Raw genomic sequence first — 102,681 nt, forward strand, 5'->3', positions numbered from 1 at the left:
GCACTTTTAATATTTACTAATGTATGTGCTATAACTAAAGCCATTTTTGCACTTCAAAGGAATTTGCACTGTATTTATTCCCTTTTAAGGAGCTTATTTTTCATCTGGAGACAGATTTCCTGTTTTGAAGCTTTAATATTTAAAACTAATATTATCTCATATTAAGGTTGTTACCTAATGATTAAGACAGGGATTCAGCTCAACTGGTCAAGTCATTTCATATCTCCCCAAGATGTCAGCTTTCATGAGATGAGATTGCTAACATCTGCCTCCTTCATGCAAAGATGGGACAAGGTTTATTAGCTTTTTGTAAAGTTTGTTGGGTGAAGGACATTGACTTTGTGAAGTGAGGGAGGTTTTGCTGCTTCTTGTAAATTATCCTCCTGCACCACTGACCAGCGTAAGACTCATGTTTTGCAGTCCAAAGGAGGGGTTGTTGGGCTTTAGTGACCCACTGATTCACTCAGACACAAAGGTACAATTAGTAGGATGTACCTGAGCATTCAAACTTCAAAACCTCTACTCCAAAGGAAAAATTGATGCCAAGTTAAGTAGCTCCCATGAATTTTAGCTTGTGCACTCCATAATGCACCACACACGAGGCAGCCCAGCTCTTTTCTGAGTTTTGCTGTTACAGATGACTTTTCTCACTCTGTCACAACTCTGAATGTGAAAGCCTTGCTAGTGTGATGTTTCTCAGGCTTTACAGATTTTTTTTTTAATATTAATTTTCAGGAAGTATTTGCACAAGACTTTACAAGCATGTTGCTTTCAGCGAAGGAGGTGTGTTTGTTTATTCTCAGATTGTTTTTGACTCATAGACCTTTCCCAGATTAACAATTATCTCCAAATTACACTCTTGGTTTCAAGCTTAAGGAGAACAAGCTAATTGCAAAGAGACCTTATGCACACAGAGCTATTAATTGCAGTTAGAGTATAATATACAGGAAGGTTGAGAGAGATAAAATTTTGTTATCTGGCTGCAATCAACTCACATGGACCAGGGTTGTAAACTTTATTTCCCATCATATGACTTCTCTCTCTATTCCATGGTAGGCAGCCCTGAAAGACACCATTGTAATTTACAAGTCCTATTAAATTTTCATAAATATTGAACTTTGGTGGTGATTTACTGAGTGTCCTGTACTTTACGTCCTCTTTCATCTTGGAGTGATTTCCCTTGATAAACATTCATGAAAATGCAAGCAAAGTTAATTGACACAATTTCCCATTTTTATTCTGAGTGCAGTTGCTCTCAGTTCTACCCTGTTTGCACATGTCAAGGATCAGTTGTCTCAGAGATGGACTTACTCTGCCTGAGAGAGAAAGCTCCCTGTTAATCATAACATTTTTCCACAGGCATGTCCATAAGTCTTTTGCCAGTCATTTTCATACCCAAAGATAGCATTAATCTTGTGGAAAATCCTTATAAAACTGAAAACTGTTGTCACTGTTAGAAATCAAGAAGCACTCCTTCCCTTCCACACAGCCCCATAACTTCTCCCTGAAAAGATACATCCCAGGAAATAGATTTTCTAGCTCTGTTTTAACCAGAAAGTAGTTAAGAGTTTGCTTTTCTTTAGAGATTTACTTCTTCTCTGAGAGCCATGATATCAAAAACATTGTTTGGCAGTGTTTCCTAAACAGTATTCATAGCACTCATTTGTCTCTAACCAAAGTCCACCAAATATTTAGTGACAATACCAACTACTCTTTCTTAAAAATAACTGCACCAGTTGCTGCATTCCTGAAGATTTTTATACCATTTCATATTAAGGTTTCAAAATAGGAAGATAACCAGAGAAAATAAATGTATTTTTGTAACATTTAATTTTGTTTATGATGTCATTATGTACACAGAATGCTTTCTTCAGACATGCCTCCAGCTTATGTATTATTTCCTTGCTCAAAGCCCTCCAAATATTAGTGAATATGTCAACATCAGTTAGTACAAAAGCAGCCTCCAGCACCAAAATGTGATGCTAGTAAGGTTTGGAATTCTGTGCTAAAAGGTCTTACAGTTATGAGTGTGTCACTTTGTTCTTACTATAAGCTATAAAATATCATTATATTAAGAATTTGCAAATATTTTTGGTTCCCTTCTTTTTTAGGGGAATGTTGTTACCATGTTCCTAAAGATTCCTGAGTTTTAGCAATTTTCTAAAGCTTCTCCACAACAAATTCTGACTTCCCTTCCACTTGCCGGGCAGTTCTCCCGTCTTCCTTTTCGCTGTAGTTGCAGGAGCCAACCTGCTTGCCTTTGGGTTCCAAGAACAAGACCATGCAGAGTTAATCAGACAAGAGATTTCTCTGCCAAGGAATGGACAGAGTCAAAGAATGTCAAGAAAATTTGCACATTCAATCCCATCTGATCTCAGCTCTCACCTCTCTAATCCCTGCTGAGATCCTCCTGCTATGGGAACTAAGGTATCTGGACACCTTGGAAAGCTGGGCTCATTGCTTGAAGGTAACCCGTGACCAAACGATAAAAAAATCAGCACTGAGGCATTCTGTGGCATTCTAAAATGATTTTATTTTTATATTTTTATTTTTATTTTTTTATTTGTTACTGGAATGGTATAGCAAAATAATCCACTCCCTGCTGATTGGATTTTCAAAGTAAGGCCACAGTTTTAGCATTCAAATTTGGTTTTCTTTAAAATTAAATCCCCAATACTAGTTTTTTGGCAGTACCTAAGTGCTGAAGAAAATGAAAAGCTTCAGGTGCTTTTGAAAATATCATCAGGCCTCTGTATTTTTCACATGCTTAAGCAGCAGCCTTTTCTATTGGAAGAGACACAGGGGTTAGTCTCTTCACCTCAGCATCTCTCGATGAAGAGATGTAGAAAACAGTGGGGCTTTTCTGTCTCATTCATCATCTGGACAGAAATTCTGCTTCTTTAGACAGGTATTGGGCCATGATTGTGTGCTGCAGTTAGAGAAATAGAGAGAGATGAATACAGAGACACATACAGATCTACTCTACAGCCTGATCGGGAAACAGGATGTGAAGGGGGAGCATTTGTACGATGAAACTTTTTTTTCTGCAGGCTTTAAACTTCCACATTACAAAACAGACACTGAAAATGATATATAAGTATGGGTAGTACACATTCATAGGTGATCAGTTCAGAACTAGGGATTTTCTCCATACAGGGGATGACACGTAAGTGGGGTGGTGAATGAAAGTGGTGAAACAGCTGCGTGTGTAACGGGAGTCAGCCTGTGCCAGGCTGGGGTGCTCAGGCATCACTTTGAGAAAAGGTGGCTGAGACCTCTTCCCTGCAAGCTCTCCATCCCACAGATCACAAACCAAGAGGCTCATCCACTCTTCTGTAGCCACTTATGTTCAAGGACTCACGTTATTTCTATATCATATAAACTAACGTAGAGTAAGAAATTACCTGGTTACGTATCTCGCTGTTCTCTCTGGTTTGAGCTGATAATCAAGGGTAGGCACACCACTTCCGTGCAGCAGCTGTAGGATTAGTATTTGCTGTTGAGAGATACAAAACTGGTAAAATACAACAGCCTAATGCAAAACCTTCTTTTTTGCTTGTGGAGTAACACCCAAAGATTTCAAGCGGATTTTGCTCAACCTCAGAGCACCAGATTTTCCAAAGATATTTAGACGTCTAATGGGATTTTCAAAAGTACCTTAATAGATTAGGCATCTAGTTGCCCTGAGATTTATGCACCTCATTTTTTTTCATCAGATCTTCATTTGAAAATGTGATGTCTGGGTGCCAGCTGCATTTCTGGAAATCCAACAATCTTTGCAAATTTGACTGCTAGCAGTTTGCCAGTGAGCACCTAGTATGTCAGTGAGCAAACTGAAGAGCACTAGCTCTGCAGCCTAGTGATTGTGGCTCTCTTTTTGAAGCCTTAAGCATTAATGAAATTTCAGTGCATGAGTATGTCTGACTGACATGGATAAAAATAACTGTAAAGACATCAAAAGTAATTCCATGTCCTGTCCATTCCACATTAAGTTTTATGGGAAAAAGAACAGATATTTGTACTCTAAAGAGAAAGAAAAAATCCACTTTAGTTTTTGGCTTTAAAAGTGCAAATTAATTTATTTTTACCTCATCTGGATATCTGCTTTTATTTTCCATAGTGGCTGAAAACTCTCCATGCATCATTTTTTTTTTTTTTTTTTTTTTTAAATTTAAATCCCTCCTTTAAAGTTCTGTGCCCTATACTGCCTCTTCTTCTTCCTGGAAATTTTTACCATGACAAAAGAGGAGCAGGCTGAGTTAGGGTAAGGGATACCGCTTTATTTCACTTGGCCTTTGCGTGGACCTACGTACTTGCTTCTGATTTGCAAGGTTGCTGCTTTCATCTGGGCAGAAAGTGGTTGCTAAGCAGCAGCATTGCTTTTGAAAAGGCAGACCCAGGGCCTGATCCTGCACCAACTCGTACATGTGCTTATTCACAGGCTTGTGCCCAAGGAATGGGAAAAAAGTAGCTTATGCATACTTCCCGCCTACACACTAATGTATGTCTCTGTACAACTGACACGGGTGTGTACATGCGTGTATATATATGTACCCAGACAGAGAAAAAGAAACGGTGTTTGTGTGATATGCATTTCTGGGTGCATTGGTACAATTTGACTTAAAACCTAGTAGCTGTGCTATTAAATGAATAACTAATTGCCTGTAATTGTGGTGATGGTATGCAGCAGATCCACTGACTTGTGCCTTCAAACGATCCATCACAATAGCCTTGCATCAGCTTTTTCTTGTGAGCTTCTTGCCAGACTTCAAACACAGAACTGAAAACCTTTGAAGCAAACAAACGAGGTTCATAACATATACGAGAACTATCGAGTAATATCTCAGCCATTAGTGCATGGTCGTGTCTCTGACATTATTTTTACTAAAAATCACTCATCTGTTGAAATTTATGCAAGTGTGCAAGATGCACAAGTGTAATATCGTTTGGAAATTTCTCTAATTTCCTGAAATTTATGCAAGTGTGCAAGATGCATGACTCAGTAATAGCATTTGGAGATTTCACTCATTAATTCTTCACTGAGTTTTTACATTTGGTCTTGAACACAGCAGTCAGGAAAATCCATGCTGTTATTTTCATCTCATAAAACAGACCAAAAGCCTTAGAGAGATGAGCGCAAATACATGAATTAATTTTAGATGTGCAGGTGAAGTAACTTTACCAAATGTAACCTAAAACACTGGAAAGCCACCATTCCATATAGTACTGAGAACTGGTGTGTTTTTAATCTTCAGGCCGGTTTGTATGCTTTACCTAATTCTCAGTAGTGCCCTTGAGAGGTGAGTCAGGTATCTGGGTGCTTGTGCAGAACTAGGGGAGCCAAAGCATTGCAGTGACTGTGTTAAACAGTGGGTTGGATTGAGCAGAGGTGTCATAAATTCCTTGCTTCGTGAGCCTTGTGGTAAATAGGCTGGACTGCAATCCATAAAACTAACTCATAAAATCCCCAGATCTGGCACAGGCTGCCAGGTGACTTGGGGCAAACCACGTAGTTTATCCACATGTTGTTTTCTTTGTGTGTATAATGCACTGCTCTGGCTCAGCGTTGTGGCACAGGGGAGATAGTGTTGTAGCCAACCAGGCGACATACATGTGCCGGACAGCTCTGGATCATTACGGGGCTACACACATGCACATGTGTTTAGATAGCTGTATGCAGATCACCGTGTTCTCTCTTTCCTCCACCAGCATCTGCATTTTTGTGGCAAATCATGCAGTCATGAGTATTAAATGACATGGATGTGAACATTTTAAAGTGTAGTCACGTCTGACAAGGAACAAGGTTGTTTTTCTTTTTTTTTTTTTTTTTTAAACAGGCTTCTGCCTTGCTCTTTCCCTGTTACTTTTATAAGAAACAGGAGACTGTAGAAGACCACAGAATCTCAGAATCACAGAATCATCTAGGTTGGAAGAGACCTCCAAGATCACCTAGTCCAACCTCTGACCTAACACTAACAAGGACTAGATGAACTTAGAGGTCTTTTCCAACCTTAATGATTCTATGATTCTATTCTATGACTGCAGCTTCTTTGTACTACTGAAGAATCTTTCGGCATCAAACAAAGGCTGGGGCCACAGTTTTGTTGAAATGAGCCCCTGTATGCAATCCCATGGACACAGAAGAATGGGATGATATTACTTCAGAAGAGCATGATTAATTTGGAGGTACATGCCAGTAGCACTTAGCTCAGGTTAGATCCCTGGTACAAAAGTTGGAGCAAAATGAAACAAGCTTCAGAAGCAAACACTCTCACATTGTTGTGGTACTAAGGCCAGGTTGTTAAAACTCTGTTTGAAGTACCATAGAAAGAGGACAAGGAAAAGCTAGGGTAAATCATCAGGGGTTGTCTCATTAATCCAGACAGGATTATACAATATACTTCAGTGAGCATTGCAGTATTCTCCTTTATCTGTGTTTATTATTTTTTCAGACTACCCACCTTACTAAGCTTTAATAGTTAATTAACGATATATGAATACATTGCCACTAGAGTGGGACTGTAGCCTAAACTTCTCATATTTTTTCCACTGCTGCTAACATTAATTCACTTTTACAAGGTATTCCAGCAACCAACATTTTAACCAGTCTGATGCTATCTTGGTCCGACATGGTCTAGACTGCTTGCTTATCTAAAATAACTTCAGCAGCGACTCAGTAGCTGTGTTCCACCATTGATTAAATAAGATACCCCTAGTACCTCCAATCTGAATTTTAGATATATGCAATCATATATACTTCTCTCATATTCTATAGCATTGTGTAAATGTCAGGGTTTAAAACGACTTTGCGTTCTTAGCACATGAAAACTTAATGCTTTGGCCAAATCTCCAGTTCTTGAAAGAATTTATTGCTGTTTCTCTTCAGTGTCGAAAAGCAAAACTGATTTAAAGTATATTTTTAAAAAGCCAGTGGGAAGTTAAAAAGAGAAGTCATACACATGACTCATGGTCCTGGAAACAGCTGTACTGCTTTTGGTAACAAAGGGCTGTTTTTATGCCTTATGTAACTTCGGCAAAATCAATATGCTGCAAACGTACTGAGCCAGAAAGGAATTTGACCCCAAATTTTAAAAATAATACAAGCTGTCCAATCTTATATCTTTAAAAGAGGGCTCTTGTCTCTCCAAATATCTTACTGTCGTTTCCAGGGAAAAGAATGAGTGACGTGTTTGTGGTAGATTGGGTCACCGGGGAACACCACAGATGAGGATGGGTTCAGGGTTAATCACTGCTACATCAGGATTGTTTAAGAACATAAGGCTTGTTGATCAATAAAAAAAAATGACAAAACACCAAGTTGTACCTAGTCTAACTGCAGACATCTTCATAGAGATAAAAAGGGTTATATGGAACCACCAGGCAAATGCATCTGTACAGCACCTACCTTTCTCTGGACTTCAATCTCCAGAGATCTCTGTACAGGGTTCTCAAAACCGCTCATTTCCACACTTCCCAAGTACTCTGAAAATCAGAGCAGGAATGCTGCTTGACTCTCTTAGGCACAGATTCTATCTGATACCAAAAGTGCTGGGTCGTGAACGAGTAACTTTTTCTTCAGTATGTATTTCAAATGGTTATCTTTGTACCTGGCTGTATTTTGTTGCCCAGTACCCCTAACAATTTTTAATCTTGTTTTTATTGCTATGGTATTCTGATCAGATTCTATTGAGCACTGTACTAAAAACTAAAGCAAATCCATGTATCTGAGATATATATTTAGCTACCCCAGGCCTACTTATATAAGTGGTATAAGGAATTTCCTTAGACCAGGTTTCTACCTCCAACAGTGACAACAGGAAATGCAAATTCATCCATCAATTTGTCTAATTCCATTTGAGATTTGCACTTACTATTTACCTTCATCACCTCCTGTGGATACCAATTCCAGACATTTGTTACACTCTTTACAAGAAGTACTTTCTTTAGTTTTAACTGCTTCTTACTAGTTTCAGCACATGCCCCCTTCTGTTGAAGGATTTAGTGACTAGCAGTTCTGTATTCATCTAGCCGCCATTACTTTTTACTCATTTTGCCATACAACGTACAAAACAAATACAAACAGCTGCTTTATGATAAGGCACTGCCTCTGCCTTCTACTGGTCTTCTTAAATATCAGGTCAGTGACACCTAGGGCTACACTGCACGCAGTACTGCTCTCCTCACATTGGATCCCCTTGTGTGCCAGCTGTAGTGGCAAAAGTAGGTGCAAGAAATGCCAGTCAGCTGTCCATACCCCTGCAAACTCTATCTCTGAAATAACTCAGGTTGAAAAACAGAAAAATCTCCCTAAAAAAACTTGTTTCTTGGCCTAGGTAATTTCCTTATCCTACGTTACAGCATGTCCCAGCAAACAATTGCCTTGGCGCAACACAGGGGGGGATAAAAACCACTGGGGTTACTCTTCCCAGTAGCTTATTTCTTCAGCTGGATTTGCAGAACTACAGCAATGTTGGTAACATATAATGAAGGAACACGTTTATCATATTCCGATTTTCTGTTAGAAGCAGATCCAGATCCTTGTGAAAATAACCTCTTTTCTTCCTTATGAATGGACTCACAGAGATTTCGCGTAGAATACATCCCCTTTGGTCCTTTTTTTCACCCTAATTTGCAGAACCCTATAACTCCATGTCTACTGGAGGTGTGGGCTGATGTGCTTGTCCTATCAAATCTCTCAAAACTGTTCCTTTACTGCTGTTTTTGGATCTGCTCCTGGAGAATAAAAAGACATTCCAAGTAATCCAGTGGTCTGTGCAATAAACTGTTGTAGATTATCTCCACTGCAGGAGAACCTGCAGTCCTGTACAGCAGCAAGAGATGGATCCCTTCATGGAACAGCTCATATTCTTATCCTTTCCCATTCTCCTGAACAGAAAGTGAGTACAGCTGCAGCTGGTATGTCTTCCTCTGTAGCTCATTTTCTGTATTTTATCCATTTGAATCATATATCCACCACCAAACTTATAACCCCAAGATAGTGAAGCACCTATCCAAAAGCTCATGGCAATGCTGTGCCTAACATCACAAAACTTGGAGACAAGTTGCTGTGGGGCAGGGAATCCTACAGGTCTGTTTCTGTCTTCACTTTGTGCCTTGCAACTCCTTTTGGTGGTGTACCAGAGTTGCTGTAGTCCCTGAAATCTGCAGCACACCTGATTCTCATCCAGTATTTCTAGTACCACAGCACTGAGAGGAGGCAAAGGCTAAGTAGGCAGGACTCTGTGCAGAGCTGACTTTCTTCTGCCACATAAACTCAGGACATGTTTTCCATATCTAGGAATAGTTCTCTTGCTGTCTGATCTCCTGTTCCTTTGGATACAGCAGCAGCTGCATGCACAGTGTACCAGTGGTCTGAGATAGGAAAGCAAGTGTTTCTGCATCTGTCAGGGGGTTTGTGAAGGAATGGATCTCACTTCACCACTTCACCACCTGCTTCTCTAACCTAAATTCTGGGTAAGGGAGGGAGAAAACAATGAGCTTGGGAGCAAGCAGAGAGCGTTCAGAAGTGAGAGGTGACAAGAAGTTCGACAATAAATGAAGGGTTTTCAGGCAGCAGACCTAGATGTGTGCCTGGGAACGTAAAGGGAGACTGGAGAAAACGACTGGGGACCACGATGAGCTAAACAAGTCCTAAGCTAAGGTGGAGTCAGAACTGGCAAAGTCAAATTCATGAAGAGAGTTAATTTTAGGATGAAGATGAATTGAGTCTGTAGGTGGAGAAGGGTAAAGGAAAGTGATATAAGGACTGCATCTGAAAAAGGAAAAACACCACAAAATGTCAAATAATACCACGTCCATTCCAGTTTGTTGTCTGTTTTTGTTTGTTTGTTTAATGCAGAAATCCTGGAAAGCTTCAGAATGTTTCTTTCTTTCCCTCCTCCCCCAGCCTTTTTGCTACGATCCTGCTGTTACCAGGATTCTTTCACCAAACATACACTTTCCCAGTCCCAATGTTTTATTTTTCAAAGTGGTGGCTAGGAATACCGCACAATACCTGCAGGTAGCCAGTTATTTTGGCCATCAGCCTTCACTGATGACTTTAAAAAAATCTCAGGTTTTTAATCTTAGCCAAACTGATTTCTGAGTATTTCCTCCTTAAGATCAGGCTGAGTTATTCAGATTCTTAAGGTGGTGCTCTTCTGGTTATAGTTACACAGTAGAGAAAAAGAAGCATGCATGCATGAGTCATTTGCTTTATTCTTTCTTCACAACAGAACAATAGTTGTATGGTGAAAGTGTTGATAAAGGAATTGGGTAATCTGAATTTAATTCATAATTTTGCTATGTAATTCCCTTGTGATTTAAACCAATGGCTTAGCTTTGTTAAGCCTCAGTTGCTTAAAATGTAAAATGAGTCTGTAAATCTGAGTCATTTTGAGACTACAGTCATTAATCTTGGTTATGGGATAAGAAACTACAGTGGGGAAAACTTTAAGAAAAGTAACTGTGGTTACTGTATAAAATATAATATACTATATAGTATAGTAGAATTCCAAGTAATGACAGGGCATAATCCTGATCAGCTCATAAAAAGGGAACGATTACAAAACTGAAAGAGATCAAACTTTCACTTAAAGATTTGAAATGTGTTTTCCTTCTATACATTGTGGCTGCAACTTATAGTTACGCCACTTCCCTTTTCCTATCAAGCACATTTTCACATCTCATTCTTGCTGTCATTTGTAAGCGAAAGGAAAAGACATCCCATAAAAGTACTACAACAGTAAAGCCACTGGATATCTTTAACAGAGAATTTGTAATATATCACTTTGCTTTTTGCCAAGTGACATAAAAAAGACAATGAAAATTTCTGAAGAACATTCAGAAGACAGACCATAAATGAACAAGACAAAACAAGAGAAATGAACAAGAGACAAAAATTAATAGATGAAGATACATGATCTTCATTAACTTCTTTGGAGAAAAACAAGAGAACATTCTCAGTTTCTCTTTGGAATTCAGGCCCCAACCATACAAAGTGAAAATGTCTCTGTGGACTGATATAAAATGAGCATCTGCCTTGTTTGCTGTAGTGACCACTAGAATTCACAAAGGCTGAATACACACTGTATATTTTGGAGAGGCTGTATGTTATGTTTGGTCTCCATGCATTATCTGAAGACTGCTGGTAGAAAAACACTAATAACTTTCTCTCCTTTTCCTAAATATATATCTTTTCCTTTCTAATATTAGATACTTACAAGATAATTAAAAATGTAAATCATGCTAAAATTACTTTAGTAAATTGGCTAAAATCAATGTGTAAGACTGATCGGATGGGTGAAGTAAGTGTTACTAAAGTCTATTATTTCACGCAATTACCCAAGAGGCCAGTTCTTGGTCCGGCAGAGTTCAAAGGTAAACATGCTTTCAGCTATCACATGAGTAGAAACTTGACGTTGCCAGGCTGGGATGGCTGATGAGCTTTAAAGCTGAAACAAGATATACATAGCTATCACACATCAATAATTATCTTGGCACCAGACACATTTTTATACCATCACATTGCAAACACTTAATCTTAGGTATGATAATAACATAACAGTCCTTAACATGAAGGTCATAATGTGGTATTTCTTCTTAATAAAGACTGAATTAATTAAATTCCTCTCCTGAGCATGCTGGTATGCTAATATACAACACCTAAGAACAGCAGTATGTCATATATAAATGTACTTATATATTTATATAAAATTATATATTTAAAGAAATAAACTGATCATTTCACTGCAATGTGTTTGGCCAGGTAACAACACTACAAATACTCCAGTGAAACATGAGGCAGCCTGTAGCAGTTACCATTCTCTGTGATGAAAGGACATTGCCAAAAAGTGAGATGTATGACCTTATAATGGAATTTGCAGTCCTCAGTAGAGCAGATATACATGACACGGAGTGTTGCATTTAGTTCACTCCCATTGGCAGCCAGCATGCTGGAATTTTAAATTTCTGCAACCTTTTTGTCTTCTCTCAAGTCTGTGCTGTAATGCATCTTTTTGGAGGGACACTGGTGCTGCAGGACAATTGTTTTTTTGCTCCAGACATGTGCCTTTACACATGTGCTGCTCTATCTTCCATAAACCTTTAAGAACTACTCCTATTTACATTTGTGTGCAAGCCTTCAAAGTACATGGTATTTTCATTACACATTTTTTCTGTGACTGCATTACATAGTGTTGGCAACATAAAGTTGCTTCTGTGCATGAACTGATCCTTGATTAAATCAATATGTGGGTAAACTAAATGTAAAATCAGCCTGCTTTCTTCCCGTTTACTTGTATTTAAATTAACAGCTCTCACTAAGGAGAAACTTGGAGCTACCAGTGTCCTTTAATTTTAATGGTGACAGTTTCCTTAGGTATTATCAGGTCACACTACAGACATTAAATATGAACATCTCCCGTTAAAATTGTGAGATATATCCTCATACTAGCATTGCAATCAGAAGCTACCAGCCTAATATTAAAAAAATCAGAACTGAGAATAGCGACCTTCACGGTTTTGAAAAGGAAGTATGTAAGCAGAAGGAGCCTCAGGTGCCTCAGTTATCCTTTTAGCCCAACCACTGAAGAGATTCCTACTGCAATAAATACAATGACATCCTTATAGCACCAAGTTTTTGTAGCTTTCCTTACACGTCCCCTGTCTGCCATATCCTTCAAGATGAGCCCTGGCCTCTTCCAAGCTCCTGAGAAAGAACAGAGCTGCTAAAGAAACAGGGAGTTACCACCTCTGCAGAGCAGATGAGATCCAGGCAGCAAAGATCCAGCCCCCACACAGATCTCAGGAGGGAACCCTTCAGTTGATATGCTGGAATTAACAATGCTATAATCAAGGCTGTGCTGGAAGTGGTTCGGTACAGCTCAGTACAACCAGCTGTGAAAATCACAGGCAGTTCTCCAACCTCCTCTTAAAAATCATTTCCATCATTTGCCTTCTGCTGCATCTCCCTCTCATTGCTCCCTCCCAGGAATTTTGGGTCATCCCTAGCATGAAGCACTATGCATCTGACAAATGCCATGCCCCGCGCTTGCAGAAGTCCCACAAAACTCCTGATTAGTGGAGACTGCCCCAATCTTCATTTTCTTGCATTCTCTCTAGATTCAGGAGTTGGGCAACCTACTCTTTTTAGTGTTGCCAGTTGCACAGATTCCTTTTGTGATCTCACACAAATCAGACAGTTCTCTTCAAGGAGTCTACTCATCTGTGAAGAAAAAAAAAAAAGCAGAGAATAAATATAAAATAATTATCTTCTCCAATGCATTTCTATGCTGCTGAATTAATTTACATACCATTCTGAGGTCTTCAAACAGAAAGCATTCCAGAATTGCAAAGTATCAGGACTCATGAAAGAGATCATTCCAACAGATACTCTGCTGGCTAAACTCTACCTTTGGTTCAAAGACAGCTCATTTCTGTGAAAGCATTGCTCAGGCATATTGAAATCCACAATATAGTGCAGTTGTAGCAGTCATCAATGTTTTTGGAAAATCATACCAGTAAAAGAGACATTTCACAAATGTTAAATGAACAAACAAACAAACAAACAAAAACCACGTTTTATGAACTCCCGACATGGATGAAGTCAAAGCGGATCTAAGTCTATGTATAAGAGAGTTATTTTTTCAGATACTACCAAGCTGCAGCATAATACAGCATGAAGACACAGTTCTAATAACTGTGTTCTTTGTATTCCACAGAGGGAATAAATTATGAGTTTTTAGGTTTAATTCATTGCTATTGATCAAGAAACAATATAGCTCATCTTTGGCTTGTTCCTGTGCACATCTGAAAAACAGCCTGAAAGGAGGCTCTCTCATTAACCTTTTGCTTTCCTCTTAGGATGATCTACAATGAGAATAGCTTTCCTTTTGCAGGTCTAAAATGATATTTATATTTTTCTTCTTTTTTGAAATGAAATCTCTCAGAGCATTACTGTGGCTAATGCATATAAGCCAAGTTAAACTTTAGAAATAATGCTACTCTTCTACTTGTGCAGAGATTATATATGCATAGTCTGGGTTTTAAATCAATTCTATTCACATTAGCTTTAGAAGTTAGCACTATGTTAAAAAAATAAATAAATAAAGGCAATAGGTTCTTCTTCAAGATTGTAGAAACACTGAAAAAGGAGCTTTGCTTGAAAAAAAGCACCAAAATGGGAGCGTTAGACCTACTAGTACAAATCTTTGCTCACTGCTGCCTGGAACAGTTGCTGAGCTTAATTAACAGTTCCTTAATGGAGGAGGATGCTTAATTCTCTTTTATCTTACGAGAAAAGCAGATAAAATGACCTGATTATTTGTGAACTTACAGCCTTTGTGTTATTTTAAAAGCCAGCCCGAGATGGCGATGATGGACAGTGTATTCCTCACAACCATTGGAATGAAAATAATCTAGATACCTTAAAGGAGGCTGTAGCAAGGTGGGGGTTGGTCTGTTCTCCCACGTGCCTGGTGACAGGACGAGGGAGAATGGGCTAAAGTTGCGCCAGGGGAGGTTTAGGTTGGATATTAGGAAAAACTTCTTTACTGAAAGGGTTGTTAGGCATTGGAATGGGCTGCCCAGGGAAGTGGTTGAGTCACCATCCCTGGAGGTCTTTAAAAGACGTTTAGATGTAGAGCTTGGTGATGTGGTTTAGTGGAGGACTTGTTCGTGTTAGGTCAGAGGTTGGACTAGGTGATCTTGGAGGTCTCTTCCAACCTAGATAATTCTGTGATTCTGTGATTCTGCAATCTGTCTGGAAGCCCAGTCCTCAGCACAGGAATGATCTCCCAATCTGTTAAGAGGGTGCTATGCCTGCTACCAAAGTTGTATGCTAGTGCTTCTAATTACAGTCATCAGTTAAAGACCAGATTAGGGATGTAAAATTCTGCAGAAGTGCACGTGACACCACTGGCAAGAAGCAGCCTTTTCTAGCTGCCGTGCCCTAATGGGATTCACCAGTTCTTGGCACAAGAGGCAGCTGCCGGATTTGCACGTCTCACTTTCTTTTGCCTGTGTGATCTCACAATAATGTAACTTTTCATCTGGTTAGAGGCAATTCGGTGCTTCTTTGTTTGTTTTCCAGAGATTTCCAAATGCTACTATCCTAATGCTTGAAGAAATTTGCATAGTTGAAGATTTCTGATTTCTTTTTTAGATATTTTTCATTAGATCCCTGACTGAAAGTAATGATGTAGTTTATGTGGTGGGAAAAAAAAAAAAAAAGAGAGTGAGAGAGAAGGAAAAAGCTAATTGGGAGCTACCATGCTGCAGTACAGCCAACAAACATATTTTGTGAAAGCAACACGAAGAACAAATAGTACAAAGCTCTTACTTGCATGCACAGTCAGAAGCTGGCAGAAAGTTTAAGGGTCATGAAGGCAAACAATTTAAGAGCAAACAGTTTTACAGCCTTTTATTGTAACACTCTGAACAGGATGTTTCTGCCAAAGAAACTATTGTCCTTATGGAACCAAGAAAGACGTACAGGTATATGGAACAAGTCATCATTTTTATAATGAACAAGTACAATATATTTGCAAATATCATTGCCCAGCAACCATAAATTAGTATAGCTTGAAATCAGGAAAGAGTTCAGGAAATGTTATTGGTTCATTTTAACCAATAACAAAATTCCATGTTCTACAGGAAAGCCATAAACTGGAGATTTTTTCTTTAAAGGAGGATTCCTGATCCAGCTCTTGAGAAGCTCTTGAACATGCATAGTCCAAAGGACTGAACTTAAAGCAAGTCTCCCTTATGTGTCTCACCACATTTGCTGGGGAATCAGATTTCAGTATCAAATTTTGATTTGTTTCCCCAGACAGCAATGGCATAGCAGATACTGCTTTGTGAACACTATTACGCAGTTTACATATGCAAATCCAGTCTTTCAGATTGGCGCTACACCTTAGTTAAATACCATTAAAAATGTTGCAGGCCAAATAAAGATGACTTGTAACATAAATAAAGGTGGTATCTCCATGCACTGAATGGATACACTGACAGTCACCAGGTAAGAATTGTCTTGAAAGAGCTATAAGAGCTATACTTTTTCAAAAATTGTAGCTATTTTCTCTATGCAAGATACATCTGCAGATTGGCGCTCCCATGATGCTTCATGATAAAAGCTGTGTTTCTGAGACTGCAGGAATGATCCTTCAAGGACGGGTAGCTAGATGAAGCTATTTTTTTTTAAGACACTAACTAGTGGCTCTGTCAGAATCCTGTGCACGTTTCTTATTGGCTTAATCCAATGTAATTAATTAAAAATAATTCAGTTTATTTAATGTAAATTGGATGAGACACAATTTATAATCTTGGTGTGGAGGAATCATAGAATCATTCAGGTTGGAAAAGACCTCTAAGATCCTCTAGTCCAGCCTTTAACCTAGTACTGGCAAGTCCACCACTAAACCATGTTACTAAGATCTACATCTACACATTTCTTGAAGAGAGTCTCTGGTTTTCCATCCAAGACAAAACTATTTGAAATCAAGGAAGTTCATTGTGGTGTCTCCTAAAATTAAGGAACAAAGTTGTTTACGCCCCTTAGGAAAGATGAACAGAGACTTGATAGAAAACTGGCATTTAAAATGTAAGGACACAGTTATTAACACTATTCTTCCATACTGTGTCTAAATTTCTGATAATCTTTGCTCCTAAGTAAAGAATTCATCCAAGATTATCATGTTTTGCCTAAGAATAAATAAGGAAAGGAAATGAACTGCACTTCTCAGAGTAGCTGTTATCAGACAGACAGGTGGCAAACGACGTGCCAGAATTTACAGGAAACAGTCCAACACAGACCATTAATTCCAACACAGCCTCTACACCCCAAACACCATTAAAGATGTCACTGTTAAGGATTCTAAGAGCCAAGACACCAACAAAACATGTTCTACACAAGGATTTCTGCAACTATAATGAATTGCTGAAAATCCTTCCAAAATGTAGCAGGGAAAACTTATGGAACAGTAAATTGGTATACATAATAATGTGAGAGAACACGAGAGACCTTTAATTGCAATACCTATCTATCTCTATTTTAAATATATATAGATATTAAGTGAGGTTTCACTAGATTTTATTCAGCTTAACAAAACATTCTGTTCATTCATAAAAGCTATTTGTATTTTTAAAGGAAGACAACTTAAATATCATGGACCTGACCTTGGTAATGTGCCTCACTAAGGCTGTGTATGTCACTGAGCTATACTAGTATGTGTCAAAAAAGAAAAGCTCCATGATGCTAGATTTAAAGATATATTGTTGAGTTGCTTACCTGAAAACAGGATTTGTTGTTACTTCTAGGACTTAAGTATTTTTTCTTCATTTTCTCCATTTTTAATGCAGCAATCCAAGCCACATATTTTGCTCTCACCAAATGAAATATTTTCACGTGTCAGGTGGTCTTTGTGACTAAGCTGTGGAGGAAACAGAGTTTAATGTTATGACAATAAGCCTTCCTGGTACCACAAATTTACAAATTCAGCCTCCACAAGCATAACTTTAGTCTTTTTTTTTTTTTCTTGAAATACAGTGTTATTAAAGACACGGTATTGTTAAAGAAGAGTTCTCAACATCTTAATATCACTGTTACAGCACAGGACAGCTGTCAAAGTAGGAGCTCTAGGACTCTAATGAACATCACCATCGATGCTGCTCTGATGTTTGCACCTGTGCTAACTAGTTCTTCCGCTTCAGCTCCCAGTAACTTAATTGTCTGGTATCAACTTGATCCCACCAGCCCCTTTCAATAAAGTGTTCTTTATGAATCAAGCAACCTCGCTTAGAAAACAAAAAATTGCAGTCACAGCTTTCTGCATTCTACTCGTTGACATGCTTCAAGAACTAAGCAATACTGCCTACTTGCCTCTTCTGTTCCACCGAGCAGATTTTTCCCATCCAGAGACCTCATCTAGACAGAGTGATCTCCTGACGTTCAGTGCTTGCCAGTGGCCAAGTTTTGACTAACAGTTTTTAACGTGTATCATCCACAGTTCAGTAACATGGGGAATGGTGCAGCTGCTATCTGAGCTTGGTCATTTAAATTATTAGATATTTATGTAAAGCTGCTCAAGATCTCAAGATACACTTTTGGCTAAGCCATTGGGCAGCCTAGGTGAAACTCAAGCAGAAAATGTACTCATATGTGCGATGTTAAATCTACTGTTGGATTGTTATATATGAAAGAACAAACAAAGCAAGAGAGTAATACCTGAGTATTTCTGAGAGATCTTGCTTTCTTGAGCAAAAGTGACAGCTGAGGAGAGCACACTTGTATCTCACTTTCACTGCTCTCTCTTATAAGAAGAGTGATACTTGTGTCTAACATTTAGCGTAAGTTTCATAGAGACAGATACCAGAGTATTTAGCAAATTCAAATAAACTTATTTGCATGTTACAGAAGGCTTTTCCATCATCACAGGAAACAGTCATGTATCAGCTGTAACAATGGTGTTTTAATAATGTATACTGATTTCATGTGAATCACAAAGCAAGAAGCACCTTTCTGGGGTTGTGAGTTTGGGTGATCATAATGCAACTGGTCCCAAGAAGACAATGCCCGAGATCAGAGTCTAGCCAGTCTCAAAAAGCACAAACATGTTCCTTTGCCACAAGTATCTATGTGAAAAGAACTGGAAATACCCACCTGTTAACTGTGCTGTAAAGAAGATGCTATGCTTGCTCTTTGACATCACTAAGAGTAGCTGATAATGAAAATTAATGGTGATTCATAAAGACGTGTCCTTTCCTAAGAATACTGTAACAGCAGCTTGAGTAATACCGAGATTTACTTAATTAAGGAACATCCCCAGAACTGTTTCATTTGATCACAGTACTTGTGCCTTGTCTTCACCTCCCTCTCCTTCCCAGCTTTACCACAACTGCCTTTGATTAGCATGTCCTTAATAAGCTTCCTTCAAAAAGAAAGCGAAGAGTGGGAAGGTAGGCACTGAGGTGTGGCTAGTAATTTAAAAATTGAAAGGAACAGGGACTGGAAATATATCAGAGAGAGGTGAGAAGCCAAGACATTTCTGTTTGCTGCAGGCAGCATGAGAATCTGGAAAGAGGGCCCAGCATGGGTGCTGCGTTACCACACACATTTCCAGAGAGTGGTTAGATATGTACCCCTGAGCACTGTACCTGTGGCTTAATGCCTCTGTTCACCTCTCAGTAGACAAGACAATTACTTTCAGCACACTGAAGCGCTTTCTTCTTGTAACCTCATAACCATCCAACTCCAGTGTTTCAAAATATGCTTTTCTACTGAGACTCTTGAAGAATATTAGGTAAATGGGGAAATATTATCATATATGTCTTATATATTTGACAGCTTAGATTCTGAAGCTGCATCTAACATAACCTCCTATAAATTCCCTAGTTTCTGAACAAGGTGGCCTCAGAATCACGAGAAAGTACAGGGGGAAATAGTGTGGGGAAGCCTGGAAGCCATACCACTGCCTTCCAGGTGACCTTGATGCTTTAAATTAGGAAATAAGCAAGGAACCTCAGACTTCATCCAACTACATGTTTTATTTATTATGATATTGCAGTAGCACTCAGGGCTCCAGCCATGAATCAGAAACCCATTACGCTATCTCCCATGCAAACACATAATAAACAGACAAGACTTCAAACACCCCTCATTTATCAGCAGCGATGTTTGAAAACTCCTTTGCCTAGGAAGATATGATTTATCTCGAAAAGCAGGGGCATATTTCACATTCGGATGGGAAAACGCCTTTATCCGAGCGGCTCACAGAGGCTGAGGCCAGAGCCGGCTGCCACACAGGGCAGGCTGCCACGGGGAGCGTCCGGCACTGCGCCAGCTGCCCTCGGGTTATGCCTGTCCACGTATCTGGCTGTCCTCAGCTACAGGCCCAGGTGAAGGGAGGCCACCATAGCTGGGGAGGAAAGGCGTGACTAGGTGTGAGAAACAAAATCATCGAGCTGGGCGTGCTTGAGCTAAGAGCTACCAGTAAGGGCGCGAGGGCATCCGCTCAGACACGGCCCAGGGCCAGCCTCTGCCTTCTCTCACGCCGCCGCCTCCTTCCCCTTCCCCTTCCCCTGCGTGCCCGGCGCTCTCCCAGGCCCGGGGGCGCTTGGCGGGGGGAAGGCCTCCCGCCTCCCGCCTCCCGCCTCCCCTCACGGCCCGCCGGCCGCCACCGGCTCCCGCTCCCCTCGGGCGGCGGCAGCGCCCCCGTCCTCCCGCCGGCCACCTCGCCCTAACCCCCTCGGGAGGCTGGGAAGGACGGAGGGATGGAGGGCAGGAAGGAGGGCGGAGGCCGGGAGGGCGCGATGCCGCCCGCCCCAGCGCCGCCTCCCGCCCGCCCCGCAGGAGGCGGAGGGCGCCGCGGGCTCTTCCTGCTCCGGCGGCGGGTCCTCGGCGCTGTGCCCGCGCTCCCGCTCCGCTCCGCCTGCCTCCTGCCTTCTCCCTCGCTTTCTCCCTCCGTCCCTCCGCCGCCGCCTCGCTCCGCTCCCTCTTCCCGGCTGGCTGGGGCTGCGTCTCCGCCTCGGCTTCCCCCGCAGCCTGGAGCCTCCCAATATGAACGGCGTCGTCTGCGCTCAGAGGCACCAGGTGGGGCGGCGGGGGGCCGCGGCTCTTTGTTCCCGGCGCGGGGCATGGCGGCGGGCGGGGCGGGCAGCGCCGTCGGACCGGCAGGGCGAGCGGAGCCCTGCGCCTCTCGCGCGGGGCCGGGGCCGGGGCCGGGGCCGGGGCGTTCTGCTTTTTTCGAAACGTTTCTCAAATCCCGAAGTTGCGCCGAGGAGAAGAGGCGTGATCCGCCCTCAGGCGGCGCCCCAAGGTCAGGCCGCCGGCCCGCGCCTCAGCCTCAGCCCGGCCGCCCGAGGAGAGCGCCCGGGGCCGGGCCTGGCGCGCGGCGGGTCGCGGCCGGGGGCCGAGGGCCGAGGGAGGGGTGCTGGCACGGGCACGGCCCCCCCGACACCCGCATCGCTTCTGGGAGCGGGCTGCGGGCCCGTCGGTGCTGCTGGAGGCCGGCGATAAATCAGAGGCCCTCTGGGCGTTAACGCTGGAGGGGAGGGGGAGAGCCACGGCAGGGCTGTGTGCCTGCAAGCCCGCCTGGCCGGCGGCCTCTCGGAACGCCTCAGAGGCTTTTCACGACGGAGAACACCCCGGCCTCGGCAGTTTCACTGCTGCTCCCAAGACTCCCAGAAACATAAAAAGCGAATTGGTTGCAGTTCTGTGAAGGGTGAAAAAATGTTGACAAAGTGAGAGGCGAGGCATCCGAGTTACTTACGAAGGAAGAAGGATAGCAAGGCCGAGTGGTGACAGACTAGTGGAAATTCAGTATCATATCACTCTCTCCGTATTCGTCACAGTTTGTGAAGGGGAATTTTTTTTTTTTCTTCAGTGATGGGTGTGTAGACATCACATTTATTCTTTTCCGTCAGGGATCTACAAAGTAAGGAACTAAGCAGGATGTACCGCTGCGATGGTGAGATCGGTTTAATTTTAGAAGGTGGATTTTGTCACCACAAACCCAGCTCCTGGAGCACAGACAGGATGCAGCAGTCAGCAAATACATGCCAATTAGGAAATGGTACTTTAGCTACTGTAAATAGGTATAATTTCTTTCCTCAGTTTGAGTGTTTAAGAAGTGGGGAGTGTTAAAGGCAAAAACTGCCCAGCTGGGAGGGATGAGACAACAAACAAACAAACCCAAACAGTTTGCTGGTTGTGTGATAAACGTTTGAAGAACTGTAGGAAGTGTGTTAGTAGAAATCCATGGGGGTGGGGGGTGGGAGAGAAATGTTCAGGTTTTAAGAGACTATGTATGAGGCAGAAAGTAGACAAAGACAATGAAAACAACAACAAAAAAGTTTTAACGAGGTGGAAAAGGAGAAGAGGAAGTGCAGAACCGGTATGGAAAAAGGAACATGAGACAGTGAAAGAGAGCATGTCAGAAGCATGGCGGAAAAGCACTGGAAATGAGTCCTAACTGGGCAGCTGGTGTGTTGCAGCTGAGTTGTAGTCGAAGGAGCAGTAACATTCTAGCACAAAATCTGCTTCTTGTAAATTTTTCTAGGTCTTCAAGGACACGTTTTTGTATACAGAGCTCTGTAGCCTTGCTCTCTGTAATGCAGTCCAAGTATTGCATTTTCTTGGACTACATGTAAAAGGTGTTGGAAAACGTCCATAGTACTTTCTCCTTTCCCTTCAGTCCTTAACTGGTGGTAGCAAATGCCCTATCCCTTTCTCCTCACTGTGGGGACATGGGGCATGGCGTGGGTTGATTTGCAGCAAAACACAAGGTTACAGGTTATTACATTTACAGGTTATTTACCAACCAGACTAAATGTGTAGTGGAAAATAACCAAAAAGTAAATATGCAAACCAACGTTGATACATAATCTATGAGTCTTTACTTGTATTAAATCACTGGTGTGAAGAAGTTGAGTCTGTTCAGTGGTGCAAATTATGTTGGTATATGTTTTAGCCCATAGTATTTTACCCAAATGCAAACCCAGACATGAAAATATATTATATTATGATATGGGTAAGGGACTGCAAGTACTTATAGGTCTGACCTACATTTCTTCTAAACTAGGCTGTGAAAAGCAGGAAAGCCCTCAGCAAGCAGAAAACATTTAGGAACACCAAATGTGGTGTTAAATTCCATTTATGTTCCACTGTATCAACAAGTGTCAATCATTCTATCAACAGGTATCAACTTGTAATCAAAAGTTTTAAAAGTATCTCCTAAGCTAAAACATTAACTGAAAAATCAATGGTTTAGCATTGAGTTGAAGAGGTAATTCCTTAATATGGTAAAAATCTTGTGCAAAATTGGCATAAAGCATCGACTTTAATTTTTTACTGAAGTACTGCACGTGGAAGTACCACCGGACTAGACCCAAGTTCTCAGCTGGGAGGAAAAATAAATAGCACGTGTGGCGTTTGGTCGTGGGCAGCCTCAGCGCTGGGACCTGCCAGCCTGGTACCTCACCCAAGGCTGCAGCACGTGCTGTCCCCAGAAGTGGCTCTGTAGAGGACAGTCCTAGGTCATGGCAACGGGTTTAAGACCTCAGAGAAATTCAACAGTAATCTTAATGCAGGTTTTTTTTAATGGCTTTTAAAAATATTTTTGATGTTGGAATGTTTTCTGCGTGAGGGGATTGTAAGTACTAAACACAACCAACAATGTAAAATGTATTACGACATTTAATGGCTCTTCTAACTGCCTGACCTAATCATATTTCAGTAGTGTTTGCATTGCAAGATAGGTGTAAGAGGAGAGCGTAGTGAAAGATGAGAAGACATTGTTATTTAAATGAGTCTTCTTCGAAAATGCACCTTAAAGTGTATATGCAGTGAAATGACAAGATGAATTTAAGAGGAGAAAATTTCTCTTCTGGGAGTCAGCTAAGTGCAGTGAACTTATCGTGGAAAATTTTATCTGAGCTGTGAATCTTCCATAAGAAGATATACCACTGGAAATGGAGATCTCAGCCTGTGCATGTGGGTAAGTGTTCGGGCACTGCAGCTACGGGAACCCAGTGACGTTTCAGTCGAGCGAGAAGCAGGCACCTGAGTCGTGGTGTTCCTCTGCCCAGCTGCAGCAGCACGACGGGAGTGCTTAGCGCCCTCGAGCTGGCTCTTGGCTGCGGGGTGATGCCTCCAGGCTCAGCACCAGTCAGAATCCTTAAGGCAAAAACTACAATGCAAACCCAGATCATTCGCTTCTTGCTTTGGTTTAAAACTGTGTGCAGGAAGTAGGCCTTCTCTCAAGAAAAAAATTTCTCAAATGGAGATACCCAGTTCCTGCTCAGGAATGCTGGTTCTGTGGCTTTAAAGTCTTAAAATGATTCCATTTTGATGGAGCTTGAAAAGTAATTTCAGTGGTATGAGACCTCATGCTTTACCTAGCTTACAGTGATCTGTGACTGTCGCACTTGATTAAAAAAAATTAAAAATCCTGGAGAATTAAAATAATAATTAAAAAAAATGCTGATAGTTCTGGTGACAGTTCTTGATGGTGAGCTAGAAGGGAATATAAGCAAAAATCAGAAAAAATGGTAATTAAAGGGCTACTTAAATTTCAAAGTGACCATAGAAAGGAATTTGTTTGCAGTACCTTTTTATAACTTTTGAAGTAGCAAATGTTGTCATTCTTGGCTTTTTGTTGATTTTTAACTGATGAAAACAATTGTTCTGCCATTGGCGTACCAAAACGGAAAGGATGCAGAATGCAAATAACACAAGCATATTCATTAATGCTACTTTTGAATACTAATATTAGCCGTGGTTTGCATACAACAGTACTAAAACTTAGTGGCAGTAGTTAGATGTTCAAACTCTTAGAAAACATTAGAAAATACTGCTAGGTGCATAAATGCAGAGTTTTCATTCATGTGCAAAGGAACACTTTGAAGGACAGATCTTTAGTTTAAGTCCAGAGTTATTTTGGATGCCCTTTATAGGTCTTGAAGGTTGTAAGCGAGCACGCAGGACGAAGTTGAAACGCTGCCCATGAAATTAAGTTGTTCTGTTAGAACAGAACGTGGCAGAACATGCCTGGAGATGCAGACGGAAGGGGGATGGTTCTGGCGTTTAATTGAAATTATTTGAATAGTTGTCGTGTAACTTGAAATCTACCCAAAGCCTTGACACTGGTAATTAGCAGCAACTCCAGTGAATATTGAACAGGGGAGTACATAATGCGATGCGCAAGCAGGCTGGAAGCCTGTTTGTCTGGATATGGCAGCAATGTACATTTAATTTGCTTTGGTAATTGTGGAGCTCAGAGCAGGTGAGCAGTGGCTGGATGGTGGTCCCTGGGAGGGAGAAGGCAGGTTTAAAACCTGAAATTGCAAACTCGGAGGTCTCATGGCTGTAACTCTTGTACATTTGAAAATAGTCTTGATGAAGCCCAACTTCTGGTACTTTCTTAGAACTTCTTTTTGAACTAGTTCACTGCCACGCTTGTGTTGAAATAGCATCTCTGCGTCTTTGAACAAGAGAATGTTTCAAATGAGATGAATCTCCGTGGGAAGTGTGGACACCAGGTTGTTTGCTTTGTTTTTGAGAAGTGAAACTCCTTGTTTGCTTTAGAAACCGGAGATGTTTTCCCTGCTGTACCAATAAGGCAAGAAGCATTGACTTCCAAATGCTTACAGTTGAATAATATTTGGTAAATAGAGTTTGGTTTCAGTTTTGTAACATGCCTGTAGGATCATTTTAAAACAGCATACATTTAATGTACAGAGGTTCTTCTCCCAGCAAAGTGTGCTGGGACGAGAGCGTGCTGTGGGAATCTGTAGGGGTGCCGTGGTGCCCCCCGTGCTGGGGGCCCTCCTTGGCAGACAGGCACCGCTGCTGCTTGAGCGCGGGTGCTCGTGCTCGTGCCTTTGCTAGTGGCCACATGTAGTTAACGCTAATTCTGGCTACCTGGCTGTCTGCTGACTGCCACGGCCTCTCCTCAGGGTTGCGGGAAGCTGATAGGGGTGGATGGAAGCAGTTTCTTTCCCTGGGGAGCTGCTGTGCTGTGGGATAATGCCCCCTGCTGCCCGGGAGAATCGGTCCCGTGCTTGAGCTGCTGCTGATCTGCTTGGAGTCCGAAGGAGGGCCAATTCCTGACAAAATGATCCTGGCTGTGGCCGGGCAGGGGAGCCACGGGGCTCTTCTGCCTGCTCTGTAGGTGACTTTTAAGTTTTGACAAGGAGAAATGGGCTGCACCTATTTTGAGGAAACCTGATTCCCAGCACGGCATTTAACCTGTAGCTACAAATATCACTTGGGAACTGCAGCGGGGAACTCAAGTGGATGAAGTGATCGATGTTTTCCCGAGGCGGCAGCAGGGTCATGGAAAGTTCCAGAGTGGGTGGTTGTTGCCTGCTCCCTCCCCACTGCTGCTCCTCCTCCTCTTCTCCCCTCCCCGAAAAGGCCGGCATAAACAGCCCCTGCACGAAGGATCCCACCAAAGCTACCCCGGGCTGCAGTGCCAGTGTGGGGCTTGGCTGCAGCTGACGGGTTCTGCTCGGGGGTAGTGAAGAGACTTGTTATCCAAGAGGTTGTCGTAGAAAACAACAATTTCTGACTTTATAGTTGTTTTTTTGGAAGTACCTAAGACTGGAGACATGCCCAGTCCTTTCAGACGTGTCCTTAATCCATCTTCGGTCCATTTTAGGCATTTAGGAGAAGAAGGATACAAGTAGACAAGTACAGGGAAAGCAAAAGGTAGGAGGCATGTGGAGTGGCTTCTTTTTTTATATATGTTTAGTAGTTTTTGTTTTGTTACTTAAGAGTTTGTCTTGTGTAAGCAAGCAGTAATATCTAGATATAGGTAGGAAGTGCTGAAAGTCAGGATTGGTAAGGAATTGTCTGAAAATTGGATTCAGCTGTTTTAACTTTTTTTTTCTAAATACTGCTGTAGCTACTATCTTGTCTCTGTGTGGATAGGAATTGGTATGGTGCACCTGTTGTTAGACATGAGGATGTAGTGGTGTCAATATGGAATTTCTCAGGTTGTTCCCTCTTTGTCTAGAACACTTGTTTTTGAGGGGTCAGGAACTTCTACTTTAGGAGACTAAATTTCACCAGAAATATGTGGTAGCATTATATATTGTCCTTACTTGATAATTTCTTTATTGCAGATTATGATGCATGACTATCACAGAAGAAATTCATGTCTATAGCTCTTAAGGACTTGATTACATCATCTTCAAGCCTGATAGTTTTGGAATCCATATTGCGGCTGCAAAGACACGTCTGTTTTTGCATTTCAACAAACATCTTCCCTATCAGAGGATACTGAAACTGAAGTGCTCTGTTTTGACACAGGGATACCATTGGAATAATTTAAGACCTCCCAGTTAAAAATTTACAGTAATATATTTGCTAGGTAAGTTAATACTGGTAGGTGTGTATTCAATAATTAATAGTTTTGCTGAAATTCTGTGACTTTAAAAACTTCCTGTCCTCTTTTTTTTTTTTAATTTTAAATTGTAACAATTGAAAATCTATGCAAATAGAAACATCTGGAAGTAAGACTGTTGCCAGTTTACAGTCAAATACTTTCTGTATTAAGTGAAGGCAAAACAAGTGGAATAAAGCTAGAATTATTTGTGTGGAGCTTGCTATTATTTTTGTACTGTTTCTTTATTTCCAATTTTGTATTTTATTGGGGGGGGTTGTTTAATCTTTTGCTTTTTTTTTAAATTTCAGAAGGAAATATAATTTATTGCTGATAATGTTACTAGCATTCCACATATTATTTCCTCTAAAATTGTTGAGGAAATTTTACTTTTGCGTATGTTGGCAACTCAAACTTAAAGATTTGAGAGAGAGACAAATTCAGTATGTCATCTCAGGGTCATATTTTAGTACTCCTAGTTAGCTTCCTATTTCTTAAGAGAACTTTTTCTAAAGTGCTTAGATTAAAAAAAAAAATAAAAATTAAAAAAAAAGACAGTTAAATGACTTACAAAATAGCTTTCAAATTCAAAAGATAGATAGTTTCCTGAAGTTATTTTTCCAGTCTTGGTCCAAGTTGCATGAGGTGACATGTTTGTATATGGGTAAGATGTTCAGGGGAAGTTGCTTTAGCTTCATGAGGACTTAAAATACATGGTGGTGATACAGAATATATTTCAATCTGTCTGTTTTCTTTTATAGTTTTCAGCTACTCTGAAATATGTCAGCCATTACACTCATAAAATCAAGCAATTTTTTTTTTTAATTTCTCTGGCTATTTGACTTCCCTTTTTACTTTAAATTCTCAGTTCTTAGTTTTCGATGCAGCTGCTTTTTAGGTCTGTGCAGAAATAAATCTGGTCAATATGACATTTTATGCAGTGAGCAGAAAATAGCAATGAATCTTCCAGATCTGATCTTAAGTGGAGGGAGATAAGGCTTCTTGCCTAATCCAGAGGTTTCCAACTTGCTTACAGAGAGCAAGCACAGGTTCAGCATCTGGTTTTGGAGCTGGTACCTGCGGAAGTGATGTGGAGAAGTTGAAAGGGAGGAAAAAAAAGTTGTGGAGCATCTCACTTTGAAAAATCATTAATATGGTCAATCCGAAGTATTGTTGTTAACACATAGTCACCAGCAGTAGTACTCTTGTAGTTTCTTTCTTTTTTTTTTTTTTTGAGGTGGATGTTTTTTTGAAAAAGTTCTTATGAATGTTTGCAAGTGATGTGTTAATTGTACTTCTATACGGAAGCAAAATGTTATATCTGAAAATGATACACATTCTGTTCTCAGCCAGACCAACTCCAAAATGATTCCTAATGGATATTTGATGTTTGAAGATGAAAATTTCATCGAGTCATCTGTTGCCAAGCTAAATGCCTTACGTAAAAGTGGTCAGTTCTGCGATGTCCGACTCCAGGTAACTTTTTTCCTCTCAAGTATTATGGTTGAATGTGTTTTTTCATTGTTTTGTAGTACTATATATTTTTTTTCTGGAAAATCCATATTTAAAAGAAGAAAGCAGATACTACTTTGAGAGAAGCACCATACAACACTAATGAGTTTTTTCAGGTGATGTAAGTTGAAGGCAGTATTGATTAATTTATTGATTAATAAATTGATTTGAATGGGGCCATTCACTTGGGAAGGTCTTTATACTGCGTTACAATATAAATCTATTTTTTAAGAAAATCTTACAACCCTGTGGATTTTTTATCTGTTTTTTAAATAAAGGTGTGTGGACATGAGATGTTGGCGCACAGAGCTGTGCTGGCTTGCTGCAGTCCCTACCTGTTTGAAATCTTCAATAGTGATAGTGATTCTCATGGAATTTCCCATGTCAAATTCGATGATCTCAATCCAGATGCTGTTGAAGTTCTGTTGAACTATGCCTATACTGCTCAGTAAGTACTTTTCTGAGAAATGAGAGAGGGCAAGTTTTAATTATAAAGAATCAAAGTAATGAAGTTATGTTTCTTTCTTCAATAGGTTAAAAGCTGATAAAGAACTGGTGAAAGATGTATACTCAGCAGCAAAGAAGTTGAAGATGGAGAGAGTTAAGCAGGTACAGTTCTCAGCTCTTCCAGAGGTCTGTTCTGTTTTCTCAGTCAGACAGTGTTATGCTTTTTGGTGGTAATGGGACTAAAAAATGATTCTGTGGAAAAAGTGCTTAGCGGGTAAGCTTTTGCATAGTGTTAATTTGAGTGACATCAGGATGTATTGCTTCGGTTTGTGTTATCTTTGTGCTGAAGGCTCTCTGAAGCTAAGTTTTTATTTGTGCACATGTGTAAGTAAAATGGCTTATGAATCTTAGCTGGTTAATTACCTTAAGGTTCATGGGAGCACTGATGTGCTTGGTTGTTTTGGGGGAGGCATAATTGGCTCTGTAACTCTGTGGCAGTGGTATGTGAAAAAGGAATAACCCACACACTGCGGAATGTAAGTTTTGAGCTTGGTTTCCAAAATACTTGCTCTTGCTGAAAATGGGGATACCTTTGACAAGGGAATTGGGATTTGTATCTTCACTTAATTGCAGGTAGGCAGTTTTGAGCAGGTTTGCAAAGAAACGCATATATGTAAGTAGCTTTTGTATGTGTAGGACGTTCTTCTAATGTATGCATATTCTTATGGAAGGCGACATTTCATTTACAGCAGCTAGTGCGGGGAGATGACAACAGACAAACAGTCACTGTTCTGCAGTTAAAAAAAATTTGTTTCTGTGTGTTGGGGTGGATAATTTGTACATATAAGAATCATGTAAATTAAGATGCAGCTTCCTTTTTTAAAAGGTTTGTGGTGACTACTTGCTCTCCAAGATGGACGTTCAGAGCTGCATCTGTTACCGAAATTTTGCAAGTTGTATGGGAGACTCACGTTTGTTGAACAAGATTGATGGCTACATTCAGGAACATCTTTTGCAGATTTCAGAACAGGAGGAATTTCTCAAACTTCCACGGTTAAAGGTTAGCTGAAGTTTGTAGACTTACTTTTGTTATGGGACTGCAGGCAATGTGAAGGGAGTTACAAAATCACCTTTACAAAAAGTAATCCAAGGAACAAAGGTAAAGTTTTCCTGCTCCCAAAAGGGAAGCCATAGTATGCTGAGTTTTAGAAAATAACATGAACATTCTGTATAATATTCATGCTAATGTGCAACTTGACTGTAGAGCCTGTGCACTGTCATCCTTGTCTAGAATAAAACGTAACTGCAGTTGTACTTCAATGGGCTTACTAGTTTGAGCTTGTGCAGTAGAAAGCTCCTGCTGTCTTCTAGCTCCAGTGAAAAGCAGGAGTAATGCTCACTCTGTAAAGTACGGTATGCTGCAAATAAAAGGGTAAAACCTGTGGAGTAAATCATCCAGTAATTCACTTCCCTTCTTCTTCTATTTCAAGCTTGAAGTAATGCTTGAAGACAATGTTGGCCTACCTAGCAATGGCAAATTGTACACAAAGGTAATCAACTGGGTACAGCGCAGCATCTGGGAGAATGGAGACAGCCTGGAAGATCTAATGGAAGAGGTTAGTCTTTAAGAAAATGGGATTAAACATCTTTTTCTTTTTTTTTTTTTAATATAGAAAAAATCAATATGAAGGATGATCCCTTTTTCTTTTTTTTTCCACTTTTTTAACTATGACCCTAAAGAATTTAAATTTTACTGTAGGTACCCCTAAGCTGAGAAACTGGGGGGGTGTTCAGGTGAGCTGAATGAACTGTTCAGTCTGGTCTTCCGCTTTCCTTTTTTGCTCACTATGTGCTGTATAGTAATCTCAAAAGTGGCATGTATCTTGCTTTAGAACTGGGGAGGTGGTACTGAAACTTGCTGTAGATTCTTGATGTTTTCCTTTGCAGGTTTTACTTGTAAATGCAAAGTAGGTAAAAGCTTCTAATGGTTGTTCCTCCCCATTGATTTATCTCCCCATAGGTTTATTAACAAAACTAGGATACCAAGGCTGAAGAACCAAGAAGAAACCTCAAGTGTATTGACACGTACAGAAGCAGCAGTCCTGCCCCAGTTCTCCTAAGAAAATCCGCTGTGGGCAGAGAACGATGATGATGATTTAATGGTGTTTACTTACTCCTTTACAGGATATATTATTTTAAAAGTTGTGTGTTATTAAATGGCTTTACTCATGAATAATAATGCTAGATGTAGCCTGGGCAGTTTTTAATGGAAAAATTGGTGGGGAATCGAAATTTCTAATTGGCTGGAAAAAATGGGCTTTAGAAATAGACACCAAACATCAAAATTTTCCCAGTTTGTTACTACAGGCACGGTAGATCTTCAGAAACACTTGTATAGGCAAAAGTACATGTTGATAACTGTCATACCTTCTTGAGTGTATATTTCCTCTTGGAATAACTAATTTTAAGCTTTGATCATGTTGAAATTCAGATGCATTTCATTGAAGCAGTTGCATCTGATGTTTAGACGTGGACAACAGTTTCTTCCAGAGCTTAAATTTGTGTTGTCTCCCCTCATCCCCATACCTTTCTTTTAGAGTCCACTGTTGGCTTCCCTTAACTCTTTCTGGTCAACATAAATATGTGTATTTTTCAGAGCAGAAAACTTGTTTGCGGGGATAACAAAAATGCTTGCATGAGATTGTGAATTTGTGTAATTCTGCAAATTAATGTACCTCTTGCTTGTCTAATGTTTCTGTGCTGGAAAAAACAGTAGAAGTCCTTGGAAACCGAAGATTTCTTTCAAGCTGAGAAAGTAAGGAACCTTCATCCAATGTTTGAAGATTGCCACCATGACATCTGCTTCCTTTTAGTTTTGTCATTCCGCTAGATTGAGATGAGATGACGAGAAGTATGCTGGCGACTGCCTTTTGTAATCTGCCTGTAGCTAAGTAATAATGGAGACAGTAGCCACATGGGTATTCTGTTGTTGTTTTTGCAGGTTCAAACGCTGTACTACTCAGCTGATCACAAGCTGCTTGATGGAAATCTGCTAGATGGACAGGCTGAGGTGTATGGCAGTGATGATGACCACATTCAGTTTGTGCAGGTACAACTTGCAGAGAGTCCGAGGTAACCTCAGGTAGACTGGAGCAGTTCACAGCAACCTGAAGTCTTGCATACTGTAGCAGAGGAAGCAGCAGTAGCTTTAATGGTGAAATACATGACAAGAAAGCATATCTTTCTCAAAACTGCTGGACACAATGATTTAGACTCTACTGTCAGTTTATCAGCAGGCTGACTCAAAGTGAGCCTTTGCAAAATTAAGTGCTTTAGGTTTGACTTTTAAATAAATCTTGGGCTGTTAGAAGGAGGAAAAGGTAGAGAAGCGGTCAGCTGTAGCAGGTTAGTTGTAGCTTAGTAGAAATGTCCAGGAAATCATCTCCAAGAGACTGAAAAGAATTGTGGACCGACTGCTTGGCTTGCAGTTTTCCTGTTCATGAGACTGACTTAACAGATGCATAAGATTTTGGCACAGAAAAAGATTCCAGACATAAGTTCTAAGCTTTTAGCTGCCAGCATCCATTTCTTTTGTTCAGCTGTATTGGTAGCGTGCAAGAGAGATTTAAAAAAGCATCAGTACATAATTTCTGAGCCAGAGAGGGCTGATGCTTTGACTGTCTTGTGTTTTTTGAGTTTTTTTTTTTTAACTGCCAGCCAAATATGGTACTGAATCTCACCTCCTGAAAAACACGTGGCTTAGGACAATAGAGACTATTTAAGAAACAAACAAAAAAAAATAAACAAAAGCTAATAAATGTAAATTGTCAGTTGCTTTATCCAAATATAATTTAAATTCATTGAGCTAAAAGTATGTGTATTTTAATTCATAAGTGATGTGTGCAAGTATACATTTCTTGAAATTTTTTAGCAAATGATTACGTAAAATACTTCCATCTTGGCATGTGGATTTTAGAAGTGAAGAGAGATGAAAATGAAGCCAGCTAATATTCCTCTTGTTGTAATGCATCTTAGTAAACCTTCACAGATTTCACTACCTTTGGATGCTATTCCTTATAGTAGTTAAAAGCTAAGAGATGTACTTTCAAAAATTTCTTCTTCAGAAATGAGGCCAAAGAGTCCTCAACTTTTTCTTTTTTAAATCCTTTTTGATAATTGGAATTAACAATTTCAGAAATTTGCATCCAGCCTTTGGAAATGTCAGGCAGTCGAGAGAACACCAAAAGCCCACAGACAATGGGTCTAGAAAATGGGTCAGTAACTTTAAAATTTCTGAATTACAGATGTTTGCAATGTCAGTGACTGTTGAGGTAGTTTAAGGATAGAAGAATAAGCTCTTAACTGAATGAAGATTCAGAAACAAAAATGCTATCCACAAATAAATTGGTTTTCATGCAAAGCTGAGTGTAGCTGTCAAACTCTGTGTAAGGTTATCTATGAGTTAGATGGTGTGTTCTGGAAATCTTATGACAGTTTCCATAGAAATCAGACTCCAGGGAACTGTGCAGGCACTGTAAATTTTGGTCCTGTGGTTATAATGTCTCTTCTTAAAAAAATAGACAGAATTTTAACCTCCCTTTTGGTTCTTCAGATTCAGAAAAAGCCTGCACAATCCGACCAGCTGTGTCTGAAATGTGAAATTTTGGCTTTTCTTAGTTTGGCAAAATAATGTAAACTACAGTATAAATTTAATTGAAGAAGAAAAGAGAGCAGTAATCTCCTGTTAGTGGGAAGTATCAAGGGAGTAAAATCCAAGAAACGGCTAATCTGAACACAGAGAGGAACTGAACTGAAATTAATTCGTCTTCAGGGAATGAAGAGAATAGTTAATTCACTTCCAACAGCTTTATACAATTAACTCAAGTTCCAGAAGCAGAGTTCAAGTGTGGCTTCTACTTTGTGAATCATTTTTTTTCCAAGTAGATGGAGGTTTTTCCTTAGCCTTGAAAAACCTGCTAGTAATGCATATTCTCATCCAGGAATCTGAAATGATTTCTAGTCATACACCAGCAGTACAAAGGTGCAATCAGAGGATGAAATGAGTACCAAGCTAAGATGTAGGGTGGTGTTGGCAACTGTTGTTGAGTATGCAACAGTAGGTGGGCTATACACGATGCTCTGTGCAGGTGGTAGCTGAAGTGTTCTCTTGAATAGTTATGTATTAGCTCAGGGAAGCAAAGGTAGAAAGAGGAGCAGTCTCTGGCTAGGTTTCTGTAGCTGCCTTTTGATTTTGCAGAAGAAGCCACCACGTGAGAATGATCACAAGCAGATAAGTAGCAGCTCCTCTGGAAGTCTTTCTCCAAGTGCTACTGTTCAGAGTCCTAAACATGAATGGAAAATCATTGCTTCAGAGAAAACTTCCAGTGAGTATCTGAGGAGGCAGGGGAGTTGTCTAAAAGATGCATCTGGTGTTATGTACCCACCACCTCTCACACTCAAGGGTTCCCTTCAACATCTCTAAGCAGCACTTTTTCTTACTGATGATACGCTAATTTGTGGGGTGTTTCTAAAATAACTGGGGCCAAGCTGGGATCACCGATGTTTCGATCCCGTGTCCACAGGGCCATTAGAAATCCTGTGGTGTGTATAATTTGACCCAGAAAGTCCTAAGTCATTCGTATCAGTCTTCTCTCCTGTTCTCCTGACTTACAGGTAATACCTACCTGTGTCTCGCTGTTCTGGATGGCGTGCTGTGCGTGATATTCCTGCATGGCCGCAACAGCCCTCAGAGCTCTCCCACCAGCACGCCGCGACTGCTGAAGAGTCTGAGCTTTGAGCTTCAGCCAAACGATGTAATAGAGAAGCCCATGTCTCCCATGCAGTATGCTCGGTCTGGATTGGGCACAGCTGAACTTAACGGCAAGCTGATCGCTGCAGGTAAGAGAAGTAGTAACAGTTCTTTAAAACAGCTTGCTCAGTTTGGAAGGGGTGCAGTTGGTCTTTGGAAGTTTGATACCATTCCACCTTTTGATTTTAGGTGGATATAACAGAGAGGAATGCTTGCGCACAGTGGAATGCTATGATCCGCAGAAGGACGCTTGGACTTTCATTGCACCTATGAGAACGCCGAGAGCTCGGTTCCAGATGGCAGTTTTAATGGTGTGTGGAGATCAGATGATATGTTGAGATTATGTAAACATAGGTGGGATGAATATTGGAAACCTATAAAACAGTAATACAAGTTGCTTAATTGAATTTAGAAGGTTACTAAAGTGGTAACGTTTTGAGTTGACCACTTGTATGTGAAAGGTACTCATTTTTTCCATTTAGGGGCAGCTGTATGTCGTGGGTGGGTCGAATGGCCACTCGGATGACTTGAGCTGTGGAGAAATGTATGAGCCAGAAATAGATGACTGGACTCCTGTTCCGGAACTGAGAACCAATCGTTGCAATGCAGGTAACACCTCTGCAGCTGATCAACTGTTATTTTCTTTATTAATTTATTACCTTACTTATTATTCTTTCCTATATGAATAGGAGTATGTGCCCTGAATGGAAAACTTTACATTGTTGGTGGTTCAGATCCTTATGGCCAAAAGGGACTTAAGAACTGTGATGTGTTTGATCCTCTGACAAAATCGTGGACAAGTTGTGCTCCACTTAACGTCCGTAAGTCTGCTGTGCAATTTGGGAGGGAGGGGGAAAAAGGGCAGTTGCAAAACCATGGATTTTAAACAAAAAAGCTGATTAAGTTTCAGCTGCTGTGGCAAGCTGTTAGTGCACTGCTTCCGTGCTGCTCTGTAACTCGTGGTGTTTGGTTGCAGGGAGACATCAGTCTGCAGTGTGCGAGCTCGGCGGGTATTTGTACATAATTGGGGGAGCAGAATCGTGGAACTGCCTGAGCAGCGTGGAGCGTTACAATCCAGAGAACAATACCTGGACTCTGATCGCACCCATGAACATGGCTCGACGGGGAGCTGGAGTGGCTGTTCACGATGGTAGGCTCCTGCAGTCTTATGCAGCCTCTTATGCTTAATGAATTTTTCATGTTGAGCTACAGTAAAAGTAGAACACAAAGGTGTCTATTCCTTTGTATTCTAATAAAGGGAGGGAAAAATACTGGAAGAACTTGGTTTATGCCTTCACTTACTTAAAAACTAACCAGAAAAATGAAAAGCTCTGACTTTGGGAGCATCTCCCCCAGCCCTTTTTTCTTTTTTTCTCTTTTTTCTTTTCTCTTTTTTTTCTTCCTCCCCCGCACCCCCCATCCCCCCCAACATCACCCTTGCAGCTTCCAGAACTGCACCTGTTTGAATTTGGGCTTTGGAAATTATTTCAGACCAATCAGCCCTAATGATCAGAAGAGCTCAGCAGGTCTGTGCTGTGACTCCAGAACCTAAAAAAAGCAAGTTTCTGCCAGGAAACCCTTACGTTCCTTCGCTCTGGCTTGGTCTTCCGGGAAAGGAAGGCTGTGTTTGGAAGTATGGAGGGTGCTTAGCAGTGAAACACCCATTTTATCTCTTTTTCATAGGAAAACTCTTTGTTGGTGGAGGCTTTGATGGCTCTCATGCGGTGAGCTGTGTGGAGATGTATGACCCTGCTAAAAATGAGTGGAAGATGATGGGAAATATGACTACTCCGAGAAGCAATGCCGGCATCACGACGGTGGCAAACACTATTTATGCAGTTGGGGGATTTGATGGCAACGAATTCCTGAACACAATTGAAGTCTACAATCCAGAATCAAATGAATGGAGCCCCTACACAAAACTTTACAAGTTTTAGGTGAATTAAATTCCCTTTTCAAACTAACAGGCTTAGTGATGTAATTGTGTTTTAGTAGAGGTACACTTGTGAATAGGGTTGGGGAGGGCATAGATGTTGCCAACAGCAACACAGAGCTTTTGCATATTGCATATTAATGTGCTGTACATATTTGTTTTGGAAAGAATATCAAGATGAAGGGTTTTTTGTGTATTTTAGAACTTTGTTTCAGGGTGGTGGGGTTTTTTTGTTTTGTTTTTTTTTAAGACTTTGACGATATTGCAAGAGAAACTAGATGGAGCGTATCATTTCAGGAGCTTCCCCCAGTGTTTGTTTTTGTCACTTTGCACATTAAATGATGTTTTCTTTTCTGTACAATGTGTTCTTGGGGCAGGAAGTGTAAGGTTTATGGGGGATCGTTTTTTCATCAGGCCTTGTTTTCTTCAGTAACTGGAACAATCTGTAACAAGAAGCCTTATTTAAATAGATATAATGGCTATTTTTTTTATTAAAAAAGCTGACATGCCTGCCAATACCTTATCTTTTATGATTGCCTTTTTATAACAGTTTTTATATACTCAACGGAGTATTTTATCTGTTGAAATGAAAACGGCAGATAAATGGTTATTGAAGCAAAAAGACAACCTTGGAGTTCATAGAGACTGAGTGGGACTTCGATTTACCACTGTAGTTGAGCTTCTGAGCTTTTGCCTCTGCTACAATATTGCAACTTAGTATGCAACACTTTCATTAGATCCAAATGGAGTTTCTGAACATAACATAGCTGTGACTTTCTAGCATGGGAAAATTATTTTGGCTCCAAATATTTTGACAAAAATGTAGAGGGTGCTTTCTGTACAGCAGTTTTGTTACTAGGGTTGACCTAACATTTGTAAAACAAACTTACGTGTGGGGTTTTTCTCATGTTTTTTAAACTCTTCCAAGTTGGCAACGAAAATGTATTCATCTGATTAGTAACTGTTTTAAGTTTATTTTTCTAATATTACAAACTGAAAATGTGATAGAACACCGATAACTTGACTTCATATGTACTCATAGTGCTATGTTTTAGTTCACTTTCTCTATTCATATGGATAAAATGTTGGTTTGGATGACTTGGTGTCGAAGGTGTAGTGCTGCACATCTAAACTCCTGGTGCCAAAACTAGCACTTAACTGCTTGCTGCTCGTGCAAACACATTAAAGGTACCTTTTGGGAAATCCTTGCACCACAGGCTTCGTGTGCTGTGTCTTGGTGTTCCTTTCTTTAACGAAACAGTTTACAAACAACGTACGCCACTGAAAGGGGAGTTTCAGATGGATATAGGTGTCAGGCAAGCAACCTAGGACATTTAACTGAACTGCTGCAGCTCAGCCTTAGGGGGGTGAAGGGCTGTGTACCCCACCTGCCTGTGGTCTGAGATCCCTGAGCTCGTGGTGCAGACACCAAGGCCTGGCTCACCACATCCAGCTACCGCCCCTGGGTTTGAGAAAGTGTTGCTCCTAGGGGCCATGCGAATTGAAGTGGGGGGGTACTGAAGGTGAGATGAGAAACTGGGCCTGTGTCTGAATCATTTCAAGAAACTTCATTTAGGTGTGTTCCTAAGCACAGGTATAGGAAATAAAGCTGCACCCATGGTGGTGCTCGTTTCTGTCCCCATGCCATTCTGAACTTGATGATTTGATTCACCTCTCAACAAGGTAACAGCTGACTGATGCTACCACTAGGAACAGGCTTCTGCTACAGCGTGTTTCTACTTGACACTGTGTAATGCATCAGCAGCATACTACAGCTGGACAGCAGAGCAGAAAAACAAGACCCAGGAGTTACTGATTAGGCCAAGCTGTAAAACTGGGTGTGTTCTCACAGGAAGAGTCTTTATAAGAAAAAAGCTGAATAGTGTCTTAATCTGTCAACTCTCTCCCCTAAAGTTTATCAAAAGTAGACATGAGCTAAGGCAGAAAAATGTGATGTGCGTAAGTGGGTCTAATTTCCTATGTATATGGTACAAACTGCCAAATAAGATTATCTGAACACAGCATCTTACCCACAACTGTGGGATAACAGCGTCAATGGAAATATCCCCAATAAGAATTTTGCTCTGATAGTTACTTTTGCAAGCTACTTAGCACTAGGCACTTCAAATCAGGGAAGAGAACTGCATTAAACTTGCATCCACAGCAGCTAAGCAAATAGAGTGAAAATAAAGCTCGTCAAAGCAACATTATCAGAATTAACTGTCATTTATTATAACAATAAATTAGATTTTTTTTCTTACAATAAAGATTTTTTACAAATACATCCAAAAGTTAATATCAAAATAAACACTTCTAGAACTTTACTGGTCATCTCATCTCTATACAAATACATACATAAAAGAGGTAGCTTTAAAGGCCACAGCAGCATTGAAAATGGCTGTTAGAAAGTTTTGTTGACTTAAAGCAGTTTTAGAAAGCAACATACAACACATTCAACGAGAGATGTCACCTGAAGAGCAGAGGCAAGTCACTGTGTGTAACACAGAGGAAAAAATGCTTGCGTCTTTACAAGAAAAGATGACAAGGATGAGGAATTTACCAAAAGATTTTTTTTCTAGCAAGTTTCCACTACATCAAGATTTAAGTGGCTATTTTAACAAAGGAAAAATGCCACTGTCTTCTGAACTTAATACTTTTTTTTTTAAAGCATATTTCACATGCTTAATTACAAATGATCCTGGTTTCACTGCTGTTAACAGCCCGGAGTTTTCATTGGAAAAGGTCATACTGAGTATTCTGACAAAAGTACTTAAAAAGAGGTTCAGGACAAACACTTAGATGAGTTGTGGTGTGTGTGTTTTGTCTGTTTGTTTTTAAATAAAACAAGCATTAATCCATTTCTTTCCTCATTCTATATCCTCCTTTCAGCCTTATGTAGTGCAGTACATAGGACACATACTGCATCTGTGTTTTAGTCCTTCATGTCTGTAGGAGTGCAAGCATCATGGGCATCTGGCTTTGTAGTCAACTGCTGTCCTTCAGTCTTTTCAGAGCCTAGATATCACAAAACCCTTTTTTCCCCACACTGTTCACTTCCAGAGTGTCAGGAGAAATAAAAACCTTACCCTTATTTTTCTGTATAACCATATAACCATTAGTAACAGCTCTGACTTCCAACACAAACTTCTAGCATTTAGCACACCAGTCCAGCACATCTTGGTGTGTCCCAAAATTTTGTTGTATCGATCCAGAGACCCTCACTTGAGCCAGAAAATTCTACTAGCTTGCAACTGGCAGAAATTCTGACATTTAATGTTATACATGTATAACTTGTTTTTGTTTTCCCTTCAACTCAAATATAAAACGGCACCATTGAGAAAGAAGAAGGCAGGTTTTTTTGGCTCCGTGAATATTCCCTTCCCTCCCACCACGCCCCTGAGGAGCAGGCCTTCATGTGGGCAAAGCAAACAAAGGGGGGTGAGAAGCACAGCTCCACACCTTGAGTCAAGTGTCACAGCCAGCCCCTGTTCTTTGCTTCCATGTGAGCAGATGCGTTGCACTGCTTAATAGTGTGCTCCAGCTGGGCCAGTTGGCAACATCCAACTTCCAGTCTTTCTCTAGAGATGAAAAGATACAAACCCAGGTTATCAGGACACAGTGGATCCCATTTTATAGACAGGAACATTTCAGCATATTGCTTTAAAACAGAATTCCAATGGATTCTAATACTGTGCGTTAACACTGTCAAAAGCAGAGAACGTTCTGTACCTCTGGAAATCCAGATGTTAATCTTTTGCTGTAAAAATAAAGTAAGTTTATTGCAGAGCCAGCTAACCATTACATGCTCTCCCAGCTGTATCCTGCAATGAAACCTTCAAAATGCAACAGCCTAAAAGGCACACAGCAAACACTATTTCAACCTCAACACAAACCAAGCCTTCAACTAACACCAAATTTTGCCACTTTTCACAGAAGGTGTTTAGCTGCAGTTCAGCTCTGCAGTTCCTGTACATCTCTGGCCCGCAGACAGAACGAAGTTCCACCCACAGTTATGTTACAGAGATCCGCATTTTAGGCATGTGGAAAATTTAACTTCAATCTCTAGTGGGTACAGAAGGTCCTGTGGCTCTCGCACTTGCCTGACATCTGTATTTTTTCTGCTAATCCCTGGAGCGCCACCAACCACACAAGAAGAGACACTTTTATAAGCTTGTGCTCGTAGAAGTTAAATATAAGAAACATTTTCTGGAGTCTGAAAAGCCCAAAGTCTGGTTTGGAACACAGGGCAGGCTGGCAGACAGTGATGGATTTTGAAATAGTAGCTCGGCACGTGAAAACCTTTCCAATGTCAGTGGTTCCTCTGAAAGAAAGCACAACAAACCTTCCATCTTCAGAGTGCTTAAGTAAGCACTGGCAAAATGACCGGAGCGAGGACATTCTTTCCCCATGTCTCACTTCCTAAAAGTCAACCTGCAGACACCGAACCACCACAGGTCTGCAGCATTTGTACCTCCTCACATGGTTTGAGGGTTTTTTCCTGCACACTTTGCCTTTTCTCTAAGCTGTAAACTTGCCAAAATACCTGTTCTTGTTTCTGTCTCCAAACTTGGAATTAGTTGGTAAAAAAAAAAAATCCATGTGTCTACACACAAGTTACTGATGCAGCCACTCCCCCACATTATCTGCTGGGTAACTGCCAGTATTTGCAGACAAATGTAACTTCTGAGCCAGAGCAGCCACCGCAAGGTGCTGCTTGCCTACCAAGACAGTGGCTGCACAGCTTGAAACCTGCTGTCCTGACTCAAAGGAAATACAATTTACTACCATTTTTAACTAGAAAAGGATATTGCAAAAGACAAACTACGCAGTTGTGATCTATATAATTGTAGAGGCAATTTCCATAAAATGCAAGGAACAGCTGTAACTTTTGCCTTAAAGCTGCTAAAAACAAGGATTTTACACAAATACCTTTAAAAAGCCAAACAGCAACTCAGCAAAGTGGCAGAGCTGCTTTGGATGTTTTGCTTTTCATTGTAATACACAAAGGTAGTTTAAAAAAATAATCAGTTGAAAGGCCACTTACATCAGCTTTCTTGACAGAACAGGGATTTTATAATGGTAGGTACAATTCAAACCATCGCTCTTATGTTTGCATATTTACACACGCAATAAATCTCTTGACTACAGAGACTGATTATTTAATAGACCTTTGTTTCGAAAGAGAAACCTAAACCTGCTTACACAAAAAACATTCTGCAGCTTTGGTTTTCCAAGATACTTGCTGGAAAGAACATTTAAAAGACTCTCCTTAAAAGCAGGGTTAAATCACGAGTGCAGCCTGAAGGCTACCAGACCAGCCTCTTAAATCTTTTTCCTTTTTAAACCATGCCAAGCACAAATTTACACGCTTTACTTTTCTCCATGGCTGTATCCATGCAGATTTTATTCCCATCAGCTAGATCTGGTAGGTTTTTTTTCACTTGATCAACTTATAAAACACATACACGTGTATGTGGTATATATATATATATATATATATATAGAAAAAATACAATTCAAACTAAGGGATGCAGTTAGAAGGATACGCACCATACCCCCGGCACTTTTCATTCTCACAGGTCACTTAAGGCTGGAGGATCAGCCCGCCAGCGCAGACGACTGAAGAGCGGTTAAAACAAAGAGCATTTCTCTGGACATAACGCCCAGCACTGGCAGAGCCGTGCTGACAACCACCCATCCTCCAGCCAAAGGAGCTCCATCGCCAGGCCCAACCTCTCCAATGCTGCAAGCGCCTCAACAGTCTTTAGAGAGGAGTTCTTAAAAACTGGCATGGAGAAACACCTCAGCTGAGACATGGGTAATAAGTCACCCGTATCTAATTAAAATCTCCCCTACTTTATTCTAGCAGCCGCTGTGCAATGGCTAAAATGGTAAATTGCATGATACTAGCACAGGATTTACACCGCGGAACAGTGCAGCATTTTAGCCCACATGTAATTACCGCAGTTCCCGCCTGAAATAATTTTAAGTGGGTTGAGAGAGGGTGTTTCCGCGCCTTCCAAAACACAGTGGTGGATGGCGGACGGCAAATACCTTCCAGCAGACCACCGGGCCCGTCCCGAGGGGTGGCGAACGCAGCAGGGCACGGAACTGCTGGAGGCGCCGTGAGACCCCGCTCAGTGTGGCGATGGCAGCGTGAGGGCGGCGAACGTGGCAGGGCGCCCGCAGGACCGGGACCAACGTTCAGGAGGCGGGGGAAGTTTCACGGGGACGGCTGGGGCCGTGGTTTGCAGAGCCCGCGGTAGCTGGGGACATTTGATGAGTCTGGGTACGCCTTCATCGTGCGAAGGAACGCCTCCACATCGATTCATTGTCTGTCGACACGAACTGCTACCAGCCCCTCCGCAGGGAAAACTCCAAAGCCTTAGGGAGCAACCTAGAGACTCTGAGTCTCCGCATTAGCTGCTTGCCACAGAAACGAGTGACCCCTCTGAAATCTTCCTGCCACCCAGCACCTCTGCTCCCCCGAGGGCACAGCTGAGCCGGAAGGGAGGGAGGAAGAATAAGGGCTTTGCATAAACTCCTCTCCACCTACCCGGTTCTTCTGCTGAAGCAGCTCAGGGCTGTGCTATGTTCCCACTATTCGGAGGGAAAAAGCTTCACTCCAATGGGATTTTTGTCATGTTACGAAAAGCTTTGCTTTCTCTCTCTGCCCCCCCCACCCGGCTTTCACCACATCTCTACCACTATAAGTGAAGCAGCAACAGGAAAAACAAACAGAACAGCAGAGCTCTCGCATCAGCACTGCTCAGATCTGTAAGAGGAAGACTGGAATCTACTAGGCAACTGGTAGGGAGGCTCAGTCAAAAAAAAAAAAAAGTTACATAGAGGTTCCTGGTGTCTTACTGGAAAAACCTGTACTGTTGATTTGTTGAAACCGCAAAAAATGGCAACAACTAGATGTCTGGGGAAGGGTCAGACCTTTGTTACATTTATGTCTTTAAGATCCGGATCTTTATATCGTAAAGACCTGGGCTGGCATCTTCTAAAGGCTGCTGTGATACCAAAGCCTGTAGCACCACGCAGAGACAGGGAAGCAGTGAGACCTGTGCATGTAGCTGTGGCTATCTAACAAGCCCTTTTCTTCTCCAGATAAGAAGAAATACTTTGGGTCAAAATCTCAAGAAGAGAGCATCTTGGGTTTATCCCGAGAAAGGAACAGTCACAGTACAAGTATCCTGCACTAAGCCACCTCCTTCAGGGGCCGGGCTGAAGTAAAAATGCTCACTGGTAATTGATGCTGGGGAAACACTTTGTTCAGGAACTTCTGCTGAAGCCCGAGTAATTCAGCCTGCCTTAAAGCAGCCTCCATCCTGTGCTTTTGCTCTTGGAACACCTCCTTTTAACTGAGTCCTTTTAAAAGTTCATTTACCATCCCACGTTTATTGGGTGGAGTTACGTTTTATTTCCCGTCTGTAATAGCACCTAGCTTCATTCCTGCAGTAACTGACAACAAGAGTTAGGCATAAGAGGGATTCTAAAATCCTGTGGATTAACTTTGTATGTTTTCAAAGCTTGTAACCTCTAGATAACAAAAACATCCCCCTCACCCTGTAGCACCACTCATCACAGAAACCAAAGTTCTGCTGAGAACATCTTTTTGGCCATGAAACCTCCTGTGGCAGACAGAAATCACAAAAACACTCCACGTTTTTGGGCCCTCTGACAAAGTACGGACCTGGGGACACCTTTCAAACATCAAGAAATTGGAGTTTCCTCGATACCCGTAGCACAACACCCAAGGCAGTGACACCGTAGATTTTACACAGACAATGACAACGATGTCCACAAATGTCTGAAAACTGCTGTTTGGGAGCTGTGGTCACCAGCTGAAGCCTGCTGAGCTCGCAGACCACTTGTCTGCTGACACATGGATGGAATCTCTCCCTTCCCTGCCTAACTTTTCTCCCACCACCCAGCAACGAGCACTTTTAAATTCACAGAAGAATTAGGAAATCAGTATCAATTCAGGCAGGCAAGTGGAAGGTTTCCAGAACAATTTTCCTACTTGGGTTAAAATAATCTGCAAGCCTTTTACACAGCTCAAGGAACCACACTTCATATTCTGGTAAGTTACAGCTAACTCATATATATATTATATGTATGCTTTAACAGGAACTTCAAAGAAAATATTTACCTACCTTTTATTATCCACTCACGATTTATTTAAAAAAAATTATTTATATAAATTCATGGCATTTTAAAAACTCCATTGAACCTGGTTTTACAAGCCCTCAATTACACAAATTCAGAAAAAAACCTTCTTATGAGCCAGAAAATTTCCAGTAAAGAACTAAGACTTGTATGACAGTTATTTTTAGACTAATGTTTCCAAGGTCTTTAACTCAGCTGTACAACAGATCGTTTATTTCCCTCTGACTGAACTGTAAGAAATAAAATAAAATGGAAACAGAACTCGGAACCTTAAGTTTGGTTCTCCTTTTTTTCTAACTGTACTTTACTACACACAATGGCTTAATTTATGACTTCAAGTTCTCATAGTAATGACAAGTTCTGCTACAAACAGAACTGCAGTTATAATCAAATCAATTTAAATGCAGTCTCACATTCTATCCTACCTTATAACAGATGCTGACCTATAATGGCTCTGTCTGCCACTAAACCATGAATCCACAACCGGTACAGGGTAGCAGGACCAGCACCTTGCCCTGGGGTCAAACAGCTGAAAATCTCCTTCTGGGTGCTGTTGGCTCATCTCTAATTTATATTCTGTCCTCTCACATTCTGTTGTAACAGTATATCGTAAGAAAAAAATCTCCATTCTTCATCCCTAGCCCCTTCTCAGGATGGCAATTATTTTATTTAACAGAACAATTTCTCTTACATTACTCTGGTATATAGTAAAATGCTGTCCCAAAACCTATTTGATGTGGTCAGTAATTGGCTTACCGATACAACTCCTGTGAAACACACTCATAAAGCTCCTCAGCAGTAAATTTTATACTGTTATATATCTAAAACAAAGAACAAAGAGCAAAGAATTACCAAAGTAAATTACCAAGTATCGCATATCAATTAAAATTATACAGCTGGTGTAACAGATATTATTAATGTATTATCTAACAGGCTCTCAAGTTCAGACAGTACATAAATGAATAAAATCGTGCTATGTGCTATAATATTAAATATTACCAATTAACAATCACGATTGTACATGATGGGAGGGACAGATACCACCCCAGCTCCATTTTTGAACCGTTTCTGCAAAAATGTAGAAGACTTTCAATTGTTCTTCCTCCCCTCTCAATTTACCCTGTAAACCTATAGCAACCAAAGAAAGTTCTGATTTGCTTTAATTCCATAAATACAGTCACCCCATATGTACAGGTCTGAAAAACAATAAATATATTTTCCTGTATAGGACTGCAAATCTGAAAAATGCAGTACACTAAACGGAAAAACACCTCTATTATACTGCAAACACTTATTTCTATTTCTTCTTAAAGTCCTTCAGCACAAATGAGTTAAAATTCATGAATAACTGATAATTTCAATCTATCTTCTTTTCTCTCAACTACACAAAGGATTCTCCATAGAATTACCCAGCGCAATGAATCACAGAATCATAGCAGCATTTAGGTTGGAAAAGACCTCTAAGATCATCTGACCCAACCTTTAACCTAGCAAAACTCTCTATCTTCTTAAAATGACTACGTCAGGGATGGTTTGGAGACTTCAGCTTCAATGTTTTACTCTCTACAAGAAGTCCTTCTTAACAAATGAGTGCTCCAAGAGTCAGGCAAGCAACTCAAATACTGGTACAGATTCTAATAATTTTTGGTAAGTATCAACTAAAAAAATATTTTTGTCTAATGTCTAATAAACAAAATATAATCCTCAAAATCCTAGTTTAATGGAAATATAATGATGAGACAGCTAACCTCCTGACTATTTTAAATAATCAGAAAACTGCAATAGAAGTGTATCTGACAAAACAATAATGAAAACTTCATACCTCATTGCTTATGAGGAAGTTATAGAGTGTCCAAATGTCTTGGAAACTACTGGTTGGGGTCAAAATTCTGAAAAAGAAATTTTTATTTATTTATTTTTTAAGTGTAAAATGATTCTATGGAACAAATAAAAAAATAGCAATCAGAAATGCTTCATGAAAAGATCTTATTATTTTTGAAAAATTTTCCCTTCCACCCATCCTTTTCCACTCCTCTACAAGAACTAAAAATGAGCTTATTTTGTCTGCATGGACCTTCTATGAAGGCTTTTCATAATTAAAAATTCAACTGATATTTTTATGAGCAATTCCTCTGAAAACCAGCAATATTTAAAAGCCTTTTGTTTCAGATAAGCAAAGCATGTTGTATTAATGTGGAGCAAGAGAAAACCAACACGCTTAAAAAAAACCTTCCCCCACTAGCTAATGTTGTATCTCACTCCCTCCAGTACGTTAACATACAGCCCAAATTTTACATTTTCCATACCATTTTTGCTACTTCTAAGAATAACCAATTCACACCTAATACTGAAAACTGAAACTAGGATTTGACAGCCGGAGAGGTGCTATTTTAACAGAAGTACTGTTCTTTTATTTAGCCCCAGAAGGCGCAGAGCAGCCAGCAACGTTCTTTGTCCTTCCCCAAGTCTCATCCCTGTCCTACACACTACGTTCAGGGATACCACCTGAAGAAACCCGTCGCTTCAGTGTCTCCAGACAGAGCTGTGAGGCTGAGGGACGTAAGCCCTTTTCCACAAGGCTCCAAAAATGATCCAGTAAGGAAGTCATTCGCTCAAAAAAAAAATTACTTCTCTTAATCTAGTTAAGCAGATATAATCCAGTTATACCTCAGTGTAACTTCATTTGCATTCACAAGGAAAGAAACCAGAACATTCTTGTATTACATTAAACATCATGTTGCACTTTACATATATTAAGAAATCCTGATAAAATTCTGCTTTATGTTACATTCCAAGTATGTAAATAGATTAAGAAAGTGATTTAATGTGAAAAAAACTGTGCTTTTGGGAAACTGTATTTACTTTCCCATGGGAAAGTGCCCCAATTCTCTTCCCCCCTCCCTTCCCTTGCAAGTCATAAGCCTTTATAAATGAATTAATTAGGAACTGAAAAGAAAAAACAAACAGAAAACTAACAGAATCAGTTAAAAATCCCAGATAAAAACGACGCCGTATTCTAAACACGCTGGAAGACAGTGACATACTCCAGGATTTATCGTAACTTGTAAGTCTGCTGCTTATTTTCATCATGATTTTACACAGGAATTACCACTGTTCACAAAAATTAGTCACACATTCTTACCCCCTTCATAAGAAGATGCACCCAGGATTTGTTCCTTAAAGTGGAATACTTAGACCTGCCAAATAGAAGTCAGCAATAGAACCCACTGGCTAGCCTTCCTAAAAATACCTCGAAATCCTCAACAGCTACCTCAGTGAGAAAGCCATCAACTTTGACAGCATAAAACCCCTGCACAGACAACCTGGCAAACATCCTCGTAAGTGCTGGGAATCTTGGCAGCTTGAAGTGCATCGCCGCTACGATTCCCACCGCCGAGCTACGCGCAGCCGGAGCCAGCAGCCCTGTCTGCATGGGACAATGCATCAGCTTTGGCTATCACAGCCCTCAGCCACGGCACAAATAAACGAGCCTACCGGAGCCTGGGAAAGTGTGGCTTCCACTGCTGCTGATTTTTGTACCGTTCTGCCTTCTGCTTTGTGCCAAGAGGAGAGCCTGGGTATTGAACTGTTTTCACAAAACAGAAGGCAGAGTGCTGCAGTGCCCAGAAGGTGAGGCACTACAGCAACTTCCCCCGAAGGCCATCGCATGCCGCCACGCAACGCGCTGGGGCAAAATTCGCCCATCCATGTATCCTCCTGCTCTGACAAGGACACACAGGGAAGGAAGAGTGCTGGGGTGGGAAACCAGCCAAGTAAGCTCTTCACCTGGGGGAAAGGGCAGCTGGGGAGAGAAAGAAGAGCTGCAGGAATTACAGGCTTCTGGGCCCTGCGGAAGAGAAGCACGTGGAAGAGGGAGAGACCGAGGGCAGAGCAGGCGCAGGGTGAAACCACGCTCCGTCTCCTGACCGTACTGCACCTGGCGCGGGGACTTCTGGCCACCCGACTCACCACGTCCCTCTCCCCAGGGCCTGAGACCTTGCGTGTCCTGCAGCCCTTCTCAGCAAGGTTACCTTTACAGAGAACCCGTCTGAAAGTCACTCCCCAAGCCCTATCAGGCCTTCGTTCCAGGTTCATTTTTAGACCTCTAGCTTTGAGCACAATATTAACTGTGGACTTAAACTGACACCTCCCAGACCGTGCACTCCAGGCACCGACCAAGATGACCCTCACTACTCCTCCTATTAATTTCTGGTGAGGGGACCAAGTTGGAAAGCACACGTATTTCTGTACTGGTGCCAAATGGTACTAGCAAACTGCTAACACAATCAGTTCAGCTCACCAGACCCCAGGTGGATGCACAGTCTGGCTGTGTTTCCAGTTCTTCGAAAAATCCAAATGAAACATGTTAATAAGTATATAAGTAACTTACTGTTCAGTCCTGCAGCTTATTTTATGGAGGCAGACTGGACAGTCACAACCGTTACTTCTGGGTTTGTAACATGACTAACATTTGGCCCAAAGCACTACGATATCTTCAAATGGAAGGCATTTGTTGTCTTTAAGGAGGAAACATCGCTATATGGAGAGTTCTGAAAAGAATTTATCGAGAGAGGAGCCTACACAGCGACTTCCCCCACAAATTCTTAATAGGTCAACATCCATAAAAACGCTTATTGTTGTTTTCAACTAAATAGGAGCTTGAATACAAGCTCCAGGCTTGGAATACATGGGCAGGGATTTTACACTGCTGTTGCTGTCTGCTGATTTAAATCATTTCACATTCCTTTCATCTCCTGTAGCCACTATTCTGTGTTATGGAAAACAGAAACTTTATGAGATGTACATTTGGAAATCCGGACATGTTTGCATGTACACCTACTCTGCATCTACTTCCTCATTAAATCACACTGATCAAAGTTTCCCAATGAAAAAAAATCTACTGCAGCTACACAAATATAACTAGAAACCAACCTCTAAATCAGTAATGCAAGAAGTGGACTCTTATGAAAAACTCTCCTAATGAGCAATTTCAGTATAGTGACCACTGCAGTATTTAACCACTGCTTTTTCTTCTCTCTCAACATCAAACATACTTCAAAGGCAAATCCACTGACTCACTTTAGTCTTATTTTACTTATATTACTCTATGTCATGCACTTTGACTTTTAATTATTCCAAACACCCTGCTCTAAGCAGGTGTTGGCAAAGTTCGATTGTCATTAAAATTAAATTAGTTCAGGCATTGAGCTGTAGTATGGTTCTGTGCAGTTTTATGAGAATATTTAGTGCATGAGGTACAGAAGGGCATGCTACAAAAAAACACAATGCCAGTATGGGTACCAGCCACAAAATGGGGGTTAACTCTTGTTTTGGGGAGAGAAAGGAGAGAACCAGACTTAACAATTGCTACCTCATAAGCACAAGGGCTTTCCCCACCCCTCTGAATGTTTGTTTACCTGCTGGCATCAGACAAGTGACAGGACAAATGCACACAGAGTGAAATATATGATAATCAAGAATGGAAATGGGTGGGAGACAGCTCACAACGTGGTTCCTCACTTGTGCATGCACAAGACCTGGGAAATGAGCAAAGCCTATCTGGAAGGGATCAGAAAATTAAATTAGCAAATAAAGAATAATTTGGCAGGGAAAGCGGGTCTGCCTGCCACCCACTCACAAACACTGCAGTCCTGGGCAATGACAAGCAAAGCATACGGCTACAAAGCTGCATGAGAATACGTGGCAAGCATCCCCAGATCTGTCCATACCTCAGTATTTGTTACCCTAAGCTGATACCTCTCTTCAAGGGATACATGTAATCGCCTGTGGTGTAAGCCTGAGGGAGCCATCATGCAGCACTGGCCAATTCGATGAATCCATGGGCTTCACCACAAAGGCATATGTGACTTAACTGTATAAAGTCAACTTAACCCATTAAAAGCCCCATTGAACCTCAATGACAGAAGATCAAGAAAGCAGAAGAGATGACAACTGGAAAAACAAAACTACTATGTTGCTTAAAATCTTGGTAATTTAACAATTCCTCATGACGCTATGCTGCAATAAGGGACTCAAGCAGATGTTGGTATAATAGTCAACACATTTCAGGATTTTGTTTCACTGCCTTTTGAGGAGTTATGGGGATTTTTCCCAAAATAAAGTTAAGCTCATGCTGTCTTCTATAGTGGAAGTATTTCAGATGTTAGGTCTCAGGGCCACTTTGTCTAGATGATGCCTGTTCTGTAGCTTTACAAGGCCAGAAAGGACCATGGCTTTTAAAGCTTTAATTCAGTTATTTCTAGTTATTTCTTCCAAACTTTTCAGACTGGGTTAAAGGCAGCAAGGTGTAGGCACAGCATCACCTTGGCCCCACATCCTGTGAATTGCTGACCCATTTCAGCTTCACTCGACAGAGGCAGAGGCCTTGAAACATTTTCATTTCTTACAGCTCCCATCCAACCAGACAGCTGGATAAAGGACCAGATTTGGACTCTGGCAACAGAGAAGGCTGTAGGTAAATTCAAATGGAACAGAAGGTTACAAAGACTTACTTATGAAAGAAAACGTTACCACTGGAAGAAAACTGTTTGCCAGACACTGGCTTCAACATTATTGTTTTCAACAATATCAGACAACAATTAAAGGACACGATACTACAGAAAGATAAGCTTCATAAATGTTATTACTGACATATGGTAATTTTTTTCTTAGTAACCACAGGCTGTTTCCACATTAGTGCTGACCCCAGGGGAGGGCCACTTCTACAGGCAACCCCGCACTGCGAGCTCCCTCCAGCCACAACCCTGCCCGCAGCCCTGCCAGCCCAGCCTGGCACGGGTGTAACACGCCCCACAGAAGGGGCTACAAATCCCCTCCCTGCTCACTGTTTGCAGGTTACTCCAATTATGTTAATGCAGCTTGTTCAGAGATCACAAGACTGATCACACGTAGCACACGCTGAAGCAGCGTTAGCCTCAGGCAGTGCCGTCGGCCAGGTCTGACAAACTGCACGTGGACCCGTGCCCCACGTCCATGCAATGTCTAGGTGCTGTATTTCAAACAACTGTTTCTCATCCATCCCAATTCGGTTTACGCTGGAAAACTGCACGGAGCCCAGCACTCTGAGGCTGAAATTTACATTTAATTTAACTGCTCTTCTTTAGTGGGTCAAGAATGTTTCATGTTTCACCTAAATTAACAATAAAAGAACCAAACAGCTAGTGCTAGGAAAGTCCAACAATTTTTGAACTAGGAACTACTCGCTGTTTTACCTGCAGAAGGAGACAGCGTGCGGAAGAAGATTAAAAGTAGAGCTCTTAATATAGAGACTTTATGATAAAGCTGACTAAATATCTTGGCAGCCTAAGGGAAGAAAGACAATTTCCTAACTAGACATCAAGAAAAAGAAATCTCAATTCCCTCACTGACTAGCTGAGGAAAGTTTCTCTGAACCCATAGAATTGTTTTTAAATTAGCAGAACTGTTTTAAAGTTAGTTAATCCCAAAACATTCAATTCAGTGACCAGATCTGATACAGTAATGTTTTACTTTAGAAGACTACTGCTTTTACTGAAATCTTAAAAAAATTATACTTTAAAATTACAAATATTTATGGATTCTTTATCTAAATCAGTGCTTCCCAAACAAGCAAAAATATTAGAAATTTGACCAGAAATTCCATTCAGGTAGAAAAAGGAGAAGTCAGGTTACTTAGTGCAGTCACAGATAACTATATTTATACCTGACACTATCCTAGCGTAAATGTCTGACTATTGTATCTAAGAGTATTTGCTGTAAATTGTGAGCAATTTTCAAGTTTGCATGTGAACAAAACATTTTTTCTTAGCATACAGATGAAAAAAATAACAAAACGAATAACTAAATCAGTTCACAAAAGACTAGGATTTTTTTTGTTGTTGTTAAAAAGAATTTCTTATCTAAAACTTGGGCAGGAAACACGAAGGCACAAGAAGGTTCCCATGTAAAATTCCCCAGAGGAATTTTGCATACAAACCCTTGAATCACAAGTTATACTCAGCTGAGGGAAAGTGAGCCCTACAGACACATTTATATGCTGCTGTTGAAGCCTTTGAAGGTGTAAGAAAGCTGTCTAACATTCCAAACAGTATGTTAAGGGGATGTTTGAAAAGCAACAAGACATAAAAATATATTTCAGAAGACTGATCATGAAAAGCTCCAAGTGCTTCCAATCTTCGGCTAGCACTGGCACACGCCTTAACTTCAACAGGTGAGGAAACATATCCTGCATGCAGAAAGTGGAGGGACGTTATGATGCAACTTTAGGAGAGCGTCAAATACATCCCAAGTATATACACCTGCTAGCAGTGGTCTCTTGCGAGGCATTCTGCACTTCTTAGAACAAAATTTATTAAGAGCTAATAATCCGTGATAAATACTTTCCTTCTTTCTTCTCCAAACCTTTTCTTCTCTCCAAATAAGGAGGGCCCAAATGTCTTCCACCAGAATCAGTGGAAGAATGTTTCTACAAGTGATGAAAGACTTGGCACAATCCTTAAAATCCCTAGTTGCAGGAATACTTCTGTTGCCTCAGAGAGTTACTTGAAAACCAAGAAAATATTTCATGGATCAGGACTTCAATTAGGCCCCTTTGTAAATTAGTTCCAAATACTATCCAACATAAATAATCCACAATAAATATACAAGCGTGAACGATCACTGAAAACATGCATAAATATTGTTCCATGCAAAAATTATTTTTAAAAAATATTTTAGCTACGTAAAATGACTTATGGACCATCATCACTTTGGAACAATTGAAGGATGCCAAAAGATTTTCCGAATCAGTCAAGCCTTCTTTCTCCTCTCCTGTCTGAAATTTTATAAATAACTTAGTAAAATTGCTTTAAACATGCCAGAGAAACACCCAGGTAAATTCCAAGACATTGAGTGTGATAGATGAGGTGCTGATTTTTGGCACTGTTGTACACCTAAGAAACGTTTCATGGTTTCATAACTTCAAGTATAAATTTCAGAGGTTTAAGAATGTTTGTTCATTCTTGGTCAATGTAATATACGTGGAACAGATAAAATGCCTTCTGCAATCAAAAGTGGAAAGGAGCCATTTTTTAAGTGAGCAAATCTCAAAAACACAGTGATAAAACAAGAGCTGCCAGGATCAGCAATATTTGAGAGAGAACTATAAAGTAACACGTATTTGTTTAAATAAGAATCCTGCTGCCAAAAGAAACAGGTAGGTCATCTACAGTTGCTAAGCCATACTAGCTATTGTCTTTATTGTAGTGCTGAATTATTGTAAAACATTTATGGCATGCAGCACTTTACAGCACACATTCTATTCTGCCGTCAATGTCATCACAGGAAGAAGCAAAGATAAAATTAAACATCTGTACTGTATGACAAAAGTTTCAAAACAGTGTATGATGCAAACACCGATTAGTAAGAACTCTTCTATCAAACAGCTGTGATTTTTTTTTTCTTTTTTAATATCTGTATTTGTCGTATGTATGTTCCGGTTATCAGTCTGAATAGCCCTAGTACTGACACAGAATATATTTGTTTGTGAGGCAGTACATCATCACATACTTATCTGAAAAAGTGTGATTGTGCTTTTCTAATTGTTTTTAACAATCTGAAAATCTGAACTTCTAATGCAGTTGTACTTTCAGTACAATCTATAGAACTTCCAAACTTTCACAAGACAGTTTCTTTCTTCTTTGTTCTACAAAGCAAGGAATAGAAAATACCGTAGAAAAGGCTTACATTTTATCACTAAATGCTGTATTGCCTCCAAATATTCAAGTTTTTTTCACTAAGTTTTCTCCAGATGTTTCCTTTGCTGTAATCAAACCATTAGGTTAACTTTAAGTCTCTGAAAGGTATTTTTTTCAAAAAAAATAAATAAATATATTCTAAGTACAGTCTTAGAAAGGCTGAGCAACCCAGGTAAAATGAGCATCCTCACTTTTGCAAACTTCATTTTTTGTTTGGCACCCTGTAATACATATAAACCTATGATGATTTATAAACATGACTTCTGACTTTGGAAAACCTACTCAAAACCCTCAAACTAAGATTAAAACAGATTACACACTTTCTGAATTTCTTGCTCCACGATGCCCCCTACTGCAACTCTGAAGAACCAACACAGAGTAAGCATTTCAGAATGAAATCTTTCCAAGAAAATTCATTCATAGAATCGTAGGGTATTCCAGTTTAGTGGTAGAAAAGAAAATTTTAAGGAGTACAAAATTAATTTTTGAAACTATTTCATTACATTGTCAGTGTAACTATTGTCAGTGAAACTACTGCATTGTCAGTGTAATCACATGAAACAGAAGACAGCCTCTCCATTTCAAATAAAGTCAAAGGACTGAATCCTGAATCTTGCTACAGATATTCCTCTAATCAAAAAGCACATCTTTTGAAAAATAGATTTCTCTGATATAATAGTACACCTTATTATTTTTAAAGAGTTCTTCCATAAGGCACTATTAATGTACAGGGCAAGCCCAATTGTTTGGATGCATCTTTTTGGACAGTTTTCTAATCTATGTGCACCAGTACAATGCAAAGAATTGTGCAAAGTGATATTGTTTTCCTAACTGACATACCTCTAGACTCTTAGATTCAAAGCCTGTAACAATTTAGGATGCTCACAGCAGTTACTAGAACTTCAGCCACCATTACAAACCATTTCCTACAAACACCCTTTAAAGTCAGTAAGAAACTGAGGGAACTCTACTATCAAAAGAATTTAAAGCACTTTCTGTAGCTGTTCCTGCTGGTGAATAAACTTTACTGCTACAAAATAAGGACTAAGCTAAGACTACACAGGAAATACCTTAATCTTTTTGAAGCTTCACTTTTATTACTCTGCACACTTTAGAAAAAACAAGGTGGGGGATGAGGAAGAGAGAGGGAATACCCTGCCAAATCTGAGAGTTCAACTGATTATCAGCTGCTGTGATAGAGGTTTTGACTAAAGAAATATGCTGTAGAATTGGTAACAGTGACATCCTCCAAATGTATGGCTATATTGGAATTTTGCCCCAAATCCAGTGGGCCTCACATTTGAAAAATAAATGTTCTAAATTATCCTCAGCTCTTGCCATCAGAGCTAATGTATCATTTAATCATGTCACAGCTGCTGTTTCACTATAAGCAGATGTCAGTGGTTTGTCATCAAGTACTGGAAAACAAATCCCAAGTCATAAACAAGAAAATTCACTAAAAGGGATTTGAATGTCCACAACAGTTTCTTGTTCTCTTGTTACAAAGAAATGGTTCTAGATACACATAGTACTGATATTTTACTGAAAACTTTAAAACTAAGCACGCACACTTAACTTGTAGTTTAGCATCAACAGCTTAGTGATTTTTATAGCTTTAACTGACTGCTATTAAGGGAACCTGGACAAGCTTGAGAAGTGGGCCCATGTGAACCTAATAAAGTTCAACAAGTCCAAGTGCAAGGTGCTGCATCTGGGTTGGGGCAATCCCAGACACAAGCCAGGCATGAGCTAGCAGTGTGCGCCTGCAGCCCAGAAGGGCAACTGCATCCTGGGCTGCACCAACAGAGGTGTGACCAGCAGGTCGAGGGAGGTGACTGTCCCCCTCTGCTCTGCCCTTGTGAGGCCCCACCTGGAGTCCTGCATCCAGGTCTGGGGCCCCCAGCACAAGAAGGATGTGGGGCTGCTAAAGGAGGCTCAGAGGCTGGAGCACCTCTCCTATGAAGAAAGGCTGAGCGAGAGCTGGGGATGTTCAGCCCGGAGAAAACTCTGGGGAGACCTCACTGCCTCTTTTCAGTACTTAAAGGAGACATAAAAAAGATGGGGGGCAACTCTTTACTCAATTGGATAGTAACAGGAGAAGGGGGAATCGTGTTAAGATAAAAGAGGGGAGATTTAGATTAGAGGTTAGGAGGAAATTCTTCTCAGAGGGTGGTGAGGCACTGGCACAGGCTGCCCAGAGAGGCTGTGGATGCCCCATCCCTGGAGGTGTTCAAGACGAGGTTGGATGAGGCCCTGGGCAAACTGATCTAGTGGGTGGCGTCCCTGCCTATGGCAGGGGGGTTGGAACCAGATAATCTCTGAGGTCCCTTCTAACCCAAGCCATTCTATGATACTATTCTCACTAGGTTTTAGGACTAGCTTAAATGCTTACCTACGAATTCCTTCAAGGATGTCATTCACAGCTGCCAACAGTTTCTGCAGACCTAAAAAAGCTTCTTCAAATGAAGACTTTGCAGTTACTGTGCTGGGGTCCAACTTTTGGAAAATTTCAAGACTAATATTACCAAAAAAAAAAAAAAAAGACAAAACAGTTAATAAAAATCCTCAAAATTAAGAGAAACTCAGTACCTACTGCATGCACTGTATTTTGACTATTAAAAACCCAAGGTCAAATGTAAATCTATACTACTACCATGTTATCTAAAGCAGTCTTGGAATAAACAGTGGAAAGACTATGCCCTAGAGCTGTACTTCTCTGTTGAAATTTTTCCTTGGTAATTGTACTCTATAACAGTATTTCACTGACTTTGACTTAAATAGATTTATCATTAAACTTCATTTGACAGTGAAACCAATTCCTCATATACAACCTGAGTAAACCTCTCAGAAGAGAAGAACTGCTAGGCTGAAGAAGCAAAGTAAACTGCCTTCTTTGCATTTTTCCAAGCAGTTTCATTCTCCAGATTTAGAACAGGATTGACACCTTTCCTTCACTAGTTGCATTGGGATAAGCTGCATTGCACTTGTGAAGAATAATCTCCACTGGTGGGAGACAAGTAGTATTTTCTTGACAAGATGAGTGTGAAATGAACTATAATTCTAAAATTGTATCTTCTTTTCACAGCAAGGTTGTTAACAGCTGGCAAGAACCAACACCTCAGTTGCAATTTCATTATTAAGGGATACATTTGAAAGAGGTCTTCCTCTTGAAACAATGCCTATATGAAATTTTGAAGTTCACAAATATCCCAGTAAGAGAAACAATTATCTCCATTTTGGAGGCTAAACTGTTATACGCTGACACCGTCCTCTGGTGCACATTCTCATTTGACTTGAACACCACACCAAGCCAACTCCTCACAAGCTTAAATGCAGATTAATTTGCACTGGTGTTAAGAGGAGTTACGCTGGTACAAATCTATAGTATATTGAAATGCTAGAGTAGAAATGGCATTGGTAGGGTTACTATCATTACATGAGTCCTTTACAGACCACCAAAAATGGTGTTCCTTTGTGCTTGACATAGCTCAGAATCCTTCCTTTAAAAAGATTTTAGATTAAGACTACAAAAAGAAAACAGTATTTATTCTGATTTTTACAGCATGCAAAAGCATGGTGCTTCAACAATTTTCAAGCAGACTTTTTAAAAACAACCAAAACAAAAACAGTGGTAACACATCTAGGTGGAGGGGTTTTTCATTTCATGCAATTTTAAGTTTATGTGAGAAAGGAAATTCATCGCTAGATTCTGCATTTGGATACTTCACCTTTAATATGAAGGATTTTGCTTAACAAGAAAATTGTCTATGTTGTAAACCAATTGAAATAATAATTAAAAACAAGTAAGTGCTTTTGCTTAGGCTAGTACACATCCACAGGGTTTGAAAAGAAAATAACCACAAGAAAATCTAGAGCTTCGACGCCTCTTTTTTATGGACAAAGGTGAGATTTTCATGGATGTCTCCCATTTGTGTTTCTTAAAGGGCTTTCAACGCTATCCTCTGAAACTACTTGTTCTAGCCACTGTCATGAAAAAGAGCAGCAAGCTAGACAGACAGCTCACAGACTGCATCTATGTTATAAGTTGTATCTTCCTAACTTCTTTGTGTGACAAGCTGTGTGATGTTTTTGTCAACCTGAACTAATTACTAACAGGTGTTTCTCTAAAATGAGAAGTAACAAGCAGTTCCTATGGTATGTTTGCTTAAAAATTATGGAAGATTATGTAGGACTTCAGAATTTATTTAGCACACTGTACCTGTATAAGTTCATTGTATTCCATACACCTTCAAGGACTGACCAGATTTCCTGGTGCCTGTTTTCTTGAGACACATGAATGCTTGCAGGTAACTTTTTTTCTTCACAATTTTGCGGATTTGGTGTTGTTGCTTCCATTCTTTCACATGGAACACTTTCTGAAAGAACCATGATGTCTTCTGATAAATCCTGCTCACTGTCTGACCTCACCTTATAAAAGTTTAGCAAACAAACAATGAATGTATTTAATTCCTAACTTAAGAAAACCTGAACGCTTCTAAATGTTTTGTGTTTTTTTTTGTTTTGTTTTTGTTTTAAAAGTAATGTTCAAAGAACCAAGGCATATCTGTTCTAATTGTAACTATCTTTATTATACTCTGTATCTAACGCATCTCTCAGTCTTTTACCAAGTCTTTCTGCTACATGTATAGGTCAGGAAACTGAAGCAAAGGGAACCCTACACTAAAGCTTAACACGTACAGTAAGCTGGTATAAACCAGAGCTGCCTCTTACTTGCACACATGAAGAGACAACATTGCTCCCTGTCCCTTGACTGTTGGCACACTCCTCTGGAATGGCATAAAGTATTCACATACTCATGATAAACTGGTTCAGGAAATTTATCCAGGTAAAACTGATCTGACAATCTAGTCTGTGTCATGGCAGTTCTTTGCAAAGTCAAATGTCAGACAAGGATGGGAGGAAAACAAGTTTTCCAACAGAAAGGCTGCTTCTTATGGCAGCACTGTTCACAGAACTGTAGGATAAGTGGCCAACTGCAGTGCATGCAGAAGGTACAGCAGAGCAGAGAATCAAGACTCCCTAGCAAAAGCTACTGAATCATCCATCCTCTCCTTGATCTTCCTCTTCATCCTTTCCCCTTCAGCTTTCTCCAGATGTGAAAAGAACTTTTTAGAGTTCTGACCTGTACTTTTTTCCACACGTAGAAATACTTGAACTCATCCATGCTCACTACTCCCTTTTTTATGCCATCACATTTGGGACTAACAATTACCACAAACCAAGACACCAAAATTTCTCCCCCAGCAACTCAGGGATGAGCTGGGTGCACATGCATATTTCTCAGAACACAAGATGTATCAGCACACTCTCAACTACCACAAAGCGCATGGTATAAAAAAGTCCCTGATGCATGTGTAGGAACAGAGCTACCAAGACAATGAAGCTGAAATAACATACCCAGGAATAATGTCAAAAGTAGAAATTACATTTTTATTTTTAATCTTTAAGGCCCTTTTTTATCAGTTACAAATGCAATAGAAAACTAAGATGTTTTTCTTGAAGGTAACTAAGCAATGTTTTTCGGTCACCCTTCTGATACCAGCACATTTATATTAGAAAAAAGGCCTACCAAGCACAAACATAGAGACAGGTATTTGCTACAAGAAAGTAAATGTTAAAATTGGGGTCTATTAATTTAAAAAATAACCTAGCAACAACATTTCCTGCAATAATTTGTTGAATTTATGGGAATAATTTAGAAGCGTAAGATGGGTTTTTAATACAAATATAGAGCATCTCCAAGAACCTGTTAAGTGAATGAACACTTAAACTCCTCTTACCTCTGTAAATGTTTGGTACAGCTTATTCACTTCGGCATAAGCCTGGGGAAGTACACCATTATAGTCAGACCTTGAACTGAAAGCATGCAATAATTTCTTGGATTCCTGGAGCAGGATACCAGCTGTTGAGGAGTTCACTGTTTTACCTGATATTTAGACATTTATATGGGAAATTAAAAAGAAATAAACTAGATGTTAGGAGATACTACTCTTAGGAGGCAAATCTAATACTCATATCTGAATTAACTGAAGCGCTTATAAAGCATTGAAAATGGTTCAGAAACATTAAACAGCCTCAAGAGAAATATTAACAACAGTGTATAGGGTTAAGACTTCTCCCTTGTTAACCAAGTCTTCCCAACTTATCCACAGTCTGGCAAGAGGCTCAAGTGGCATATTTAACGCAACTGAAGAACAGCAATATCCCAGAGGATCTTTATCTGTTATAAACAAATCTGTAAAAATGACATTAAATAAATGAAAGGGATTTTTTGTTTGTTTGGTTTTGCTTTTTAAAAAACAAACCTCCCTGTTCTCATCTGTCACATAATGTAATCTTTACCCCTCCCCCATTTATTTAGCAAATGTAGATGATTTGGCCACACATAATCTGGTGGCAAATTAAGGGAGAAGGATTATTTGCTTTTTAAAAATAGTTCAGAAACTTCAGTGACCACTGCTGCATATGTCCATTAAAATGTTTTTTCCTTGATTTTTGCAGATACATAGAGACGTGTGAAATAGATAACCTTAAATTTAAAAAAAAAAAAAAAGCAGAAGGAGATGGACTACTTTACTATTTATACTATTTATATATACTATTTATATATTATATTTATAACATAGTATAAATATATATCATAAATGTATATTTATATACATATAATTTAATTATAATATATACATTATATATTTTAATATATTTATTTAAATATTAAAATATATATAATGTAAATAATATTTACTTATTATTTTAATATATTTATATATATTTATATATAACAATATGATTATATATAATTATATTATATATTTGATTGAATTTATTTATATATAATATATATTATAAATTTATAGTGTTTATATATTATATGCTATTTATATATAATATAAATATAATATTTATACTATTTATAGTGTCCACCCTCAGCAAGTATGCCGATGACACAAAGCTGGGAGGAGTGGCTGACACACCAGAAGGTTGTGCTGCCATTCAGCGAGACTTGGACAGGCTGGAGAGCTGGGCAGGAAGAAATCAAATGAGGTTTAATAAGAGCAAGTGTAGAGTCCTGCACCTGGGAAGGAACAACCGCACGTATCGGTACAGGCTGGGGATGACCTGCTGGAGAGGAGCTCTGCGGAGAAGGACCTGGGGGTCCTGGTGGACGACAGCCTGGCCATGAGCCAGCAGTGTGCCCTGGTGGCCAAGAGGGCCAATGGGATCCTGGTGTGCATTAAAAAAGGAGCGTGCCCAGCAGGTCAAGGGAGGTGATCCTCCCCCTCTACTCTGCCCTGGTCAGGCCTCACCTGGAGTACTGTGTGCAGTTCTGGGCTCCCCAGTACAAGAAAGACAGGGATCTCCTGGAAAGAGGCCAGCGGAGGGCCACAGAGATGATACGGGGCCTGGAGCATCTTCCCTATGAGGAAAGGCTGAGAGACCTGGGTCTGTTCAGCCTTGAGAAGAGAAGACTGAGAGGGGATCTTATCAATGTTTATAAATACCTGAGGTGTGGGAGACAGAGGGATTTGGCCAATCTCTTTTCAGTGGTTTGTGGGGATAGGACAAGGGGTAATGGCCACAAAATGAATCACAGGAAGTTCTGCACCAACATGCGAAAGAATTCCTTCACGGTGAGGGTGACGGAGCACTGGAACAGGCTGCCCAGGGAGGTTGTGGAGTCTCCTCCTCTGGAGATATTCAAGGCCCGTCTGGACGCCTACCTGGGCAACCTGCTCTAGGGAACCTGCTTTGGTAGGGGGGTTGGACCCGATGATCTCCTGAGGCCCCTTCCAACCCTTACAATTCTGTGATTCTGTGTGATTCTATGATTCTGTGATTTAATCGTACAGACTATGTGCCTTTTCAAAGTGTCTTAACTACTAAAACCAGAACAATGAGTTTATTTACAAGTTTATAATTAACTTTCTCAGAGATTCTTACCTGTACAAAGGTGTTTATAGAGACATTCAACAGTTGCAAGTAAGCTCCTTGGCACAACATAACCAAAAACAGCCACCCAGTGTTTTTTAAAACACTGCAGCAAGTTTGCTAATGTCCATGGTGGCTTCAGGTACAGTATCTGAAAGAGAATACATTTAAAAATCCATAGACATAGTCGTATACATTTCAGAACAATAATGTTATGATTTGTGCTTGCTCAAGTATAATTTCAATGATTCCTCAGAAATAGTTATACTCAGATTTAACAAATTTATCTATCTAAAAAATGTGATGTGGTAACATCATGGGTTACGCAGAGATGCTCATGTAGAAGTGTCCAGTGTACAATAATAACCTTTCTACATTTGCATGAGGCTTTGTTCTCCTTTTCTCAAATACTGAAAATGTCCTCAAGTAAACTCTAAAGAGATTTAATGCATTGTTTATGTAGAAATGCCGGAATAACAGTAAACATGCCTTTGATTATCTACAATTATTGAAAAAGTAAAAAGAAACATGTTTCCTACCTGCGACTATACATACATGAAGTAATATGCGCATATTGCAATGAAATTTTAATTACTACAAAGTGAAACCAGAAATTGGAAAGACGTTGACAAGTATCAGTTAAGTTAATTGTAAATGCCTAAATACTTAACACCTAATCAAAGCTCTCTCCAGTGAAACAACATTCATCCTATGCAAACCATTTTTTTTAAAGCCACAGAGGTATATCTTCAATTTAAACTTCTGACTAACCCCTACCAGCCATAAGGTGGAACCTGAACCAAAGCATGGATAATTGGAAAATGTGTTGTACCTGAGTACTTATTTTTTGCTAACAGTACTTTTGAAAAAGTGAGTGTTTGGACATCCTGGTTAACATCCCTTTAATTCTGCATCTGAAGTATAACGTGTGAATAACCTTATGCAAGTAGTATATAAAAGCATCAGCTCCAATGGGAGGTAAGTGTTTGCAACAAGTGCAATATTATATAAAATATATTATTTAAAAACATGATGAAAGTATTTCTTGAAGGACATATTTACAATGCAGTGATTTAACCACACTGGAAAAGCAGAAATCTAAATCTAATGAAATTAATACAAAGAGGTCTGAAAACTCACACTTCACAGCCAGCATTTCTATCACTGTATTATTAAAAGACTGCCCATATTACTAAAACACTGCACGGTCATTACTGGTTAAATACTGGTTAAATACAACAATCTTGTTAGAAAGTGAAACTGTAAAATGGAACACTTGTTAAGTGAACTGTTACGTTAGTGAATTATATGAATTAGCTGTTTGGTTTAGCATAGGTGCTAATACCATTAAAATACCAAGGACACTTAAACCTCTTAATACTTGAAATATTAAGAAAGATGTCATATGAAACTACCTCCATCCATAGGTTTCCAAATGCAATTTTCATTTCAGTCTCCAAAATACATGATAAAGCTTCTCCTAAGTTCTTTTCAAGATCTGGAAGTATATTTGGGAATCGAGCAGAACGATGAGCTTCGCTTCTTTCTGTTTTCTGGAATTCCGCATCTGTAAAACCAATGGCAATTAGAGGTACTTATTGCAACTGCTTCTATAGCTAATTTAGGTTGATAGCACACAAATCACTTGTTCCCATAAATAAAAGGCAGACTGCATTTCATATTTATGTTACAAAGCAGATGAGCTAATTAAGTATCAAACATTTTTACTTATACCTACTTGTATTGCAAGTATTTTTAATTATGAGCTACTAAACAAGAAAATCTTATTTCTCCAAAGCATTATTAATTCCATTATTAATTTGTGATAGCATTCCACGTTACTTTTTTCCTCAAATAACTTAGATCATATACAGCCAGTGGGGTTATCAGCAATATGAGCAGAACACTACTTACTATTGTAAGCTGTGTAAGCTATTGTATTTGCATTTTTAGAAACATGAACAGGCAACCCAAGAATCAAGACTTACTGGTTGGGATGCAGGTAAAGCCATTATTATTAAATGTAAAGGAGTGATCTAAACGTACAAAATTTTACAACTAAATATGAATAGAACCCAAACTGGTTCAACTGGAAAAATCTATTTTCAGTCCTAAAAATTTCAGGACACCTTTTAAATGACTATAAACGCAGGTAATCCATGCTGTGGGTTTGTTTCTTTTTTCTGTCAAATAAAAATATGTCTCATGAATTTCCTCAAACCCTACGAGACAGATGTTTTAATAAAGGTCTCAAACTTTCAGGGAACTGTTTACCTTTGAAAACAGAAAACCTGTCCAAAACAAGAAGTATTTTTATCCATTCAAAGCGCATAAAAACTGAGCTTAGAGTAGAAACTCTTCTCCTGCCCCTACAGTGATTACTGTCTCAAAAGTCAGCACATTTATGTACACATTAAACAAACTTACCATATTTTGACTGTTGCAGCTCAACACAGTTCTGATGCCTGTTTACATTCAGATTCCGTAGAGCAGTAACCAAATCTGCTTTGCAAAATGCCTTGACCTCACTCACAATGGCTTTACTGCATAAATTTTTATCATCCCTAGAAGAGAATTAATTTCGGACATAAAACTGACATTCCTACGTATTAAGTAATAAAAGTAACACACTGAACGATTTGTCTTCTGTAAGTTAATTTTGTAAGCTTCATTATATACAAAGTTTTCTATCTCAAGCAAGTAGAACCAGTGCAATGAATTAAACCAGAATATTAACTAAAGCAGCTATTGTGAAAAAATACGTTCCAGGCTCCAGGCTTGCTTTACTGAAAACAACCATAAATACTGTAGTAGTGACACCCAGTTGTTATCAACTTAGAATGCAAACAAAGCAATGATTCGAAGACATATCTAATTAGATTAATATAACAAATCCTCATTTTTTACACCCATTTCTACTGTTCTGCTGGCCAAATTGTCACAGATGCTACCTTGAGGCATACATACTCCAGCTACAGACATACTACAGACATGCAACACAGACTTGGATTCTAATAGTTTCCCACAAATTCCCATTGCTGCTATTGATAAATGCATTTTCAGATGAAAAGCGCCTCTGAAGTCACCTTCAACATCTCCTGTTCTTTACTCTGATAAATCTAAAATCATACCGATACTGTGACAAATAGTATTTCCAGCAACATCCCAGTTTCACACATCAACTTACGCAAACCTATGAACTTAACCCCACTTCCTGAAGCTACACAGCAAACAGTTTTAGCAAAGACCAAACTATATACAGTACCTGTCAAGTAGTATAAACCTTTTAAAAACTAGCTTTATATGACTTATATCAAACCGAGAATCAATACTCGAAACTCAGCTGTTACCATCACAGAACAAGAGGCAAATCTGTCTCTGTCTTCCATCTTTCTATGATTGCCCTTGTCAATGTTTATTATTATGTCCAACCAGGTGGGCAGAAGCAAGTACCTAACTGGATCTCAATCATTAAGACATTTTTTTTTCCAATTTCATAACTCTAATATTTTTGTGAGAAATCGGAATAAAATCTGAGAAAGCTACGCTTTCAAAAGTTTTAAAATTGAACACTGAATAAACTTTGTCCTACTTCAGGCCTCCTGCACATGGAGGTGATTAAGCCTACAACCTCTGTGTTTTATTGTACCCTTCTACTCCAGCTTTTAAGAGGGTGACTACTCCTCAAAAACCTTACTGCTGAAGCAGTTCTTCACTTTAAGGTATGACTTGAAAATGCTGTATTTGGCATGAGACTACCTTAAACTTCATAAGAAGTCTAGAAACACAGGAACTCACGTGCACAGTATGACAACGGCTTGAGGAAAGAGGCTCTGATACTGCAGACAACATTGTAAAACACGATCATCATTATTCTCGTCACTCAGGCCATCTGTAAATTTAGTTAAGACAGTGCTGACTTGTAACTAAACATAAGAAATACTTCAGTGTAGTCATGGTACTGTTTTTAAATGTAAAAGTCCCTAAACAAGGACAGAGAAGTAATCAAAGCACAAATATGAGTTTTGAATTCTGAGGTACTGCTCCACTCAGAAACACTACAGTTTTGCCAGGAAACCTCAAAGTGAAACATGCATAAGTTTCTGAATATGTTAGATTTTGCAACAACTTCCTCAAAAGCAAAAGCATAAAACATATCCTTAGCCTGTAGATAAAAAAAAAGGAGTAACCAGATGAATTTTCATTAAGTAATCCCTCACTTAGCAACATAATAGGTGCAGCTTAAAGCGAGAAACGACCAATAAAACAACAGCGCACAAAGCACTAACACGAATAAGTTATTTGCACACTATAGCCTTCGATACGCTCTGAAGGCTGCTGTAAGCCATTAACGAATTTTTATTAGCAAAGTGAGAAGTCAGAGTGAAGACTGTATTAAACTCAAAATTTGCTGCTGAGGTTCACACTAGGTGAACCACAAGGATTTAAGAACCCAAAACCAAATAAACTGCATATCTTACATGTTTTTTGAGAAGCAAGCTGCATGGATTGCCCCCACAATTTTGAATCTTGTTTTTTGAGACACATGTAGATAAACTGGACTGCAGGGATAGCTTTGTCCCGAACATGCTGCAACATTTTCCCCTTCTTCAAATGGTCCAACTCTTGTAAAACAACCCAGGGAATTATCAGTGCAAGTCTACCGACACCTACAAGGAAAAAAACAAAGACATTTTGAAAGATCAACTGATAATACAGTTAAATTTGAATCCAAACACCATATTTATGTAAGCTCACCCCTCCCCCCCTTTTTTTTTCCCAATAGTTTTCATTTTCAGTGCTCAGGAACACCTAGCATTAAAAAATGAACAGCTAAAGTTCCCTCTTTCTAATCTAACTTCAAACTGGAAATGTACCAATTACATGTAAAAATAACAATATTAGGCAAATAAAAGGAATAAACAATTTTAATCAAATGAATACCTTGAAAACAGTGTGTAGCAATATTGTAAAACATATTTACAGTGATTAACACTCCATCACACTCACCGTAAAACGTTAAAGCAAGGTGACAGTAGCTGAAAGTACTGGAATGAGCATGATAGTCACTATGCAAACACAAACATGAAATAAAAGAGTAATGGTTTGCACTAACTGCCAACCAGCATTCCTAAGATAGGAAGGGGAAGTATGGATATTGGACCATGGTTTTATTTGTAACTAATTCAGAAATTTTATGATTGTTTTGAAATTTTATGATTGTTTTGTTGGTCCACCCAAAACAAGTACTTCAACTGTTTTCTTTCCCATTCACATGATAAGAATACAATATTTAAGATATCCATTAACATCCATCTGCATTGCAGTAAATAGGTCAGTAACCTTCTGAACCTTTTGCGTAACGGGTCTGGTGCATGACCAGAAACTGGGAGCTGCAATATTCTTAAAAAAATGCATCTGAGCCAGCAGCTCCCAGTTTACACAACGCAACACCATTCATAACTTGGGAAAGAGAAATACAGTCTGACACACTCTTGAAAATTACTTGGACCCTTATTAAAGTTATTTTCCATTTGGCTGGAATAGGTGTATTCATTAGCTAAGAGAATCAAAGCACCACAAGCACTCTGATAAATTCAAAACACGTCTAACAACAGCTAACACGCACCATCCTACTTCTGCTAACAGTAAGTCGCTAAAACGTCACTACCACTTGTAACAGATTAAATGTTTCAAAGTATATTCTTGCAATATGTAAGACTTATTTACTTCTAAAAATTCATACACATTCCTGGGAATGTAAGTACACAAGTATAAGCATGGTAGGTACTACTTCATATCTGAACTTTCCTTAAGAGGTAGCCTGTTTGGGTTCACAGAACCAGCCACAGAAACAGTGTGAGCCTCTTGTCTCTGCATGAAACCTGATGTCTTTTCAAGGAGCCCTTTTTTTTTCTGTATTTTTGTTTTGGTTTTTGTTTGTTTCATATAGTCTGATATTCTTACATCTGTTTTTTCTTGAAATTTCTTGTTGGCCACCATGTATTCACATACCTGGTATATCCTCAGATTTCAGGGACTTGACAAACTCAAGGTGACTGATCATTATGTTTGTGTCAATCACCACTAATATGTTCAGACCAGAAGTAGAAGCCCCTGAGGAAAAAAAACAAACAAACAAACAAAAAAAACAGTTATGAGAAAATCAGTTGTATACACTCTTTACTCAGGTCACTGATTTTAATGACCAGATTCAAGTAGATACCAAAGAACATAAGATCATGACATACCAGCGGAAATATTTAAATCCTGTTCTGGAAGATCTATTTCCATACTTGTAAGTTCTCCACAGGTCTGTGCTACAGACAGAGACATCCTCTTTTCAATACGAGCAACATGCAAATCTTCAACTATCTGCATCTACAATGAAAAATATGTGCACATATGAACTTAATTATGTATAAGTTATCACTTTTGAATTGTTTCCAAAAGAGATATATTTGCATTAATGGTTTTATGTTGAAACTGACTAAAACTGGAACAAAAAATTTTAAGTTGGTACAGCAAATGTAAAGCTGTGAGAATCTTCTGCCCATCCTCCACTGTAAGAAGTCCACAAAAAGACATCCAAAATATGGCCTAGAAACCTTTGTTTGTGACCTAGTACCCAAAATTTTTCTTCCATTTTCTTGCTACACAGACTGCAATTCACCTATCAGATGTTTCTCAAAAATTATCTCTCTTCCTTCTGGAAAGTTACAGGTAGGCAAATGTGATAGCTAGAGTATGCAAGCAACTACGAAGGCCCCCAGTGCTGCAGAGAATAATAGAAATATTATACCTTTCTATCTCAGAAATATACCTTTCTATCTCAGAAAGTTCCTGACTGGCAATACTTCACTTTAGTATTTGAAAAAAATGCTCCACATATTTAGAAGTGTAGATCATAAACCATCAATGAAGAATACTAGGGAAATCCACGGAGTTGTCTAGCCACAAAACTCCATTTTTTAATATAACTAAGAAGTGTTAAATGAAGCATTACTAACCTCTTGGTCTCCTTCTAGGTTCTCACTGCCTTGAGGGGGTGGAAAGACTTCAAAGCTCTGTAGGAAGAATTACAAAAACATACCAACACCACAAAATATCAAGGAAGACTGAGGAACAAGTGATCCCCTTATCAGGAGTTTCAGAATATAGCTCTTTAGTATTAAACAAGTATATCACTTACCTTTTGGATAGATTTTATATTCTCTCTGACTTGGTAGGAGTCAGATGTGCATGGGACCTCAAAATTCTAGAAACAAATAATAACAGAAGTAGGATACGTAACCGTCTTTCAAAAAGAATTATTTTTAGAGAACACTGAATATTGCCAAGTGAAATTAACAGGTAACGTAAAGCATGTTTTTGATATCCATGATAAAGCATCTACAACAGCATTTTAAAGGGCTTATAAGGTTGGCTTTCCTTTAAAATAAACGTAGTGGTTTACACAGTAAATTTATTTTTCCGATCTCTTGTGGGTTTCTGATTATGAACTCCTTAAAATATTTTTTTACAACAAACACTTAAAACTATTACTGAAGTATCCAATGGCTTTAAAAGTTTTTTTTTTTTTTTAAAAAAAATCCTTTAGAGTTTGTATTACAATTTTAGCAACTAAATTAACTCCAGTAAACCGGTGTTTTCTTGATTTGGGCTTCACAGTACAAGAAAGACATATTAATGGAGTTGCACAAAAGGTTATTAAGATAATTAAAGGTCTGGAGTGTGTCATGTAAGGGAGGCTGAAAGAGCAGAGACTGTTCAGCCTGGAAAGGGAAGGCTGAGGGGGCTCTTATCAATATATATAAATATCTGATGGGATGGTGTAAAGAAGAAGGGGCCAGGACCTTAGTGGACTACAGACACAGCCCAAGAGGCAATGGGCATGAATCAGATGGGCATCGAAACAAAGGAAATTCCATCTGAACATTAAAGTTTTTTTTTTGTTTGTTTGTTTGTTTTTCTTTGAAGGTGCTTGAACAGGTTGCCCAGAGGGGCTGTGGAGCTGCTATTCTTAGAGATACCCAAAACAGAGATACTGGACACAGTCCTGGATAACCTGCTCTAGCTGACCTTGCTTAAGTAGAGAGGTTGGACTAGATGATCTCAAAGCACCTTCCAACCTCAATGATTCCCATTACTCTGTATGTGATTATAATCTTCGCATGTGCACAAAACGATTGCACTACTACATGAACTGAAATTTCTAAAAGTTAATGCTAGGCATGTTAAACAACGACAACAAAAAGTAAGGATGCTCAAGATAAGAAGATATGTAATTAGAGGTGCAGAAACAAACACAACTAGAACTCACAAACAAACCGTATCAGTGCCAAACAAGAATTTATGCAGGAAACGTATGAATTCAGTCCTAGATCCACAAGAACAAGTTCTCCTGGCATCACTTTGCTGGCAATAAGCACCTGTTTGGCAGGGAGTTTCATTGACTCAATTTGTGCATACAGCCCTGTCAGCTCAGAAAAATATTCCGTTGACTTACACCTAAATCGAAGTAACCCAAACACCTGGCAGTAAGGTAAAGCTACGGAAGCATATGTGCAAACGCAGTCCTAACACGACATTTATTCTTCCAGTTTATCTAACCATTTAGCAGAGCAGAGAAGCATTTTAATGTGGTTTACGGTGTGATCAGAAAAATCCATCTAGTTGGCTATGGAAGCCTGTTTGAATTCTGCAGGACAGTCAGCCTACATAAAAACCACCAGCCATTCAGAAAACCTGCCTGGAACAACTATCTGCATAGTAACAGAAATAACTGTGTTCTTGTTACCTGCTTAAAACATACTGCTGGGGCTTCAAAGTCTGTTTCCTCAGTCCTTGAATTACCAGCAGCTTGATGAGAATCAGCATCCTGTTTTTTCCATTTACAACAGTCCCATCGTTGAGGTGTTTCAGTTGATGGTGTACATTTATTAGCTTGCCGATTTTTCTTAGAAAACTCCTCATATCGTTCTTCATACTCTTCTTCACAAGTCCTAAATAATTTATTTGACTTCTGAGTGAAAGGCCTATCATCATGCACATCTGTGGATGTGCTAGGTGACTTTTTTGGAATTCTGACATCTTCACTCCATTTTTTGTCTCTGTCTGCCTTTTTATGGGGAACATGCAAATCATATACAGATGACTTAAATTTTTCCAACATAGTTTGTTCAGCTTTTGCCTTTAGTTTGCAGAGTTCAACTTTCTCTTTCCTTTTCTTCACCACCTTGTCCCTCTGAACTGCAAAGCTATGCCAGAGTCTTTTTCCTTCTGTTCCATCAAAAGGACCTTTGTTGTGATTTTCCCTGCTAGTAGTCACTACATCAGCGGTGCTTGCACTTTTTCCACATTTAATTTCTTTGGATTTAAATTGTATAACTATTCTCTTTCGCTTTTCAGATTGGATTAAAGAACTGTCTGTAGTTCTGCTTCTGTTTGGAGATTTTCCTTGGGATCTTCCATCAGCACCACTCTTAGAACTTTGGTATCGTTTCTTCCCTTGCCCATCTTCCTCTGTTTTGAATCTACAGAAATGTTACCAAAAAAAAAAAAAAAGCTCAGTTGATATAATAGAACAAAAATCAAAGAAACAAACAAGCACAACTGTGCTTGATTTTGGCAGTTACAACTACGAATTTATGAGTAGCACATTGGTGTGTCCTTAACCATGAGCAACATCTGTCCTTTAAAATAACTTCATACAGCACTTTTGGTATATACATCTTTATCAGCTGTACAGCAGTTTCAATTTACCAAATTGAGAAAAGATTTTTTTGCATTTTACTACCTCTTGGTTTGAGAGTTGCCCTAATGCAGTCTAGTTCCATCTTACCACATTGGCAAGTTTTAATGGTGTTTTAGTGATGCATAAGGTGTGTCACCCTAAAATTCAAGTATGCAGCAGTCTTGGTCACACAGTGCCAAGCACTTAATGGCTTTCAAACAGTGCAGGTTAAACAGGCTGAGTAACTTGGAAAACGAATGACTGAGGGAAATACATTAACATTCTACAGGAATTATGACAGGAAGACTGAATAAGAATCTATTTCTTGTAAGAGCAGAGAAAATACTCAATGAATTTATGATACACTAGGTTTAAAATACCCAAAAAGTTTCTGCCCTACTCTATAACAGTGTTATCAAAAGTACTGGAGCAGCAAAGGCTGTTTAGGCAACTTGTGTAGGACAGGTTACTTAAATGCACTGACAAGCATGCAACAAGATTTTGCCACAATTAAGAAACAATCCAAAGCTTTACCATCTCAGGACTCATGAGACCATTCTTACCTTGCATCAAATAGTTTTTGAACGCTGTTTACACATGCTATTAAGGTGAAAGATTGCTTTCTTTGCCTTGGAATCAGCTACTTCACACATCTGGAGAAATCAATGATTTCAGGACTACAGAGCATCTATTAAAAGTGCTAATTTCACTGCAGAATTATCCTCCAGACTTCACTGTAGCCTTTTTTTTTTTTTTTTTTTGCTAACAGAACGTGTAATATGCAGTACAGATCAAGAAAGTAATACTCAAGACAGGAAAAAAAAAAAAGATTTTTTATGACAGTGTTGGAAGGATATTATTCCTATCTTATTAGAGTTTAAAAAATGTTTGAACCCTGTTTTCTCCACTATCTCAATATGACCATCTTAGACAGAATCCACTCATAAATGCAATGCCAATACTTCATCCGTTAAAATGCCAGATTTTACCTGAACAAGTCAAATACAAATCTTAAATTCAAATTCAATTTAAAGCAATCTGATTTTTTTTAGCAGTTCTATTTAATGACAGAGCAAAAACTTACCTGTGAAATTCTCTCTCTCCTTTCACAGTAAGATTATAAGATCCTGTGCCTTCAGAGTTCTGAAAGAAGGGAGAAAAAAACCAAGGGTTTATAGAGAAAACAGCCATAACAAAACCTTCACAAGATGGAACAAGCTATTATTTCATGCTAGATTCATTACGATTTCAAGTAAGTTAACCTTGAAAAAGGCAGATCCATACCTGTCCAGATCCAAAGAAGGTGTTTTCCTTCAACCTAGTCACGATGTGCTATATACATTATCATCTTTTGAATTGTTCTACAGTATGTGATTCCCTATGGAGTTGGATTAGATTTTCTAATTCCCTTAAGAACAGGAACCAGAGTTTGTATTTCTAAAGGTGCAGCTAATATAATAGGTTCTGTATCTAAAAGGGCTGTATAGGTGGTTAGTAGCAATTTTTTTCCCAAGGTATCATGCCATCACTTTGAACCAAATTGTAGAGCAGTTAACTGGCTTTTCTCAAGAGCTCATTACCACAGCCCCTGCTGATATCCACTCACATTACTTGTTCCTTAACAGGAAAATCCCCGATTACTCTTGGTTTGAGTGGAACTTGTTCTATTTCTTTAGCTAAAGCCTGATAACATGACAATGTAGGGCTGTTTGAATCCTTACGGCAATCTAATAAACATATCTTGTATTCCACCCCAGGTAAAAGCAAACCTTTCCTGGTCCTCAGGTTGTAATGGGACCATGAAAACATATCCTTGGTGCCTAAGGCACTGTGGTGGGTACACTCCACTCCTCTACTTGGCATAAGTCCTGCTCAGGCTTATGAGCGGCAGTAGGCCTCAATGAAATCGCTCCTTGAAGGGATAGCTCGTTAGCAATTGAGCCCCAGGCAGAGCTCATGCCAGGGCACAACCTGATAAGGAATCTGAGATGGACTGGAGTCAATCACTTCATTCAATGAATATGAAAGGAAAAGCCATCATGGCATCATTCCTCTGTTACCTCCAGAATTTGGTGAAGTCTGACACTGTTTCACCCCCCTGTTGAGGACTAAGGGTGGTGGTGGTGGTGAATTGCACAACTTCATTCCTAAACAAATTGGCAAAAAAACTAAATCCTGGAAAATTACTGACCAAAAGACAACGGCCTCGCAATCACACAAATAGTGATCCCAAACAAGAACTCCTGGAACTCTCCAGGGACTGCAGTGGTCTGCACCCTCCATCTCCCCCTGAGCTGTGGGGACTTCAGGACACCCCTGAGGAGACGCGCATCACAGGGCTGACCCTTTGAGGAACAAGCTCCTCTGTGGGACAACGTAAGAAGGAGGCTGAGTAATTCACTCCCAGCAAGGGAGTAGGGATACCCCTGAGGGGATGTACATCTCAGGGCTGAACTTGAGGAACAAGCTCTCCGCAGACCAAGAGGAAGGCTGAGTAATTCACTCAAGGGGATATTTGGGAAGCATGTGACTGCATTTTTAACCCCCCTCCCTGGACCCTGTGGTAAGTCCCAGGTGAACCTTGCCATTCGCAAATCTTTAAGTTGGTGTTTCTACTGTAGCAAATGTCTTTAGATCATTGTGTTAACTAACTACTACTTAGATACTGATCAAGTGCTGTCAAAATCACATCCCTGCCCATGGCAGGTGGGTTGGAATTAGATGGGGTCCCTTCCAACCCAAACCATTCCATGATTAAATCTAACTTTGTTATTTGTTTTAATGGTATATAATAAATCTTCAATTGCTGCTACATTAGAGTTGTGCAAAATCTAATTCCATGACAGGCACCATCTAAGGATGAGCCACTTGTTATAGACAGTAACAGAGGTGACAGCAGTATGTAACGGTCTGGTATTTTCATTCAATTTATAATAATCTATTGTCAAATGCCAGGTGCTATTAGGCTTATGAACAGGCCAGACAGGGGAATAATATGGGGAATGAGTTTTCTGAATAATACCGCATCATTCTAAATCCCAAACATGATACCGTTGTACATGAGTTAAGGTACTTTGCGACAATTTACTTGCGGCCTGCAACAGAAAAGCAGTAGACCCTTCATCTGATATTTCACCCATGGAGATTACTAAGTTTTGAGTTAGAGGGTTTGGCACCCAAGTACCTAAAGGAGCCTCAATGCTCTGAGATTTTAGTGTATCTGTACCTAATACGCTTAAAGGTCCTACTGCAACAACAGGTCTTCCATTGGGCAGAGTCAGTTTTATCCTGGCTACGGGAAGCTCTTGCCTTTTCCCAACAATTCCTGACAGAAATTCTTGAGTTTTCACAATTAATCCAAGAGCGTTCTCCACCCTGGATTGGTATTGAGGCCCCCATATCCATGAGAAAAGAGACAATATAATTATCATTTACCTTTAGCAATATAGAAGGACTGTTGCTAATATTAATTCCAACAATTTCAGCCACTTGGGACAGTTCATGGGAACTCCATGGGCTTGAGTTGAGGAGTTCTTCTGTCAGTTTCAAGACAGAAAGGCCAGGGAATCAGGTAGAATATTATCTGGGGTCAGAAAAGAGGAAGCAGATGGAACAAGGCTGTCTGGCACCCTTTCAGCATTCACACCAGGGGTCTGAGCACAACTGCAACCCCTCCTGTGCTTATCCCATAATCTCAGTAAGAGAAATGTAGGCATTTTATCTAAATGACCTGATGTAAGACCTACCTTCACAGAAGACCACATGAAGACCTCAGTCCAGGTCTCCATCCCATCTATCAGAGAGTCTACTATAACACCAATTAATTTCAACATGGAATTTAGGAACATTTTGTCCCTTATGGGGATTTCCTTTTGACATTTGGACAGCCCTAGCCTTTTTTTCCCTGTGGCAAGTAGCTGAGTCAGGATTATTTTTAATGAAAGATGTCGTTTTGCAGCTCTCAAGACGTTATATTACTCCAAGTCTGGGCTCCACTATGTAACATGCATTTATTTGCCTTAGAGCACACGCTATTGAATTTAATAAAGAGAACACATTTCGACCGACCCCTGCATTGGGATTTTAAAGAACTATTCTGTTTCCTAGGAATTTCTGTCCAGCTTTATCCTGATGAAGCATGAGAGCCCCTGCTCCCAATTTGCAGAACTGTCCCACCTATCCTAACTAGTCCTCCACTGAATATTTGGAATATCGTAGGGATATCCGCCTTAGCTGATATGCAGTGTAACTGGCAGCAGTCACTGTGACCTGAGGTGGTGGGGGAGCACCTCTGTTGACAGGGGGGAGTTGTACCATGCAAGTTTTAATGACAGGGATCAGAGACTATGTTATCTTGGTTAGTTCAAATAAGGATGCGGGGGCAGACAATTCAGCCTCAGAGTCAGCATGATCCTCCTCATCAGCACATGCATATTCTTTCAAGGATTTCACTCTCTGAAACTGGACATGTATGCTCTTGTTCTAACCAGCATAAAGCCAGAGGTCTGAGATTAGTTTCTTAGTTGTTTTTCATATGACTATGGGATTCAAATGGCAGCTGCTTGTGTTTTGCCATCTTCAGATCACTGTAAAGCAGCCCACGAGTCTGTTTCTTTTCTTCTAGAAACTTTAGTTTCTAGTTATCACAAAAAAAAGTGCCTACAGTAGCAATTGGCTCTGCAAAAAGCCCAATGAAAGGTCCCTTCTGCTCCTTTTACATTTATGACTTTGACACCTCTGAAATTCTTCTTGCAGGATTTCCCAATTACAATTCTCACCTACTGAACTCCCATCCCCTAGACACTTTCTTTCCCTTATATTCTATCCCACTTTGCTATTTTTTCCACAGCCTCCCCCCACGTATCCATGACTTGTGTATTTCACAAAATCCCCTTTCTGACACCAATTAAGGTCCAAGGTGTGGAGCCACCCAGCCCACGGGTATACAGAGATCACAACACTGAGTTCAGGTAGAACTGTTCGGTTACTAGTTAGGGGGAACATTTTGAAACCAGTTGCACAGGCTTGGTTAGGAATACAGATAGTCCCCAAACAAAAAAATTGAACAGTTCTCGGTTAGAAGGCAGTTATACTACTGCTTGGCATATCCGTATTGTCAGCTGTGTCACATTAGTGTCAGAGATCAACTGGAATGCAATTTGATCAGGTCAGAACAGAAGCAGTTCGCTACTGCAGCTACAGAAGAGAACACAGAGCAGCCGAATGACAGGCTCTACTGATACAAACTCTGCCCTCCGCTGATATGACTTCTGACCAGTTAGTTTATATACCTTTGGGTTATACGACTCAGTTTTTGCAGAACTACAGCAGAATGTAGTAAGTTACAACAGGGAAGGGTAACATACAGAATACTTCAGATAAGGAAGCTGTAGACGGTACATCCTTTTACAAATAATTCAATCCTTCAGCTATTGGGTCATGATGACTTGGCAAGGCCATTAGGTCACTGCTGCAGACATTTTCCTAAGCAGAGAGGCTTGCAAAGGCCTAGGAGGCATTAGCTAGTTTGCTTGTACATTAGAAAGCACTTAAAAAATAAAAGGGTTACAGAAACCAGTGGAGCCCTAAGGAAATTAAAGAAATCTTGAGAACTTCTGACTGTGGCTGATTCTAGAGTTCCAACAGCAGAAAAAGCAAAGACATCATAAAGTAAAAGGCTGTTACAGGCTGCTGCCATGCAGAATCATGTCATGTAACTTGCTGCTGGAAGTGCTACTCAGCTCACCCGATTATAATCAAATAGGAATCAAAGTGTTTCATTGGTTTATTAACAATTTGATTAACTGGCAATCAGTGAGCTAAATGCTCAGAATCAATACCAACAAAGTCAAACCATAATAAAATTACAAAATGATACAAGATTAAATGATTTGGTACCAAAAAGTTTTAATCTCACAGACCTACATGACATACAGTGGCACAGTTATTTACACACGCATGCTGCTGGAGATGCAGCAGCTCCAGCCCTGCGCACAGCCGTGCCACTTCTTACAACCCCCTAATGTACACAGGGGTGAGAAGGACCCCCGTGAGCTCACGCACACACCCCCACGGTGTGCAGCCCTACAGGTTGCACCCCATACCATCATCCCACCGGCTGGAATGAAGGTCACTGGGCATCTGACCCGGAGGGTGCTCCATCAAGGCTAGGTGGAGGCTGCGATGCTGGTGGGGCCACAAAATCAGCAGTAAGTTCTACAGCTTATCTGTTACTGCTTTCTCACTTCAGGTCTCTTCCCCTTCACCTACAAGTTCTTGAGATTTTTTTTTTAAATACTTCCTTTCAACTTAAACCCTTCTTTTCTCAGAAGTCTCTTGATCATTCCCTGATTTTCATTTAATTTGGTCATCTTAAGCAAACTTTCCTACTATGACTTTCCTCTTAGCATTACTAGTCTTGGGTAAATGTCCTCTTAGAACAGACTGTTTTAGATGTTGTATTTACACACAATCACATGGCAATCATATCAGTCATATCGTCTGTTGTTATGCAAGCCACATTACCAAGAGGTGGCAGTGCTGACTCTTCCAGACAGCTCTATTTAAAGCTGTTCTAAATTATCCTGTAACAAGTGTCCTTTCATTCATACTTCCTGAATTATATGCCAAACTATTAAATGCCAAAAGGCATAAAATCTTTTGTAATCCGCAGTCATAGTTATACCACACAAAAACAAACAAAAAAACCACAAACACCCTACAATTGTACCCAAATATGACGCCATAGAAATAGCTTACCCTTTCATCTGTATGAGCCAAAGATCTCTTATCCGTACTATGATCACACTAAAGATCCACTTGCTACTATTCAGAAGTTTCCTTACCATTTTGCTATTAATAGATTAGGTTCCCACTGTTCTTTGCACTAGGTCAATGCTTGCATGTAGCAATATTTAACTTTGGCCCAAATAGACTGCAGACATGCAATAGTGAACTCGGTACTCTTTGAATTGGTATAGGCATTAGTAAAGGCAATACAGCTGTAGTAGGAGGTTTCAAGCAAAATCTTTAACCTTTGTACTGTAGAAGAAAAAATAAAAACGGCAAAGCCTTAGCGTAAGCTAATATTAAAAGACAAATGGAATAATAAGGAATTTGGAAGAAAAAACAGACATTTGGCTTTGAACTGTAATTTCTACATGGGCAAAAGGTTTCTAATGTGTATAACTCAGTTTATAGGGCCACAATATCACATTCATCAACAAACACTTGTAAATATTTGTTGAAAGATAAGACAATATGATAAGACAAAAGCACTCGCCTTTCATATATGCTTTACGAAAACCAAAGGAAAAATCTAGCAAACTGAAGCATGGATTTATTAAATTACTGGTTTATTGGCTATATATTACACTAGTAGTAGGAAATCTTTCCAGAAGTTCAAATGAACAATCAAAAGATCAATGGGAAGCTACATACAAGCATAACCAAAATGATTATCTATGATTATTTTACACACACACAACACACCCTACAATATACTAAGAATCTACATACAATTTTAGTCATTGCTTTGAATCTCATTGGTTAAGAGGAAATACCCAAGAGTCGCTTGTTAAAATATTGCAACTAATCATAAGTTATATATATATATATGAGCCAAGATAATGAACAACCCAGGAAAATGGTAGTAGTTTTGGTTACAGATTTCAGCTCTGCATTCCTCACCAGGAAGTTACGCTTAAAAAAAACAACTCACAACTTCCGACACGTATTCCACCCAGAGGCTCTAGAGAAAAACATATACCAGCTACCTGACTAGAACTTAGTAATTATCTGACAAATTCAGTCCTCCTGTTTTTAGTGGTCCTACCTTTCATTGTAAAGTTTGATTCATCCTTCCATAACAAAACTGCTAAATAATTCGTGTTCCTCCCTTGAACATGGGCATATGATTAAAAAAAAAAAATTAATACAACTATTCCTACTTTGTCATCCTGGCCATCCAAACTGTCCTCCTTTCCAGTTAATTTCTTCAGTTTCTTTTTAGGCATCTTCAAACCCTAAGGGAAAAAAAATAAGTGTTAGTATTATTATTTACTTCAAATTTTAACCCTTACTGGTATAGAAATAATTTAACTTCATTATGAAAAAAAAACAACTTTGTTTTCTCTTCCAAGTACGAGCCACAGCAAATTTGAACAGTGTTGACAATCCATATCTCACTGACAAAACTACCCAGAAGAAAGGGTGGCCATTCCTTACTCTACTATCTGCTTCCGAGATGTAGATTTTCTACTAGTAAACATACCAGATGAGCAGAGGCTAACACCCTTTTATAGCCTTTATTATAACAGTGAACTTCTAAAGCAGTTCCAACTCTAATTCTTGCCTTAGACTCCCCCCTTCCCAGGAAGGAAGATGTTATACGACACAGGGCCCTTTGGATGCTGAGCGACAAAACTACACGTGAAGCAATACCAAATTTGCCATGACTTACTACAGAATTGAAATACTAGTTTTTGCCAATGATAAGCAAAGAGCAGAACTGGATGACAGAGAGGAACAGTAAGCAGTTGCTAAAGCTCAAGTCAGTTAGGTCTCTCACCGTAAAGAGACTAACAGGGAAATCTGCTCCACAAACAAGTCTCACCCTGCTGTCACACCAGGACAATGCCTTCGCCAGGCTGCCCCCCTGGTCCAGCCGCCCAAGGAACACAATTAGTGCTCCCTCAAACCGTGTATTTAACGCAGGCTGAGCCTGGGAGACCTCCCTGCTCCCTGGTGAGCTTGTCACCTCATTACTTCTGCCCCAAACCTGGACGTGCTGCCTCTCCGACCGTGCCTCGCCCCAGCTCGACGCGCCCCATGCGAGCAGCGCAGCGAGGAGCTGGACGAGCCTCGTGCCTGGCGCGGCGCTCTGGGGGCACAAGCCGCTCACCCCCGCCGACGAGGCCAGCGGCGGGCGTGGAGGGCCGTAGGAAAGCTTCACCGCCCGCTCCCAGACCCCGCAGCCGGCTTCCCGAAGCACCGGCCAGCCGCCGGCGGAGCGGTGCCGCAGCAACTGTTGAAGTAACCGCGGCCGGAGCCTCCCCTTAGCTGAGGCCCAGCAAGTCCCGGCAGCGCCTGCCCCGGCGCTCGGGGCACGAACCGGGCGGCCTCCCCCCGGCCCCGGCCCCGGCCCCGGCCCCGGCCCCGGCCCCGGCCCCGGCCCCGGCCCCGGCCCCGCCTCGCACCCACCGCCCCGCCGGCGTCGCAACGGCTCGGCTCGGCGCGGGGCGCCTCAGCCCCTCGCCCCGCTCCGGCCCAGAAAGCGACCGCTCCCTGCTCCTCGCTCCTCCTCCCCCCGTCCTTCCCCCGCCGCGCAGGGCCCGGCCCGCGGCCCAGCGGCGCTCTGGGAAGTGTAGGCGGCGCTCGGCACCTCCCCGCCCGCCCCGCCGTCGCCGCGCCCCCCGCCCGCCTCCGTCCCTGCCTCCCTGCGAGGCGCGGGGATCTCGGTCCGGCCTCTGCTCGCCTGCCGCACGCCCCCGGAGAAGATGGCAGCGGAGGAGGCCGCGGAGGCCGCGCTGGCTCAGCTGCCCCCCGAGCGGGAGCGGGACGAGGAGGAGGAGGAGGACGAGGAGGAAGAGGAGGAGGACGAGGAGCGGAGCCCCGGGGGCGGCGGCGAGGCCGCGGCGCTCAGTAAGGGCCGCGCGGGGGGAGGGCGCGGGCAGCGGCTCCCGGCGGGCGCTGAGGGGGCGGCCGCCATGTGGCGCCGCGGCGTGAGGGGCGATCGCTGCGGAGCGCGGCCGCAGCGCCGAGCCGGGGCCGGTAACAAAGAGCGGCGCTCGGCCGTGCCAGCCCGCCGCCCCGGGCAGCCGCTGAAGGTGCGAGAAACGGGCTGCGGGGTGCCCGGTCACCGGCGGTGCGGGCTCTTTTCCTGTGGTAGCGTTAGCAGCCGCCTCGCAGCACGTGCGGCCGCGTGCAGGCCTGTTTCTTCTTACAGCTCTCTCACCAAAAAAATCTTAGTTTTGTCTCTTCCGTTAATAAGCTGCGTAGAAACCGTCACCAGGCACCACGTAACTCTTTAATAGATGAGTAGGCAGGACATCGAAGTATGTCTCAGGTGAGTTTTCAGCTTTAAAAATAGATCTGTGAGAAATACAGCGATACTCTGAGTTGCAGGGCTGGTCTGGATCTGATTCAAGGTACTTGGAAGAATTTTGCTCTGCGCTTTCTCCATTTTTCTAAACTATTTTTCTCTGATCTCTGTCTTCAGGTGTTCATTCCTCTTTTTATTTCTTTGTAATAGGCAAGATCCGTGTCAAACTGCAATGTTTAAAAGCAAACAGACAAGACAAAGCAAGGGAGACTTAAGAACTGCTGTAAGATCTATTCGGGCCTTACCCTGTCTGTAGTAGTGGCCAGAAGTAGATGACTGGGGGAAGAACAGAGCAACCAGCCGACCATCAACGCATTCTCCAGAAATACTTTCAAACACAAAACACCTTGTGGCTCATCATTTTCTTGAGCCAAAGGTAGCGCTTTGGGGTTTAAAAGCCTGTTATGGATTTCTCTGCAGTATAATTCTTTCTTTGGCACTCACAGACTTGCAGCAGCCAGTGGCAGGGAGGTCTGCAGCATAGCAGTAGGTTATACAGAAAACTTCTGCTCTGATTTTCCATCTGCTCTTTCCATTTGGTCCATCCCAGGTTCTGCTGGAGCACTGCTGATGTCTGTGCTCCCTCTGTGTCTCATGACTTTATGGATGTTATGTACGGGCTGAAAAGTCATAGCCTGTTCTGTTGTTTCTCCATGGCTAAGAACCTATGCCATAAATCTGTTGTTTCTTGTCACCATTTTTTGGAACTTTGCTGGTTCTGTGTCCCTTTTGAGCTTGGGGGATATGTGGCAATACTGTTCAATACGCAGGCTTTCTGCATTTTTTCCTAGAACTTCCTTATGCTGGGTTTTGGAGAGGATTTATACCTGTTCTTTCAATCAAAATTGTTTAAAACCCTAAGATTGTAATCCTGATGATGCTCAGCTCAGAGCCCATCCATTCGTTCCATTCATATGTGAAATGAAGATTATTTTTCTCCCATGTCCACCACTTCTCTTTGTTTGTTTCATTGCCCACTCAAATGCCTTTTTCCAGATTGTTCAACTAGTCATAAACAGTTCTAAACTTCTGCTTTTAAACTTTATTTATCACTACTCTATGGTTAAACATATTTGGACTTCCTGCTTGCCTGCCTTGTCTTGTGTTGCATTTTGCCAGAAAATAACATGCAAATATTATTTTATTAACTTCAAACATCTGATAATACAGATGGGTGAATGGTTTCTTCCGTGGATTCCAAGGATAAGCAATAATCATTCTGATGTTATTCTCAGTAGTGATTATACAATTTTTCTCCTTCATAGTTGTTAGTCACATTTGCTGGTAGAAGCGCCAAATTACTGCAAGCAAGTGAACTCAGTTGTATAATTCAAGCATATCAATGACAATTTTACTGTTGATTTTTTTGTTTCGTTTGCTTGATTTTCTTAAGATGGTGTGATCGACCCTGGAATGGTGAAAAGCAACAACCTGGGTGTGAAAGTTGCTGAGTCAGAAGTGGAAACCAAAGAAAAAGGAACTGAGGAAGAATCCACAAGGGAGTCTGAAAGTAACATTTTGGATGTTTCGTCGGATTATCCAAGAGGTTTGCTAACAAACGATAAGAATATTTGTGTTGTGTGCTTGAGCAAAGGAGGAAAAAAGTAAAAATAGCGGGAAAGAAAGGTAAAGGGAATGTGTGAAATTTCATTTTTAATACATCTGATAGGTATCAATGCTTTTTCCCGTGCAGATGCGTACTAAAATTTGTAGATGCCACTTCAGAATTTGTGCATAATACAGTGGCAAAAGAGAAACCGTTATGTTGGATGACGTATAATCTGCGTCAGGGTCTGATGCTAGAAGCACCACAGAGAGCAGCGAAAATTGTATCCCAGTGCAGAAACTGGGAATTAGGAATTGATTTTAACCTTAGCTTTAAAACCAACTGCTGTATCTTCATACATCAATCAATTGCTTTATTTGTTTCACATAAGAAAGTCTGAAAGACTAATCTTGTAAAAACATTGTGTGAAGGTTTAAAATCACTACAGTATCAGTATCGCTAGAAACTGAGATGTTCAGTGTACTATAACCAACAAAATTGATCAGGTAAACTAATTTTCTTGTTTTTAGCATATTCTATGCTGTTCGCATAGATAAGTTGAAAAATGGGAAGGTGGTTTTAAAGGTTCTCAAACACTCCTAAGGAAAAAAAAAAAAGTGATAGAATTTAATGTATCCTGCTTGCACAGTGAATAATTGCTAGTTGCAACGGGTCTGCTTCTGGCCAATACTACAGTTTTGCCAGTAGTTCACGGGATGATTTTATGATTTTATACCGCTTTGTGTGTGGTTCGCATGCTATAACAATGCCATGCAGTAAAGTCAGAAGTAAATGGTATGTGACTTGCTCGCTTCTGCTTGTTTTTTCAAATAAAGATCATTCCAGTTTGAGAATTTTGATGTGTGTCAGCATGAAAAAAGCAAGTAGAAATATTTGTATCTTATTAAATAAACATTCTGAGGATAAACTTTGGAAGTTGTACCTTCTACTATAGTTTTGCTTGTAAGCTAAAGGATGCAGACAAGTGTTCTAATTGGTACAATAGGCCTTCCCTAGTGGTAGGTTTGAATTGATGGATTGAAAAATAGTAGTAAGCTAGAAAAAAGAGTTTTTAATGAAGTATGTTTAACTTCTAAATATCTCTTGATTTTTAGAGAAACATATTTCCATTCAAAGACAGCTTGCTGAACTAGAGAAACTAGCTGACCTGAATGAAGGTGAGTTTACCTTGGCAGTATCCCAGAACACAGATCTTCATGTTACAGGTATTTACATTCTTCCTTAGTTTTTATTTTTAAAACATGACATCACTTTTATTTCTTGATTCATTTGTGGTGCTGAAAGATTAAAGGTTTCATAAAAAAAAAATAGTGTCGTCTTCCCCTTCCTTGTTTATCAAATGTTGTATTTCCTTCAGTAAATTTAGGGCTTTAACGATTCCTTTCCATCAACTTTCCTCTGCGTTGTAGCACTTCTGATGTTGGCAGTGTGCATGGAATAGCAAAATGTTAATTCTAGCTATACGTCATCAGTTTAGTCTCAGTTATATTTTATTTCAAGTGCCACACGAATAGGGAAGCTAATTTTTGTCTTTGTGGTGTTTGAATATCATTTTAAACAGGTATGTATTCTGTTTTGGTTGTTCCCTTTTTTTCTCTGCATTCAGTGGTATATTGGAGAGTTGCTTAAGAGTGCTAAGTGTTTTTATTACAACTCTTAGTTTTTCTCAGATCGCAGGTATGTATTTAGTGCTAATAGTGGCAGCCCTTGCAACTGAAACTAGTTTTTATTCACAGAACAAGAAAAATATCAGAGTGCACACAGGTACTGCATCGTAGAGCTCTTGCACCTTAATCATCTTTTAGAATATCCACTGACAGAAATAATAGCCTGCTTCCATGGCTGTTTAATTTTACTAACAAATATGCCAAGAGTAAAACTACAGAAGTTAGCTTGTTTCTTATTTAATGAGGAGTTGGGTCATAAATAGTTCTTAGGTCTGATATTTATGGTTTTTAGCCATTATTGAATTGAATTAGATGTAAATCCACAGTAGCGATTAATAAATAAATAAATATTCCCTTGCCTATTCTCAATAGTCATTTCTTTCTTCTGCTGAGAATGTGACATTCTTCTGCTGTGTGCGTTAATGGACTGACTTGTATTTATTACCATCACCTCATGTATTTGAGACTCAGTAATGTGTGACAGTAGCAGAGTCTGATCAACATTAGAGAGCAGTGATGATTTATGTGAGCTGTAGGCCACCGTCGCTGGTTTCAGTGGCATGAGATTCTTCACAGACAAGGTAGTCCACTCATAAAAAGGCCATATCAAAGCAATTTTACCGTCGTGTGAGCCTAAGTAATTATTACACATTGCCCACATTGTGTGGCGTGTTTCAGTATTCGTCCTGTACTATTCAAACACAAGCCTGTCTGCTAAACTCTGCATGAGCGGTTGTTTGATTTTCAGCATTGTAAGACCCATCAGCAGATGTATCTGCATCTCTTTTGAAATGCATGGTAACTGCATCTTACATGTTTCTCATACTTTGTGTTTGTGTTTTTAGATGAGAAGAAGCCTTGTCCATTGTGTCCTGAGGAGAAGTTCAAAGCTTGCTATGGTCATAAACTCCATCGTCACCTCCAGAATTTGCACTGGAAAATTTCTGTTGAATTTGAAGGTAAAGGAAGTCGTATTTCAACAGTAAATACCAGACGGAGTAGTGTAGGACGTGTAGGACATTATTCTGCATTTTGTCTTGTTAAGTTCTTGTTGACTTAAGCATGAATTTCATGCATCTTGTTATCAGCTCTCAACTAGAACCATATTTTGATAAGATGAATTTTGCCCTGGGACATAAAATGTAAATGTAAAATAGCTCTGTATTTTCTACATGACAAAATAGTCCCAATTGTGCATTTTCTCATTAAAAGAACAGCAAATGCTTGGCGTTTCATGATAATGAAATAAAACTTATATATTTATTTTATGAAAACTACTTTAATAAAAGTTTTTGTCATATCATTAATAATCAGAGCGATTTCCACCATCACTACTACCACACCCCGCCAAAATTTTTGGCTTGTCATAAAGATTACATAGTTTCAGATAACTACTTAAAGTATTTATTTAATATCAGTATTTAGTAGCTTTTTCTCTCATACAGCCAAACTCTGTGATCTGTTTATAAAATGCATTAAAATCCCTACTAGAAATTTAAGAAGGAAAAGAGAGTGAGCCACATCTGTTGTTTTTTTTTTTTTTTTAAGAACTAGAGGTATGGGTTTGCAAGAAATAAAGTAACCAACCAGAATATAGACAACATTCAAGTTAAATTTAAAAATGATCCAACCGAAGTTCTGTTTTTGCATGCATCAGCATGTGTCTTCTCTTTGTTTTTCTTTAAACCACAAGACAAGTTTTTACAGGAGTCTTCACACAAGTCTGTTAGCCAGGTAGCAACCCTTATAAGTGTTTGTATTGTATTTTTGAAAGTTATATACTCTACAGCCTGAATACTCGCTGTAGCTCTGTAGGAAGCTAAGAGACTTATCAAAATGAATTGTCTTTGTATGATTTTTGAACACTTCAAAAATTCAGTGTATACCTAGCTGATAAATGTCTCTGTCCATTGGTTGAATGTCTCTCGCCATTGTCTTGTGGCAATATTTGGTAATCTTAGTTGAGATCGTGCAATAAAAAAAAATCTAAAACATACTAAATCAAAGAGTTTCTGGTATAGGACATAAGCAATTCTGTTTGCTTACTGTACTGTGTTGTGACATGCACTTGTTCTCCAGGGTACAGGATGTGCATCTGCCACTTACCTTGTCGTCTAGTAAAGCCAAACCTCGTTGGAGACCAGGTAAAATGCCAAATCAGAGAAATATTTGTTGCCCTACATCATGGGGGAAGTGGGTGATTTGGAGGAACTTCTGCAACCCATTCTTAGTCTCAAAGTATGGCGTGCTATCCATTCTGGCAAACGTGCATCAGTTGAGAATATAAAGCTTTCGTGTAACCTTCAAGTAGTTGAATGTAGTTGTCTATCCCTCTTATTTTTGTGGGTAGCTGCCTATCATGTAGACAGCAGCTTTGTGTGGAAGAGGTGAAGGGATCAGAGTGCCCCGCAATGGGTGCATCGCAGTCCCTTTCCTGTGTGCTGAGTATACGGAGTATTGGCAGGCAGCTGAATGTCGTGGTGCTGCCACAGGACAGCTGTGCTGCCTCTGTGGGAATGATTATTTCAGTCCCCGTAACTATAGATGCAGGATATTTTGTATGTTGTAGAGTTACAGACAGATGACTTCTTCATCTCCCCATATTTAGGGATAGTTTTACTTGAACTGTATTTGTGTATTCTGAAACTGCGTATGGTTTATTTCACAGACATTTTCAAAGATGGGAGCCCATTACCATTGCATTATCTGTTCGGCAACTATCGCTCGGAGAACTGACATGATAGGGCATATTAATCGTCACGTGAATAAAGGAGAAACTGAATCAAGGTTTATTACAGGTAGGTTCTCACTTCTGTAAAATGATCAATTCTTTTATACCATGTAGTACTTGGGTTAGCTATGATACCTGAGTGACAAGTGTAAGAAAAATTCCAGAAGAAAATTATTTAGGTTTACTAAAGAGTAATCTGCTCTTAGTCTTTCAGAACTTCTTTTTTTTCCTCAAAGACATAGGAGTGTTGTGATTTTTTTTCTGCATTAACTAGTTTCTGTATTCTTACTGATAAATAATATTCACTTCAAAAGCAGTTTAAAGTTGTAAATGCAGGCTTCTGCAAAATAATGGAGGACATGGTATCCATAACACAAAATCTGTCCAGAGAATTTCATGCCTTTCTTTGGCTGTATTTGTTCTTTTATCAGTCTTCAGTAAATCTCTCTAGAATATAGAAAATGTTTTGCTCTTTTTAAACAAACTGCATCAACATGAATTTACAAAACAAGATGACTTTCATCCAGTACTGGAGAATCATGATAGAGGCGTCAGTGTTTCTTTGGTAAATTATAATCCTTGTCTGACTCTCTCAAGAATTAGAATTCTGTTTCCAAACTTGGATAAACTAAATTGAAAGTATTTTGAATAACTAGAATATCAAGTGTTTAAAACTAATTTTATTTCCTTTATTTTTGTAAGTTTTCTGTTCTCTGCAGATACCAATTTAAAAATTTCATTATTGATTACCTGGTGTGTAAAAACTCGACGGCTTTTTTTGTAATGGCCCAGACTGTTTACTTTGCAAATTTGTCTTTTTTTGGTGGTGGTTTTTTTTTTACCCCTCTCCATCTCTGTATAGATGTGTGGATTTTACCTAGTTCTAGTAAAGACAGGACTGGAAGCTATTGAGGATCATACTTAGTTCTGTTATCAGTCTGCGGTTTAGGGAGTAGTAGCTCAGTGTCTGGGGATCGGTTTTCATGGCTAAGAAGCAATAGTAGGACATATTTCCATGCCTTTAACTTAGAGTTTGTGATGTGAAATACATTAATCTGTGCATCATTCCCTCCAGAGCAGTTAGTACAGAATGGCTGATTTGTCTTTTTTACGTGAAATGCCCGTGGTTATTTTCCCTCATGGAGAGAGGTGAAAGCTACAGATGACATGTTTAATACTTAGGAGGCACTTGAACAAAAGTTGAAGGCTGTAAATGTGGAGCAGGTGGTAGAGCAGTTGAAATAATTACTTGAAAGCACAGAGGGATAGGCGGGCCATGCACAGAAAGGTATCTGGTTGAAAGCTAACAAATTTTGCCTGGTTGTTTCTGGGTAAATTTTGCTACTCTTAGACTGGAGATAAATTTCTCAGGGGAATGACAATGTGCGTTTACAGTTGTCAAATCAAGAAAGCTTGTTTTGCCACAAACTTTTTTATACAAAGCCTAAGTGCTGAAATTGTCCCTATGCTTGTGCTCTCTGTACACATTTCATGAAGCTGTTTGGTAACTTACAGAGATTGAATCAAGGAGTTCAATGGTATAAATTCAGCACTTTGTTGGTAGGGTTTTAATTACTTAGCAACATACTACATTTGAATGTGCAGAACAAATGTGGTAAGCCTCAGGCTCAGGGGCTTCCCTTCTAAAACTGGAGTGGATACATGTGTGAGCCCAACTGAGAAATGGATCTGGCGTTCTATTGGAAGAAAATTGTGGTAGAGCTTGAGCCTAGTCAGCCACTCTTAAGACTAGAAGATAAATTGTTGCTTCTTTTTTTCCCCCGTGTATGAGTTAACTGATGCATGTGCGCCAGCTGGATTACTGCAAAGTTTAGTCCTTTTGCTACCTGGGAGCACATTTTCAATTTCATGTATCAAATGTGCTAACGTTAATTTCAATTCTCACTCTCCTTCCCACACAATTACTTTCTTTTTAGCTCCTGCTCCCAAGTCATCTCATGAAGTGCTGAAAGAGTCAGATACAGATGTGCAGGTTCTTCCCAACTACTCCACACCGCAAAAAACAGATTCCTATTTTAACCCCAAAATGAAACTCAACAGGTGAGAGAACAGGGAGTGGGAAGATACACAAAAGGGATGGTGACTTTGTAGTGAAGAATGTTTATACATTTTGAAAAACAAACCCTGTGAACCCTTTGTTCAGAGGGAAGGAGAAATAGCTTTTTCAGTAACAAGATGGTTCTTGGGATAAAATTCCATTTAGATGTGTTCCATTTTATTTGTCTGCTAAGATAATTTTTGTTAATTTTGGAAAGTTCTCCAGCAAAAACTCTTCTTGACAAATAGCATGTGAAACTGAAAACACTGTGTGGGAAATACTGTTGTCTCTGAAGCAATTAAGGATGTTTACATAATTAGTTCATGCAAAAGAACAGGATTTTAAAAGAAGAGCACACTTGAAAACTCATTTCCTTGTACACACTTTATATGTTTTTGTGTGTCTCCACAAGATACAGTGGTTGGTGACTGCTCTCTCTCCTTTAACTGAACAGCAGCATGCCTATAATTTACAGCTTTCATATTGCAAGCCTTGTTTATATAGGCTTTTCTCTCTTGGGTGCCAAATTCTCAAAAGTTCCTTCTCATATTTGCATTAAAAAAGATGAAGGAAGGACACTTTTTTTGTTTATTTGTTTTGTTTTGTTTTTTAAGGAGACTCATAAATTATTTCTATACCACAACTAAAATGTGCAAGCATTAACACCAAAGCATAGCAGTAGGCTTCAGCCTGTGCAGACTGCTCATGTGTTCAGTGCTGTAAATATTTCAGCTTCCAGGTTTAAAGTTAGCTCAGATACATTTGTCAAAACTTGCCTCTGAAGAATGCCATTGCAACTAAGTTTGCGGCTATTCCTATGTGAACAATGCCTGTTCCTTGAAACAGTGGAATTTTTTGTTTCACAGTCGTTTCTGATTTCCTTTCAAACACAGAGCTGTTAATTGGGTAACATCTGATTGTGCTGGGAACGGAAGAGAAACACTACTTACTTCTAAATGCTTACCACTTTTTCCAGTGCTAGAGTAACTGTAAGATGATTCAGGATCCTACTTTATGAATATTCTGATGTGTTGAGTCACTAAATTAGGTATGAAATACTGTCATATCAATTGAAAAGCTTAAAAGTAAACAATTACTGTATTTAAAAAATGATCTAGCTTAGAAGTTCTAGGAAGATGTTCAAGGGGAACAAATAACCAAGAGGAAGAAAAAAATATTTCTCATCTTACTGTGGCTTTTTTTTCCCCCTAGGCAATTGATATTCTGTGCACTAGCTGTTTTAGCTGAAGAGCGTAAACCAATAGAATGTTTGGATGCATTTGGTGCCACTGGTAAAGTCAATTTCTTTAATCTTTAGCTATTATCCAATACTATGAGACTGCAGAAATCAGTAGTAACTGATACTGTTGTGTTCCTCAGACTGTGTTCGACTATGCAGTTTTCCTCCTTAGGCAGGCAATCATTGGCTTCCATACAAAAAACACAGTCTTCAAGAGCCTACAAGTCCTTCAAAAAGATTGTAAATAATAAATCAAAGTTGAGTGATCTGCTTAAAAATTAGTTGCCTTAAAATGTCGTTGAAATACCACCTTACTAAACATGTGACCAGGGTCCCAAATCTTTTGTGACTTTGTAAAATCAACCTCTGGTTAAAAAATTGAAATGAACCCAAGCATTCTCTACAGATTCATCTGTAATTGATTTCAAAAATTCTGAATGTGAACTAAACGTGAAGTCATTTGGTCAGTGTCCACTAACCATCTAGAACAAAAATCTAAAGAAATCTGACCTCTGCTGCCTTATTATCAGTCTGCTGTTGTAAACCCAGGGTTATAGTTGAGAACAGCAGTAGCTGCTTAGCATTTTTCATAAAAATTCTTCGTAATGAATTTATCACTGTTCCGAGCCAGGCCAGATATCACAACTGCAGCCTGTCCTGCACTTCCTCATTGTTACAGAGTTTACTATGAAAGTCAGCAATAGTTTGGAGACGGCCTAAGTATCTTCAAGAAGGTGACAAATTGACTACTGCAATTAAAACTTATTGTTGTTACTATTACAGCACTGTGTGCTGATGCAGAAGGTCACCAACACAGTTTTTTATGGAACACACCAAAACTTGCCTCACACTTCCATATTATAAGCATTTAAAAGGATGGATTTTTTTCTCACTGATTTCAGTGAACCAGAAAAAAACTCGCGGTTTTGTCACGGAGTTACAATTCTGTCTTTCCCTAGGTATAATGGGATTACAATGGGCAAAGCATCTCAGAAGTTCCGTGAAGGTTACAATTAATGATTGTAATGAAAATTCTGTGACAATGATTCAGGAAAACTGCCATTTAAACAAAATGAAGGTGAAACTGAACGCTAAGGAAGAAGACAATGACGAAGCTTTGGGAGGTGGAGAACAAAATACTGACACCATTGAGGTGACAAAAATGGATGCCAATGTTATAATGCATATGAGATCATTTGATTTTATGTAAGTGTTAAAAGTTTATCTTAATAAACTTTGTGTTTTGCTAATAACACCCCATAACCCACCCCAGGCCCCACCGTATGATAGGGAAGTTGGAATGAAAGAAGTAACCAACAGTCAGTTGATAATTCAAAAGTAATTGTATTGTCCCAGGACAGGTGTGGAAATGGAACATCAAATGTTTTAGAGATTACTGGGAAAATATTGGCAAAGCCTTCAACATCCAGAATGGAATATAAATATGCATGAAAATTTTAAGCCAAACTATTTTTCGTATAACTTCATTGCCTGTTTGATAAAGAGAAATGTTAAATTTGTCCTTTTCTTCCCTTGAGGCTTTTAATTAGTTAAAAATTCATTCATTTGCATGCTGTTGTATAGGACTGCATGTTTGTTGCATCGCTTGTTTTGATCCGTTCTGCAGCATGTTCATCTTCAATTGAAGCAGTCTACTGCTTTCAAGTTGGACTTACAGACGAATACATTCAAAACCCCTACAGACATCAGAATAAATTATTGGATTTCTTTTGGTATTGATTAACATCCAGTTTGTAGCTAATTAAGCAGCATGTATTCAGAGTGAAAATTATGCAATTTAGTACACAAACTGGAATGCATACGTTTGAAAAGCAAACTTGTTTTTAGAAGTTTCCTTTTCTTTTAAGGACAAGGATAGGTATCAGGCCAATGTTCTTGTAACATGAACTAGTCAGGGGGTCAGGATGCCAAAAAAAAACCAACAAATAACTGTCCGTTTTTGTGGTGATGTGTATTTTCCAGTACAGTTCTGCCTTGGTTCTTGCAATTTGACACTTAATCCTCTGGTATTCCAGACTAATTCATGAGAGATGTGCTGTCAGTTTTAATCCTGCTTTCTCATCTTGTTTTAAACCTGAGCATAGATAAAGATTCTTAAAGTTTTTATTATTTTAACAAAGGTTAGACGGTTGAGCATCTATAGATGCAGAGCGAGACTTGTTTTCATTTCAGACATTTGGACCCATTCGGAACTTCTGTGAATTACCTGGATTCTGCCTTTAGAAATGTGAGAAATCTTGGAATCGTGTCCCTGACATCCACAGACATCAGTTCTCTGTATGCAAAGGCTCAGCATGTTGCCCTGCGTCATTACGGATGTAACATTGTCCGAACAGAGTACTACAAGGAGCTGGCGGCCAGAATAGTAATTGCTGCTGTGGCAAGGTTCTGTTAAAACAAATCGGCTCAAATTCTGGGAGAAAATTGTTTTTGATACAAAACTTCAGAGTGCTGCTGTAGGTTGTGCATGTTGAGTTTCCAGAATTCTTTAATTCTAAAAAGCAGACTTCTCGATACAGAAGTTATGTTTCATATGTTATGTGTGCTGCTATGGGACAATGTAAATCTTAAACTAAAAGACCGGGGAAGGTAAAAATGCATAAATGGGGTAGGGGGTTGGGATGGTGGCAGGTTTTTTGTTGTTGTTGTTCTGGTTTTTTGTTCGTTCGATTTGGCTTTGGCTTTTTTGGGGGAGGGGTGGGAAGGTGGTAATCTAAAAAGTAACATCCAGACTTGCATATCTGCAAGTTCTTTTGTTCTTTTCTCAACTTTGTGGTCATTTCAGTGCTGCATAGGACTTTGCAAATGTTAATTAAACTACTGAAGTGGCTTCTAGCTAAGCATTACAGTTACACTTGCTTCAATGAAAACTGGAGTTAACGGAAACTGGTGTTCACTTAAGGTCCTCGTGCTTGAGGTTGAAATGATGCATGTAATTATTAACTTGTGAAATAAGTCTTTTGCATATAGACATTCTTACAAACTTCAGTCTGATAAATGAATGAAGGTAGTAAAACTAGTTTTTAATTGAGGAAGAAGGATAAAGGCAAGAGGATTGGACAACTGCTTGGGAAGATGGGGAGAAAATAAAGTGTGCAGAGGTCTTAAGCATGCTGGAGCTAAAATGCCCACCTGAATTCTTTTAGATTTTTCTTCTTTATATCCCTGCATGTGTTAGGTTGTCCCTTGGGGAATGTTTTTAGACACAGATATTCTGTATCTAATTAAATGTGACCTTCCTATGAAACTATGTGATGAACTGAGATTTTGGCAAGGGGGGTGAACTTCTTGGCTGTTGAAGCAAAGTTTTAACTGTGCTTTGGGTTACATGCTCCAACTCCCCTAAAGGTTTCTTCTTCCTTGTCAGTGCTTACCTACCAAGGAACTGCTCACTTACCTTCCCACAGCCCTTATTTAATTAACACTTGATGGTTTAACATCATGTGTGTCCCTCTAAATCTCTACTTTCTCAGATTTTCATGTAGCTTGTTAATTTTTTTGTTACAACACCCTGTCATTAAGCAGGTATTTGTATAGAAAGATGATGCAGAGGACAGACTGCTGTTTCCAAGCGTGATAAAAAGTTAAACGTGACTTCCATAGCCTTACAGGAAGTAGAGAACACTGCACATTTAAGAAACGACTCTCTCCATATCACTTTCTGAGATCTTCAGTATCACTTTCTAGAAAGTGGATGAGGTCAAGAATCTTTGAACAGGTTTAGGTGTCTGCGGAAACGTTAGTCTGCTGAATTCAGTACAATGTGTGTCTGTGTTTGTTCTTCCTTCGCAGAGCTGCAGCTCGCTGTAACAAAGGCATTGAAGTTTTACTTGCGGTAGCTCTAGAGCACTTTGTTCTAGTAGTCGTCAGAGTTTTAAGGGGACCATCTCCTGCGGATGATTCAGCAAAGAAAGTAAGATACCTCATCCACTGCCAGTGGTGTGAAGAGAGAATTTTTCAGAAAGAGAGTAATATGGTAGAAGGTAAATAGATCTTCCATTGATATTATAAAAGGTCTGATTCCTGGATGTTTGGGTGGCTGGGTTTTTTTTGCTTGTTTAGGCCTTGTTTATGTTTACATGCTTTTGGCAAAGTAGTATTCTGTAGTATTTCTGTTTAATGTAACTAGAGTATTGCGTGAAGTGGAAAAAGTATTTCCAATGCAAAATACCTGTTTTATGGTACCAGGTTAGATCCATTGTGTGCGTGGATTTTGCCATAAATGTACTGGATTCGTTTGTAGGTGGGGTGTTCTCCAGCTAGCTTTAGCTGCTGAAGGGTGCCCGATAGGCCCTTGGATCTGTCTTTTCAGTGAAGGGCATGAAGAGTGGGACACCTGTGGCTGCTGTGTTGTTCCTCCATACAGGGGCAGCTTGATGAATTTAGGTGTCAGGTTGCTTTTCTACAATATCACATTCCCCCCAGGTTAGGGTCTGTTCTGCTTGACCTTGGGCAGTATCAGTAAACGCCTGATGGAGATAATCCCTGTAGGTGTGGTAGGCAAGGTATGCAGCATTCCTGTGATTTATCTAATGCTTGGCAATAAATCAAGGCAGCCTCTAGGTTAAAAGCCAGCTGTTCGTGTGCAATCTCTATACACAAGTTAGAGGTGGGAGGCAAAAGTTAAGCTAAGGAGTAGCTCCTAGCCAGATGGTAGCTTGAATAAATACAAAAGGAAAAACCTTGGCTTCAATGTTGCGGGTTCTTGGATACCAACTACTCAGCTGATGGTGTCTTTGAACAAAGTCAGGTGCAACAGTGTGCAATGACCTTCTTATTAAAAAGATTTGGTCCTGTTTTAAGAACAGAAATGAGTAACTGATAAGAACAGTGTTGTGGTAGAGATCTTAATTAGGAAATGAATTGTTTACTTAATGCCTTACCTGCAAGCAGGCTGACTTACGGCTTAGAAACCCTGTAGGCGGCTGTATTTTGTATATGTAGCTGACAGATGGTTGCATTTTTTTGTTGTTGTTGATACTATCCTTGACAGCTGCTTATATAGTCATGGGAAAGAAAGCTAGTAATTTCCACATGATTTGAAATCTGCCAAAAAATATAGCGCATTAGGTGGCTTTTTGGTGTTTTTTCCCCTTTAGTGTCATTTCAACAGTGATTAGAGATCAAGCCATCAATCACTAAATTTTCACAAGTACTGCAGCACTGCTTGTCAGAATTGGGAGTGGTGTTGCACTTCTGCTCGTTTACCCTTTCAAATACATCCATTTAAGTAAACTAGTACTTCATATCTGTATCGTCTCTCTTCAGCAAAGTGAGCATTGCTGGCTATTTCAAAACAGCTTAAATTCTGTTTTTCTGTTGTAGAAAACCCTTATCAGCAGCTGCCTTGTGATTGTCACGGCAGTATGCCTGGGAAGACAGCAGTAGTTCTTGGTCCCCTCTGGTAAGTACAGAACACAGTGAGGAATCGGAATAATTGAGGCTGGGAGGACATCTGGAGGTCACGTTCACTCACTTAATAGAAATGCAAGTCTGTTGGATATTTTAGCATTACTAAAGGAAGTGTAGCAATCAGGAGTCATTCAAGAAAGAGTTAATGTATGGCAGTTTCTGAATTTAGTATAGGTTGTTCAGTTTTTGGTTATGGTCATAGAGTTCAAACCGGTTAATATATAACAAATTCACTCTAAATTTCATGTTTACTGTGACTGTTTTAATACATCCTGCACAGGAGAACCTGGCTCTGTGTTCTTCTAGTTGCCAACTGTCAAGCAGCTCTATTACTTGGTACTTGCAGAAAATGTATGTAGTAAATCCTTACATGTGCTGACAGTAGCAAATAATACACTACTTGATACTTAATACTTACTCTGATTTCTCACAAGAAAAAATTTTAAATCCTTCACTAAGTCTTTTAATGGTTTCAAAGCAAATTAAAAATAGTTGACAATTGCCAGTACCTTTCTTCCAGACAAAAAATAGGGTAAGATGACTTTCTCAACATAGTTGGGCAAGTCAGTGGCAGAAATAAAATTCCTGAGATGGTTTTTAATGTGAGATCAATGCTGCTGTCCTTGGAAACAAAGCAATGCTGTATTGCTGCAGCAAGAACACAGTCAGGTGCAGCACATTGGTGTAATGTCATTGCTAAACAATTTGGGTGAGAGATTTTTTTAAGGAAACTTTTTTTGCTTTCATTAATAGGTCTAAACTTCTCACTTGTCTTGTGTTTCTTAGGTCAGGAGCCCTTTTTAATACTGGATTCCTCAGAAGAATGCTGTTTGAGGCGGTCCAGTATGGCTTAGATGAAACTCAGCCGCTTTTGAAGACGTTAGTTTGTGAAGCTGAGTGTACAACTTTAAAGAATTTTTCTACCCATAGTCCTTATGATGAGAACAAACAAGGTAAGAAAACCAGCAGTTGTTTTGCAAAAAGTCTGACCTGGTGGTGATTTTAGAGAGAGAATGCTCTCTGATAACTTAATGCTAACAGCAGTGTGAGCATTAGGTAGGTACACGTTAGGTCAAGAAAATATTTGTCGCTTTGAATCCAGTGCAGGAGTTGTCTATGCTGTAAAAAGAGCATGGTCTGTCAGAGCCAGAGTGCTGGATTTAAACATCTTCAGTCAGTACAGCAGATTGTGAAACAAGTGAATATCATGCAGGCAGACTGACCACCGTGAAATCCAGCACGTTCCCCACAGGAGCCGGAAACAGCACGTGTCTGTCCGTCCTCTGTGTACCCTGCTGCAGACCTGGGAGCCCGTGCCATTAGGAAGAGAACTCGGCTGGCCTGCTCTGCGTTCTCTGCAGGAATTGCAAATCACTGCACCAAAAGAAATAGTCTTCCCTAGGGGAATGCTGTTTTACCATAAAATGAAATTGCTTTGACTATCCCAATGCTGATTGCTCAATCAGATAATGACAGGACAAGGGGGAATGGTTTTAAAATAAAAGAGGGGAGATTTAGATTAGAGGTTAGGAGGAAATTCTTTCGCTCAGAGGGTGGTGAGGCACTGGCACAGGTTGCTGTGGTGGTTTTACCTTGCTAGGCTGCTGAACTCCACCACAACCGCTATCTCACTCCCCTTCCTCAGAAGAGGAGGGGAAGAACAAAAGGAAAGAAACAACTCACAGGTTGAGATAAGGATAATTTAATTAAAGGAAAAATAATTATTAAGGGAAAATTATTATTAATTAAATAATTTACCTAAAGGGAAAAACCAAAACCAAGCAAAGGCTGTGTGGAAGCACAGAGGAAAGAAATTACTCTCTACTTCCCACCAACGAGCGATTCTTGAACACGTCCTTGAAGCAGGGCCTCAATGCACATAGCCATTGTTCGGGAGGACAGATATTTTCACAACGAGAGCCCCCCTCTCCCCTATTCTTCCTTTTTGCACCTTTTATTGCTGAGTGTGACATCGTATGGTATGGAATATCCCTTTGGTTGGTTTAGGTCAGCTGCCCTGGTGATGTTCCTTCCTCACCTCTTGCCCACCCCCAGCCTGCTGGTTCTGGGGGGGTTAGAGAGAGTCCTGATACTGTGCCGGCACTGCTCAGCAGCAGACACAACACTGGGGTGATACCAGTGCTGTTCTAGCTACAAGTGCAGAGCACAGCACTGTATGGGCTGCTGCATGGAAAGTTAACTCCATCCCAGGCAGACCCTGTACAGTTGCCCAGAGAAGCTGTGGATGCCCCATCCCTGGAGGTGTTCAGGACCAGGCTGGATGGGGCTCTGGGCAACCTGGTGTGGTGGGAGGTGTTCCTGCCTATGGCAGGGGGGTTAGAACTAGATGATCTTTGAGGTCCCTTCCAACCCAAACCATTCTGTGATCCCCTGATCCCCTCTAAATTCAGTTACTGAGCTGGTAGGTAAGTTACCCGTGTATGTGCTTCTTTAGGCTGCGATGTGGTGGACATTCTTTCTGTTTACCTAAGGTATTTTGCCATCCTACTGTTTTACAATAAGACTTAACTTTGATCTTTAATTGTATTCTAGAAGAGTGTGGCGTATATATTAAAACACCAGATACTTCAGCAGAATCCTGCGTGTTACATGGTAAGTAGATCATTTGGTGCAACTCCAGCAGCTTCAAATTAAAGTACAGTTTCAGTGATGGCTAAACCAACCTAGTGTTCACATACAATTTTTCTACATTCAATGATACTTAAGTAAAAGTTATTTTCCCACTGAATAATGATTTTACTTTTTCCAGAATCATATTTTCTGGTACAAGCCAAATGCTAAATACTGAATTATGCATACCTGGCCTCACTTGTTATTACTGAAAATGGTGTGTAATTAAATTCTGGCTAGATTTTAACTCTGCAAAATGTTATCTCATATAAACATACATAAAGGTGTGCGGTTGCTATGTGGCTTTTTTGTACTTCCTGTCTTTGGCTTCACTGGCATTTTTTGTGGACTTCACTGAATATTCAACAATTTCACTGGCATTTTTTGTGGTCCAGGAAAAAGAAAAAATAATGAAGTGGTGCGAAATGCAGCCAAGCGACAAAAATCTGACAACAGTGCTGAGCACCCTGCATTCTACTACAATATCCACAGACACAGTATTAAAGGAATGAACATGCCAAAGTAAGGCTTTAAGTTCCACCCTTATATTACTGTGACAACTAATATGTAGCTTGTATTGAATCAGCCTTACTGGTGTTAACTCCTTTTTAAATGGCTTTTTCAGGTTAAATAAGTTCTTAAACTATCTCTCTGAAGCTGGATACAGAGTCAGTAGGACCCACTTTGATCCCATGGGAGTTCGCACGAATGCGCCCTTGGCGCAATTTAAGACTATCCTTGTGAAGTACAGCACTCCCACATACACCGGGGGGCAGGCGGAAGGCCCTCTCCATCTCACTGAAGATGTCCACATGGGAGACCAGGTTCCAGCTGCTGCAGATGGCAAAGCAGGAGATGCTGAATTTCTGGAAGATGATAAATCTGGAGACACTGCCACCATGTTCACAAACGACTGCCCTACTCACTGTGCAGCTGATTAATGCAAATCGTCTTGGTCAGGACTTGGCAACTACACCCTGTTTGAGTACACCCGTACTTCTTACAGAAAGAACTGCATTTTGACAGTTTGAAGCACCTGCTATTTTCATTTGAGAAGACAGTTTAGAATTATGTAGCAGAATTTACCACTGAACACGGTGTGTGTGGTCAAGGTACTCTTGCTGTGGGAAAGTCTCTAGACAGTTCTTTCACGCTCACATCCACTTTTACACCAAGGCATTGTGGTTACCCCCAGGTCTTTGTACAGCCTTATTCAAACTGCTAGAACAGAATCCAGAAGAGTGGATGGGGCCTAAAGTCTTAAGTGTTTCTGAACATAAGCTTAGTATGAAATGGACTACCATTCCTAAACCCTGACCTGTTAGAAATCAGAGGGAGGTCATGTTAAGATGGTAAAACAGTACAGAATGAAATGTGATGTGAACTGAAGCAAGCAAGAAATTGCTAACTCAGTGCCCTTCTAGCTCCGCATTGCTTGTGTAATTCGGCCTTCAGTTCCAATTTTGTAGTTCTACCTACAGGCAAGATCCTAACACAAGTGAGAACAGAAAGGAATGGTTACAAAACTGTTACATAAACTTCAGTTCTTAACCAAACTTCAGTGATTTGTGTTTAGTCACACTAGGTAATTGTCAGATTAAATTTGGTTGTATACCACAAGAAGGAACAGTGACCAGACACAAGTTGAAGTTCTGGAAAAATATGTTCATAATACAATCTTTGCTGTTACAAGATCTCTTCAGTGAATGAGCAAAGACGCAGTGTGTTGGTAGTCATTTCTGATTTCCTTAAATATATGGCAGCATTCCAGCCAAATAAGCTTGACTTTGTCCTTTTTTCCCCCACCCCAAAAAAAAACCTTTTTTTCAGATACCTGCATATGTTTCACTTGACTTATCACATTTGAAGTAGTAATTCCAGTTTTTCACAGGCTTCGTGTGCAGCCTAGCCCAGTGCCAGGTTCTCTGAAGAGATGGTGGTGAGGGATTATTCTTATTTTCCCATCCCAGAAGCTTTCATTAAGAGCATTAATTGTCTCATTGACAACTGAGTGCTGAATAGGAGTATTATGACAGATACAATCCTGATAGTGCAAAACTTAATAAGCTCCTCTCAGTCCAGAATTGTTACTGCCTTTTATAACCATCTTAAATTCATGGCTGCTTCTATAAGAGTTGTTATTTTCATTTATTGCCTTCAAAAACGTAGTGCTTTACCAAGGATAACTTGAGATCAACTTGGAAAGGTGAGTCTGAAGAAAAAGAATAGTTTCAGTGTTCCACAATTGTTCTGAACTAAGTATATTTTTTAAGTGGAGAGGATGGTTAAAAGGTTTCACTTGCAGGTAATGCACTGCTCCCTTTAGTATTAGCGTGAGATGTAATCAGTCGCAAGATCACTTAACAGGAGCAGAGGAGCGTGCTCTAATTACAGTGAAGTAGGCTAACAAGAAAATGTAACTCATGCCTTTGCAGGGAGTTGTTTTTGATTATTTTTGGCTTCTCCTAAGTAACAAGGTGTTGCACATCTGTCCTCTTTGAGGCAGTTATTCCTATATTCTTAGATGGACGTCAGAAGTGACAGAGAAAGCAAACTTCCAGCTCATCCACGCAATTCAGGCTCTTTCCTCTTGTCAAATGGGGAGAAGCATCTGTAATCTGGCCCATGGAGGACCACCTGTTCCAGGAGCCTAGCAGCAAGGAGTTTGTGACTCAGGCCTGTTGGCCTTCCCTTTCTGTTCATTATTCATGTTGCTAGACCTGCCACGTTGCTTGTTGATCAGCTAGGATCGCTCTGGCGATAATTAATCGCTAGTGTTTATTCAGGGTTGTTGGCTGGGGGCTTCCTGTTCCTTGTCTCTGTTAGAAGGCATGGCCAACATGGTGGCCTCCTGCTGCAGGGACTTGGCTCTGGGGAAGCTCCCCAGCCTGCTCGGCTGCACCTGAAACCACCACCCAGCAGGACCCAGAGCTGTTCTGGTGAGCCTGGGCTATCCACGGTGCCACAGTTGCCTGTGCAGAGCCTAAGTGAGGAGGAGCTGTTGGCAGGCTCCCTGCTGCTTCCCTTCACGTTCCTTCAGCCACCACGTGTTGGGTCAGGAGCACTTTGC

The 102,681-nt window shown here is 40.1% G+C and overlaps 3 protein-coding genes and 2 long non-coding RNA genes across 18 annotated transcripts; 2 read left to right on the forward strand and 3 right to left on the reverse strand.

Annotated features, from left to right (window-relative positions):
* Positions 1–1,842: 1,842 nt before the first annotated feature.
* LOC125182236 (uncharacterized) lies at positions 1,843–7,543 on the reverse strand. The gene is made up of 4 exons (XR_010833198.1): positions 4,663–7,543; positions 3,405–3,496; positions 2,386–2,929; positions 1,843–2,310 (listed from the first exon to the last, which is right to left on the reverse strand). It is a non-coding gene; the product is annotated as an uncharacterized lncRNA (long non-coding RNA).
* A 2,277-nt stretch (positions 7,544–9,820) lies between these two features.
* LOC106034011 (uncharacterized) lies at positions 9,821–20,204 on the reverse strand. Its single transcript, XR_007161558.2, has 4 exons — positions 18,662–20,204; positions 17,291–17,432; positions 13,145–13,225; positions 9,821–11,453 (listed from the first exon to the last, which is right to left on the reverse strand). It is a non-coding gene; the product is annotated as an uncharacterized lncRNA (long non-coding RNA).
* Positions 20,205–20,375: 171 nt separating this feature from the next.
* On the forward strand, positions 20,376–37,802 carry IVNS1ABP (influenza virus NS1A binding protein). Of its 3 annotated transcripts, none has more exons than XM_048059236.2 (15): positions 20,376–20,590; positions 26,626–26,873; positions 28,239–28,361; positions 28,676–28,845; positions 28,931–29,006; positions 29,731–29,904; positions 30,335–30,460; positions 31,846–31,953; positions 34,102–34,228; positions 34,518–34,742; positions 34,843–34,964; positions 35,136–35,262; positions 35,343–35,474; positions 35,630–35,803; positions 36,337–37,802. In XM_048059236.2, exons 3-15 carry the CDS (start codon positions 28,251–28,253, stop codon positions 36,588–36,590), a joined length of 1,926 nt encoding a protein of 641 aa, XP_047915193.2. In that variant the 5' UTR covers positions 20,376–20,590; positions 26,626–26,873; positions 28,239–28,250; the 3' UTR covers positions 36,591–37,802. The 3 variants fall into 3 exon arrangements, with proteins under 3 accessions (XP_047915193.2, XP_047915191.2, XP_013033382.3); XM_048059234.2 differs by having other exon boundaries at positions 20,377–20,590; positions 28,235–28,361; XM_013177928.3 differs by lacking the exon at positions 20,376–20,590 and adding an exon at positions 25,911–26,209 and having other exon boundaries at positions 28,235–28,361.
* On the reverse strand, positions 37,081–81,537 carry SWT1 (SWT1 RNA endoribonuclease homolog). 10 transcript variants are annotated; one of them, XM_067001477.1, is made up of 19 exons: positions 81,379–81,537; positions 80,131–80,205; positions 73,266–73,324; positions 71,246–71,981; positions 69,638–69,703; positions 69,456–69,512; positions 68,697–68,826; positions 68,461–68,562; positions 66,927–67,115; positions 66,244–66,337; positions 64,873–65,009; positions 63,861–64,012; positions 62,458–62,596; positions 60,297–60,442; positions 58,715–58,923; positions 56,888–57,010; positions 46,584–46,650; positions 45,518–45,582; positions 37,081–40,164 (listed from the first exon to the last, which is right to left on the reverse strand). In XM_067001477.1, the coding sequence occupies exons 2-19, from the start codon at positions 80,194–80,196 to the stop codon at positions 40,059–40,061; spliced, it is 2,643 nt and encodes an 880-aa protein (XP_066857578.1). In that variant the 5' UTR covers positions 80,197–80,205; positions 81,379–81,537; the 3' UTR covers positions 37,081–40,058. The 10 variants fall into 10 exon arrangements, with proteins under 10 accessions (XP_066857578.1, XP_066857576.1, XP_066857575.1 ...); XM_067001475.1 differs by having other exon boundaries at positions 37,081–40,907; XM_067001474.1 differs by having other exon boundaries at positions 81,383–81,529.
* A 91-nt stretch (positions 81,538–81,628) lies between these two features.
* Positions 81,629–101,391, forward strand: TRMT1L (tRNA methyltransferase 1 like). 3 transcript variants are annotated; one of them, XM_048059238.2, is made up of 16 exons: positions 81,629–81,823; positions 83,677–83,829; positions 84,945–85,055; positions 86,363–86,476; positions 87,597–87,661; positions 88,186–88,315; positions 90,186–90,309; positions 91,520–91,599; positions 92,507–92,753; positions 93,741–93,953; positions 95,361–95,551; positions 96,894–96,972; positions 97,767–97,933; positions 99,534–99,593; positions 100,007–100,133; positions 100,237–101,391. In XM_048059238.2, the coding sequence occupies exons 1-16, from the start codon at positions 81,679–81,681 to the stop codon at positions 100,550–100,552; spliced, it is 2,322 nt and encodes a 773-aa protein (XP_047915195.1). In that variant the 5' UTR covers positions 81,629–81,678; the 3' UTR covers positions 100,553–101,391. The 3 variants fall into 3 exon arrangements, with proteins under 3 accessions (XP_047915195.1, XP_047915196.1, XP_047915197.1); XM_048059239.2 differs by having other exon boundaries at positions 84,945–85,007; XM_048059240.2 differs by lacking the exon at positions 81,629–81,823 and adding an exon at positions 81,921–82,247.
* The last annotated feature ends 1,290 nt before the right edge of the window (positions 101,392–102,681 follow it).

The sequence above is a fragment of the Anser cygnoides genome, chromosome 8 (assembly GCF_040182565.1).
Source record: "Anser cygnoides isolate HZ-2024a breed goose chromosome 8, Taihu_goose_T2T_genome, whole genome shotgun sequence".
Lineage (NCBI taxonomy): Eukaryota > Metazoa > Chordata > Aves > Anseriformes > Anatidae > Anser > Anser cygnoides.

Coding starts and splice junctions, on each gene's coding strand:
- IVNS1ABP (XM_048059236.2), top strand. CDS start 28,251: ATGATTCCTAATGGATATTTGATGTTTGAAGATGAAAATTTCATCGAG. Junction 28,846..28,930: donor AACTATGCCTATACTGCTCA/GTAAGTACTTTT, acceptor TTTCTTCAATAG/GTTAAAAGCTGATAAAGAAC. Junction 34,229..34,517: donor TGCTTCAGAGAAAACTTCCA/GTGAGTATCTGA, acceptor CCTGACTTACAG/GTAATACCTACCTGTGTCTC.
- SWT1 (XM_067001475.1), bottom strand. CDS start 80,196: ATGCCTAAAAAGAAACTGAAGAAATTAACTGGAAAGGAGGACAGTTTG. Junction 69,704..71,245: donor CAGCAGTATGTTTTAAGCAG/GTAACAAGAACA, acceptor ATTTGTTTCTAG/AATTTTGAGGTCCCATGCAC. Junction 67,116..68,460: donor GAAATCTGAGGATATACCAG/GTATGTGAATAC, acceptor TTTTCCTTGTAG/GTGTCGGTAGACTTGCACTG.
- TRMT1L (XM_048059238.2), top strand. CDS start 81,679: ATGGCAGCGGAGGAGGCCGCGGAGGCCGCGCTGGCTCAGCTGCCCCCC. Junction 87,662..88,185: donor CAAACCTCGTTGGAGACCAG/GTAAAATGCCAA, acceptor TTTATTTCACAG/ACATTTTCAAAGATGGGAGC. Junction 96,973..97,766: donor GTAGTTCTTGGTCCCCTCTG/GTAAGTACAGAA, acceptor TGTGTTTCTTAG/GTCAGGAGCCCTTTTTAATA.